This window comes from Acomys minous (assembly GCF_964271855.1).
Source record: "Acomys minous genome assembly, chromosome: 16".
NCBI lineage: Eukaryota > Metazoa > Chordata > Mammalia > Rodentia > Muridae > Acomys > Acomys minous.
In genome coordinates this window covers 26,708,774-26,830,669 of record NC_140498.1, presented here as the reverse complement: position 1 = coordinate 26,830,669, position 121,896 = coordinate 26,708,774, and the positions used below count along the sequence as shown (strand labels likewise).

Here is a 121,896-nt window from a genome sequence, read left to right as displayed (position 1 = left end):
AATGTCCTGCATGTTATCCCCATTCTGGACTTTATATCCATGTTTGAGCCTTTAATTTGACACTCAGGGCCTAGAGAGATTGTGAAAAAAGTTTCCCAAGATGGTCCTGACACCTATACTGAGAGACAGAACCGAGTCCAGCTATAGTCCTGCTTCTAGAAAACAATATACCTAGTCTAAACCAGCTTTCTGTGCTTGTGGGTATTCAAGAGAGGCCAAGTGAGAAAATTAGAGGGGGAAAGTCACAGCTGGCTTAGCTTTGTGTCCTTCTGGAACTTCCGTCTTGCTGGGAAGACTGTAAATTCACTCTGGAACCCCTGACACAGAAGCAGCTCTCCGGGAGCTTCAAAAGGGCAGGGGACAATCAGTCAGTAACTGCCAGGAGGGGGCCTCTGGTCACAGTTGCCCCTCCCTCCACTCTTCCCAGCTCCCTCCCCACCTCCCCTTTCCCCCCAGATCCACACTCCCACTAATTTCCCTTCAGAAAAGAGCAGGCCTTCAAGAGACAGCAACCAAACCGGACAAAGCAAGACACAGTATCAGCTGATTCTGTGTGCTGCTCTCTGCTGTGTTGGAGGGTCCCTATCCCCACCCTCGCTGTTACCTGTCACACTTGAGAGATGTTTTTTTTCCCCTCCTGCCTTTTAATTCCTTAACTAGCAGAGAAATGAACCTAATCAAGTTGCCTACATGGTAACAGTACCCTCCCCTGGTGGCCTTCAGATTGGTAGTGAGCTCCTGGGAGATGGTATCACAAACCAGCTGTGTTGCCTTGATTGCTGGCTCCACTGGTGACAGGTTCCTTACAGGGAAAGCCATGAACACATGAAGAGACTCAAGGGACCTTCTACATGCAGAATGTGGGGTCCCTACAGCCCCATCAATGAGTAGTTTTCATGTGTCATCTATCAATCAGGTTCATATAGAGCGTTATATGGGAAATTCCCAGGGATCTGGACCAAAACTATGTGTGTTTAGTCCATGGCTCTATGAGGACATGGATATAGCTATCTGCAAGTGATAAATTGACTATTTCATTGCCATGAGGAAAAACGATATTTATTCTCCATTCCACTGGAAAGATAAAGGGGGGGATGGCAGGAAGAAGTTTTACAGACTGCCCACACTGGCAAGGAGTAATGTGATGGGGCCGGCAATATCTACTTTAAAAGCTGAAGCAGGGGGACTACAAGTTCTGCCCAGGTAACTTAGCAAGACCCTGTGTCAAAATAGAAAGTAAGAAGGCGGCTAGTGGTGTAGCCTGATTCCAAAGAGGTCTTGGTTTGCTCACTCCAAATTTTACCCAACCACCCTCAGTCTCAGTGGATTTGCACACACAGTTTATCTGAATGATGCAGTCAACCCATCCTTTGTCTTTGTTGATGTTCTATAGCCATCCACTGAGTGTACTGTCTCCTTGTAATCTGCGTTTGCATGTAGCTGGTGGCTAATGATACAAGTATCTTTTTGCATCCGCCTGGCACCAGTGTTACCTTGAGAAGTATCTTTCACTCCCTCAGTTGTTTGTTCCCGGCTGTCCTGACATAAAAGAAGACCTTGGGGCTGGTTTGGTCTGGCCAGAGAGTGAGTAGGATGCAGATCAGTCTTACCCCTCCCCTGTGTTTACAGGAAGAAGCCACTTCTAGATCTTCCGAGAACAGAAACCACTTTACATCTACTTCACACAACGCTGTTTTACACAGGTATCTTTATGTGATCGACACAGTCGGCACAGGAAGCACTTCTAGTGGGCTTGGGAAAGCTACATATTGTGTGCAAAGTCATAGAACGAGGAAATAAGCACACTTATCTTAAAAGACTCCAAAGTCACTGCCTGGATGAGTGAGCTCCACGGTGGCACCCTCATCATTGGTGAAGAGTGACACTGCTGCCCAACGCGATGGTGCACTTGGGAGGCTGAGGAAGCAGTTCCAGGAGTTCAAGGCCAGCCTGGGTTACAGGAGACCCTGTTTCAAAACCCGAATGAATGAACGAAGGAACAAACAAAGAAACAAACAAACAAAAGCAAAAGAATGGCACTGGGCCAGGCCTAATGGCCTGTAATCCTACCCAGGAAGCAGAGTTAGGAGGATGTCAAGTTTGAGGCCAGTCTGGGCTATATAGAAAGACTGTTAGAAAGAAAAAAAAAACATGTGATGCTACACGCCTTTAATCCTAGCACTCAGGAAAGCAGAGCCAGGTGAATTACTGTGAGTTTGAGACCAGCTTGGTCTACAAAGCAAGTCTAGGACAGCCAAGGCTACACAGAGAAACCCTATTTTGAAAAACAAAAACAAAACAAAAAGACAACAACAATAAACAAAAAAAATGGTGGAAAAGCCTTACATTAGTTGTTTTTCACATCCCAAAATATGTGTGTGTGTGTGTGTGTGTGTTGTGTATGCATGTATTGCTGAAGATTTAACATCCCCATTTGTTCCTAAGTACAAGCCTCAAAGGTTTTTGTTATTGTTTTGTTTTTTGTGGGTGTGTAGTGTGTATGTCTCTGAGTGTTCTCTTAGATGTGGTACTTATGCAGCTATGCATGTGCCTATGGAGGCCCAAGGGTGATTGATGTCTGGAGTCTTCATTGGTTGCTTTCTATTCATCTCTCCAGTTTCTTTATTTTCATTAAACATTTGAAGCCTTTTTTTTTTTTTTTTTTTAAACAGAGTTTCTCTGTGTAGCCCTGGCTGTCCTGGAACTCTCTCTGTAGACCAGACCTGCCTCAGACTCAGAGATCTGCCTGCCTCTGCTAGGATTAAAGGCATGTGCCACCACAGCCCAGGAGCACTATGCTCTTAGGTACTGAGCAGTCCCTTTAGCTCTCACCCCACCTCCTTTTGAGACAGGGTGTCAGGCATCCCAAGCAGCCTCCAACTGTGCAGCTGAAGGTGACCTTGAGTTCCTAGTGCTGCAAAGCCTCTCTATTGTTGAGATTACAGGCTTGGATGACCATGACCCTCAACTTGAGACTATCATGACCTGCAGCTAGGTTTCTCATTTTAAACGAGTGAAATGAGCTCACTCACTTGCAAATCTGTGTCCGATGTGGGTCTTTGGCTACAAAAATTCGGATTTAGGCCATTAATGAAGGGCTTATGACCTGATTGCCACAGATCTCAGGAAGAATCTTGCTAACTATGACTAACTGGGTAGCGTGACACAAAAGGCCACGAGTCAGGCAATCTAAAGGGCCCTGTGCATCCATGGTGACCACACGCACTGAGAACAAGGCTAGGGCTTAGGGCTTCTGCTTCAAACCTGGCTGTACCACAGAGCGGAAAGCCTTGGTATCAGTCCCATTTTCCCTCTAAACTGAGGGGCTAGGACCCCAGACGCGGGTGAATTTCCTTCCAGCTCTGACCTTTCCCCCCTCAGCCCAGGGGAGGGCCGCCTTGCCATCCTGGACCCACAACTGTTAAAAGGCCCCATTACATTAGCCCCGCCCCTCTTCCAAAGCATCCGGTACTCGCTTCCCCAGTGGGCGGAGAACTCAAGGGTGGTCTTATTATGAATGAATATGAAGCAATAACAGCAGGATTGCGGCTTCAGAATGAAGTCACTATGGTGACCAAAGCTGAGCGAAAGAGTCCTGCTCCAACAGCCTTCCCTCTTTTATTCCAGAACTCTGCTGGGCTCCACGCGATACCTCTGCCGAGCTAACTGCCTCAAGGTCAAGGAAACATCAAAATCTGCTGGTCTGTTCCTCGCTTTTTCAGCATCTATGGATGGGTGGGCTAAGTCGGGTCTGGAATGAATACGGATTTTAATACAATACACGGGCCAGCTTCTAGAGAAAGGGCTTTGCTTCTGAAGAGTCCTGGGGCAGGAACGATGCCACCTCCTAAGCAGCCTGAAAAAGACAGCCAAGACCCAGGCCTTGCCTCTGCTGGAAGGGAGATGTGCTTTATGAATCATTTAGAGTCCTTGAGAAGCTATTCTGGGACGCGTTTCTCTCCGTCATCCAGCAAATCTACCTCAGCAGGGACTTGCATTACACAAATGCAAGGGCAGCCTGCCGGAGCCCTGGGCTTCTCTAACAGGGTCTCATGTCACTCACTCATCAGGTCAAGGTGATTCTGGGAACTCAGTCACCCTCCTTGTGGCTCTGTTTGGTATCCTAGTGCTGTAAGGTGACCTCAGGGCACCCCCTCACTTTGTTTTTTGAGACAGGGTCTCTTATAGGCAGGGCTGTCCTTGATGCTCCCACCTCTCACGCCCCACATGTTGGGGTTTTAGGCATGTACCACCAAACCTAGCCCAGGGCCCATTTTCTCCACTTTTTTCCCCCCTCCCTTTCTCCCAACCTTTTCCCTCCTTTTTCCATCTCTGCCTCGGTAATGGAAGTTTTGGTTTCTTTGTAAACTCAGTTATGTTATGTAAATATGTTTTGGCTTTAATCCCAAGTGTGGGATTTTAGCTTGGGTTTTAGTATACCCACAGCTGATAACTGCCTCCAGCAGAGCGTGGTCTTCGCCACGTGGTGGTGATGGCTTGCGGCATGCGGCATGGAGAAGGGTGTGGTCTAGGACTCTGAGAGAGGTAAATATGAGAGCTTGCAAAGTGTGGCGGTGTGTGGCCTGTAGCAGTTCGGAGAGACCAAAGACAGACTGGAGATAGACAGAGAGAAACGTTTCAATGCAGTGGCTTGGAGGAGGCGCGCACTGCGTTTGTTTGCTGTTGACAGAGATTGGTATTGCCGCCAAAGAACCCACTCACCGGCCGGGAAAAGTAAAAGGGTCTGGCCTCCTCTCCCCATTAACCACCTTTCTCATACCCAGGGATAAGGGGCTGGTGGGAAGGAGGTACAGGCTTCAAACCCCCAAATAAAGATTCAAAGCAAGCGTTAACACCTTTCTTTCCTGCCTTGCTTCCTATGGAACCTAGGGCCATATGCACACCAGGCAAGTCCTCTACCACTGAGCCACACTGTGTATTTCCTCCCTAAGAAATCAATGTTGACGGTAGAAATATTAGAAAATTAAGATCCTGGAGACAAGTACGTGGATAGAAAGAAGGCCCACAGTGATCTGCCTCCTGGAAGTCATTGGTTTATTCAGCCAACTGTTTGTTAATGCTACAGATATGTTTGTTTTTTTCAATACAGGGTTTCTCTGTGTAGCTTTGGCTGTCCTGGACTCCTCTGTAGACCAGGCTGGCCTCAAACTCACAGTGGCCTGCCTGCCTCTGCTTCCCAAGTGCTGGGATTACAGGTATGTGCCACCATGTCCGGCAAAAAGAAAATAATTCTCACCTCCATGAGGGTAAGAAATAGTTTATTCTGAAACCAACGATAAGCCAACTATGGTGCAGGGACACAGATCCAGCTGCTGTAGAGTCCATGTTCCAACATGGTAATAGTTTGATAAAGTTTCTATAGTAACAGAAGAGAAAGCCATACTCGGGGCTTTACAAATATACTGGGGGTCTGGTGGTTGGGATGTGACACTCTCACAAATACATTGCTGGAAACATTGAGTAGGTGGGTTATAGCGAAACAGGGGCACCTCAGCCATACTTTTCAGATGCTATCAGACAGCAGTCTTAGCTTTTCGGTTGGTAGTAACTAGGGTTAAGTTAACACATTCTAAAAAGCATTTTCTGTTAGTCACATGGATTTTAGGTCACATACAAAGGTAGGCAAGGGATCTCTATGCAAGAGGCTAGCAACAGCTCAAGATAAATTGTAATCAGGCTCTGGACTTGCAACATTCCAACCTTTCCACAATCATTTATGTTTTTCCTTAAAAAAAATTTACTTCTGTTTTATGTGAATGCATGTTTTGCCTGTATGTACTATATGTACACCGCCTTTGGGCCTGGTTCCCAAGAGGCCCGAAGACAGATCAGATCCCCCTAGAACTGGAGTAATAGATGGTTGTGAGTCACCATGTGGGTGATAAGAACTAAACCCAGGTCCTCTCCAAGAGTAGCAAGTGTTCTTAACTGCTAAAGCCATCTCCCCGGTGCCAACAGTGAAGTTTTACTCAGTTAACCAGCCTTGCAGAAAAAGGTTCAGTGGAAAGTACAAGTTCTTTCCAGAGCCTCTGTTCAGAAAGTCAAGTTTAAAAACATCTGCAGGTGAAACACTCAAACACACATACACAAAATAGGTAAATCTAGAAGCAAGCAAGCAAGCAAACAAACAAACTGCAGCCGGGCATGGTGGCACACGTCTTCAATTCCAGCACTTGGGAGGCAGAGGCAGGCAGATCGCTCTGAGTTCGAGGCCAGCCTGGTCTACAAAGCAAGTCTAGGACAGCCATGATAACGCAGAGAAACCCTGTCTCGAAAAACAAAAACAAACAAACAAAAGCAACTACACCAAAGGCCTGTGAGAGGGCGTAACAGTGCGTGTTGCCAAGCCTAGTGGCCTGAGTTCACTTCTGAAGCAACACATGATGGAATGAGAGAACCTGTTCCTGAAGGCTGTCTTATGACCTGTGTACATGTGGCATGGCATGTTCTCCCTCCACATGTGAACAACAACAAAATGATTTTAAAAAGGCCACGTTGACATAGCAGTCATACTGAGTGTGGCAGCACATGCCTACAGACTTAGTTGGAAGGATCACTTGAACCCAGGAGTTTGAGATGAGCCTGGGCCACACAAGACATTACAAAAGTACATGTGTGGTGGCTTCTTTGGCATAACACCAGATGGCAGAAGATGGCAGTGTAGTGGAAGGGCCCAGAGGACTAGGATTAGGAGTCTGCAGTCTTAGGGGATGAAGTCATGGTTGAGGCCTTGGCGGTGGTCGAGGCCTAGGGGTTTGAGGCTCCCTGTCACCAAGCTGCACAACCCGGTCAAGGACATGAAAATCAAGTGCCTGGAGGAGCTCTCCCTGTTCTCTCTGCCCATTAAGGAATCCAAGATTATAGACTTTTCCTGGGTACATCCCAAAGAATAAGGTTCTAAAGATCATGCCAGTGCAGAAGCAGACTCAGGCTGGCCAGTGGACCAGATTTAAGGCTTTGGTTGCTATTGGAGACTACAATGGTCATGTTGGTCTTGCTGTGCACATTATGTGTGCACTCAGGCAAAGCAGAGGGGAGAGGATAGTGCCTGCAGTTTATGGTGCTTGGTTCTCCAAGCTCACATGGTTGCTGCTGCATCGGCCTGGTACACAGTAGGTGTTCACCAAAAAGTTGGACTAATTGTGGGTTTCATCGTGGAGTGTGTTGCCAGTATCGGGGGAGGGGGCAGGGTTATATTTGCAGTGTGCTGGCCCTTTTTCATCTGCTGGTCTGAGTGAGGTTGTTACCATGGGCAGGAAGTACTGGAGGAGGACACAGGCAGAAGCAGCCGCAGTTGCTAACAGCCCTTGGAGGCGTGGGGGCATGGGGGGAGGGGCAGGGAATTTGGACTATCCTTCCCTGTGTGTTTAAACCTTACGGCATGTGGCATTTGCTTCCGAAGGATCTTGGTGAGTTCTACCTCTTGTTAAGGTGCTCTCACAGGGTCTCTTGTGGGATCCTCTCCCCTTTCCTGGGACTCTGGGACTAAAGTGACAGGCTACTGCTTGTGAGATTGGGGTACAAAAATGTGGCTTCTCTGTTACACTTCTTTGTTAGCCCTCTCAGCCTGGTCTTACGGAGCAAGCTATGCATTTCAAACTGTCCTGTGGCAGAGACTCCCTGTGGCCATTAGTTGAGGGCTGCCTCTGGTCAACACGCAGAAACAGAATGCCGTCAGCATTCACATAAGCTTGCAGGTTGTCTACATTAGTCAGGGTTCTCAAGGGAGAGGGAACTGATGTTGGCTTGGTGGCTCATGCCTATGTCCCAGCACTGACACTGAGGCAGGAGGATCACCAAGAGGCGGAGGCCAGCCTGGGCTACATAAGTGAGTTCCAGACTAGCCTAGGCTATAGGGTGAGAGTATGTTTTAAGAAAGATCAGACAGTGGGGCTGGTGAGATGGCTCATAAGGTAAAGCTTTTGCTTGGCAAGCCTGGCAACCTGAGTCCAATTCCAAGAATCTACATAAAACCAGCAGGGAATCAATTCCAAGAAGTCCACAGATGCCTAAGTACACATGAAGGCATGCATGCATACCCACCAACAGTAATGAAATCTTTTCTTTCCTTTTTTTTTTTTTTTAAGTTATCTTGTTTGATTTGGAGGTGAAAAAGCCACCCTGACCTGCTGCCTGCAAGCTGGAGATTTAGAAAAGCAACACTGTTTTTGTACACCAAAGGCCTGTAAACCAGGGAAGGAGCCACTAGTGTAAAGCAGTCCAAAGGCCAAGGAAGGCTGGCATCTCAGATCCACCAGGCAGGCAAGCAGCAAGATTCCTCTTTCCTTGTTCATCAGGCCTTTGAAGGACACCCAGCCACATCAAGGAAGGCCATATTCTAGAGAATCCCTTTTAAAAACTTGTTCATACACACCAGAAATGATGTTCAGTCTGGCTCCCTGTGGCTCAGTGACACATAGACCCCACATGGCCTCTTCCCTAGCTGAGCTTCCAGAAAGGACCTCGATCCCTGCTGATGCCTCGATAGGAGCCCTGTGCAAGAAGACTGGGTTAAAGCCGGAGTTCTGACTTTACAGTCATAAAGTACATAACTACTGTTTAGGAAGTGATGGCACTGGCAGTCATAGGCAATTCAGTTTACCTACAGAAAGGTACACAGGAGAGCATTATAAAAAGCTGAACATAACCTGTGTAACCAGTATCCAGGCCAAGATACAGAGACTAGGCTTAGGAACGGCCACTCACATTTGCTGTTAGTTCCTTGGCCTCCCAGGCTCTGGGACTACAAGCGGGAAAGCACCATGCCTGGCTTTGCTATTTCTATCTGATCTATATGGGTTCATACCGTGCATACAAAACAGCTTTATCAGATTCTCCGATTCCAAAGTGCACTGAGAATTACTGAGGCACAAAGAAAACCCGTGATTGACGAATTCTCCAGGAGTTAAGCTTTATTGACTCCACCTGGGAGCAGGTAAACTAATTCTAGACAGCAATTGTCCCAGAACAGGAGGAACACCTCATTTAGCTCTTGTGTTTGGTTCTTACATCCTGTGAGTCTTTATAGCCATTCCCTTTACTCTGGTGTCTGCACCCATGCTATCTTCTGCCTATTATTCAATTTCTAGAGTAAGCATGCCCAGACAAAATAAAATAAGTGCTAAGCCATATTTAAGCATTTTCCCCCTGTAAGCCAACACCCTCGGGTTTGGGCTTTTGTTTTCAGAAGTCTTTCACAGGTTTCATTATTGGGGTGGGTGGTCGGGGTCCAGCACCAATCACAGGTTTCATTATTGGGGTGGGTGATCGGGGTCCAGCACCAACCAAGTATGATTAATCCAAGATACAACAATCAGATTAAGTTCCTGGACTTCATTTTTAATAACTTAGTATTCTTTTTTAAAATAATTTTTAACTAAATATTTTTTACATATGCATTTATATTATTACACACATATACAATAAACTACCTACAGCAAGAAGAACCACGAAACAATCAGGAATTATATATATGTTACATTCATAGTGTTTTGGCTATTTGTATTTGGCAGCCTTAAAGAAAACATCTTTCCTATCTTGGTGAGTCTAAAATTCTGAATGTAAATCAATATCATATCTCATCATTCTCAACTTAAAACATCTAGACCTAAAAATATCTTAACCCCTAAATAACTAAGCTTAATTGCAAAATTAAACTATCTGGCTTTCAACCCCATCAGAGACTTGAGAAGGAACAAAACTGATTACATGAGTAAATAGGAAGTGTAGGTTAGCAGCTTCCCAAATAAGAAATGACAGAGACAGTTTGCTGCCTGAATAGTCACCCAAAATTCTCTATAACATTGGAGCATCATCTTCAGCCTTCTGGATCAATGTATCTGACAGACATATCTGTGAGGCAGGAACTATTGAGGACTTGCTTACTCTGTCTTGGCAGAGTTTGGCTGTCGACTCTGCCTACATCCAAGCTTGCCCGTTTTTAGGCAGAATTCTGTCTGGTAGAAACAAGGACATTTTCCCCAGTGGCTGGTTTGCCACATTTGAAGCCATCTCCTAACTTAGTATTTTTAAAGCAACCCTTACAATGATTGGAGGTCTATGTTATACACTTAGTATTATGTAGCCAGGCATGGTAGGATAGTCCTGTGATCCCAGCACTTGGGAGGCAGAGGTAGTCTTGCCTGGATTACATGGTGTATTCCAGACTAGCCATGGCTATAGAGTAGTACTTTGCCTCAGAAAGGCAAAATAAAATATATGCGTTACATCATTTAAAAAAAACAAGCCAGGTGTGGTGGCACACACCTTTAATCCCAGCAGTTCGGAGGCAGAGGTAGGCGGATCATCATGAGTTCAAGGCCACCCTGGTCTACAAAAAGAGTCTAGGACAGCCAACGTTATTATACAGAAAAACTCTGTCTCAGAAAAACAAAACAAAAAACCCCAAATCAAATCCTGGGGCTGGAGAGAAGGATTGGTGTTCAAGAGCACGTGATGCTCTTGCAGATGATCTGGGATCAGTTCCGCAGTTCTCAGCATCCCTATGGCAGCTCACACTCGCAGTCATCTGTAACTACAGTACCAGGGGATCTGATGTCCTCCTCTGACCTCGGCAGGTACCAATACTCTTATTCTCTCCTGAGCTCTGCATGCTCACAGTACACATAGACACACTGCACACACACACACACACACACACACACACACACACACACACCTAAAAGATAAAAACCTAAAACCATATTAAAGTATTAAACCATATCAAAGTATGAGATTAAATAAAATATCCAGGGCTGGAGAAATGGCTCAGTGGTTAAGAGCACTTGCTACTCTTTCAGAGTTTGGTTCCCAGCACTTGTGTCAGGACCATCTCCAGACGATCCACTGCCTCTGACCTCCAAAGGTACCTACCTGCACTCGTGTGTACAAACCCACATGTAAAGACACACACGCCAAAACAAAATTAAAAGTGACTCTTCAAAAAAGCAATATTTACAAAATAGTTTATAACTGAGGAAACAGGTTCAGTGATTTACCTAAGATCATGGAGGCTTTTGTACAGCCAGAGAGAGGCTGACTGGAAACAGACACACGTTCGCTCTTGAAGGTTAAACATTCTTCAGGCTTGGCCAATACTCTAGCACACCACAGAGCTTTAAACCTAAGTCTGTGACGTCAGGACTGGCTGGGGTGCCAGGCTGACCTTCTTTCTCTTTCTAATATAGGATCTTACCCAGTACCCTAGCTTAGCCTGGAATTAAAATTCTCCTGCCTTAGTCTCCTGAGTACCAGGGATATGGGTGGGAGCCTTGAGGCCCTGCTCCATTGTACTTTTTTTTTTTTTTTTTTTTGCTTCTTAGCCTAGACACAGCCCCTTGAACTCTGAACCTGTGATCCTCTAAACTCTACCTCCTTAGTGTTGTGTGTGTCACCAGACCAGGCTAGTTTCTCTCTCTTTTTGAAACAGGGTCTCATGTTTGACATGCTGGCCTTTGACCCTAATGAAGGCAAAGAGGACCTTGAGTTCCGATCCCACTGCTTCTAGCTCTGGTGATAGGCATGAGCTACCACCCTAAGCCCCAGCTGGACAGATGGATGGGTGTCTGTCTGTCTCTCTCTCATTTTATTTTCTATTTTTTGAGGCAGTAGCAAGGATTTTTAATGTTGGTACAAGAGAAAACATAGATAAATTTTTATGACAACTTTAGACTCCAGGGCTTCTCTATGAGAAGGTTAGCTCATTAAGTAAACAGACTATTGCCGCAAACAAAATCCAGCAAGCATTTGCAACAGCGGTCAAGATGATGGGCCTGTGCACAGGAAGGAAAAAGAAAGAAGGCATTTGCTTGCTTTCTCTCCTACGAAGATGTGTAGCATAAAGCCTGAGGCTCATTTGGTGGAAAATGTTTTCATTATAAAAAAGATTTGAATTTTTCCTCTTCCTTTCACAAACCAAAATCTCAGGTCTAGACCTAAACAAGGAAATAAAAATAAGGTGATTTCAAGTGAACCTCAAGTCTCCCTACTTGCCTGCCACCTTCACTGGCTGAGAATACATAGCCAGCACCGAGAGGTAGGGCTTAGTAAGCACATGCCTAGCGTGAATGAGGCCCTGGCTTCAAGCTCTAGGAATGGAATCCACACCACCACCACCACAAGCCCAGTTAGGACGTATTTACCAACATGAACTTAGTCATCTCCGCTTTCTCCTGTAGGACGTTTTGCACCAAATTGGAGGTAAGCTAATTTCACGTGCAAGAGAGGCCCTGCGAGGCTAGTATTTGTTCTGTGACATTTAATAATGAGGCAGCTTGCCAATTGCAAGGGCCCATTAGGCTAATAAAAAACATACAGCCTCTAGCTTCAGTGTGGAGAGCTGGGGTCCTACCAAGTCTGGCTGTCAGCGATACCCAGCTCTCAGATAGGCTCGGTCCTGCTGACAAGGCTAGAGAATGTGCGGAGGCCACAGCTGTCCGGGTTAGTAGGTGTACATCTCTTATTTGTCAATGCTTATGTTGGTCACGGGAAAGGAATTAAGAAGCCTAGGTTTGGGAACTGCATAAGCATTATTTACCCAGGAGGCAAGGTTCAGAGTCCTTCTCTAGGACAAAGGATACAAAAATAGGTCACAAGGTCCCCCAATCAGCACATCTTTTTTTCTTCATCTAACTTTAAAGCAGAGCAGAACAATTTTTCTCACAGACAGATAATTACTGCACTAAATGTTGCTTGAGCCTCCACTTAAAAAACACCAAATCCCGGCTGGGTGTGGAGGCACACGCCTTTAATGCCAGCACTCAGGAGGCAGAGGCATCTCTGTGAGTTCAAGGCCAGCTTGGTCTACAAAGCGAGTCCAGGACAGCCAAGGCCGATACACAGAGAAACTGTGTCTTGAAACCGCCCTCCCCAAAATACTGAATCCCTATTTCAGAGCGGAACTCGGGACTCCCCAAAGCATTCTAGAAGGCAATGGCATGAACATATTCAAGTCATGGGGTCTGAGCTTATGGGTTCATGGTGTTTGCTTTTTTTTTTTCTTTCTTTTGTCTCTGGAACATCCATCTTCAGCAGCTTGGAAATTGCTGGATCTTCCACTATTCATGGACACGTCTCAGGCTCTGGGAGAAGGCTCTGGCTCCTTTGCAGGGCTAGATAGCAAAACCTCTAGAATCAGACTTACGGCTTGGTTTTGGTCCAAAGGGGCTCTGTTTATCTGAGGAGCTCTTATTTCCACTTCCATGGTCCCTGGTGTTAGGATTTGGACCAGATACGGCTGTGGAGGAAGCAGAGGGGAAGCAGCCTGTAGACTTCTGCTTACTGGATGAGTGCTGGGGTGAACATTCTGCATCTTTAACTTAGGGAGTGCTTCTGTCACTCAGAGGTACTCGGTCTCCTTGGTGGGAGGGCCCTTGTGGTGTGTGTAGGCAAGCATCTCTCAGGCCTTGCCTGTTCCTCAAAATGCCAAACGCTCTCCTAGGCCTGTTCTGTGGTGAGATAATTTACGACATGGGTAACTTTAGTTTTGTCCATGGGAATTTTGTCCACACTGTCGATGGCTACTGGCGGAGTCATCTCACAGTAGGGAGGTGACAGTGGCTTCTCTTTCCTCCTGATGATGTGCTGATATGTGTGTTCTGGCATGTCTGGCTTCCAGGGGATGCTGCTTACGTCCAGTCGGGGAGGAGTCACAGGTGCAAGTTCCTTGAGACCATCATTGTACCTGGATGCCTAGCAACACATCTCCGTGGGCAGGGGGCGTCTTGCCTAGATGTCCATCAGGCCCAAGAGCATAGTGAAAAGATGCTAGACTAAATGAGGAATGTTATCCAGGTGCTGCACATTAGCAAGGCTTCCTGTCAGAAGTTCTGCACACCTGCAGCGGCCCGGCTACCAACCCGGCTGGAGGGTCCAGATCTTCCCCAGGGGCTGTGCCACAACACAGAGCTAAGCCCTTATGAAAGTACAATATCCATAGTGCAAACCACCCCTCTGGAGCAAAGCCACTCATGCTGGATTTTTTTTTTTTATTCTTTCCATCCATACATGCATCCGACCCTCCAACTATCCATCCATCCTACCACCTACTGAGACCTCTCCACGTCAATTCCATTCCAGGAGGAACCTGATGGCGCAAGTGCCTAGGTTACAGCAGCAGACGTAAGAGCCAGGCTCTCTGCTAGATCTGGGGTTCCCACAGGGAGAATCCCTTACAAAGCATGATCATTCAGGACCTGTTTTCCTTCCCAAGCTCACTTTACCTACTCATTCTCTCGGTCATTGTCTTCAACCGCCAATGGTCTTCCTTGTCTTTCTGACCAAGCCAAGCCTTCTTTGGCCTTGGTACTTTAAGCAACTGCTGTTCTTTCGTGACCTGAATGTTCATCTAGCAATGCAAAGAGCTGGCTATGTTTGTTCCTTTGTATCTTAAAGTATCCCATCTTCAGAAAGGCCTTTTTTTTTTTTTTTAAATATCATCCTCTTTAAAGGCTGTGTTCTTCTGCCTTGCCCATCTCCTTTATTACCACAGCCTGTTTATTCCTCTTATAGAATTATTCAGAATTACTTTCATCATCTTATTTACTATTTTATAACTCCGACAACTAGAAAAAATAGACCCAAGTGGGCAGTTACCAAATCCCTTGTATTCTTTATGGCGTGCCTTCTGCTTGTCTCAGTGATTGAAATTACTGATGCAACGCCAGGCGGTGGTAGCACATACCTTTAATCCCAGCACTCGGGGAGGCAGAGGCAGATGGATCGCTGTGAGTTCAAGGCCAGCCTGGTCTAAAAAGTGAGTCCAGGACAGTGAAGACTACACAGAGAAACCCTGTTTTTTTTTTAAAAAACAAATTACTGATGCATAGTAGTCCCTCAGTACTTTCTGAATGGATAAGAGAAAGATGCACAACTAGACAGTCCTAGTATTACAAGGGTTGAAGCTTTGCAGAGGACAGGCTCTGAAAGACAGGACAGGGCGGGCGAGAGGGTCTTGGTGGTGAAGCAGAAAACCTGACTCAATGTAAACACAGGGTGAGTAGAGTCTCTTGAGCTGCATGATGAAAATCGTGCCTTTGGAGGATGCCTTGTTATCTATGTTACTGTCGGTGATAAATTAGAAATTTAAACCACTCACAAGGAATTTTGTAATTACTTTGAGAAGTAATGAGGTCCCAGGACCCAAGTTATATTTTCTTCCCTGTGGGAGGTTATATGGCATGGGAATTCAGTGCATCGTGCATTATTGTTTAACTAGCTGATTATGGTGAACTATAGACATAGTGTCATAGTGAAAATTTTGTAAGGCAAGACCTGTCTATGTTTAATGTAAACTTATAGTCTGCAGTAGAGGTTTTTGGCTTTCATACAATGCTGCGTGCATGTTAGCAAGCACAGATTGTTTTTTTGAAGAAGGCTCAGTTTTTTTCATCTGGGAAAGAGAACTAAAACTTATCAGTGGGTTCAAAAAACTGATGACTGAGATAGGGTCTCATTATGATACATGCCTGGCTGATCTAGAACTTGCTATATAGATTAAGACAGCATTGAACTCATACAGATCTACCTGCCTTTGGCTCTTCGACAAAAAACATGCACCACCATGCCTGGCTATTTTTCTACTTTTAGTTATTGATATATATGCGTCTGAGAGTAGGTTTGTGCACAAGGAGGCTAGAGAAGGGCACTGAGTCCCCTGCAGCTGGAGGTACAGGTGGTTGTGAGTCACCTAATGTTGGTACTGGAACCAGCCACACTGGGGTCCTCTGCGACAGCAGCACATGCTCTTCGCTGAGGAGCCATCTCTCTAGCCCCCGTAACACAGGATTTTAAATGTGAGGTTAAGGGGACATTAGTGGTAGATAGCGATCACTAAGTGAGCTCATTTTTTCCTGTTACCTTAAAGGAAGATTCTGAATTCTCCCTGACTGGCATCTGTTATTGGACTTTCACTTTCCTGAGAGCTGCTAGACTTGAAACAGACAGAACATTGGCCTATATTTGCTTACTGCCATTTTGTCTTTTCCCTGAGAACACTCAGCCTTTGACTGTGATCTATCTTAGAAACCTCTTTTTTTTTTTTTGTCTCAGTTTTCAAATGAAGTGGGTATAATAGGACTTGTCTTCTCATAAGGATCGTGTAAGATTGTACTAGGGACTGACATATGATATTCAAGTCATCTTTCAAACTTTCATTCCTCCCTCCACATTGGGAGCTCTTCCTCCTCCTCTTTTGTAGGTGTTCTTAGTGCCTCTGGTCTCTCCTACAGAAAAGGGCTCACAGAGGAACGATCTGAGTGAGATAGGTTCAGTACTCCTTCTAGGCTTAACAAGAGTTTTAAAATAGGAGTAGCCGTTAAGCCCACAATTTGGGAAGCAGAGAGGCAGGCAGATTTCTGAGTTCCAGGCAAGCCAAAGCTACGCAGAGAGACCCTGTTTCAAAAAGCAAAACAAACAAACAAACACCCCCAAACCAGAGAAACAAGGGCGTTAGACCACTGGAGAGACCCCATCCCACCCCTTTCTTTTTCCTTTCTTGAGGAAGGGACTCACGCTGTAGCCCAGGCTGTCATGAAACAGTATGAAAGCCATGTGCCCTTAATCTTCGCCATTCCTGCCCAGGCCTCCCAAGTGCTGGGATTAGCCCCATGGACAGCTATGCCTGGATTGAGTTGTCTTTTTTCCTACACACAGCACAGAAAAGGGCTAGGGGACTGAGGAGAATAAGCAACATGGCAGGACTTCATTCAACTTAGTATGCCAGCTGTTTTCCTTCTCGTTAGAATTTTCCTTCTTTGAATTTTAGCAGGTCCCTAGAAAAGCAGAGATTAGTCCTTTGTTTTTTAAAAAGTGAAGCGAAGGAAAACACTGTTCGTGCACATGCAGGAGTTCCTGTCATGTGGTTATGGGGAATGCCTTGAAACGTAGTCTTACTCCCAGCACCTTGTAAATTGACTAGCAGAACAGGCACTCAAAAAGTATTTCAGGATTATTTTGGAACTTTAGTTATCTTCCCCACAGAAGCCTGTTGTGCCCACACCCGGCCACAAGCAAGTCCACGCCTAGAAATAACATTTATTCTAAGGATCTCTGCGCAAAGATTCTTGGGAACTGGTTCCCCTTCTGCATTCTCCCGCTATTCCTCCCTTGGGGAGTCTTTGAAAGAATTGGCACCACCAGCGTTTCCTTCCCTTCTCCCACCTCCAAAGAACAGGCCGATATAGGCAGGAGCATTCACCAATCAAAATGAGGTATTTTCCCTCCGAACCAATGGATACAGGCGGCAAGTAGCGTGCTCAGCTTTGGCCATCCTTCAGACCGCCCCTAACACCTCCTTTTAGCTTCGCCACTTGACAACTCACCGGACCAATGGGAAGTTCCTACTCTGAGCGAGGGGGCGGGACTCAGTCTGTGACAGATGTCTCCTTCTGACCAATGGGCTGTCAGAGATGCGGGAGGGGAGGAAGGCGGAGCCAATGGCGCGGTGCCAATCACGAGCATCAGGGAAAGGGCGGGACGACAGTGTTAGCGGGAGGGAGGGGAAGGCCTCGGGAACCCAGCCGCGCTGCCGCCGCCGCCGCCGCCGCAGCCCGAGTCAGAGGAGGGAGAAACCAGCGAGAAAATGGCGGCCGTGGCTGCTGAGGCGGCGGCGACCGCGGCGTCCCCCGGGGACGGGGGCGCCGGCGAGGCCGAGCCGGAGCTGGAGCCCATCCCGGGCAGCGAGGCCGGCATCCCCCTCCCGGTCACGGCTACCGAGGCGGCGGTGCCGGACGGCGAGGCCGACGGGCGCCAGTCCGCCCCTCAGGCCGACGAGCAGCCGCTGCCGCCACCGCCGCCGCCGCCGCCGCCGGGGGAGCTGGCCGGTAGCCCCGAGGCTGAGGCGAAGCCGCCCGAGCCCGCGGCCGCCCCGGCCCCGCCGCCCGAGCAGCCCCCGGCCGCCCCCGAGCAGCCTGAGGACGCGCCGCGGCCGCCGCCGCCGCCGGCTCCGGCGCTCGTGCCGCCGGCTGGTGGGGACTCGGCGGTGTCGCAGCTCATCCCCGGCTCGGAGGTGCGGGTCACGCTGGACCACATCATCGAGGACGCGCTCGTCGTGTCGTTCCGCCTCGGGGAGAAGCTCTTCTCCGGGGTCCTCATGGACCTGTCTAAAAGGTACCGCCGGTCCCCGACAGCACGGCGTCCGCTCCGCCGCGAGGGAGAGCGCGAACCCCGGCTGCTCCCGCCCCGCCCTCGGGTCCCGCGCGCCGACTCTACTCGTGGGGGCGCGCTCCGCGTGGGGCAGACGCGCGCGGCCCCGGAGGGCGGGCCGGGCCGAGCCCCAGGTGTGCAGCTGGGGACGCGCGCGGGTGCAGATGGCTCGGGCACCCCGCCTCCTCATCCCTCTCTCCCCCCCAACCTCCTCCCAGCCCTTTGCGACCCTGGCTTGCGCACTGGGGCAGATGGGTTAATGCAAAATGCAGATGGATCCCCCGGAGAACCGGGTGCCGGGCGCGGGAGAGGTGCTGCTGAGGCTCTTGTCTGTCCTCAAATCAACCTTTAACTTTAGCGGGGCTGAAGAGAGGGGCGTGTGCTTTTGGCTTCCCAAAAGGTTACCTGTTCGTTTCTTAAAAAGGAAGAGCCTTGAGTTAGTGAACCCTTTTTTACCGTTATTCTTACTGCTGGAAGTAGTCCCTCGGAGGGTGACTCTTCAATAAGGAGGCACATTTTGCTAATTTTACTTACAGTTTACAGAATTATTGCAGACGGGGGTGAGACCCTTGTTTTTTGAGCCTTTCGTATCAGAGTGGTGGGTTTACAAAGAAATAATAAACCTAACTTTTCTTTGGCAGTGCTTGGGATTGAATCTTGAATGACTTCTGAGACTATATTTACAGTTAAACTTGAAGGTAGAGTTCATCTGCAAACCTGTCTTAAGCAGTATGTTTTCATCTTTTGATTTAAGATGTTCTGGGCACTGCTTTAAAAGAGGTATTGAAGATAATCTGTTTTCAGGTTAGAGTTAACCTTTTTATTCTCTTCTTTTGCAGATAGGAAGTGCAGAGACTCCCATTCATGGCTCTCCATTCTGTTTCCTGCAACAGCACACACACTCTGGTGTCTCACCTGTTTGGAAATGGTCTATTAGTGTGTTTGATATGTTTATGCGTTTATTTTAATTTCTTTTTTTTCCTGTACTGGAGATTGAACCCAGAGCCTCCCGCATGTTAGGCAGGCATCCTACCATTGAGCCTTCTCCAGACTGTCCTCCTTTTATTTTTGAGACATGGTCTGGATTAAGTTGTCCTTGCTTGCCTTGAGCTTGTAACTATCCTGACTCAGCCTCTCCCAAGTACTAATATGACAGGCATTTCCCATCATACCCCATATCCTGGCTTATGCTTTACTTTTAAATTCCTTGACCTCCCGTCAAGTCATAGGAATTGTTTCCATTTCGGAATAGTTACTTAAAATTTGTGTCGGAATATGGTTTGGGGAGGGCGATGGGCGCCTGTTCAGTCACTCTGTATACTTTGTAAGTCTTCAGGGTTTTTGTTTGCTTTCGTTTATTATTTGCTTTTAGTGATTTGGGGTTAGTGCTTTCATTAGTGCTTTAGTTTTCATAGTTAGAAAGCTGAATTAGACAGTGCTTTCTACTGATGTTTTTAATAGCAAGAGAGACACTCTAATGTGTATGCTATTGAATCAAACAGAAGAAGAGACCAGTGATTGTGTGAGAATCTGAATTTCAAATCTGCAAAAGAAAGGTGCAAAAAGGTAAGTTTGGAAATAGAGTGGATTGTGTTTTCTCATGTTGAGGTGCGCATTCTATAAGCTTTAGAGAACTAGAATTTTGAGTTTTGGTCTATTTTGCTAACAGCACTTTCCTGTAAATAATGTTTTCTTTTTGTTGGAGAAGCTTTTTGAAATGACGTGGAGTCTTAGTCTTGTTTTGAACTCCTGGGCTCAAGCTCACGCTCTTGTCTCAACCTTCCTCCTGCTCAGCACCCACAGTAGCTGAGACTGTAGGCCATCTGTGTCCTACCTTTGTGTTATATCCACCCCTGGGAGATACTTTTTATCCACTGTACTCAGGCCATGGCTACACTGTATTCAACAGACACTTTAAAAATAATTTGTATCTTATTTGAATTGACCACTGCATTATACTTCCTGGTAAAAAAAATAACAGGAGCTCCTAATGGCGGACAGTGTATCACACAAGTTAGAATGTATCATTTATATGCGAGGCAATTTAATTTGGTGGGTTAGCTTATGAATGGCAAAGTAAAGGTTTAAATGTAAGTTAAAAGTTAGATGGAGTAACAAGTTTTCTTTTAAGCAGGAAGGAAAGAAATGTGTATTTTTCAGATTCAGTGCTTTTCTTGATTTCCAGTGGCTGTGCAGGGTGCTGCAAAGGGCCCTGGGTCTTGAAGCAAAGCAGAATACCCTAAGAATCAGGCTGCTCTGGAGAGTGTATGTGTTCTTTATTTGAATATAGGAGAGCATGGATAATAATTTCAGAAGTTGGAGTTCCTGCCCATCCAGTGAGATAATTGGGAGACTATGTCAGTGTATTTGTGCTTTTGTTTAGTCTTCAAGAGGGTTAGTTACTGCATCTAGTTAGTTAGGTATTTTTTTTTGGTGAGGAGGATTGAATCAAAGGCCTCAGACATACTAACCATGCCTTCTACCCCTATAGTTCTTTTGAGGGTAATTTATTTGGCAAATTCTCATGAGAATAAACAAGCATAATGCAGGTAAACTGTATTTCCCAGTTTACCAGAAAGGACAGACCGATGTTGTTGACAGACTGTATTTGTGATGAAGACTATATTATCCTGTGACTTCATAGCTCTCTAGTTTCTACAAATACAAACCGTGATGTTTCAGCAGTGGCACTTTTCAAAATATATCCTTTCTTTAAGCAGCACATGAGCTCTATTGCCTCTTACTTCTAGAGATCTTGGCCATCAATGACACAGGTAGCCTAAGAGGGTAGTTTGAATATCTTGTTAAAAACAAGTTTTGAGCCAGGTGTGGTGGCGCATGCCAGTAAATTCAGCACTCTGGATGGCAGAGGCAGGTGGATCTTTGTGAGTTTGAGGCCAGCCTGGTCTACAAAGTGAGTCCAGGACAGCCATGGCTACACTGAGAAACTCTGTCTAGAAAAAAACAAACCAACACAAAAAGTAAAAAATAAACAAAACCCGCCAAATTTTGTTTGTTGTAGCATTAAAAAAAAAATACTGAATACCTTTAAGTGAATCATAAAGTTCATTTACTTGCCGGGCATGGTGGTGCACACCTTTAATCCCAGTACTGGGGAGGCAGGGGCAGGCGGATCGCTGTGAGTTCAAGGCCAGCCTGGTCTACAAAGTGAGTTCAGGACAGCCAAAGCTACACAGAGAAACCCTGTCTCGAAAAACAAAAAACATTTGCTCTAGCTGTTTTATTCCCTCTTCCCTTACCAGTTTACATTACTTGCTGTAAGCATTGACTAATGACAAATCAATTAGCTTCACACATGAATTTTATTTTTTCTTTTCTTTATCATCAATCTCAGCTTTTGTAATTAAGGCATATAATAAGAATTCTTAGTAAGCTATCTGATTATTTTAGACAGTAATAGTTACTGATGTCCTTTTTTTGGTGACCCTTTTATCATGGAATATGAGCCTGTATGTGTACACTGCCTTGCTTCAACATTTATCACAGTTTAGTCAAATATATTAAATCAGGTAACTGCCTCCAATGAGTGCTCTTTGAATGATATCCCAGGTATATACACAAACATTTCATCTTAGCTCTTTGAAAAGATAAGGGCTTTTAAAAAATAACCATACTACCATTATCATCCTCAGGGTTATAGGAATTCCAGTTAGTTACAGTGGTTATGGATATCTCTTACTTTGCTGTGGACTTTCTTGGTCCATACCCAAACGAACAGTCCCTACATGAGTTTTGTTTGCTTATGTAGCCTAAGTTGGCCTTGAACTCTGGCTCTTCTTGCTTGTACTTACCTAGTCCTGGAATTACAGGCATGAGCTACCATGTCTGGTTTTTTCTTTCTTTTTTTCTTTTTTTCTTTTTTTCTTTTTTAAAGACAAGATCTTGTGTGTAGTTTTGGCTGGCCTTGTACTAGCTGTGTAGCTCAGATTGGACTTTTTGACTCCTGTTAGGATTTTAGGTGTATGCCATGTCCAGATGGATTATTTTATTTAGCAGTATCTTAAAAATAGTTTTAAATCAACTTTGCAACCCTAAAAAATATTTCCTAATCTCTGAACTAAGGAATCATAAAGTAAGCACTGATACTTAAAAAGGCTTTTATATTTTAAATTTGTGGCACAAGTATCATATTCTGGGAATGGGGGTCTGTTTATTAAAAATTAAAATGATTTCTTTTGAAAACTTAAGCATTTAGTGGCTAGAATCTTAAATTTGTAGGACATTTACTTGTTTTTAAAGGAAATATAAACCAAGACAATGATTTCTTTTCTTTTCAGAGACCATGAAACGTATGGTGCAATAGCCCTACTTTTGGTGGGAAAAATATACAGCCATTCTGGTGGAGCAGTGAGTAGTGGTGTCCGTAGTTCATACTAAAGCTTTGAGGCTGAGGACATAGGCCCTCGAGTAGCTTGTGTGAAGGTTGGGTTGAGCTGTACATTGCTAAAAAAACAATTAAATTTATTGGTGATTATGTCTTATTTTGAAAGGTGTTAGAGGGCTTGTATAATAAGTAAAGTAGCAGAGACAAGTGCCAGTCACTTTCTGATCTGGACACTGGATGCTCACTACTATACTGTACCGAGTGAGTTCCTTCATTGCATGTTGCTTTAATCTGACTGTTTTGGTGGCTGGGCATAATTAGCTATTGGTAAATAAAAAATCTAGTTTGAATCAGAGAACAAAGAATTGTGATAATTTTTGCTTTGAGACAGGCTTTTACTATGTAGCCTAGGCTGACCTGGGGTTTGCAGCTTTTCTGCCTTAGCTTCCCTGAGAGTCCTGGGATTTCAGGGAGATACTTGCCTAGTTCCCAAATGTATGTTACCGATTTTATTAGGTATATTTTTATATTATATAAAACCTCCTGCACTTCCAAAAGTCTTTGTTAACAGGCTTACCATATACTCATGCAGGCCTTGAACTCAGAAGCTGTTCTTGCCTCAGCTTCCTGAGTGTTAGAATAACAAACCTGTGTTATAAGTATTACGTATTAGGTAAGTGGAAGCATTACACATACACTATGCCAGACATACTTTATTGGACGTAAAGCTTTTCTTTCCTTGAGGCAAGCCTCAAACTATCCATGATCTTTTCTGTTTTAGCCTTTTGAGTGCTGGGATTACAGGCATGGCTGCACTTGGCTGGAGTTTCTATTAAGGTTAATTTTCAGCTTTTTACATGTAAATAAGGCCATATTGTACTGTGTGTTTTAAAGTTGTGATGAAACTGTGTTGGTAAGGGCTATTTTGGTGGTGGGGAGGGCTATTATGTAGTTTGAGTGTTAGTGTTTATCGTCGCTGTTAAAACTGATTGTAGATGGTAAAAGGTGAAAGATGTTTTTAGTTGTTTGACCTATCAAGCACAGCATTTCTTAGTGGCTTGGTTCTGCCTAAATTCCTAAATTAAGATGCACATTACCAGAAAGAAGCTTGCTGTAGTGGCTGGCAGATGAAGTAAGTGAAGGCTTAGTTATATTCTGTTTGGGTTTAATATAGAATGACTTTGCTAAACATAGTTTAGTCAGCAGTTCTCAAAAAGTATATAGATTTTTGGGGTTTTAGAGATGGCTCAGCTTTTCCAGAAAGATACAAGTTTAGTTCCTAGCACACTCACCAGGTAGCTCATAACCTTCTGACTCCTGCTCCGGGGGGTCCAACTTCCTGGCCTCCAAGGGCACTGCATGCATGTAGTTTACATAAATACATGTAGGTGAAGCACCCAAACATATAAAATATATTTTTAAACGCACAGATTTTTGACCTTTTTCATCAGTTTGACTTAAATTCGGTGTGATTCTGATGCAAGACCATTTAGGAGATACTGGTTTTTAGGGATAGTTTAACTCAAACAGTAGAAGGGTAAGTTTTCTTTCTTTCTTTCTTTCTTTTTTTTTTCCTTCGAGACAGGGTTTCTCTGTGTAGCCTTGGCTGTCCTGGACTCACTTTGTAGACCAGCCTGGCCTTGAACTCACAGAGATCCACCTGCCTCTGCCTCCCAAGTGCTGGGATTAAAGGCGTGCACTACCGGGGCACGGCCCTACGTTTCTTAATCCTGCTACAAGAAGTTACTTTAATTTAGAATGGAGTATAATTGCAAACTAAGCAGTGCATTTTGGAGGATGTACAACTTGGGTAGCAGATCTGGATTCTTGCTGTAAAGCTGGTATGTACCTTTGAAGTGGTTTCTTTTTTTAGGTTTTCCAAGACAGGGCTTCTCTGTGTACAGTCCTGGCTGGCCTCAAACTCATAGCAGTCTGCCTGTCTCTGCCTCTGTAGTGCTGGGATTAAAGGCGTGCGACACTAGACCTGGCTGGAAGTGGTTTCTTATTTAGCTACCCATTGTAGGTATAAGTTGTCTATAATTTAAAATCTTTTTTCCTTTGAGTCAATTTATATCGTTGCCTAACTTCATAGTTTCACTTCTTGTGTTTATATCGCCTAACAGAGCTGCGGAGCTGTCTTTCTTTATAATAGCTACTCTGCACTTGGCATTTCGTTCTTTCTCTTTTGCCCCCTTGGGATATGGTAGGCCTTTAGTTCAAGCAGGCTTCAGTTGCTGTGTAGTTGAGGATGACCCCGAACTCGGGATCCTCCTGCCTGTGTCTCCTGAATGGTACAACTATAGATAGGTGCTACTGCCTCTTCTTTCTTTCTTTTTAATTTATATATTCTGTTTATGCCCTGATCACAGCCCCTTTCTCCTCTCCCCCAGGTCCCATCCTCTTCCCCCTGACCCCCCTCCCCTTCTCAGAAAAGGGGAACCTGGCCTCTTATTTTTATGAGGTATTAGGATCCAGCCCAGGGCTTCACCTATGCTTGGTAAGCACTCTACCTACTGAATTTCTTTGCCAGCCCCTACAGTTGCCACTTCTGTGTTGTATACATTGTTTCATTGCACTTGGAAAGGTTTTTCAGCTTTAACTTTATGGACACAATGCCAGATTAATTGAATTGCCTAAAGTTATAAATGGAAGATATTAATAAGATGGCTGTTGTTAGATATGGCAAGGCTTTTTGCCTTGTCTAGTCTTGGACCCGGAGGGAATCTCCTTTGTCTTAGCTTCTAGGTTCTGGAATTGGATAATTTTATTTTATTTTATTTTTTCATTTTACTATTATTTTTATTTTTATTATTTTTATATTTATTTATTTATTTATTTTTGGTTTTTCAAGACAGGGTTTCTCTGTGTAGCCTTGGCTGTCCTAGATTCACTTTGTAGACCAGGCTGGCCTCGAACTCAGAAGATCTGCCTGCCTCTGCCTCCCAAGTGCGGGATTAAAGGCATGGGCTACCATGCCCTGCTTCTTTTATTTCTTGTTTTGTTTTGTTTTGTTTTTTTCCTTTATTGGGACATGGTCTCATAGAGTTTAGACTTGCCTCAAACTTGATAGCTAAGCATGGCTCTGAAGTCCTGATCTTCCTCTTTCTGTTCTTCAGGGCTGAGATGGCTGACATATGCTGTGATTCCCCAGGTGATTTTCTTTTGCCAGTGCTGGGGATTGACTCCAGGGCTTCATGGGCATTAGAGGAGAAGGGCACTCCATCACTGACTATTTTGAAACACTGTCACTTTGTTGCCTGGGTTGACCTGGAGTTTGTGGTTCTTCTGTTGTAGCCCAACCAGTTACTGACTCTAACCCCAGTAGCCACATTGTCAGCCGACTAACCCCCAACTTTTATTTTATATTGTGTTTTGGAGACTTGAGTCCAAAGGACAGATCTCAGGATTTTGTTTTTTCTACTATGGTGATTAAATTAGGTTGTGAGCTTGGTGGCAAGCACCTTTACCCACTGAACTGTGAAGCATCTTGCATGGCCTTTTTTGTGTTTGTATGTTTTGAGCAAGGTCTTGTTGTTTATCTTTGGCTAGCTTGGAACTCACTATGTAGACCAGGCTGGCCTGGAAGTCATGGAGATCTGCCTGCCTGTGCCTCCCAAGTGTTGGGATTAGTGGTTTGTGTCACCATAGCACACTGTGGCCCTCTAATTTTAGAACAAGGTCTCATGTATCCCAGCTGCCCTAGAGTTCACTAGTAGCTGTGGGAGGAGAATCTTGAACTCCCTATGGTCTATCTTCTAACTCCCCAGTCTTGGGATTACAGGAAAGCACCATCATACTCAATTTATATCATGCTAGCGATTAAATCTAGAGTTGTCTGCATGTCAGGGACAGTATTTAGCCTGCTGGCCTGTATCCTAAGACCTGTTTTTAACTTATTTTAGAATGTGTGGCTGTGTACTGATGTACATGTAAGCATGTGCATGCTGCATGCTATGGTTTGTGTGTAGAAGTCAAAAAACAACTTATGGAAACCTGTTCTTCTCCTACTGTAGGTCCTGGGGATCAAACCCAGGTTGTCAGAGTTGCTAGATAAGCATCAATTAAAAAAAATTTTCCCCCTTTCATGAGCTTTTGTAGAGACAGATATAACTAGTTCCTGGCCTGCCAGGGCTATATAAGGAGAACCCGTCAAAAAGAAAGAAAGAAAAAACAGTTTTGGTGAAACTGAGATTAAGATTATTTATTTGGCTGGGTGGTGGTAGTTCATACCTTTATTCCTAATACTTGGAAGGCAGAGGCAGCCAGATTTCTGTGAGTTCAAGGCCAGCCTGGTCTACAGAGTGAATTCTAAGACAGCCAGGGCTACACAGAGAAACCGTGCTCGAGCTACTCCCACACTAAGCTTGGGGTGTGTGTGTACTTACTGAGTACACATCATGGTTCCATTTCTAGCTCAGTATTATTTCTTAATCTTTATATTTTAAGTTTATGTGTATTGAGTGCTTTGCCTGCATGGATGTCTGTGCACCATTTGTGTGTCTGGTACTCACGGAGGTCAGGAGAGGATATTGGATCACCAGAGTGTTACACCTAGTTATAAACCACCATGTGATTGCTGGAATCAAACGCTGGTTCTCTGGAAGGAACAACCTATGCTCTTAAATCTTGAGCCATTTCTCTAGTCCCAAGATTAGATTTTTTAAAAACCTATTTTTAATATATTTTTGGGAGGGGATATCTAAATAGTGTGTTCATTTTCCCTACAACACTGTAGTAAATGTATGTTTATACACACCCATAAGACAGCATATGCCTGCCTACATACATGTACACATATGCTTGCAGGTGCATATGGAGGCCAGATCTCATTATCAGGTGTCATTCCTCATGAATTGTTGACCTTGTTCTGAAGTTTTGGCTTTGTTCTTAATTATGTTTAGGGAATGTATCTGCATGTGAGTGCAGGTGATAGTAGAGGCCAAAGGGGTTGGATTCCCTGGAGCTAGAGTTAGATAGAGACTGTTGTTGAGCCACTTGATTTGGGTGCTGGAACCTGAGCTCGGGTCCTCTGGGAGAGCAGTAAGTGCCATCTTTCTAGATCCCTGCCTGATGCTTTAAGGCAGGCTTGTGTGTGTGTTGTGATGGGGGGAGGTGTTGTTGTTGTTTTGCTTGTTTTTGACAGGATATGTTTGTAAAATATCCCTGGCTATCCTGGAACTCTCTTTGCAGACCAGGCTGGCTTTGAACTCACAATGATCCTCCTGAGTGCTGGGATTAAAGGTGCGGGCCAGCAGCCCAGCTGAGACAGGCTTGTGCTTTGAGTAGGGCTGGGGGCTTGCAGTTTAGACCAGGGTGGCTAGCCAGTGAGCTCCAGGGGTCTGCCTGCCTCCACTTCCCCCGCGCTGGGGTGGCAAATGGTTCTGGGGATCAAACTCTGTTCTCTTGCCAGTAAAGCAGTACTTCACCTACTAAGTGCTGTTCCCAAACCATGTGTCTAAATTAACTTACTTTCTTTCTTTCTTTTTTTCTTTTTTGAATTAACTTTCTTTTACTTCCTTTTTCTTTGTTTTTGTTTTTGTTTTTGTTTTTGTTTCTGAGACAGGGTCTCACCTTATTATAGCTCTTGGCTGTCCTGAAATTACCTTTATAGACCAGGCTGGCCTTGAACTAAGAGAGAACCATAAATGCTGGGATTAAAGGCTTGTGTCACTACATCCAGCTTATTTTGAAATTTTTAGTCATCATAGAGAACTCTACTGTAAATTTTTACCTAGGGTCTTTAATTTGTGTGTGTCTCTTCCCCCAGGATCTAACAGCACAAGTTGGCTTTGAACATGATATGTAGCTGGGGATGACTTCGCACCGATTCTCCTACCTCTCTTCTGAAATGATAGGCATGCACCACTATACCCAGATAGTCACTAAATTTTAGAACTTTGTACCATTGCCTTATTATTAATTTTTTGTTTCATCAATCTTTAAAAAAAACTATTTTATTTTTTTATTTTATGTGTGTGGGTGTTTGACTGCATGTATGTGTTTACTATGTGTGTGGCTTGGTGCATAGGAGTCCAGGGTTGGCCACTGGAGCTCCGAGAACTGGAGTTAGACAGTTATAAGCTGACATATGGTACCTGAACCTGGGCATCTCTGCAAGAGCTGCAGGATGCTCTTACCCACTGAGCATCTTTCCTTCCTTTTTTACCATTAAAAAGAGATTTTTATAAGCCAGGTGTGGTGGTGTGCGCCTTTAATCCCAGCACCCAGGAGGCAGAGGCAGGCACAGGCAGGTCGCTGCTTGTTTGAGGCCAGCCTGGTCAACAAAGTGAGTCTAGGACAGCCAAGGCTACACAGAGGAAACCCTGTCTCTAAAAAGCAAAAAAGGAGAGAGATTTTATTTTTATTATTAAAAATTATGTGTTTAGACGGGGCAGTTGTGGTGCATACCCTTAATCCCAGCACTTGGGTAGAGGCAGACAAATCTCTGTGAGTTTGAGGCCAGCCTGGTCTACAGAGCGAGTTTCAGAACAGCCAGGGCTACACAGAGAAACCCTGTCCTGGAAAAAAAAGGAAGAAAAAAATTACTTGTATATCTAGTGTGGGTATATGCATGTGTGTTACATAGGTGCCTGAAGAGGCCAAAAGTGTGACTAGAGTCACAGGTAGTTGTGAGCTGCCTGATAGGGGTAATGTGATACAAACTTAGGTCCTCGGGAAAAGCAGCACACATTCTGAACCAGTGAGCCATCTCTCCAGTCCCTGTTGTACCATTCTTGATATAAACATCTTTCCCTAAACTTCTCAGCATTTGGTTGAAAACATCCATCTCAGATATGTTTGTATGTACACACATACTCACACACACAGGTATATGTATTTTTCAGATTTTTAAAAACATTTTTATTGTTGTTATGTGTATTGTGTGTGTGTGTGTGTATCTGTATGAGTGCTCATGTGTTCCACAGTGCATGTGTGGAGGTCAAAGAACAACTTTGAGGAGTTATGTTCGTTCTATCTTGGCTTCTGGAGATCAAATTCACATCGTCAGATTTGGATGGCAAATACTTGCCAGTTTTAGCTGAAGATGGGCTCTTGCTGTAGTATGCAGGCTGGCCTGGAGTTTACCAGCCTGTTGCCCACTCCCATCCCCCACCCCTATCCCATGCTGCGATTAGACTTGTGCCTACATGATTGTGTCTTGGAGTTTTCCCCACATTCCTTTTTTATTTCTATAGAAATTTTATTAGATTTACTTTATGTTATGTGTGAGTGTTTGCCTGCGCATATGTTTGAGCAGATACCTCTGGAACTAGTAGTGTGTGAGGGATGGCTATGAACCACCATGTGGGTGTTGGAAATCAAACCTGGGGCCTCTCAACCGAGCTATCCCTCCAGGCTTGCTTTTCTTTGTTTCTTCCTTTTTTTGGTTGTTGTTTTGGGATTTAAAAAAAGTTATTTAATCTCTCACATATTCGATCCCTACTGCAGTGTCTCCTCCTCCCAGCCCACCACCCCCCATCCACTCCTCCTCCCCCCTTTCCCTTCAGAAAAGGGCAGGCCTCCCGTGGATATCAACCAAACATATAAAGTTGCAGTAAGACTAGGCAACCCAGTAGGAGGAGAAGGGTCTCAAAAGCAGGCAAAAGAATCAGAGACAGCCTCTGCTCCTACTTTTCCACAAGAAACCAAGGCACACGACCATAACATGTATACAAAGGGCCTAGGTTAGGCCCATGTAGGTGCCCTGATTGTCAGTTTAGTCTTTGTGAGCCCCTATGACCCAACGGTTAGTTGATTCTGTGGGCCATTTTCTCGTGGTGTTCTTGAACCCTCTGGCTCCTACAACCTTTCCTCTTCCTCCTCCTCCTCCTCTTCCTCCTCCTCTTCCTCCTCTTCCACAGGATTCCCTGGACTCCCCTTAATGTTTCTCTGTGGGTATCTGCTCCCATCAGTTGCTGGATAAAACCTCTGATGATTACACTGTCCTTCATTATTAAAATTCAACTTTACATCCTGTTTCCTTTATTCCACCCTCCCCATCATGATTGTATATTTAGCTGTAATCTGATTCATAAATTGTAGGAACTGTTTCTCAATTTGGGTTTGTCAGATTTACTTCCAGGAGGTATAAAGAAAAAAAATGTTTTCAGAGTTCCATACTTGGAACTACCAGGTGCTGTTTTGTTTCTACTGAGGAATTATTTTCCATGTACTGATAAATAAAATATCTTTACACTGTATTTCCTACATTTGTATAGCTATTACTTAAATATGTTTTAGTTGCTTGTTTGCCTTTTGAGATGGAGATCTCTTGAATTTGCTCTCTAGCAGAGATGACCTTGAGCTTCTGTTCCTTCTGCCTCCATTTCCTAAGTATTGTCACAGGAATACACCACCATACCTGATTTTTGAGGATCAAGTCCAGGGCTTTGCGCTTCCTAGGTAAGCACTCTTATCAGCTGAGCCACATTTCCAGCTCCTGTTCTGCTCTTTGATACCAACTTTCATCCATGTAGGCAAGGCTGGCCTGGAAATCACTATGTTGATCAGGATGGTTTTGAACCTGAGGCAGTCCTGGTTCAGACTAATTGAGCCACCAACCTGGCTTCATATTAATTCTTTTTTTTAATGTAAAAGTACATACAGAGTTTGGCCTAACCTTGAGTGTACCACTAAGTGATGTGAAGAGTGTTTACATTGTTGGGGCAGCACTCCTGTCTTGCAAATTAAAACTAGATAACAGATTGCCCTGCTTTCTTTTCCCAGCTCTGCCTGGCAACCACCATTTCTACTCTCTGCTCCTGCTTGCTTTTGTTTCTAGGTATTTAAGTAGAGTAATCCTCAGTTGTCCTAGTCACTTCCACAAGGCCACACCGGTATGAGTCTATGGGGATCATTTTCATTCAAACCACCACATTCCACTCTCTGGCCCCCATAGGCTTGTAGCCAATCATACAATGCAAAAATGCGTTCAGTCCAACTTCAGAAGTTCCCAAAGTCTTATACACTGTTTAAAAGTCTAAAGTCTCTTTTGAGACTCACGGCAATCACTTAACTGTAACCCATGTAAGATCAAAATCAAAAGGCACATCACATGCTTGACCTTAAAAAGGATCCCACATAGATAGAGGGGATTATTTAAATGCCACTCCCTTTATTCCACTTAGCATCAGGCTTGTCTCTAACCTTTTTGTTTCCTGGGACATAACACTTGGTTCCAACAAAACCTTCCCTGGGTTCCTTTTCTCCTCCAACTGTACCTTTTGTATTTCTCCTTGCCTTGCCCCAAGTGTTTGTTTTCATTGTAGATCTGCACAGTAACCACACCACACAATACAGTCAATGCTAGGCTGTCTTGAAATCTCCTCTGTCAGTGCTATTAGTTCAAAACTCTTTAGTTTAGTGTCAGGCAGATTTTCAGGACAAGGGCAGAAAGCAGCACCCCCCCCTTTTTTTTTTGGTCCAAATAGCACAAGAATGGTCTCCAGGCCACTTACTAATATTCTTCCCCACCGAAACTTTTTAGCCCTGTTCAAGGTACCAAAGTTTTACATAGTTTTCCAACAAACAACATGGCCAGGCCTGTCACAGCACTACCTAGTCCTTGCTATCAACTTAGGTCGTAGTCATTGTTCTGTTGCTATGAAGAGACCAGGGTAACTCTTAGGAAAGAAGACATTTAATTAGAGGTTGCTTAAAATTTCAGAGCTTTAGTCCATTATCAGCATGGCAGCATGCAGATACTCTGGAGCAATAGCTGAAAACTATATCCAGATCAGCAGACAGAGAAAGGCATGAGTGAGGGTGGGGGTGGGGGTGGGGGTTGCGGTCGACATGGGCCTTTGAAACCTCATAGCCTACTCCCAGTGACGCTTCCTCCAACAAGGCCACACCTATATGAGCCTGTGTGGCCAATTTTACTCAAACCACCACACCAGTGGATGCCTGAAAACTGAAGCTTTTTTTCTTTATACACTTACAAGTTTATTTTCTTATTTTTGGGTACTGACCCAAAAGTCTTTCAAGTTTATATGATTTAAAAACCTTTGGCAAATAGCTAATTTGAAGTTAAATAAAATAAGTATGTCTCCACAGTTGTTACCATTAAGTGTAACTTAGTTATTTTATTCTGTTTTAGGCACTGATTAAACTAATAGTATTTACTCCTTTATTTAACAACACAGAGTTTAGGTAGCATGTGCCTGTACTCCCAGTACTCCTGAGGCAGGAGAATCATGAGTTCAAAGTCAGCTAGGTTACATAGTGAGACACTGTCTATAAACTATAATTTTTAGACACTGTCTCAAGTTTTAAAAAGTATAAAGCTTGTAGATGAAGTTCTAATGAAAGTACTTACTTGTTTTGGGGGATGTTGATAAACAGGGCCACATGGTTATTTGGCCCTATCACTGAGTTATATTTAGTCCCTCTAATTATTATTTCAAACATTTCTGTGACAAAGCTTAATCTGGGCACGCGGAGAGAGAGGAAGGGGACCAGACCAGCTCGCAGGACAGAGACACCTAAGAACCCGTCCTGAAAAACAGATTCCAGAAGGTTTACTCTTCTGTCCCTTTAACCTTTTTTTTCCTTCTTATATATGCTAGTTGGGTTGTTTAATAAAGTTTAATTGTTAATAAACAGAGCCAACACATTTCAATACTAATTATATTTTACAATGATCCTACAAGTGGATTTCATAGTCTTGATAACTTACTTAAATCCCTACTATATTAGGTAATAGATATTTATTAAAATACAGATCTACCAATGCTAAAATACTAAAATGTTAGTTATTGAGCTATCAAAGTTGCCTGTTCCTTGCATTTCATTTTTACAGAGAAACTAAAGAACTTTGAATCTGTTGATAAACACGTTGTGCTGTGCAGTAAAGCTGCTCTGTGAGCAGACTGAGATGATGCAGTGATAATGGTCTAAAGCACAGAACGCTAGAATATGATAGGTTGTAGCTTTCTATTTCCTAGACTTCTCTGGGAATTAAAACGTCACTTGGGGTTAAGTTATTTTGTTATTATTATTGCTGAGACTGGGTCTAGGTAGCACATGCTGGTCTTGAACTCATTGTAGCCAACGTGTGTGTGTGTGTGTGTGTGTGTGTGTGTGTGTGTGTGTGTGTGTATTCTTTTTCTGTTACAGAACTATTAAATACAAGTAAGAAACATTGTCACAGAACCATTAAATAACAATATGGATTATGGATTTGGGGGGCTTTGGGAGTGGAGGAATGCAAGCAACAGTCAGGGTGGGGTAGTGCTGGTCCAGTCTTGACAGTGGCTCAGGCTTTGGTCCTCTGAGAGACTGGGCTGGGGCTGCCTGTGCAGACCGGCACGTTGCTAGCAGCTCCTGGATAATGCCCTCTGGGGTTTGTGCAGGACTCCAAAAAATCAGGATGCCCCCTGATTTTCGGTCTTCCTTTTGATTATTCAGTTCCAACTGTTCATTCTTGTTGACCTCATCTGGCATATCAGACTCTGCCATGGTACAGCGCCTCCTGGTGTCTGTCCATCTGTTTGTCCATGTCCAGCCTCCAGTGCAGCTTCCACTGGTTGTACTTGAAGGTGACTTGTTTACTGACTCATGCACTTGCTGTTTCTGCAGCTTGATGGCGCTGACCACTCCCACCCAACCCCACTCCTGTGCCGCCATCACTCCTTGACCCTGGATCCCCCATCTCTATTTTTCAATCTTATCTGTATGTGCTGCTCTATGGTGGTAGGTGCCACTGAGGCCAGAGCCATAGAATCCCCTGGAGCTGTAATTATAAGGAGGTTGTGGGCCATTTGACATGGGTGCCTAGAATCAGAGTCAGGTCCAACCTGGTCCTCTTGATTCTACCTCACAAATTCTGGGGTTTAATTACAGGCGTGTGTGCCATGTCTAGCCTAAAATTATAATCAACATATTAACATAAAGTTTTATTTTTGAGAAAGTAAGGCTTTAATGATAACTAGGACAATACACTGTAACAAAATTATTATGTGGGCTACTGAAACTGGAAAGTGACCTGGATATAGGAGGCTGCTTACTTAAGAATATCCAGTAAGTAGACTTGAGTACCTTCTTGAGGCTCATCCATAGTGTAGCAAAGTGACATGATTTATAGTGTTTTATTTTTGTTTGCTGATCAGGCTTCATGTAGCTTCAGAATCCTAGGATTCAGGCATGCACTTCTTTTTTTTTTTTTTTTAATACTTATTTATTTATTATTATGTATACAGTGTTCCTGCCTGCATGTACACCCACAGGCCAGAAGAGGGCATTACATCACATTACAGATGGTTGTGAACCACCATGTGGTTGGTGGGAATTGAACTCAGGACCTTTGAGAGAGCAGGTGGTGCTCTTAACCACTGAGCCATCTCTCCAGCCCCCAGGCATGCACTTCTATACTCAATTGGTAATTGTTTTTTTTAAAGGGAATGGATGTAATTTTCTTGGTAAATTTTTCTATTGCATCAATTCTATTGCATAATTCTATTGAATTAATTTCATTTGTCCTGATTAAATATTGACCTAACCAAATCTTAAAAAGAAATGTGAAGCAAAATAAGCTTGCTTCAGACTTTCATGTCTTTGTAACCTAGTCTTTTGTTGTGTGTGTGTAAGTTCATGTATGTGTGTAGGGGCCAGAGGTCAATGTCAGGTGTTATTTCCACCACGCCCAGTGAAAACAGCATTGGCCGGGAATTGAACCCAGGCCTCCCGTGTGGCTGGTGAGAATTCTACCACTGAACCGCCAATGCAGGCACTTGAGACAGGGTTTCACTGGAACCTGAGCTTCACTGATTAGGCTGAGTTTGTGTCTCCTCCTGAATTTGGACTATATACATACCATGTCATCCAGCCTTTTCTGTGGTTCTAGAGATTAAACTCAGCTCGAGTTTCTGCAGCTTTAGTTTACTGTCAGATCTGTTTTCCAGTACCTGGAGAGGTGGTTTTTAAACATGTCTGCTTGGAATAAAGTAAGTCTGGATATTACTTTTCAAGTGCTTAACCTTTCCCCCCTGTTGTAGGAGACTTCAGTTTTGCTGTTGTTGACCTGTTTGCTGACAGGGTAGTTTGGTGCATCTGGAGCACTTGGGCCTATTTCGGCTAACCCTGAGTGATTAGTCTGTTTCAACGCCTGTGCCCGTCTGTAGATGATAGTTCCTTGGCATTTCTCCTTCTGCCTTTGTTTGGCAAAAAGAACTGGAGGGGAACAAATGAGAGTCATTTGTGTTCTGTTGAAGTGCTCTACACAGAAGGAAAATAATTTAAGGTCAGAAGTGAGTTGATTGAGAGTACTGATAAGTTCGTACAGGTAAACATTGCTGTCATTAAATGAACAAACTGAACTTTCCACATCAGAGGTAAGAATTAGAAATACAAGAGGAGCCATTCCTATAATCCAGAACTAAGAGGCCACGTGTTAAAAGCCAGCTTGAGCTATATAGTGAGCGCCAGGTAAAGCTGGGCTACAAACAAGACTGTGCCTTAAAAACCCAAAATTAAAACAATAAATCCAGAAACATACCTGATTAAAATAGGTAGTTAGCCGGGCGTGGTGGCGCACGCCTTTAGTCCCAGTACTCGGGAGGCAGAGGCAGGTGGATCACTGTGAGTTCGAGGCTAGCCTGGTCTACAAAGTGAGTCCAGGACAGCCAAGGCTACACAGAGAGACCCTGTCTCGAAAAACCAAATAAATAAATAAATAAATAAAATTAAAATAAAATAGGTAGTTGTTGATAAACATTAGGTTTCTTCGCATATTCTCCTGGAAAGGAATTTGAATAATGGTTCTAAGCTTAACCCAAGAAACAATGTGAATTTAAGTTTAGGATTGATTAGTGATACTAGAAATTATGAGCAAAATCATAAATAAAACCCTAATCTTAAGTGGGATCCAAATCCTAGAGTGAATATAAACCATTTGAAATAAACCATTTTCTGCTTTTGGATTTTGGATATAGACCACAGAGGACCTTCCTGCGTGCCCCTATTCACAGTTCAGATCACTTTGACAGTTGACACCATTATTTATTCCTGGAAGCATTCCAGATTTTTCTTTGTTTGTTTGACAGGGTCTTTTATGACCTTTTGGCTCTCCTGCCTTCACTTCCCAAGTATACTAGGATTACTAGTGTAAGCAAGGTCACTGTGCCTAGCATTTGCCTTGCTGGGACTCCAATTCAGGGCTTTGAACTTGCTATGTTAGCCCTCTATCCACTGAGCTACATTCCTAAACTCCTAGACTGGGCTTCTTCGCTGATGTCTCTTGCCTTGACTAACAAGCATGTTAAAACACCAATGTTCTTCTCTTCTTTTAACGTTGGAACTTACTACTTGTTGAAAACAATTTTAAATAATTGTAGCCACAGGAAGTGCAAAGACAGTACAAGGGTGTCTTGGATCTTTATCTACTTTTCCTTACAAATTATTTGTATTTTATGTGGTGCTGGAGATCAATGCCCAGGCAAGCAGTGAGCTATAACTATGTCTTTTTTTTTTTTTTAATTAAAAGATAGACTCTTGCACTATAGCCTAAGATGCCTTGGAATTTAGGTCTTTCTGTCTCAGCATCTGGACTGCTTGGGTTTTGGATTTTGCAACCATGTACCATTGTGTCTGGCAGAATTTTTCTTTTTTCTTTTTCTTTTCCCTCTCCCCTTCCGCTCCCCCTCTGCCTCTGTGCTGAAGATTGAATCCCATGCATCTAGCACATGCTAACGCACGCTCTGCCATTCAGCTGTGCCCCTAATCAGAATCTTTCTGTGGTAATTATAGACTAAAGAGGGGAAAGGTTTAGCGTGAGTCACCAGTGTCTGAGTGCTGGCCTGCACTTGGTAGGAAGAAGATACTGTGCAGACCACCCAGTTCCCAGAGCGTCAGAAGCTCGTGCAAGAGGTTCCATTCCACCTTCTTCTGCTAAGGTTGCTCCTTGGAGAGCATAGACGTCTGCTTTAGAAAAATGTAAGCAACAGTGCTTATGGAAAATTCAGATTATAGTTGTATTTAGGGAAGATTTAGGATTTAGTGCCTAGCTCGGCGTGGTATTGTAAGTCTTTAATCCCAGAACTCAGGGAGGCAGAGGCAGGGGATTGCTGTGAGTTGAAGCCAGCCTGGTCTACAAAGCGAGTCTAGGACAGCCAGACTCCTGTCAACAAAAACAAAAACAAAAACAAAAAAGGATTCAGTGCCATTCATTACACAGAGCAGGATTCTGTTTTCACACCCCCAGGGGATTGTGATGAAGATATTCATTGACTGGTGGAGAAATTAGACTTTAAAAATACTGTAATCATGTTGCTACTTTATGTTTCTTTGGTAGTGCTGGAGAATCAAGCATGAGGCCAGGATCCTACAGCTGTTGAATATACCCAGTCCGTTGCTTACTAAAACAGGATCTCACTGTGTGTTCCAGGCTGGCCCCAGCCTTGATTGTGCTTGGGTTGTAAGTGTGTGCTACTGCTTAGGTTAATGCTTCGATATATTCTTAGTAATGCTGCAGTATAGTCTTTTGGTGTCTTAGGCTAACAGCTTTCAAATTTAGGCTTAGTTAAACATTTGTATGTGTCTGTCAGGAAGGGAAAGGAGGGGTGGGGTGGTAAGACAGGGCCTCTGGCATCTAACACCGTGTTGAACTCCTCTTCTTCCTCCTCCTGCTTCGCCGCCCAAGAATACATACTCATGTCTGGGCATCTCTACATACACGAAACACACATGCTGTCGTTACGAGTATTACTGCCACTGTTCTGAGACACACATCTTCATTTAATCATAGTGCGACTCTTGAAACGAGTTTTGTAACCAGTGTCTCACTGTCCATGTGAGGTGCTAACATGATGGCTGAGATGAGTGAGGATATGTGATCGCTCTTTTCTTTTTTTCATAAAGTGATTTATTTTCTGGTCTCTCGAGGTAATTTTGTAATTATTTACGTATTTTTTGTTCCAGGGAGATGTTTCAGTGGTTAAGAGCGCTTAAAACTGTTCCAGCAGATCTAAGTTTGGTTCCCAAGAGCCCATGTTAGGCTGTTTACAACCCTTTGCAGCTCCATCTGCAGAGGATCTGACACCTGGCCTCCTGGCCTCTACACATCTGCGTGCATGTGTACCATGCCTCCACCCCTCAGTTTACAATAAATTAAAAAATTAAAAAAAAATTCAATCTAGTTGTAAGTAATTGATGGGTAAAGTATGAGAATTTTAAGTTCTATATTAGTAACCTATAAAACTATTTAAATGAAGTGAAATTTATGCTTAACATTTGTTGATGAATTTGTTGAGGATTACCTGAATCTATGATCTGGGAACTCACTTATTTTACTTTATATATGCAAACCTCAAACTTATAGTTGATAATAGCTCTGAAAACTTCACTTTAGATCAACTGAGTGTGCTGGCATATGCCTGTCATCCCAGCACTTGTGAGACAGAGGCAAGAGATTTGAGTTTAAGGCCACCTTTTACTACAAAGCAACTTCTAGGCCAGCCTGGAATACATAGTGAAACACAACTTTAAAAAAATCATTAAGATTATTATTTTTAAGTTCTTTAGACCAAAGATATATTTTTGTAGGGAGAAACATGAGAGGATCCTACCTCCTCCTTCCTCTCCTCTTCCTCCTCCCCCTCCCCCTCCTCCTTTTTTAAGATTTATTATTTATACAATGTTCTGCCTGCATGTACATATCCATGCCAGAAGAGGGCACCAGATCTCATTATAGATGGTTGTGAGCCACCCTGTGGTTGATGGGAATTGAACTCAGGATCTTTGGAAGAGTAGGTGGTGCTCTTAACCTCTGAGCCATCTCTCCAGCCCCAAGAGGATCCTATCTTTTTTGTTTATTTGGGTTTTTGAAATAGGATCTGTTTCTATAGTCCTGGCTGTCCTAGAACTCAGCCTAACCTTGAACTCAAAGACATCCTCCTGTCTCAGCCTCTGGTTGCTAAGATTAAAGGCATGAGCCACCATGACTGACTAAAGATTTACTCTTTTTTTGTTTGTTTGTTTTTGGTTTTTGGTTTTTTGATACAGGGTTTATTTTATTTTATTTTATTTTATTTTATTTTATTTTTTTTTGTAGTCTTCGCTGTCCTGGATTTACTTTATAGAACAGAATGGCCTCGAACTCACAGAGATCTCCTGCCTCTGCCTCCCCAAGTGCTAGGATTACAGGCATGTGCCACTGATCCCTGCCAAAGATTTATTTTTTGTTTTGTTTTTGTTTTTTGAGACAGAGTCTCTCTGTTAGCCTTGGCTGTTCTGAACTCGCTTTGTAGACCAGGCTGGCCTCGAACTCACAGCGATCCACCTGCCTCTATCTCCTGAGTGCTGGGATTAAAGGTGCGCACCACCACGCCTGGCCTCAAAGATTTATTTTTAACAAGTTATTCTGAACCTTATGGAGAGCATTTAAGAGGATGATCGGGATGTAAAAAACAAGCAGAAACCCTCAAAAACTTGTTCACTGAAAAAACTGACCTATAGAAAACATTTTCATCCAGTTTACAGTGTGCTTCCTGATTGGATAGCCTGCTGGTGCTGACTTTGGTTCTCTTTAACCTGGCATTAGCATTGTCTTATGCCAGGTGATGTGATGTCATCTTGGTGTTTAAGCATGCTGACATAAACTAAGATAACTAGGAATATGGTTTCATTTTTATGTGAAGGCAACAAATATAGCAAATTTAAGTGTCTTTATTTAAGCCAAGGTACATTAAACCATTTACATTTCCAAGTTTGCCTGAGGGGCAGTTCTTACTGGTGCCCATTTTTTACTTATTCCCCTTTCTTACTGAAGCTTGGATCTGTCTAGGCATAAACAAACTGGTTTTAAACTTGTATTTAAATTTGAAAATACTGCTTTTCCTTTCTTCTTTCTTTTTCCTTTGCTTTCCTCTTGGAGACAAGAGGCCTTGCTGGCTTTGAACTCAATGCTTTGTCACCCCTTCCTTGGTACTGCCACTACAGATATGTGCTACTCTACCCAGCTGAAATTATTTCTGAATGTAGAATGTGATCTTAAAGGGACAGTAACCACACTGAAGTGATGACTCAGCAGTTAAGAACACAGGCTGCTCTTCCAGAACTGGGTTCAATCGCCAGCACTTACATGGTAGCCCATAATAGTCTGTAACTCTAGTCCCAGCGAATCTTTTCTGGCTTCTGATGGCATTGGATTCATGGTACATATAGATGAGCATGGAGCCAAAACACCCATACATGCAAACTAATAAAAACAACAGACTTTGAAACCACACAGCTCTATGCTTGCCAGCATTGGAAATAATTTGAACATCTGAATTCCTTGTTGTTCAAATTGGTATGGAACTTGAAGTCTCTCTGCCTTAGCATCTTGGGTTTGGGGATTAAAGACAGGTGTCACCACCCTGCCTTTATTATGCTTTTGTGAGATGTTATGACCAGAGGGAAATGATTATATCTAATGCATGGCTGCATTTACTGAAAAATGTACATGGTTCCGTGAGTATAATACCACATGGCATTTCCTATTAATCTATCTGATAACAGAAAGATTAATTTAAAGCCAGCTATTCTGGTATTGTTTCGGGTAACCATTAGGATTATTTCTGGTTTTCCCTAAAATGTAGAACCAAACGAATGGGGATTTTGTTACTTTGGAGACAGCAATAGTATACTTATGATTTTTGTTGTTTGATATATGCTTATATGGTACATATATAGATACATACGAAGTTGTTTACATTAAAGATGTTGAGTTACAGATGCTAACTCACTAGCTTCCTTTTGTTCTTCCATTTCCTTCAAAGGTTTGGGCCCCATGGGATCCCTGTGACAGTATTTCCCAAAAGGGAATATAAGGACAAACCGGACGCCATGCAGCTCCAAAGTAACACATTCCAAGAAGGGATAGACGGGAAGCGGGACGTGAATGGTGCTGTTCCCGATGAGCTTTCTCCAGTCTCTCCTCCCGAGCACCTGTGGACTTCCAAACCACCCCCTCTCTTCCACGAAGGAGCACCTTATCCTCCCCCCTTGTTTATCAGGGACACATATAACCAATCAATACCTCAGCCGCCTCCTCGGAAAATTAAGCGACCCAAACGAAAAATGTACAGGGAAGAACCCACTTCAATAATGAATGCAATTAAGCTACGGCCCAGGCAAGTCCTGTGTGATAAGTGTAAAAACAGTGTTGTTGCAGAAAAGAAGGAAATTAGGAAAGGTAGCAGTGATACTTCTAGGTATGAAGATAAAAAACGGAGAAATGACAGTGTAGCTACTGTGAACAAAAAACTGAAAACTGACCATAAAGTGGATGGAAAAAACCAAAATGAAAGCCAGAGAAGAAACACTGTGGTGAGGGTTTCCAGTATTGCTCACAGCAGAGGCAGAGTAGTCAAAGTCTCTGCTCAAGCAAATACGTCAAAAGCTCAGTTAAGTACCAAGAAAGTGCTCCAGAGCAAGAACATGGATCATGCAAAAGCTCGGGAAGTATTGAAAATTGCCAAAGAAAAGGCACAAAAGAAGCAAAGTGAAACCTCCACTTCCAAAAACGCACACTCAAAAGTTCATTTCACACGTCGCTATCAAAATCCTAGCTCAGGTTCCCTCCCACCTCGAGTGCGTTTAAAACCACAAAGATACAGGAATGAAGAAAATGACTCTTCTCTGAAGACAGGACTGGAGAAAATTCGGAGTGGCAAGCTGGCCCCTAAGCCGCAGTCTCGCTGCACCTCCACCCGCTCAGCAGGTGAGGCCCCTTCAGAAAATCAGAGTCCCTCAGAAGGCCCGGAAGAGGCCACGAGTGAGGTTCAGGACACAAGCAGGATGCATGTGCCTGGTGAGCAGGAGGAACTGCAGACATTGGGCAAAAAGGGCAGCAAAAGCAATATCTCGGTTTACTTGACCCTAAATCAAGAGAAGGCTGAATCTTCCAGTGCTTCAGTATGTAGCATTGATAGCATGGATGATTTGAAATCCTCCAACTCTGAGTGTAGCTCTTCTGAGAGCTTTGCTTTTCCTCCAGGCTGTTGTATGCATGCACCTTCCACCTCTTCCACATCCTCCTCTTCAAAGGAAGAGAAAAGCCTCAGTAATTCCTTGAAAATGAAAATCTTTTCCAAAAATGTCTCTAAATGCATCACACCAGATGGCAGGACCATATGTGTAGGGGACATTGTTTGGGCCAAGATCTATGGCTTCCCATGGTGGCCAGCCCGTATTCTTACCATAACTGTAAGCCGGAAAGATAACGGCCTTTTAGCCCGACAAGAGGCCTGTATTTCATGGTTTGCTTCCCCAACAACATCTTTCCTTGCTCTTTCACAGCTCTCCCCCTTTCTAGAAAACTTCCAGTTACGTTTTAATAAGAAGAGAAAGGGTCTGTATCGCAGGGCTATCACAGAGGCAGCTAAGGCTGCTAAGCAGTTGACCCCTGAAGTGCGGGCTTTGTTGACACAGTTTGAAACGTGAACATGGACAGTAAGGTAGGCCAGCACTGCTGGAGCGGCCACAGCTCCCTGGCTAATTAGGAATCATTTCCACCAGCTAGCTTGGCCAAACTGGAGAGAAATGGCACTCAGTTGGCTTTTTATACTTTATAGCCATTTTTAGACTAAGAAGCTTAAAGCTGAACATGCTTTCAAATTTTCTCTTAAGGAAGTGAGATTTTTAGCAGTATTTTCCAGTTTTGAAGTCTAAAACCATCCTAAGGCGTAGAAGCCATAGCCTCAAATGAAACTGAATTTTTGCAGGGACTGTTATTGCCTTTTGTACCTATTGTATATATATACTTATGTATAAACTATTGCCTGTCACCGTGTGACACAGGTTGCATATTGGGTTTTAGTAAGGGCTGGAGCTGGGGGAACAGTGGATATTCAATGACTACTTGTTTTATAATTAGCAAACACTTAGACTTTCTATGCACATGATGGTATAAAAGTTTGATATTGGTTGTTTGACAAACTGAGATGCTTGCTATGACAAATTGGGATGCTTGCTGTTTAGCTATATAGACCAGGCTGTACACATTGCCCAGTATTTGGGATGAAAACTATTAAGACTGGACAGGTTTGAGTCACCACTCTCTTGTCCAATGGGGATATAACAAACTGTCAGACTTGTGGTTGGGAAGTTTAGATAAGTTTTATTTGGGGTATATAAATAGTTGAGTGAAAATTTGGTCAGCTTTCTTCTGACTGGCTGTTCCTAAATTCTTAGGACTAGCCTTAGTAATTTACACTTTGTGAAATAATGTCATGTGTAATTGTTGTATTTTGGATGTACCTAATTTGATAGTTTTTAAGAAGCATTTCCATTTAAGGTAATCTGTTTGCAGGTCAGAAAATGAGAAATGTAATTGTGTAATGCATTGAAATGTAAAAAAAAAAAAGCTGTAAATAAAATCAACTAAATCCAAATTATTTGTGTGTGTTTCTCAAAAAGCTTTGATCAGTTTCAAAATAGTAGGAAATTATTCTTTGTAATAGTAATTTGAAAAGGTGAGAAACCAAACTTAGTTTTTTATTTGCCCTGTCAGGGAATGTTATCTGAGAATAGGTGAAATTCAGATTGTAGGACGTTCTGTGAGGCTCTGTAGTAATGCCATCTGATAGAACTCTAGTTCCCACAAGCCTCTTGTTCATGCTTTAAGGTTTTTTGGGGGGTTTGTTTTGTTTTGTTTTTTTTCATTTTTAACCTTGATAAATTGTCACATGCATTAAAAAATTAAGTAATCATGATTGGTCTGTTCTGTTTGGTCTTCTGCCTCAGATATCACTGATTTTGGGGCTAGTAATCTAACTTCCGATTTTTCTGCATGGTCCATCTGTCCCTAAGATGTTTTGCCTTTTGAAAAAGAGTCTCACTAAGTCACTTTGGCTGGCCAGGCTGACCTCAAGCTCAAGAGCCCTGCCTGCCTCTGCCTCTTGGATGCTGTGAAAGTAGTCTGATTGCCTGTGGAGGCAAGGCGATCTCAGAAATTAAGTTGCTTCCAAGCTTTTTGGTTTTTTAAATTTGATATAATTTCAGTTTGGTACTTACTTGAGAGACAAAAAGGATTTCTAAAATCCAGTGTGAGATATATTAATTACTACAGAATTAATACTAAAGATTAATGAAATTTGGAGGTTAGCTTTTTAACGCTTGATACTTGAATATTTCTGGGAAAGAAAATAAAAAAATTTTTTCCCTGGGGAACTTAGTCAATGCTTTTTGATTTTAATAAACACACAATAAAATAAAAAGTGCATATTCTTTCCTGCAAACAGAAACTGTCATCTGAATATGACAGTCTGATATGACAGTCTGAAAGCTCACCGTGTGGTAGAGGGCTTATAAGGGAAATATCTTTGTAGGTCTTTCGGAGTACTGTTTTAGGTCAAAGTAATTGTTTATTTGGTTGTCTTTGATTTAAGCCAAGAGTCACCTAAAACGTAATTTAAAGCACTGTGTAGTGATCTGGGATGTTTTGTTATAATAGTACTTGGAAAGTTGGTGTTGCTAATACAGTCAGATGCTCTGGCATATGTACCTTTATGGCATAAACCATTGTGCTATTTAGAAGCTACAAGGGAAAACATAATCTGTGACTGTAGAGTTTGTAAATAACGTTCAGCCAGGTGTGGTGGCATGTTCTAGTGTTTCTAGCATTGGGGAGGTAGAGGCAAGAGGGTTCGAGTGACTTTGAGGCCGCCCAGGCTACACAGTGAGTTCTTGCTTCATGTGTTGGTGCAGGCCTTTATTCCTAGCAGGCTGACCGTCTCCGAGGTTGAGGCCAACCCGGTCTACAGAGTGAGTTCTAGGCCATCCAGGGCTTCATAGTGAAATACTGTTTTAAAGAAAGCATTCCAGTAGAATTTTCCAAGCAAGGTGATCGTCTAGTGTAAGTAGAAATACAAAGTTTCCTCTGAGAAGATAAAAAGGTCATAATTCAAGCGAGCATTTTTTGGTTTGTTTTTGTTTTCTCCTTCTGGAGAGAACATTGATTTAGACAGATCTGCAGTGTGAGGAAATGAGTGAAGCCTAGAATGACCGAGGGCAGTAAGCTCGGGAGAGAGTTGCCAAGCAGCGTCTTCAGGACTTTAACGCCTCGGGACTGTGGTTCCCTTGCATGTTTTAGGACCCAAGCCAGGAAGTAGGCTGGTCATTGAGAAGAGAATCCCGTTTATCCGCACAGACTAGGAGGCTGTAAGAGCCTTGTGAAGGAGTTGGGAAGGCTAGGATTTACTAGTCAAGTCTGTGATTTGAGGTGTATCCCTAAGTGTTTGGCTCATGTATCCCGAGCTAGGCTACCCTCATCTCAGCTTCTGACCCTCCTGCCTCCACCTGTCACTCTGCGATCGCTGCTGTTCACTACGCCCAGCTGATGGAATGAGGAGAAGTGAGCCCAGGCACTCCACTAGCAGTTTTCACCCACCTCCAGTCTCTTAAGTGGTTTTGATGTTTTTGATGTTTTATGTTTTCACATTTTAGAGCAGGATGCCCCAAAGTCACCCTGTAGCCCAGGCTGCCCTTGGGCTCATTACAGGCCTGCACACACATGTGCTGGGAACATGTTAGTGATGGTGATTAGAGCTTAGTATTATGTGGAGCAAACAGGAATTCAGTTCTGAAGACACTGGAGGCAGGCAACATGGAACTGGTACTAAAACAAGCTTAGATAAACATCTGACTGTTTCTGAGTTTTTGCCAGGTAAGAGAAGTTGTTACTTTCTAAAGATGTTTATTGAGGGAAACACATGCTCAGACATTGCAAAGGGGCCAATTTTCCTTTATACTGAATAACTGAATTGAGTACCGGAAATCAGAAATTTATAGTGTACATTTAAAATTAGATTTTCTCATTTGAAGTGTGACTGTTCTGTGGTTTGTGCTGAACTGGTGGCACACTGACATGTCTAGAAAAGTTCAATTCAAAGGTATATGTTCAGTGATGGTTTCAAATAAGATATTGGCCAGACAGTGAAATTCGTTTCCCAAGGAGGGACGAATTCATTGTTTGCATTGGAGCTGTGCTAACAACATAGCTATTAACACTCTAATGTAAATATATGGGATCAAGAGCCAATGTTGAGCTGTTGCCATTCCATTTCCATCCAGGAGACTAAGTGGCCAGTCTTTTCTTTTACTACTTCCGCCTGGTTCTGACTTGAAAGGCTCTTACTGTGTGTTTCTACAGTTTGTGTATGATAACTGCACCTTCATTCAGCCACAGTTTCGTGAATTAAAAGGTCTCAATGGAAATGATTTCATTATAGATTTTGCAGAGTGCGTGAGTATTTTTGCCATGATAATTGATTCTAAGTTTAATCTATAGTCAAAAAGGGATAGCATTTAAATTTATTTTTGTGATGCTTGCCCTTGTAGTGCACCCCAGCTGGGGTAATTTAAAAAGGACGTTCTCTTTACTTTCCCTGTGTTTTAAGTTTAAAATAACATCTTTGTCTTGTTAAAGTAAATTATAATTCACTTTAAAATTTACTGTTTTGGGGCATATTTGCTTTTTAGAGGATTTTATTATATGATCCAGGCTGGTTGGACATGCAGTGATTGGTCCTTGTACCTTAGCCACTTGAGGATTGAGATCACAGGCCAACATACCTAGTCTAAAGTTTTGTCTTTTTCATTAGACAGGGTCTCATTGTGTAGCCTTGTTATGTAGACCAGCCTGGCCATTGTCTACCATCTTAAAACCAATTTTAATTGTACAATTTAAAGTAGTGGTGTGTGTGCGCACGTGCACATGCATGCCTGCCTGCCACATAAACAAATGTCTTCAGAGGCTAAAGGAAGGTGTTAGTTCTCCTGGAGCTGGTGTTCGAGGCCAGTGTGAGCCTCCTGATGTATGTGCTGGGAAATGAAGAGCAGCAAGCCTTGGAATTCTGAGCCATTTCTTCATTCCTTAGCCTAAAGGTGCTAAATATCTTTGCATTGTGCAACCATCACCACTGTCCATCTGTAATCTGGATGGTTTGCTTTGCTTCCCACCCCTCCCCACCCCCCACCCCCAATTTTGGTTTTTTTGGCAACTAGGTCACTCTAACACAGGCTGGTTTCTAGCCCAGGACAGTTTTGCCTTAGCTTCCTAAATGCTGGTATTATAAGAGTAGCTTATAATTAGTATTTTTAAATAGAGTTTTAAATTTAATGAGAATTGTTACCAGGAATGCTTGCTTCCAGGATTCGTTGCTTATGGAACTGCAAACCTGTATGGGAGATTCTCTAGATAATAGCTTTTGACTTAAGAATTACAGTAAAGGTTTTAGGTGAATTAATATGACTATAGTCACCTATTCAATAATTTCTAATTAAAATAATCTAATAGTAACAATTGCTTGGATAATTTTTATGAATAATGGAGCCATTTAAATTATTTTGATAATAATGGAGGGTGGACAGATGGTTCAGCAGATGAAAGTATGAACTACACCAGGCAAGAGCTGCCTGTAACTCCAGTTCTAGGGTATTGGACACTAACTTCTGACCTCTGAAGTGTCAGGATTGTAGACCTGCACCACTATGCCAGTGTTAAAGGCATGGTATAAAGATAAAATCTTTACATTCTTTTGTAAAAATTTTGTAAAAAGAAGGAAGATTAGTCGGGAAAGTCAGCATTGGCTAAATAGCTGGCTTGAGGCCAGTCTGGGCTACATGGATCCTGTCTTAAAAAGGGGGGGGCTCATAATTTCTATACTGGTATCCTTGTTTATGAAGTATTAAGTTTTCCCCTCCAGTGTGTGTGTGTGTGTGTGTGTGTGTGTGTGTGTGTGTGTGTGTGTGTGTGTGTTAGGGTTTTGTTGTTTGAGACAAGGTCTCATGTAGTCTATGGTGGCTTCAAAATTGGCATCCTCATTCTGACTCTTGAGTGTTGCATGAACCACCATACTTGGCCTGGAATATTAGTCTTTTTTTAAAAAAGGAGAAAACAAAAACAAAAAACAAACCAGTCATGTCAGACAGTGATAGCATATGCCTTTAAACTTAGCATTCAGGAACAGAGGCAGGTGGATCTCTTAGTTCAAGGCTGGCATGATTTGTAGAGCAAGTTCCAGGATGACCAGGTAACACAGAAAAACCCTGTCTTGGGTAGGGTTGAGGTAGGGGAGTCAAAATTGTAATGCATAGTAAGTTTTAGCAAGGGTGTCTCTGTTTTAAAACTGTTCAAGGTATTTTATAATCATTGGTGTCTCTTATTTAACTCTCATGGAAGATATTTTTTTTAGCTATTGAAGAAGCCTGGTGTGGAAGATCCTGCTCTGAGGCTAGCCCAGGCTACATACTAAGACTGACTCACTTTGTGTCGACCAGAAAAGCAAAAGCAAAACAAAACAGAACTATTGAAAGCCTGGGGAACATTTTTCCCCTTTGGAAAAATGAAATGGAAGTTTTTGGTTGCTTAAAGAGATTATTTATGTAGAAAGGTAAGAGTGCCATCCACATAAGAGTAAAAGAGAAAACAGACATGTAACTTAGCAGTTATGCAGGGGAGTTTGAACATTAACAGTTTTGCATTAGCTGTCCTTGACAGCAGGCTTTTTTTTTTTTCCACAAAAAGAATATTGTCTCTCACTTTTTCGGCACATGTTTGAAAGTGCTCTTGGTCCTGATACCCTAGCCTGACTCTCTTCTGTTCCTTACAAGCAGTGTGATCTTAGGCAGGTTACCTCATGTCATCATCTATGGGATGGGGAGAATAAACAGTACCACCTCAGAAGGTAATTTTGATAAGTTAAGACTTTAAAGCAGTAGCAGAGTACCTGGAACAATGTCTGTGTAAGTACTGCTCTATTACCAGCCACTTAATGTGTAGCAGAGGAACCTCATTTTGGTAGGTTTTGGTACTATCAAACATTATGTACTTAGCATAAATGAAAAGTTTTATTCCAGTTTCTGTAATAGCACTATTTACCACAAATATCTAGAGGTGGCATACCTTAGCTGGCATTTATGGTGGTTAACTATTGCAAGTCATGGGAATTATGTATGGGATATAGAAACCATGGTTAAAGTTCATTATAGTATCATGTAACTTACCATTCTTCAAGACTGTATAGCACTGTCCCATCCTGCTCACGGCAGGCTTAGGCATACGCAGAAATGCTCATCTAGAGCAGGGACGATGGCGGAGTAGGTAAATGAGGTTGCCGCCAAGCCCGACAACCTGAGTTTGATCTCTGGGGACAAGTAGAGGACTGACACTGTAAATTGTCCTCTGACATCCGCACACAGGCTCTTATATGTGCACACAAAAGGAATAATCCTGCCGGGCATGGTGGCACATGCCTTTAATCCCAGAACTCGGGAGGCAGAGGCAGGCGGATCTCTGTGAGTTTGAGGCCAGCCTGGTCTACAGAGTGAGTCCAAGATAGCCAAGGCTACACAGAGAAACCCTGTCTCGAAAATCAAAACAAACAAAAAAAGGAATAATCCTTTACTTGGAAATGAATGAGGAAGACTGACCCAGATAAGAAGCTGGCCAGTCTACACAGCTTCTGTATGTTCTTGGGGCCTTGACCATTTAACACGTGGTGAAAATGGACATCTGTTTGCACATGTTGTTAGGAGATTTTGCACAGAAATACCTGGCTTTAATCTGTGTGCTGTGGTCATATTTTCTAGAAGATAGTCGTCGTTACCCATGGTTCATTGTGAGATGCAAGTTACAAGAGTATGGTCAGTCCACCCTCCGCTTGAATGTGTAGTAAAGGATCTGTGTGGTAGAGGCATGTCTTGACGGAAGTCCAAGAACACTGGGAAGAACTGTTCCTGGTTTGTCTAAAGCTCTGACATGCAATCAGTAACTGGTTAAGAAACAGGGATGTGTCTAGAAAGAGACTTCCGCATTTCCTTGCTCACATTCCATTATATGTAGTGGAATATATAATGGGTGTGTAGTGGAGTGATAGGTACATGCATGTAGTCAGAATCTTTGACTTTTTCAGTCTCGGCTTTGCACTAAGCTGGCCTCCTGTTTCCTCCTTTCATTGACTCTATAAGGGAGATTGTGTCCTGACCCTGTTCTCATTGGCCCCATGATCTCTGGTGCCTCTAAGAGAACACCATTGTTGAAGTTAGGCTTTATCTTAGGGACAAAATCAGTAACTTCCACTGATCTTGAGATTGCTGCTCAAGGGATCCTTCCCTTTACTGTCTCGTTGGCAGGGGTCCTTAGTTCTTTTTAATAGACATCCTGCCTGAGTGGTTAGTTTCCAGTGAAAAATCAAAGACACTGAAAGTATTGAGAGGAAGCTCATCTTCAGTGTTAGCACCAAGTTGCTGGCAGGCTCTGTATTGGAACTGACATGCTGAGGTTTTATGAGGCATTTTAAGAGTTGCAGTAGAAAACATGAACAGGAAAGGTGAGCTCATTCCCTATCTTCTTTGTGCTTCTTATTTACATGAAATTCTTTTTTAAAAATATAATTATTTTGGGCAGGAGAGATAGTTCTAGTGTGGTTAAGAGCACTTGTTGCTCTTGCAGATGACCTGGGTTTGGTTCCGAGCACCCACATGTAACTTTAGTTCTAGTGGATCCAGTGCTGCCTTCTGACTTCCATCGGCACAGGCAGACCTGTGGCATCCATATGTGCAGGCACAATACTCACACACAAATTTCTGGTGTTCACACATGCTTAAATCTATTTTGATCTTTCTTATCCTCTTTCCCTGACTGCTCTTAGATTCATCCACCAACTCATGTCCTCTTAAATTTATTTATTATAACCCTTGGTGTCCAGTCACTGGAGCATGATTGACCTTACTCTTAGAGAAAACTGAGTGAGTTTAGCAAGGAGGTACGCACCTTTAATCTTAGCACTTGTAAGGCAGAAGGAGGCATATCTAAGTTCTGAGCCAGCCTTGTCTGCGTAGCAAGTTCCAGGGTAGCCAAGGTTACATAGAGAGATCCTGTTTCAAGAAACACACACACCACCTCTAACTCCCTCAGCCTCTGTCCGCTCTCTATATATATATAGTTTCTGGGCTTGGGTGGTGGCTGGAGGGTATTATGCAAGCCTGATGGGAGTTCCCTAAAACAAGCTCAAGAGCATTCATTGGCTCTTCTTTTCCTGTCCTTATGGATGCCCCAGGTAACAGTACATTTACATTCCTGTGTAAAGCCTTACTACTGAAATTCACTTTAAGGAGTAATTTCTCTCTATACTAGAATTCAGAGGTGATTGTGTTTATACATTGGGCTGTTCAATATCAGGACAGCTTTAAAAGTCTTATTATATACCAGTCTACTATTTCTGGTTTTGAATTTTTAATTAACTTATTGAGACAAGGCCTTACATTGTAGCTATGGCTGTCCTGCAACTTGCTTTGTAGACCAAGCTTGCCTGTAATGCAGAGATCTACCACCTACCTCTGTTTCTGCTGAGATTAAAGGCACAGCAATGCCTGGTAGTGAATTTTTCTTTCAAGACAAGGTCTCTCTACATAGCCTTGGCTGCCCTGGAGCTCACTCTGTAGACCAGGCTGGCCTCAAACTCAGAAATCCACCTGCTGGGATTAAAGGCATGCACCACCACTGCCTGGCATTTGCCTGATTATGAATTTTAATAGTAAATGGTAATAAATGGATGATCCCAGAGCTGGCTGCGCTGATGACAAGAAAATTGTTTATACTAAAACTAGGGAAGTAGGTATGTAACCAAAATATGTTTAAATATAAAACTTAAAGCAGGATGTGCTAGCACATGCCTATAATCCCAGCATCCAAAAAACCAAGCAGGAGTCTGAGGTTAGGTTCGGCTACAGAGGTTGTGGTTTAAGACCCTTCCTCAAAAGCAGAAAAACATGCTTAAAATAGTTGTCTTTTATTTGACTTATGTTCAACGTATTAGGCTCTGTTCATAACAGAAAGCCTAACTGAGGAAGTTTATCATGTTTTAAAAAAAAAGAAAACAAAACAACTAAAACAAAACAAAAACCTATTCTCAGCCAGTTAGAACCTGAAGCTGTACAAGAGTGATCATTACCATTTAAGGATGGTCTTTGAGCTCCTCGAGGTGTAGTAAGGGTGAGGTGAACCATTAAGCCCTCTGGACCATCCTGATAGGACTGCTCCAAGAACAGGCTAATGTTAGATGATAAGCCCCCCTTTTTTTTTCCTTCTTTCTTTGTTTGCTCAGGGACTAAAACACCAATTAGCGCTTCCTCTTCCCTTATAGGCATATTGGAGGATACCTTGCCAGGTCAGATTGCATCTTATGGGATATACACAAAGAGGGCCCTCTCTTAGCCATGGTTGTGGCACCCACATGGCTTTCTAGTTCCAAAGCTTTATAGTCTGAAGCTGACAAGTTATCCAGAATAAACATTAGAAAAATTCAAATTAATTTTGGTCTTAAGAAAAAAAAATTTTTTTTTTTTGGTTAAGATGGATTAAAAAGAACTCAACTGACTGGTCTATTTTTCTTAACTTGGTTTTTTCTACCATAGGTCTCAACAAATGGCAGCTATTACATCAGACAGTGACGAGTCCTGCTGCTCCCTTACAGTGTCTGACAGACCACTGTGGATTCAGACTGGGAGCATTGAAGTTAACAGTGAAGCGGGCAGGTCTGTCTGTCTTAAGCCCTGCCACGAAGTGAAGAGGGCACCACATCGTCACTTAGCCATCCCTGAAGTAGATTAGGCTAGCCTTCAGAAGACTCATTAGTTTTCTCCTAAGTTTTCAATGACCTTGGTAGTTGGGTGTACTTCCTGTAGGTAATAATTTCCAGGAACCGAAAACACTTTTCTAGAATAGAGCCTTCTGTGGGTGTTTGTATTGAGAGCAGCCTTGTGAGTAAAGCGTTACATTGTAGGCTTATGTAAGCTGGCAACTGATTCTTTCTGAAAATCAGAGGGTCATTTTTTTTCTTTCACAGTTTCAATCTTTTGTCCTTTAATATTTGTCACCTCTTCGTTACTTGTTACTGTATACTAAGACTATAGGGGCTGGGGATGTGGCTCAGTTGATAGAGTGCCTTTGTCTAGGCTGCGCAAAGCTCTGAGATCATCGCCAGTACTGAGCAAACCAGGCATGGTGACACATGCCTGTTAGTCCTAACATTCAGGATGTGGAGGCTGCAAGTCAGAAGCTCAAGATCATCCTCCTTACCATAGTGAGTCCAAGGAAAGCCTGGGCTACTGAAGAGTCTGCCTTTAAGAGAAAAAAATGTGTAAGACTATGTATGTGGGGTCTACTGTGGTGGTGCACGGCTTTAATCTCAGGAAGCAGAGGCAGGAGGAGCTCCAAGTTCAAGGCCAGCTGGGTCTATATAGGGAGTTTTAAGATAGCCATGTCTATATACTGAGACCCTGCCTCCATAAAGAAAAAGAAAGATGAACATGTATGTAAATACTTAGTAAGTAAATCTGAAAAACTATTGTCATTTACATAAGGTGAGTCAAAACTTTAGATGTGGTATGATAGGATAAAAATGTGATTGTAATCTATTGCAATATATAACGACATAATGGATAATGTATAAAATTGAGTTTGGACTTTAACATGGTGAGAGAAAGGTTTAGGGGTTTTGGTTGTTCTTCTTGAACCTATCTTTGTATTTTATTATATGCATTTATTTTCATTTATGTGTGTGTGAATATATGCCGTGTGTGTGTGTGTGTGTGTGTGTGTGTGTGTGTGTGTGTGTGTGTGTGTTCTTGGAAGCCAGAAAGAGGGCTTCAGGTCCTCTGGACTGGAATTACAGGCATTTTCTGTGTGAGGTGGATGTTGGGAGTGGAACTCATGTTCTTTGCAAGAGGAGTAATGTACTCTTAACCACTGAGCTATGCCTCTAGCTCCTGAACATATCTTTTACTACTTTCTTTGAAAAAGTATTTAGTCTTCTGAGATAGGGGATATACCAGGGTTAGTTGACATGCTGTTTATGCAGTTGCATGTGGTTCAAAATGAAGCAGTTTGCATTGAATATTGTATCTAAGTTTTGCACTCTTAGCTAAATAGGCAAGGTAGCCACCTTAATATAAATCTATATTAAGGAAGAGAGTTGTTAGCTTTCTTGTTCTGGTATCCAGCTGAACTTCAGTAGGCCTTACATTAAAACCAAATTTTGAGTCCGGGCTGTGGTGGCACATGCCTTTAGTCCCAGCACTTGGGAGGCAGAGGCAGGTGGATTGCTGTGAGTTCGAGACCAGCCTGGTCTACAAAGCGAGTCTAGGACAGTCAAGGCTACATAGAGAAACTGCCTTGAAAAGCTAAATAAATAAATAAATAAATAAATAAATAAATAAATAAAGGCACAGTTGGAAAACTATCCCACTCCCTTTCTCCTTCAATTTGTAGAAGGGTACACTCACTTCCAAAGTTCTGTGTGAGTCTGTTAGTTTTATACAGCTATGTTAGCTAGCCATCTCATTTTCAGAAAGTGGAATTTTAAATCAGCATTAATCATCCTTTTAAAAATTATTTGATTTTTTTCGAGACAGGCTTTCTCTGTGTAGCCTTGGCTGTCCTGGACTCACTTTGTAGACCAGGCTGGCCTTGAACTCATAGAGATGCACCTGCCTCTCCTGCCCTGAGTGCTGGGATTAAAGGGATTAAAGTGCACCTTATTTTTCATCCTTATTTTTTAGAAATAATAAAAATAGGTGGTCTGTCATCTTGAGGTTTACTGTATTTTTGCTAGAAGTCAGTTTTCATTGCTTGAAAGACATGACGGAATGCCTTGTGGAGCTTTATAGGCCCTGACCCAGGAAGTAAATGAGCCATGTCAATACCGGGAAGTCTGTCAATCCATGGGAAAGATACAAACTTTGAAGTGTTAAATATTGGGAAAGCTGGGCATTTTTTTCTTCTGCATTCTGCATGTGTTTTATTATTCCCTTGAAATAGTGTTATCTCTGGTTTAAATACATAATTGAAACAAAGATCATCTTCCTTAGGTCTCCAGCTCCCATGTTGAGGGCACAGCTAGGGACTGGATGGTAGTGGGCCTCCACTACTTTTTGTGCTAGCTGTTTGCTAATGTTGGTTAGTCTGACCTGCTGCTTGGCAATGCTTTCTATAAGCCACACTGTCTGCCACTTGTGTCTTTCAGAAGTCTACCAAATACTGCCTTGATAGTAGTCAGGTGTAATAAGGGGCACTGGTGCACTGGAGTGGTCTAGTCATAGGCGTTCTCAATGCCTTCTGATGTGTCTGACTCTGGGGAGGCTTCCTCCTCCAGTACTCTTGGCTTGGTGCAGATAGTACACTGTGATCCACAGCTGACTTAACTTAATTTGGCTCTCTGTATATAAACTTGCTTAAGACTAAGTAGTTATCTTCAATGGTATGTACCTTAATCCCAGAACTGAAGAGATGGAGGCAAGGAAAATCAGGAGTTCAAGGTCAGCCTTGAGTATATAGTGAGTTTGAGGTCATCCTGGGCTACAAGAGACACTGTCTCAAAACGGGGAAGGAGTGGGCTGGGGCTGGGTACGGTGGCTCACACCAGGCAGTTCTCCATGAGTTCCAGGCCAGCCAGAGTTACACAAGTAAGACCCTGTCTACAAGAATATTTTAAAAAGACTGTTGGTTAACTGCTGGGTGTTTCCTGGAAGTCTGTCTCTGTTACTTTGACGTATTTTAATGTAGAAATAAAAACATAAAGAACAGAGTCAAAATTCTCTTGCTATTAGGGAAATATTCCTAAGAAAAGGATGCCGGTGATAGGCACTTGTTGGAATTTGGTCAGATGTGCTCATATAATCACACAGTGCTTGTACTGCTCTAGAGTGGAAGTAAGGTGTCTTTAAAAGATGTGCATTGTGATCCCACGATCTGAAGGGCTTGAACAAGGACTTCTCTCATGCTGCCTGTGGTTAACTACCTTTTCTTCCTTTTGTTTATTGTATTTCAGCACAAAGGCATTAGCAGACTGCTGGTTTCTTGGACGTGTACTGCAGAGACAGAACAACAGAACATCAGGACTGACTAAGATTGGAGTTTTAAGCTACACTGAGAAGTCAATGTTAAGGCAGTGGCTAAAACCAGTCATCTATACAGGGGCACTTGCAAAGTAGACTGAATGAAGAAAAGGTATTAGGGAATATTTTATATATATATAAGAAACAAACTGCTGCAATAAATGATGCATGAGGTGAGGAGGAAAGTGATATGAACACATGTGCAAGACGCACTCAAGTGTGATGCGGAAGAATCACTGACAGTAGCTTCTTTTGAATGTGAACAGTAGTTTGGACAGGCCTACCAGGCATGGGATGGTGCAGAAATATGGGATTGTTTTGCATACTTAACCTTTGTGCTTTCTCCAAGGATTATGTTTATGAGTTATGAGACGTGAGCAGAGGTGTGTTTAAAATGGCGCTCCTGTGAAACAGCAGTGGTCATATGTGCTAAGGCCAATGTTTTCTTCCAGGTGCCAGTAGAAACAAGAAGACGATATGACATCCTGCTGAAAGGATGGCTAAGTGCCCCGCCCCCACCCACAAGTAAAATGTGGATCTTTTCTTTTAATAAAACAGGGCTGTATTATCTTGAATATATGTTTGCTTGTTAGAACATATTAAGATGTATTTATTTGCCACTAGTATTTAACATTTTGTGCACATTTTCATAACTACATTTTTACCTTTTCATATTTTGACTCCCAAGTGGATAGGGTAGTGTTGATCTTGGAATGAAATCATACTCTTCCAAGAACTAGCTCATAATTCTCCTGAGCTGGACAGGCTTTTGTTGTTGCCTCTCCCTTTACTGAGTGATGCTGTTCAGAAAAGGTGAGAGCATCAGTGTAGATCTGGACCTATTTCCATAGCAAGAGGCCCCTACTATTCAGTGTAGGAAATTCTCACAGGTGTCAGGGAGGACTTGGCCCTGGGGGACAAGTGACAGAAACATCTCTGAAATCAGTCTAAACTTTTGGTGCATGGAACATGAATTCTTAACAGAGACCACAGATTTTCTTCGTCTTTGCTGAACAGATACTATGAAACCCTTAACTTTTTCTTATTTCATGAATGGAGAACACATGAGGAAATCAGATGGACATGTTAGCACTACATTTTTAAAGCATTTTATATTTGATGGTGCCGTAATTTTAATAATAAAACTGAAGATTTTTAGTGTCAATACTGATTTATTTTTTAAACCAGAAAGATAACATCTTATTGATTACTTACTACAAAAAGAAAAAAAGAAAAAAAAAAAGCCAAAAGAAACTTAACTCACAAAACTCATTCAAAGCAACACAACTGATGAAGGAGCACTTGGCTCAAGAGTTCACTTTCTGTGTGGGTGAGATTACCCAACAACCCATTGCTCAGGATTAGCGAATGCTCTGGGTGGGATTTTTAGATCATTTACTGTACTTGACTGTAATTTGATTTATAATTCAAGAAGAAAAGCCGGGTAGTCTGGAGTCTAGTGAGCTTAATTCAGATCCTAACACACTGCAAGTGCTGTGAAGTCCTGACTGCATTTTCCAGTGATCTCTTTGGGGACTTCCACATCGTGATGTCATCTTATCAAATGGGCTCCGGAACTATAGCAGCAGGGAGCTGTGGAGAAGCCTCGAATCATGGCTCCAGGCTCTGGGGTCAGTCCTGTCTTAGACCCCCAACACCAGCAGTACCTTGGATGCTCACTCAGGAACCAGGTGTCTCCCAAGCCATGTAGAATTATGCATGGATTTTATCAGGAAGACCTTTAAGCTTTAGAAATCTTTATTTGTAGAATGATGGAATTGACCAAAAAATAATATTAAAAAGGCAAAAGCACTGGGAGAGATCAGGTTTTTTAAAAAAATCATATTTTTTTCTCATGAGAAATCCTTAAAGGCATTTTATTGCAAGCTAGATTTTCATTGAAAAGAAAAGGCACTTGGTGGTATTTAAAACCTAGGCCTACCATGTTACAACTTCATTTTTATTGCTTTAGTTGCTTAATATTTAAGCTCTGCTTCATGCTACCTTTTGTCTGTTATTTAAAATCTTCACAGGCCTATTTCATTTGTAGACTTGAATGACACATTGTTTCTCACCTTCCATCTGCTCAGAGTTAAATGTTGAAGAATGTTGTGTAATGTTATCCAATAAAGTCTTTGATTTTTTTTTAAATTTTATTTAATTATTTAAAAACTGTTTTACTATATAGGTGTTACCTTTAAAAGTGGTTTTTGTCTTGTCTTTAAACTTTAAAATCCAACCCAGTAGGCTGGGCATGGTGGCATACATCTGTAATCTCAGTGTTCAGGGAGGCAGAGGCAGGCAGAGCTCTGTGAGTTTGAGGCCAGCCTGGTCTCCAAGATGAGCCCGGGATAGCCAAGGCTACACAGAAATCCTGTCTCCAAAAAAAATCCAACCAAGTTTTTGTGTTCTGGGAAGCAGTAACCTATAAAGGACCTACAGCTTTTGGTCACTAAAGGGTTTATGGGATTTCTTTTGACTAGAGGTGGAGGCCAGCCGGCTGCACTCTGATGAGGACGCGTACATAAAGGCTGCTTTTCTGATTGAAGAAGCCTGCCCTTTAGAGTTGGGGTGACTACGTAAGTATTGGTAGGTTTCTTTGGTTTGAATTGTAAGGAGTCCATAGCTGGGTATGGTATACAGGTACATAGGGCCTGTGATCTCAGCACTTGAGGTTATAGGTCAAGATCATCAAGCCCCTTCCTCAGAATCCCCAAGGAGAAATCCAACCCATACAACCTGATTCTTACCATAGCGTGTGGGATTGGCCTGTGAGCCAGAAATGCTTGGTTATTAGGAACAAAATTACTTTCTGAAAAGCTGTCAGGCAATTGAGGTTTTTTTTTTTGTGTGTGTGTGTGTGTGTGTGTGTGTGTGTGTGTGTGTGTGTGTGTGTGTGTGTATAGAGAAAATTTCCCATGTCAGTAAAGCAAACCATTAGAAGGCTGGCTGCCTGGTACTCCAGAGCATGTATGGAATCTTTCATGTCAAACACTGATTCAGTTGAATATGCATAAAAAGGAGCCAGTGGAGTCTGGATCAGTTTATGAGGCAGAGCTAACACGAGCATGATTCTGGGGGGGGGGGGGGTCAAACTGCAAACAGCATGTCCCACAGACAGCTAGCAAAGCCCATGTCCTCAGCATCTGAACACTTCTCTTACCTCATTCTCCTTTCATTCCTGGGCTCGGAGAACTGCTGTAACTTGCTTCAAGTCCTAAATTAGGGTTTCTGCCCTCAATATGGAGGCACTGACTGGAAGCTGTGTTTTGTTGGCTCATGATATGCCAAGTGTGAGCCCAGCTGATAGGTGGTGTTCTTCAGTGTAACTGTTTGCTCGAGAGATGTTCCCTTCCCACTTGTGATGAGCAAATGGCCTATACCCAGAGTCAAGGGAAGGAGGAGATGACATGTTAAACTTTTGTATGATGGGCTTTATTCACTGCCTATAGGCCTTGGAGGGGTGGAAAATTGAAAATGACCTTTAAAATCTCACCATCTCAAACACTGTAAAGGTGGAGGATAGTGAGACAGATGGCTCAACAGGGAAAGGTGCTGGTTAGTAAGCCTGTCAATTTGAGTCTGTGTGACCCATGTGGTTGAGGGAATCGACACCATACATGCTATACTAGGTGTGTATGAACATGCACATATACATAAGTGTAATTTTAAAAAATGTATCTTTTAAAAATCATTGTAACCCATTCCTAGCTTCATTAATTACAGCTTGCAACCAGGGAGATTGAAGTTCTTGATGCCTTCAAATATAAAAGGTATTTTTAACCTTGGAGGGTTTTATGTAGGTATTCTGATATTTTAAGGTGTAGTCCAGCTTCCTGATCTCAAGTAGACCATTTTTCTAGTTATGAACTGTGGAGTGGCTCATGTCAGCTGTACACGTCAAACAGGAAGTGATTAGAAATGACTAGTACTCCCCATACAATATACTGAAGAGACAGAATCCCAGCCACTTCTGGTACGAGACAGGAGTTTACTAGAGCTTAGGCTGCTCTCAGCCTTGAGCCAGTTCTCTGCCTCAGTCTCCTAAATTCTAGGATTAATGGTGAGAGCCATCATGTCCAGTGAAGGTGTTACATTTATGTATAATGGCATACACATACATAGCATTTGTGATATTGAAGCTGACCATAGGGCTTCATAGTCACTAGGCAAGCCTGTGATTGAGCTGTAGCTCCAGCACAAATGATTTAATTATTTAAATTTTTGTTCATTTACTTTTGAGATAGGGTCTTAACTCATTTCAGCTGGATGCTGCTTCCTGAGTGCTGTGATAAAAGGCATATGCCACTATGCCTGGCCATTAAATATTTCATAAAATTTTATGTAAATGAACACTTTGCTTGCATATATATTTGTGCTGTCTGTCTATCTATCTATCTATCTATCTATCTATCTATCTCTATCTGTCTGTCTGTCTGTCTATCTATCTATCTATCTATCTATCTATCTATCTATCTATCTATCTATCTATCTCCATGCCTGGTTCCACAAGTCAGAAGGCGTCAGATTCCTTGAAACGGGAGTTACAAACAGTTGTGAACTATCACATAGGTTCTGGGAACTGAACTTGGGTCTTCAGGTTCAACAAGTGCGTTTAACTGCTAAGTCTTATCTCCTGTGCCATCCCCTAGCTTTCCTTCTACATCAATGAAACAGGGTCTTGTTGTGTCACCTTAGCTGTTCTGGTTCTCTGTAGGCCAGGCTGCCCTCAAACTAACAGATCTCCCCGTTTTGCCTCCTGAGTGCTGGGATTAAAGATGTGCACCACTAAGCTCAGCCTCCAATTTCCTTTTTCGAAGGGAACCCAAATGAAAGATTTGAGTGGATCAAGGGTGGAGGCGACAGGCTGAAATGATCACAGCCACCAAACTTAAAATAATCTAGGGAGATTTGTACAAACATTGGAGGTGCACAGTACATACAATATCCACAGGACTCACAGAATTCAGTATCTTAAGAAAGGTATGGGCTATGTGTTGGGCAAGATTGCACATGCCTAAATATTTGGGAGTCAGATCTCTGAGCTTAAGGCCATTACTATCTTCATAGTTCTAGACCAGTCAGGACTATACAGGGAGACCTGAAGAGAAAAAGGGGGAGTTTGGCAAGAAAAGAGGGTCAAGGAACAGAGAGTCCAGGTTAGGCAGCTGCCTCTGATGGACGCTGACAAGGCTGCTGCATTGTATTAAGAGACGCTGAACCTTAGCACCTCTGGCCATGCTTTTGATCCCAAGGACAGGCTTAGAGGAAAGCGCAGAGGCGTTTTCTTTGCTGTGTCTGATTTATACCATGCTCTTGGGAGCTAGCTGGACAATCTTTCCTTAAAACTTTCAGCCAGGTCCCAGCACTCAGACGCTGAAAACAGGAAGATCTTGAGTTTGAGGGCAGCCTGGGATACAACAGAAACTCCTCTTTGGAAAGCAGGCTGGATGGATGGCTCAGAGATTAAGAGCACTTGCTGTTCTTCTGAAGGTCCTGAGTTCAATTCCCAACAACCACATGGTGGCTCACAGCCATTATAATGAGATCTGGTGTTCTCTTTTGGCCTGCTGGCTCACATGCAGGCAGAACATAAATAATAAATTAATCTTAAAAAACAAAAACCAAGCTCAACAGGACAGGAAATTCAAAGTCATCTTTGGTTACATACTAAGTTCAAGGCCAGTCTGGGATACTAAAACCCTGTCTCACTCTCCACTCAACTGTGAAGAATGTCCTGTCCATCGGCTAGATCTCGGTAGGAGTTCGAAGTTTACTGCACGTATTGTCCTTGGCTGGTGCTATAGTTTGAGCAGGACCCCTGGGCCCAGATCTGCCCGTCATAATGTTCTTGTAGGTTTCTAGGACCCTCTGGATCCTTCTATCTCCCCACCATGCTTCTCTCAGCTAGAGTCCCAATAGGATGTTCTCCCCTCTGTGCCACTTTCCTGGTAAGTGAAGACTTTCATGGGACATGCCCCTTGGGCTAGTGTCCAGATATAAGTGAGTATATGCCATTTGAGTCTTTCTGCTTTTGGGTTAGCTCACTTACTATGATCATTTCTAGTTCAATCCATTTGTCCACAAATTTCTGGAATTCCTTGTTTTTAATAGCTGAGTAGTATTCCATAGTGTAAATGTGCCATAGTTTCTTCATCCATTCTTCTACTGAGGGACACTTAGGCTGTTTCCATGTTCTGGCTATTATGTTTTTGTTTTTGTTTTTCGAGACAGGGTTTCTCTGTGTAGCCTTGGCTGTCCTGGACTCGCTTTGTAGACCAGGCTGGCCTCGAACTCACAGCGATCCACCTGCCTCTGCCTCCCGAGTGCTGGGATTAAAGACATGTAAGGCGGCTATGAACATGGTAGAACAAATGTTCTTGTGTGCTGACTTTCACACGAACTCTGGATGGGGAGGGCTGGTGGCACTCAGAGGAAGGATAGCAGGTTACCAAGAAGAGACTTGATACCTACCCTATGAGCATATACAGGGGGAAGAGGTCCCCCTCATACACAGTCAAAAGGGAGGGGAGTAAGGGGAGGATACAAGGGATGGGATAACAATTGAGATGTAACATGAATACTTTAATAAAATATATTTTAAAAAAAGAAACCCTGTCTCAAATTAAAGTAACCCCATCCCACCTCGGCAAATAAAGCTACCACTAACTTGCATAGCTATCTCAACAATCTGCCTCTTGGGCTGCTGTCATACATACTCTTCATTCTGACATCCTGGTCCCTGCTAAGCTTGTAAAAAGTAGTTTTCAGGCCAGCTTAACACTTGAGAATATGCACATCTTTTAGGTTTATGTTTAAACATTTGCTCTTAGCTCCCACCTGCTGTCTATTCAGAATGACACTGAACAGCCTGTGTCTGGTCTTCCTAAATTACCCTGGATGCTTGACTACTGTGTGAACTGATGGTCATTAGTTCTAGAGGCAAGATGAGAGACTCAGTTTTCAAGAAATAGTCAGCTCAGCCTACATTCTTAAAATGGTCCCCTGATATCCATAGATACCTTGTACCTGAGCAACTTAGAGGAGTCAATGTCTGGGCACTCTGCTGAAGCTTCTATGTAGGCCCACTACTGTAACATAAGTCACTAGGCAGGTTTAGCAACTGCCCAAGCTCTGTATCTGAACATAGTGTAATATTCTCTAACTCAGAAACACAGTTGTAATGGAAGCAGATGCTGCATTTTGGAGAGACTTGGGGTGAAGTGCAAGATCTGGCTAACAATACAAACTGTCTGCCTTGCTGTAAAAACAGGCACATGCAGAAAGAGTTGACCATGTCTCAGGGTTCAGGTCTGCCAACTGAAGCTGAGATAGGAAGAACACAAGTTGAATGCTAGGCTGGCTTACAGAAGTCTAAGCTGCCCAAGACACAAGGGCCTTACGGATATAAATAAGTAAGCCAAAGACCTGAGTTAAATCCCTAGCACAGGGTGTGGGCACTCAGGATTCTAAGAGGGGAAGGCAAATGTAAGTATAAAATCACAGTCTCAGTAAAATTAAGCAATCTATGGTGAATGGTATACAGAACCACAAGAATATGAATTTACTGTATGAGAGTAAACTGGCCAATCCTCTGTAGACACTCCAACAGTGGAAAAGTACCCAGTCACCATATGGTATGGGTGTAGATAACAGGAAACGATGGAAATATAACCAGAGGGGTGGAGACAATGAAACTGCAGGACAGATGGGGACTTCTGAGTCTCACGACGAAGTCTTACAACCAAGATGTAGAAATTTAAAACCAGGAGACAAACACACAACCCGGGATATTCTGCATGCCCAAAACAAAAGCAGAGTAGCTTCAAGTGACCTCTTGGAGACTCGCTGAGCAACCCTAGTAGAGCATGTTTGCTAGCATTACACTTTGCCCAACAGTGCACTGGTGGAACTTCTGGTGAGAGTAGGACCACCTACCCACCCAATGGACTCTTGATTTGCCAAGCCTATCTTTCAGACTGTGACTTAAATCAGCCTGGAATTTGTGGCAATCTTCTGCCTCAGCCTCCCAAAGGTAGTATTAGCTACTATGCTCAGCTTTGATGTTTACATGTTAAATTTGGCATCTAGGTTCTCTGAAAAGGTTATGTGTGGGAAAAAAAAAAAACCACACAAGTTGCACAAAAAACCTTGGCCAAAAGCTACTTGGTGTTAGGTGCTTTTGGCAAGCCTAAGTTCCAGTGCAGGCCCCATGGAGTCGCCACATGCAACTCACAAAACAACATGGCAGCTCATTCTCCCCATAAGGTCACAAAACAACATGGCAGCTCATTCTCCCCATAAGGTCCACAAGTCACCGTGACATTCAACTAAAAACTGAAAACTCAATAGCATCCACAGATGCCTGGGGAAACAAAAACTAACAAAACAAAAAACCCCTCCTTGAAACTTGTGCCTTCGGGCTGGAGAGATGGCTCAGTGGTTAAGAGTACTTGCTGCTCTTCCAGAGGTCCTGAGTTCAATTCCCAGCAACCACATGGTGGCTCACAGACATCTGTAGTATGATCTGGTGCCCTCTTGTGTGCATGAAGACAGTGTACTCATATAAATAGAATAAACCTTTTTTCATTTTGTTTTCTTTTTATATTTTATTCATTTATTCATATTACATCTCAATGGTTATCCCCCCCCCCTTTTTTTTTTTTGGTCTTTTGAGACAGAGTTTCTTTGTGTAACAGCCTTGGCTGTCTTAGACTTACTTTGTAGACCAGGTTGGCCTCGAACACAGAGATCTACCTGCCTCTGCCTCCCGAGTGCTGGAATTATAGGTGTGCACCACCACACCTGGCTTAATAAAATAAATCTTAAAAAAAAAAAAAAGCCAGGCGTGGTGGCACATGCCTTTAATTCCAGCAGTTGGGAGACAGAGGCAGGTGGATCTTTGTGAGTTCGAGGCCAGCCTGGTCTACAAAGTGAGTCCAGGACAACCAAGACTACACAGAGAAATTCTGTCTCCAAAAACCAAGAAGAAGAAGAAGGAAAAAGAAAGAAAGAAAGAAAGAAAGAAAGAAAGAAAGAAAGAAAGAAAGAAAGAAAGAAAAAAGGAAACTTCTGCCTTCATGCAGCCCGCAGAGTTGTTTCGGGACATATATACCATTATGAAACAATATGATTTTAAGCTGAGATTAACACTGATGCTTGGCCAGAACCACTAATTTTACAACCATATAAAGCTAAAGATTGCCCCAGATGGCTTGTGAGGATTTCTGAATTCCAGTATACTGGTCATTTATTTAAGGTAAGAGTCAAGCAGCAAAATCCACAGCTTTGTGGGTTCAGAATTAGTGAACTTGTTTGAGACCAGACTGGTTCCAAAAGTCACAGAATCCGCTTCAGCTGCTATTATGGGAACAAAAATTCATAATGAAGCACCCAACTGTCACAGAAAGCTTTTATTAACATGGAGGAACTCAAGAATGTTGAAGCCCCTGCACTGCAGTCTCTGAGTGAGTATGAGCAGAAGGGCAGCAGGAGGGGACCATGTCCAGCATGTATGGCCACCGACCAACTAACAGGCTTGCATGGTTAGGGGAGGCATTTGGTGGCTAGCACATCTGTATAGCTCTAAGAGGTCAGCCTTGACAAGTAGGCTTCCTCACCAAGACAAAAACCAGCCAGAAACAAGGACAACAGCTGCAGAGACACCACCTTAAAATGGAAATTAATGATGCTCATTACATCAGGAGGCACATTCCACCCTGATCATAAGACAAGAGCAAGAAGGCGGCTTGGGCTCTACTACACAGCCTCTCTTAGATAAGATGCTTTTAAACATTAAACACTCGAAAGGCCTTGCTCCTTGCGAACAGTTCATGGCCTTCCAGGAAGCCTTTAAGACTAATGTTATTTCTGTTATCTATTATTATTTGGATTTTGAACAAAATTGATGGAGTAGGAGCCAGTAGAAGAATCCTGCTTGATCTGAAAATTTTCTGTGGAGAGCCCAAAAGGTCGCAGAACCAAGTTGCCAAGATCTTTTAGTTTACCTGCAAATATAAAAACAACTCAAATGAATGCTGAACAAGATATCAGTTACTGCCTTTGCATCTAGTGACAAGTTATAGCCGTGTTTATTTTCAGTAACCTGCCACTTTCTGAGAGAGTTCGTGGTCGCTTTCCTCTCAATGGTGCTGTCACTCCACAGCCTGAGTAACACTGGAACTCAAGGTCCTTCTGGCTGCCTCCAGGGAGATCAAAGTTTCCCGTTAAGCTGGCTAGAATGACCCAAGGACAGAGACTTTCATGCTGAGAGCTGGGCAAAGTCATTTGGCCAAGCCTGGCCTTCCTGGCTGTGGGGACAGGGAACCCCTAACTCTCCTGCTCTCATAAAAAAACTGACAGTAGCCATCTACTGAGTTCAATCCAACATGGAGCATTTCTATTGAGCCTCCTACATTTACAAGTGCACTCAGCTTCCCACTCTGCCTTTTACAAGGAAGATGAGCTCTTGTTCATTTGTATAGTTCAGGGTCCCCTGCCCCAGCTTCAGGCTTTACTTAAGTAATGAAGACATACCCAAAATAAGGATTCTTATGCTGCTCTAAGATGGCAGAGGCCCATGGAGTTTGTGTGCTAAGATGGAACTTGCAGGAGATCTTCAGGATTTATGGAGTAGTGGATAACATTTATGAAACTATGAATGTTCTGGAAAATCTTGACTGGGATGGGAGAATAGAAAGTTTCAATGCTTTCTAAACTGCATTAACTTTCTTGCAGGTCTTCTTCCATGAGCTAAGAGTGAGGGTAGATGGGAGGAGACAGCTTAGTCCTCAGAGTACTATGCTCCTTCATGTGCTCTGTGCCAGCAACATTTGCCACCCCGAGTCCCCACCAGAGTAAAGACCAAGTGAAGAATTTGTAAGTTGCATGGTCTTCACAGGGGAAGCTTCTGGACTTCATTTGGAGATGTGGTCCACAGAGACTTAACATGTTTAAAGAAAAGTCAACACTCTTAGAGACAGCTTCCACACTTTTCTAAGTAGGTCCTTGTTTTGCCCAACTAGCTGAAGGACTTGTCTGCATGAAGCCCTTTGCACTCCATGCTTCTCCAAACGCAGGGGAAACTAAAACCTAGGGCTACCTAGGTGTGTAGGGATAAATCAGGTGGAGGCTACTCGGGTTCCCAGGTGGCTTTGCTGAAGCTGCAGGGAAGACTCTCCTGATCTGACAGGTAGAGACACAGAGCAGAGCACAAGGTTAAGTCTCCACAGTAGGGAAAACCTAAGACCTTCTGATGGAGAGATTCACTCAGTGTGTGCAATGTACATGTGTGCAGCTCTTTTTGTAGTACAGATGAAAGAAATGTGCACAATGTAAATGAGAGTTTGATGGAAGATATAGGCAAAGACAGTGGGCCATACATCCAATGGGTGAGGAAGAAGACAGGAGGCTGCACTCTGTCTGTATTCAGGTCCTGAGCCAGGCCTGGTGGCCTATCGCTGTTTGGCCATAGGAGTCCACTGACGGCTTGAGAACACTTTTAAAGTTGATACTTCTTGTGGCAAAGTGAAGAATGGACCAAAAGGGGGAAAGCTTAAGGGTCCTCTGGAAGTTATAGTTTCATGGCATTATGCAAGAGGCCATTTATTCTAGAACAATCATCTCTATGATGCTTAGTATAGAGTTGGAAGCCACAGCTCAGCCAGTGGGAATTCAAAGGACTACAGCAACATATATGGTGGACTCTAGTTTTTAGTGTCTAAATATGTCACTTTTTGCTGTCTGTAGCCAACTTCCGTGAAGACTGTGCTTACTGCACACAGGCACACACGCACGAATACACAGACACTTACTTTCCTGTTGCTGTTTAGGCCAATGTCCATGTTCAGAGTCTAAAGCAGCCGCCTCACTCATGAGACAGCCTATCTGGCATACTTGTCCCAAGATGCTAATGCTGTCTCCCTGCCTTGATGCAATCAGGTTTCCGTATTCCCTCCTGTAGCAAACCTGGTACCTTCAAGCTGAACATGCCACCATGTGCCTTGTAAGCTGGAACCTATTATACTAGGAATCTTATGGCATTTAAGAGTTCAAACCTGCTTATATTGACAAAGCTGTTTAGGAGAAGAGAGCCAGCTCTGATTAATCTTAGTTTCCCTGACTCAAAGCAACATTCTACCACTGTATCCCGAGTGGTTCATTATGTAAACATCCCTATGAAGATCCTGACTGTGTGAGACCATTTACTCCAAGGATAAGCAGGAATGCTTTTCTTTGCTGTGGCTATAGCATAAAGAAGACAAGATGAAATCCAGTGACTGACCTCTTGTTCAGGAGATGCCTCTCAGTTGAGCCCAATTTCCCCCTGGTGCTTCTGTAGTATGGCCACATCCTACTCTGGCTCCTAAGGCTCAAGCCTCCCTCATCTGAGCTGCCTCTACCACATTGCCCCTCTTTATTGTGCAGTCATATTCCCAAGGGTCACTAAATGTAAGTTGTTAAATCGTGGATTGCTGGGTTTCACTGCAATTTCACTTTAGTATGCCTTGGGTGTACATGAAACTCAGCATTTTGGCCACACTCTTGTGATGATGGTGTGTGTATTGAAATTTGATAAACACTCTCCAAAAGCAAATTTGGGCTTATAGGCCAGTTTCCCAAATAGCCCTAAACATACTTCTGCCACTTTGTAGCATGTCTGTCAGATGGCATTCTTAGAATTGATAATCATAAAACCAAAATACCAAGCAACTCTGAAAACAATGAGTATGTTCCATGCCCTGTGGCATCAGATATTCAACTTAAGATTTAATTCTTATATAAAAATATATTTCTCATACTATGCAAATTTGTTCTTATATTTAAGACATGCTAAATTATGTTAAAGTTATCATTTTTAGAATATTAATTTTATTTTACATTTGTGTGTCTGAGTATATGTGCATGAAGTAGTCTGGAGAGCTCAGAAGCACTAGATCCTCAGAAGTTGGAATTATAGATGGTTGTGAGCTGTCATGTGGGTTCTGGGAACCAAACCTGGCTCTTTGCAAGAGCAATAGATGGTCTTAACTGCTCAGCCATCTCTCTTGCTCCTTAAAGCATTGTTTTAAATAAAGTTCTTGATTTGTTATCAATGAATGTTTCATAGGATCATGTAAAAATTTTGTGGGCAAAAGGAGTTTAAGGGTGCAAAAAGCCCAGCACTCAGGAGACAGAGGTAGGCAGCTATCTGTGAGTTCGAGGTCAGCCTGGTCTACAAAGAGAGTCCAGAAAAACCAAGACCACATAGAGAAACCCTGCCTTGAAAAACCAGAGTATAAAAGGTCCATTAATTCACCTACCTATTAGAAAGACTGTGTACAATCTCTAGATATTGATGTCAAGCCATATATAGTGAATGTATTTTACATTAATTTTCTTTCAGGTCCATGCCTTATAATCCACATCAAAGATTCAGAAAGTATTCATAAGGAAGGTGTGGCAGCTTTTGAGCAGGGACATATTAGAACGGCTAAACAGATAATGAAAAGTTTGTCTAGGAAGCCCCAGGTTCTTGGAAAAACAGAATGCAAGAGGCTCTGATTCCAACTAAGCAATGTTGTGGCAAATACGAGAAGTAACTAAACAATGGGAACAAGGAGTCCACTGACTCAGCCGCGCCCTGCCTCACCCCATTCTGTGCACATTCATGCATACGCTTCAAAGAGATCCTGAAGTAGAGACCAGAGGTCAACACTGGGTATACTCTATTTCTGACTGATTTATTTTTTGAGACATGGTCTCTCACTGAACTTGGAGCTTTCCAATTGCGTACGAGCAGCTGGCAATAGAGGTCAAGGGGCCCTCCTGTCTCTGTCTTCCCAGTGCTAGGATTCAGGTGTATTCCACCCTGCTGAGCATTTTCTTTTTCTCTTTTTTAAAAATATGGGTTGTGAGGCTCTGAACTTAGGTGTTCTGAGTAATCTCCTCAGCCTCCTCCCTTTAACTATTTATTGCACACACTTCTTCTGTTTTCTCAAGCACTAAAAGGACTTTCAGTGCTATTTTCAAACCAAACCTCTAACATTACTGGCTGTGATGATGACACATTAAATAAACTCAAAGCCTTAAGAGGTAAGTATGCAATGGAAAAACTCAACTGTTTTTGAAATCATCATGTGAAGAACAAGGTAGAATCTGATCCCCCTCTCTAAGCCAAACTGCACTTCCCGAAATTAAAAAAAACAGCTGAGCAGGGCCTTGTCCCTAATATTGCTGCAAAGAAGCAGTCTCAACGACATGCACACAGGAACACAGACACGCGGGCGCGTGCACACAACACACACACACACCAGTTTCAACAATACACATGCACATTCATGCATTCGCTTCAAAGAGATCCTGAACTGCTGTGTTCTCTAGTGAATAAAAACGATGGGCCAACCCTAGTCTCTTAGCTGTTGTGATCAAGAGAAAGCAAAGGAAACAAACTTACCTAACATCTCTTCTTTTAATCTTTCATTACGTTCTTCTATTTGCCTAGGTAATCTCTGAGGAAAAAAAATGAGAAACAAGCATTTGGTAAAAAAAAAAAAAAAAAAAAAAAAAAATTCTTATTTAAATCTGAGAAGTGTGTAAAAATATAATGTAAAAACAAGAGCAAGTTAAAGAAAAATAGAAGAAAAAAAAAGCACTGATGCTGCAAATGACTACAACACAGGAAGAATCTTGTCTGGTTTATCACTGTATTCTCAGTTCATTCTTTAAAAAGAAAAAAATTTTTGAGAATGCATTGCTCCAGGCTGGACTTGTATTTGTGACATTCTTCCTGCCTCAGACTCCCTGGCATCACAGGTGTGTGCCAGAACACTGGGAATATTTTATTAGGGTTTGTTAGTTATATTAATTAGTGCTTGCCTTTTAAAGCATATCTCTTGTGTTGGTAAATAAGAGCACTAACTTACCGTGTGTGTGTGTGTGTGTGTGTGTATGAAAGAGAGAGAGAGAGAGAGAGAGAGAGAGAGAGAGAGAGAGAGAGAGAGTCCCTAGCTGGTCTGGATTGTTGCTTTCTTTTTGAAGACAGGTCTCTGTCACATAGCTCTGGCTGTTCTGGAACTTGCTATATATAGACCAGGCTGGCTTCAAACTTATAGAGATCCATCTATCTCTGTCTCCCAAGGGGTGAGATAAACACATGGACCACCACACCTGGCTTAAGAAAATACTTTAAAATTTGTTTTACCATACAAGCTTCTCTTGCTTGATGTACTGATGGATCCTTTTCTAATATTGATTTGTAATCTTCCAGTGCTTCATCTAGTTTGTCTGTTTTCTCATACAACTCCGCTCTCCTCAGTATTGCACGGATGTAGCTGGGGTTTAACTGAATTGCTGAAAAGAAAAGAAACTGTTATTTCAAGAAAGGGTTACCTGTGGAAGAGCCCTCATTCATTGCTGCTGCTGGTGCAAATTACTACAGCCACTATGGGTTTCAGTTTGTAAATTCTTCAAGAAATTTCAAATAGAACTACCCTATATAACCCAGCTATTCTATTCCTGGCATATACCTAGAAAGCTCCATACCCTACCATAGAGATAGTTGCACACCAGTGTTCATCACTTCTCTATAAACAGACAAATGGGTACATATAAAGTATTAATATTAATCAGCTGTAAAGAAATTTTCAGGAAAATGAATGGGACAAGAAAGTGTGAGTGAAATGATCCAAACTCAGAAAAGAAAAAAACCTGCATGTTCACCCTATATGTAGACCCTAGACCATGGTCTGCACCTACACACACACACACACACAGTCTCTCTCTCTCTCTCTCTCTCTCTCTCTCTCTCTCTCTCTCTCTCTCTCTCTCTCTCTCTCTCTCCTCCCTCCCTCCCTAACGGCTGTCAGTGCGAGCTCAGCAACTAAGATCCTCAGTGAGTCATAAAGGCAGGTATTTGAAGGCTACTGGAGGTGAATTCTGTTCTATACTTGAGTTCTGATACCAAAGGAGCTTCAAAGTTTCCACATATTTACTACTATAAGAAATAGGCTAAAAATCCACTTGAAAGCATGCTTCCCCTCAGATGACTCCTACAGTGTCCCTGGAAATGCTATTCCACAAAGCTGCCCCAGTATGAAGGGACACTTGCCTGTGTAGACATCCAAACATGTCTGTCTACCTGATGCAACGATCTTTTTTGTCAATAGAAATTTTACCTTTGCTGCAGTCACTGATGGCCACCTCCTTCTTGTCCTGTAAGGAAAGATGACAGATAACATTAACATCTCAAGGGCCCATTACCATGATCTGATCATGAGGGATGAGTATGAAGATAAACTGTGGGGTTCCGCAAGCCTTTAATCCCAGCACTCAGAGGCAGAGGTAGGTCGGTCCCTGGGCTCCACTGGTTCCAAGGCTAGCCTAGTCTATCGAGTGCTTCCAGGATAGCCAGGTATACACGGAGGAATCCTGCTGGGCATAGCAGTATACACTTTTAATCCCAGCACTTGAGAGGCAGAGGCAGGCGGATCACTGTAAGTTCGAGGCCAGCCTGGTCTACAAAGCAAGTCCAAGACAGCCAAGGTTATAGAAAGAAACCCTGTCTCGAAAAACCCATAAATAAACAAACAAACAAAAGCAACTCGTGCTTGGCCTTTTCTGTCTGGACAGGAGGCCAGTGGCTGAAGGGCTGAAGGTGGCTGGCATGCAGCGGCTGGCATGCTCCAGTCACTCAGAGCTAACTGCTGCTTGGCTGGCCCCCCTGACCCCACCCCCCCACATGCCTCACGCCCCAGCCTGGCAAAGATGGTAGGCCGGAAGAGTGCTATCGCCGCAGGCTTGTGTGGTGCCCTGTTCATCAGGTACCGCATCTACTTTGACTGCAAAAGGCGGAGTGACCCCAACTTCAAGAACAGGCTTCAAGAAAGAAGAAAGAAACAGAAGCTTGCTAAGGAAAGAGCTGAGCTTCCCAAGTTACCTGTCTTAAAAGATGCAGAAGCTGTTCAGAAATTCTTCCTTGAGGAGATATGGCTTGGTGAAGAATTACTAGCACAAGGTGACTACAAGAAGGGTGTAGACCACCTGACAAATACAACTGCTATGTGTGAACAGCCTCAGCAGCTGCTCCAAGTGTTACAGAAGACTCTTCCACCTCCAGTGTTCCTGATGTTTCTGACCAAGTTTCCAACCATTAGTCAGAGAATTGTTAAGTGCTCAGAGATTGGCTAAAGATGGTGTGGACTGAGCCAGATATCAATATCATATTATTTCAGTAAAATGATTTAACTGTTAGCTGAGAAGCTGATCAGTTCTGGGGGAATAAGGGCAAATACACTTGTTAAGAACTGTCCTACATTCTGAAGTCTACCAAAGTGAATGTGCACTTTGACTAGATCCATTGTTCTATTTTTTTCCAGTGAAAAGTATTTTGATAGAGCTTTTCACTTTATAAATACAGTGAGTTAACAAAACAAAAAACAAAACACCCCTGCCCCCCCCCCAAAAAAAACCCCATCCTAAGCTGTATGTGCTGATGTTATAGGCCTGATTTGGCTGATACCACTGGGAGGCCTGCTCTTTCCTGAGAGGAGGCAGCGTAGGGGTGGATCTGGGGGAGGGCAGGGAGACACTGAGGGAAAAGGAGGGAGGGGAAACTGCAGTTAGGATGTAATATATGAGGGGGCGAGGAGAGAGAGAGGGAGAGATGAGCAATGTAATGCTGGCATTACAAGGCCAACAGTTAAAACTTTGTAGTCAATAAGCAAGGCTGACATGGAAGGCTGGCTGCTACACTATTGAATCTAAAGTGGGATCATCAGGTCCATCTGCAGGCACAGTGTCTGTTACAAACCTTAACTTTCCCACTGGTAACAAAAACAAACAAGTCATCCTGCTTGCTGTAAGGTATCATCATTTCAGTTGCTTTAACACACTGAGCTCTTGGGCTGTTGCACCATTCTGGGTCCTACGTGTGCATGTCTGCTCGTGTACACTACTGCTATGCTTTGCTGGAATCTTTGTCCCTGAAACTGTGCATCTTAATGATCCTTGGTCTTTCAAACATGTAATAATAACAGCACATAAGCAATGAAATGCAGAAGACCAAAGAAAGATGGTTGTTTCCTGAAACTGCTAAACTAAGACATTAAAAACCTTAACATAGTTGGGCCATGTAGAAAGTATAACTGATGACCAGAGGAAGTAAACTGTAAATGTGTGGATGGAAAAGCTTGACGTATATTTACAGTGTGAACAATTGCTTCTGAAATGTCTTATGCACACTAGACAAAATATGAATCCATAATGGAAATTTCTTAGGATTTGTGATACATTTGAAGACTGAATGTCTACTTAAAAGTTTGCTATTGGTGAGTCAGCCTTATTGACAGTATGTATTCCCCACCCACACCCCCAAGAAAGGGTTTCTCTGTGTAACAACCTTGGCTTGTTCTAGACTCACTTTGTAGACCAGACTGGTCTTGAACTCACAGAGATCCACCTGCCTCTAGGATTAAAGGCATGCGTCACCATGCCAGGCATTATGTATCATTTTAATAAACTTAATTTTAACTAACAATGAAAATACAAGTAAAAAACATCCTATAATCAGGTTTTATCAAAGAAATCAATACAGTGGAATAATTAAATTCCATGTAGAAACAATATTTACTATTTGGGGGCTATTTGGAAGGTAAGTGGTGCAGGGATGTGGGAAAGACTGTAAGCTTTGTCACAGGTGAAAGCAGTCTTGTTGGGCTTTACCCTTGGACACACCATGGATACCTTGAGATAGACTGGGTGGAGCCATCCTGGGCCTGGAATTCAGGAAGCAGACCTGGGGACTCCACCTGGACTATTGTTTTTCTAATCGACCCTCAATGGGAGAAGGAGACTGCCTTCCGCATGTGAGACAGGCAGGCCGAGAGGAAAGAGCAGCAGCAGGGAGCGCCTGCACGTGGATTAAAAGGAGGATCAGCGAACAGGCCGGACCAGCGTGCAGGCCAGAGACACCTAAGGACCCGTCCTGTGGAATGGATACAGGAAGGGTCACTCTTTTTTCCCTTTGACCTTTTTTCCCTCTTGTGTAAGCTAGTTGGTTGTATAATAAAGTTTAATTGTTAAAATACAGAGCCTACACAGGGAACTAGCTTCTCTACGGAATCACTGAACATCAAGGTCCCCTCCACATTCTTATTTAGCATCTGACTCAAGCCTGGGATTCACCGGGTAAGCTAAGTCGGCCAGCTGCTGAGCCCCAGGATCTGCTTGCTCAGCCCTGGTTACAAGCATATGCCACAACACACAACTTTTCCTCTCTGGTTCTGAATACAGATGGCCCTTGTGCTTACAGGGAGTCACTTAACAAGTTCAGCTATTTCTCCAGCCCTCAAATTATCTTGATCTTTTATGGATTTTCTATAACTTGGAACCTGGAACTTGTTCATTATGGACAAGACCTAAAGAAGGAAGACTCTTTAAAAAAAAAAGAAAGAAAGAAAAAAGAAAAAAAATACTCTAGTAGAGAAATAAGCATAACTTTCACTGTCTATCTCTCCCAATTTCTATAAACTGAAGACACATCACCAAATGATTGATTAGGAAGTGGTGAAACAGGAAAAAAACTTTATAGTGTACACTTATGATGGTATGCTCTTTTTTCTTTTGTGTTTTTGAGATAGGGTTTCTCTGTGTAGCCTTGGTTGTCCTAGACTCGCTCTGCAGACCAGATGGCCTCGAGCTCACATTGATCTGCCTGCCTCTGCCTGAGTGCTGGGATTACAGGTGTGCATCATCAATCCTGGCTGGTGGTATGTTCTTTCCAGAAGCTATTATGATGATTTATGTGTGACCCCCATCTTTGCACATACAGGCCAGAGAATGACGTGGTCAGTTTTGTTACCATTCTCCTCCAGTGACCATCAAGTCTTAGCAATCCCACTGTCCCGGCATCCCTGTACTGCTGTGTTATATGCATGCTTATGGCTACACCGAGTTCTTATGTGGGTGCTGGCCTTCATGCAGTAAGCATTCACATGTCCATGAGCCATCCTGCAGCTGCCTTGAAGACGCTGTAATAAGGTGTAGCACATCTTTATCACTAGTTTGCTCTCTTCAGTAGAGGAATTAGGGCATTTTACTCATTGAAAAATCCTTGGTTTAAAACACAAGGATAAACAAATCTATATATGTAAAACAATCTATATAACATATAAAATCAGTGGTTTAAAGAAATGTAAAGCCCTTTACTTCCTTTAAAAAGCCCACTCTTTTCAGGATTAGCTAGATAAACCTGGAGTAGAAGCCATTTAAAGCAGGTCGGCTTCCACTGCCTTCAGAAATGAAATGTGGAGTCTGACCAGGGACACATAGTCAGCAATATTAGCTAGCCTGCAAACTTACCTTCCTGAAATTCTTCCCAAGTAATTAAAACAATTTATGGTTTTGTTGTTATTGTCTGTCTTTCATTTTGGGGGGCTGGTGGTGGTGGAGATTGTCGCTCTGTAGCCCAGGTTTACCTGGAACTCCTCCTGCCTCTGCCTCCTGACATCCCAGTGACACTTATACTTTGTAGCTTTTTGGTTCCAGTTCCTTCTTCCTGATCTTCCTTGGACCTCTACCCCTGTCTTGACTAACATAATGTCTGTAAGGTATGACAATAACTTATCCATAGCACTTTGGGTCTAAATAGCCATAGTTAAAGGGCATAATTTTGTCTTAAATTAAAAAAAAATTCCCTTATTTTAATCTAACCATACTAATTATGTTGACTAGACAGAAAATCAGATAAACCCGAGACAAGTCCACGTGCTTGCACTTCGGTTTACACCATTCTTCTCTGTTATACCAAGTCCACACTAGTGTAGAAATATAAAATACTTTTCCCTGACACCTATCTCGCACTTAAAGACACCTTTCATCTCAAGTGTCACCTATGTCACCCAGTGTTCATATTTTTAACAGAAAAACTCAAGCCTTAGTAACAAGTTTCTTTTAGACTGGAGTTTTAACTAGTGTTTCCCTGTGCCTCCAAATCTTTATATTCCAGAAATCCGAAAGCAGCAGCTGCAGCTATTCTGCGATGTGCACTACTTGTGATAGACTAAAGTAACTCCATTTTGCTTAAAAACTTCCATTTCTGTATTTGGGTGACCTACTTTTGAACTCTGGATCTAGAAAAGCCCACGAAAGATACACTTGGCACAAAGATATAGAATAATCAATTAGCTAGAAAACAGAAAAGTACTTTAAGTCCAGATAATTCCCCCAGATCTCCCAAAAGGTTACTCCTTAGAAGTTAATTGTCTGTGGTTTGGTACCAGACTTGTACCAATTAGCTCAAAGGGCAACCAATAGGATGCTTGCCAAGCTAGAAACCCGCTTTCCTGCTTCCTCGCTCCCTACAATGTATAAAAGTTCTTTCTTACTTGTATTTGGGGCTCACACATGATCTGCTGCGATAGTAATAGTGTGGGCTGAGAATAAAAGACCCTATGTGTTGGCATCCACATTGGCTCCTGGTGTTCACTGGGGTTTCATTAAATCCCAGCACAACATGTGGCTCCTTGCCTCACTAACCTGTCAGCCTACCTTCATCAAAGTATTCACCCTGCTACTTTATGAGGAATATTAACTATTAATATGAGCCTTAGTCAAAATTTTCTAATATTTTTCTAGCCCCTCAATACACTTCTCATCAGAGAAATACACAGGAATGCATGCAGGAAAAGAATAGCAACTTGAAGCCCTGCACTAGTTTTGGAGAGAAATGACCCTACAGAACACAGAAGATCATGTATGAGCTTAGGAGCACTGGAAGGTCATGCATGGGCCTAGGAGCACTGGAAGGTCACGCATGGGCCTAGGAGCACTGGAAGGTCATGCATGGGCCTAAGAGCACTGGAAGATCATGCATGGCCTAGGAGCACTGGAAGGTCATGCATGGGCCTAGGAGCACTGGAAGATCATGCATGGGCCTAGGAGCATTGGGGATCATGCATGGGCCTAGGAGTATTGGGGATCATGCATGGGCCTAGGAGAACTGGAAGGTCATGCATGGGCCTACGAGCACTGGAAAGTCATGCATGGGCCTAGGAGCACTGGAAGGTCATGCATGGGCCTAGGAGCACTGGAAGGTCATGCATGGGCCTAGGAGCACTGGGGATCATGCACTTAGGGAAATGCCAATGGCTCATACCTGTTTCATCCTTGCAGCAGCTCTATTTGAAAACAGAACAGATCGATCTTTCTGGAAACAGGATGGGCACATCTGAATAGCTTGACTGTACGAACTCTCAGCTTCTACATAATCTGAGGATAAGACCATAAGATGAACAGTCATTAGCATTTTATTTTGTCAGATCTCAATGCAGTTTCCTATGCACAGGATCAAAGTTTCTAATGAAAAGATAGTCCCAGGTTATTAGGTTTTAAACATCATTTTCCCCTTTCTTCTCTCTGTAAAGAAATAGTGCCTGCTTTTCCCAATGGCATCAGGAAGGCATGTGTTTGGTGAAATGCTGAACATGCTGTCAGTCAAGAGGCCTCAATTCTCAAAGTAGCAGCATGCTCTAATTATTCAGCTTTCATTTGATTCAGCAATTTAGAAAAGAATTTCCATGGGGCTTTAAGGGACCGGACAGGTGAAAGACTACAAGGTGAGGTCCATGATTCAAAGTGAAGAAGACAATTCTAAGGTTTGAGGTGTAGCTCAGTGAGGGAAAGCTTGATTAGTATGTGCACAGTATTAACGCAGTCCCTAGCACTGGGAGTGGGAAGGAGGAAGTAAACTATTTGTTTCAGTATTAAAAATTAACTAAACCAGGCATAGTGGCCCACACCTTTAATCCCACCCAAGGGGCAGAGGCAGGTGGATCTCTGTACTTTCAAGGACAGCCAAAGCTACATGGTGAGACCTGTCTCAAAAAAACAAAAAGAAAAGGTAATCCAGCTGGGTGTGGTGGCACATACCTTTAACATTAGCATTTGGGAAGTAGAGGCAGGTGGAACACTGAAGAGTTCAAGGACAACCTGTTCTACATAGTGAGTTATAGCCCATGGAAGATCATATAGCAAGACTTTTTCTTAGAAATAGAGGGAGGGAAGGAGAGAGATAGGAAAACAGAGAGAACGAGAAAGGGAGGAAGGAAGGAAGGAGGGAGGATTCATAAGAAAAAAACTTTAACCAAAAAATTATTAGAGGAAACCGTGATCTCTCTGTGTCTTAGTCATGTACACTTTGACATGTGACAGACTGCATAACACTGGGAGTGTTGTTGGAAGGGACTCCTAACATTCTTAAGCAAACACAGGAAATATAAAGAAATAAAGAGCACTGCTGGGGTTTGAACAAGATCTTAAAAACCAGGGGCTACTGGCAGGGCCTTAGGTGAGTGGTGGTGCTGCCCTAGGAGGGGAAGCGGGTGCAATGTACTGGGGGGAGTTTGTAGGGCGGTAAGCTGTTAGAATGCCTAGCCTTATCCCCACGGCTCCCTCAGTTCCTGTGTGATTTGAGATGTTATCTCTTCCTCTTGTACACATTCTCACCATCTGGCATGGGACCCTCACCAATGCAGCCACTGCTGGTTTTTCCACTTTTAACCTCCAAAACTATGAACTTGTTTTCTTTATGAAGTTAGCCTGCCTCAGATATTTTGCTACAAGAATTAAAATCTAATCAACAATCACAGAAAAAAGGCACATGAAAGAAAGAAAGCATGTGTGATAGCAAGTATCTATGAGCTCGGTTCTACAGAGGCTGAGGCAGGAGCATCATAGTCTATCCTGGCCTAGAGAGTGGGATCTTATCTCAAAACCAGAAAGAAAAAACCTAACCAACCAGCAACAACAATAAACACTTAGTAAATTACTTCTCTTGCTGGAAGGTAGCAAATGGGGACACTGGGATACTGTGGTTGAATTAAGGTTAGGGTTTTCCACAAGCAGTAGCTAAAGCGCTTACTCCCTGACTTCTAGATTAAAACCTAAGTTACAGAAAAGAAAAACTATGCTGGTGCAAGAGTCTCATGGTACCTGCTCACTGTGACTGGGGATGGAGTAACTCCTGGTGTGGCAATTCAGGGGAACTGCCCTCTGCAATTACTCTCTGGTGTATGTCTGGGGCTGTGAAAGGGCAGGGTTGGGTGCAGTGTAGACCTTACCTCCCCTCTTAAACTGTTCATTCCCCTCCTCCTTTAGTTTTGCGCTCTCGTCTCTTCTTCTCTGAAAGAGATCAAAGCATTACACAATTTCTCACAGTATTATGAACGAAGCACAGTGACTCAGTCCATAATCCCAGGGTTCAGGAGACTGAGTTGAGAGGACTGCTGAGAAATTGAAGCCAGCTTGGGTTACAACTGAGACCTTGTGTCAAAAATCAAAACTTAAACTTGAGACTCTCTTAGCTTCTAATAATTAAGCAACTTATACAGAGGATTTCAAATTTATCAAACACAAATGCCGAACAAATTATACCCTGCAGAGAAAAGATGGAACGTGCTGAATCTGGTATGTGCTTCCTTCACATTCAAGGGATATCCTGACAATGTGGCTGCTCCCAGGCCAACTGGCAGAACCATCTGGAGGCCTGCCTTCCACGACTGGACAGTGCTTTGTCCAACCCCCGCCACCCCATAGCAAGCAAGTAAACAAACAACACTACCCATAGAGCCACCCCCTCCCTCACCTGCCCCCATTTCACTGTTTAATCCTGAAACCTTTGATTAAGTGGTACTCTCAAGATTAGTAACCATGCCTGGTGGTAATGGTGCACACCTTTAAAACCATCACTCTGGAGGCAAGGTAAGCAGATCCCTGAATTTGAAGCCAGCCTGCTCTACAGAGTAAGTTCCAGGACAGCCAGGGCTACAGAGAGTAACCCTGTTTAAAAAAAAAAAAAAAAAAAATATATATATATATATATATATATAGTATTGTTAGGCGCTGGATCAAACAGAGCACTTGAATCTCGGTAAGGATGCTAAAAGGCAGGTGTAAACAGATACCACTTTTTACACTATCTACTGTGCAGCAGACACAGACATCTGTGTGAGTACAGCAGTAACTCACTTCAGCAGTACAGCATTTGCCTGGCATACTTGATGCTCTGGATCTAACTGCCAGCACCAAAATTAAAAAGCAAACACACCGCTTTCCCTAGGTCCCCACAGCTGAGAAGGGCTGTCCTAAGAGTAAACAGCTAAATGGGGGCAGGAAGACAAAAGAGAAACCGGTAACACTAACATCATATTTTTCCAATACTGCTCATGAGAGGTGACTGGACTGTGATGTTCTCTACTGCTCTGGCTACCAGAACACCAGAAAAATACAATCCTAAGCGAATAACACTAGGGAGTAGATTTATGGAAAGAGACCAGGAACTCAAATACCAATGGGAAGCTTCAAATACAAGCTGAAGAGACAGGGTGCAAAGCAAGTTTCCTGATGACCAAAGCAGAAAATGCAAGTGCTTACCTGAGCCAAGACAGACGGTAAGAACAGCAAATAAGATTCTAGTTACCTCCTTGTCTTTGTTTCACTCTAGACTCTAGGGCTTGGTCAGAAATATCCAAGAAGGCACGCACAGGCTCTCTGACCTGCCTGTTAGGAAGGGGAGTGATAGACAAAGGCTGTAGCCACTCAACACGATGCCAATACAAGATAAGTCTGCAAACAGGAACGCAGGGCTGGATGCTAATGAGCCAAGAAAACCTCAGAAGAAATGTAGGTAGCAGTCATTTTAATGCAGAAATCTGTCTGCCTCTGTCCAGCCTTTAACTTTTATGTCCTTGTTTTAACTCTAATCTGAGCCTCCTTTCACATCTGTTCTCCAAAGACAAAACTCTTAAGGGTGGTTCTGCAGGCTCAGATTAAGCAGCTAACAGATGAGACGCCTGCGGGGAGCTAGGAAAAACATAAGAGACCATTCATTCCATGGTAAATTTTAACATTCAGTTTTCATCAGGCAAAGATCAGAGTCTGAGTACATCTACAAGGGGATAGACAACTGGGGTCAGCCTGAGACATTTTAAACAATCCTTTATAACTAGCACGTCTAAGAGTTGAACTACCAAGAGCTCTGGAATATAATTCTGAGGTTAGTTACTCAATTGTAATCCAACAACCTAGTGTGCAGCACAGTGGAAAGAGCTGCCACCTGCTCTGCTGATCTTGTAAGCTGAGGGAGGATTAATGCAAATATCAATACTGTACTGACAGTCTCCATGTAAACAGCACGCTGAGGAGAAAGCCAAACTATCTCCCGGCTGTGCTAAGAGATCGACTTGATCCTAGAACAAAGACAGGAGTTTATTCTGTGGCTTGAACACACTTTCTTCAAAGGACAGCTCATGTACCTTGATGTTCCTGAAACCTGAGGACAGACGTCACTGACAGGTTGAGCACTAGGAGTCTCTCAGCACACATGGTGCTGGTGCTCTGCAGCACTGCAGGCACATTCCCTGGTCATTCTATGAACAGACGCTTCCCAAGTGCAGAGGAGCCATCTCACACACTTCCACAATGCTCTTTAATGGTTTCCAGAGAACTAGAAATATCTACTCTTAAATTCTATTTTCATAGAAATTGGAACCAAGATATCTTAGAAAGTTCTTTATTCAGTATGAGCAGAGAACTTAGGGGAAATAGTGACAGTGCTCTGTACTGGCAAGCATCAGAGAAGCTGGCAGGGAAATCTCTGAAACTAGTGCCCTTGATGGGTGACCAAATTTCCAACAGCTAAGTTCTGCCTCAGCTGAGCCAGGCCTCTAACTCACAGCACTCCTCATGCACTAGTCCCAGGACATGCTAGGCTGACCACTCCATCTGGCTCCAAATTGCATTCTTCACACTAGAGTACTAGAAAGTCAGCACCCTTACTAATACAGCAGTTCACTGCTCAATGCCTCTGCCCCACCCCTCAGCTCACTTGTGTCCCGAGACAACGTTGAGGTGAGCATCGAGCTCTTTTTATAGATGAGGAAAGTCAAGAATCAAAAATCTTGTGCTTTGCTGGGTTTGGTTGCATAAACCTGCAATTTCAGCTACTTGGAAGGTGGTGGAAAGAGAATGATGAAATCAAGGTGTCAGTGGACCAGTGGCATGCTCCTTTAATGCCAACACCGGCGAGGCAGAGGCAGGCAGGTCTCTCTGATTCAAAGCCAGCCTGGTTTACACAGCCAGGACAGCCAGGGTTACACTGAGAAACTCTGTCTCCAAAAACCAAAAAATGAAATAAGCGAATGCATGTGTATGTACATGCAAAAAGATAGACGCTTGACCCACAATCAGAAAAAATAGCAGTCAATAAAAACTGTCTCTCAGGTGGAAGTATAGATCTGTCTACAGCTTGGGTTTGATTCTCAACACACACACACACACACACACACACACAGACACACACACACACACACACACATGCACCCAAAATCTGCCTCTCAGTACCTTCAGACATTAGATATAACAGATTTGCAAGTAGTCATTCAAAACAGGAAAGCCAAATAATTGAAACTTTAACAGACTACCTGTAATCAAGGCACTTGGAAGCTGGAAGCAGGAGGATTAGGAGTTGGCTAACTGCAGATTCAACTATGTGAGACCCTATCTCACAGCACCATTCAAATAACAAAATAAAAAACCCCAAAAGAAATAGACCAAAAAAAAAAAAAAAAATCACAGTCATTATGACAGCTTATATCTGTAATTTCAATACTCAGGAGGTTAAGGGATGAAGACAGGTATGAGTGCTAGGCTCAGCTCCTGGAAGGTAGAGGCAGGAAGATTAGAAGTACAAAGTAGTCTTAAACTACATAGTGTTTGAAGCCAGCCAAGGCTATCTATATGATAGATCAAAATTCCCCCTACCCTACTCTACCCCACAAAGATAACTTTCATGTTAAAACCAATTGACTTGAGAGTGAGAAGTGCATATGAGCCATATGCCAAGATCCCTGCATGCAGGAGGCTGAGGCAACGAGATGATGAGTTCAAATCCTGGGCTACGGTTCAAAACCTTGATTGAGGAGGAAACAAACTAAGGCACAGAAGCTTATGCTTGTAGCACAGGGATCAGTGGGATTGCCATTAACTTGTTCCTATCTCAAAACAAGCAAACTGTCTCAAAGAAAGAAGAGGAGACATGAGAAAGAACAGATACACTAAGGATGTTTCTTGGAAGATCACAGATAGAGCAGCAGTAATGGAATTAGCCACGCCCTTCTGCTGCTTCCTCAGCTGTGACTGAACTCAGAAGCTCTGAGGTGGGGTGTGGGCGGCAGCAGGAGGATTATTTTCCTGACACCCGTTCCCATGCCAACCTGACCTGTGGTCCTATTTCCTGGCTGGTACTTTTGCTAAGCTCACAGAACATGGTAGTAGCAAAGCATGCGCATCGTGCAGTAAGGCCATTATCTCTAGTGAGAGACTCCTCCCTTCTAAAAGTAGATAAAAGTAAGAAATTTCCTTGTTTTGTTTGTTGTTGCTGGATCTCTTCTTAGCTTCGCTAAAAGATACTTCAAGTGAAATCCATTTTAGTGACTCTTTATGGAATCTGAATCTGTCACATGTGTTATCGCAACCTATTCCTTTGGTGCTCTATCCCAACCACGTCAGTAAGTAACTCACTGGTGGCATAAACTACAATCGTCATTCAAGTTCTTTGCAAATAAACTCCAGCCCTATGGTAACTCATCTCACCACCTTGTCAGGTAAGAAAGGAGGGCTCCAGGAGAACAGCTCCGAGACAAGGAGGCTGAGGAGTAAGCTTTACAATTTAAATGCTATACCACACTTTGGACTTGGGTCTGGGAGTTCTGAGTTGGAGAAATCAGTTTTACCATCTATGAGGTCTGTGGTCTTGTCCTTACCACCCACGCTTTAACTTAGGTGACATTTCACTTAGTGCCTGGTACACTGTATATTTCCAACAAAACAGCTACTACCCTTCACAATGTGTTCCTTGACACCTATTGTGCTCTGTAGCTACAATGCTACCGAGGTATTCAGGATTAACAAGCATAACTCATAACGCAGTGTTAAATAAGTTTACAAAAAGTTCATTACAGAAATTCCAGCGACTTACCTTAGGCGTGATCGCTTAAAACACAAAGTAGAAGGAAGATGTACCTTAGCAGGAGAGCACCTGCCCAGCATTTATAAGGGCTTGATCTCTAAAACCACAAGACCCCAAGAAGCTAAAGGTAGATGTGTAGATATATATTATAAGCATGTTACAGATCCCTAAGGTGGAAGACAGGATTCTAAATACACAGAGAAAACCCAGCAATTTCTTTGTTAGGCTCAGTGCTGGGGTTTTGGCTGTGCATGTCCACAGTCACAGCACTAGGGAAGGGAAGGCAGGAAGATTGGGAGTTCAAGTTCAGCCTGGGCTATGTGGTTCACACCGTGACTTAGATAACAAAGTAATGAATTAAAAGTGTAAGAGAGTCTTAAGCTAGGCAGGCATGGTGGCTCAGGCCTGTGCCATCAGCATTTGGAAGGGAGAGGCAAGAGGATTGCTACAGGTTGATTCTACATATTAAGTTTCAGTGCAGTCAAGATGACATCGCAAGATCATATCCCCCCAAAAGCAACACCACCACCAACAAAAGCAGCTTAAGGGCAGATTACCCACAACCATTTACCTGCTTCTCTTCTTCCGGCATGTTTTTTTCCAGTTCAATTAGGTATTCTTCATCCAGTTCAGAACTAGATTCATCGCTGGCTTTGTTCTCCACCTTACCCGCTCCTGGCTGCTCCTCCTCAAATGAGGCGCTGCAGTCATGAAAACACTCCTCTTCACCGTGGTCCTCCTGGGAGTTAGCATCCTTTAGTGGCTTGCTCTGGGAATGCGGATCCTCGGGATCCAAAACCCGGGGGCTGGCCGACTCTGCTTCCTGAGAGTCTGTAACTTTCAAACCATTGAACAGATCTTCTGGAACCTTACAGTTTTCTGACTTCTGCTCCATGCTGAGTTGAGGGAGGGAGGTGTGGCTAACTGCCTAGAAAAAGAAAAACCGTTTATGTAATGATGGTAAGGTAAGTCGCTGGAATTTCTGTAATGAACTTTTTGTAAACTTATTTAACACGGCGTTATGAGTTATGCTTGTTAATCCTGTATGTACACGGTCTTAAATCCTGTCTTTCACATCTAAACAAACCTCTGCATCTGAACCCCAAACACAACTTGACTTTCTCCAATTGGGAGCCATTACTTTTATTTGTATATTGATATTACTTTTAATTAATTTTTTTTCAAGACAGGGTTTTTCTGTAACCCTGGCTGTCCTGGAACTTGCTCTGTGGATCAGGCTGGTCTGGAACTCAGAGATCTCCCTGCCTCTGGCCCTGCCCTGGTCAAGGGAGCAATTTAAAAAAACAGGACATCACCAAGTATGGTGGCCCGTAACTGCTGTCTCATCATTTCAGAGATGGAGGCAGGAAGTTCAAAAGTTCAAGGTCATCCTTGACTACATAGCCTGGGCTACACCTCGTATTTGCCCCTTCCCCAATCCCAAAATAGATTGTAATAAGCTCACACTCAATGCCAATTATCATTTTAACTGATAGCCTTTCTTGGTCAAATATGGTATTGATCTTATTGTGAGACCGATATCCCCACTTCCCACCTGAATCTAGACCTTGTGAGCCACCGGTTTAATCACCGAGCCACACCCTCAATCTATACTCTAAATGAAAAGACTGATTTTAATGTGACTCTTCCACGCCCTGCTGTTTGCTGGGTAGCAAAAATTAGGCAGAAGCGAAAACAATGGCAGCAGAAAGGAAAAGAAATGGTTCTAATCTTTGCGCACAATAAATGGCGAAGTCGTCAGCAGGAGACAGCGAAGTCCTGCTGGGCCACCATCGCCACTGAAAAACGAAGAATAAGTTTCTTGTGGAGCCCAAGATGGCATCTGTGCCCAAATCGTGCTCATCAACAAAACCGAAACGCCAAGGCGTATAGCCTAGGTAGCTAATTCTAGACCGGGAGCTTTTGCGCAGGTGTTCGCACACGAATCCTCGAGGTGTCAGAATCAGGTATTGAGGGCTGGTTCCCAACTCTCGCTACGCAACTCTGCAGTCCACACCCTGCCATTACAGGTCTGCAGTCGAGCCAGGGTACCTGTATTTTATCTTAATCTTTTAAAGTGAGCCGGGTGATTTTTACGCGCAGCATCTTAACCACCGCTGCTCTAGAAGCTGAGTCAGAACCTTTGGTCGCAGCAAAACCACGCCAATGACCCTGTGTCGCGTTCAAGTCCGAATTCGTCCGAGCCCGATCCAAGAAAAGTTAAAACAGCGGGTCAGGAATGCGCAGACTTCGCCTCTACGCGCGTGTCATTCCTCTGCCGGCTCTGAGTCAAGGTTGGGAAAGCGCCTCCCCGCACGCCCCCGCGCCTGTCCTCGGCCACAGTCCTCACCTCACGCCGCGAGACACACCAAGCTCTTCACAACTTCACAGCGCCACTTTCCACCGCTCCGGCCTCCAAGACCTTCTACTTCCCCTCCGTCAGGTGCACTTCCGTCCGCGCCGACCAATGGCATCGTCGTTGGCAAAGCATTCTGGGAAATGTAGTGGCCAACTCGAAGGGGCGGAACGGAAGTAGCTGTGTGACGTCACTGTACGGCTCAGTACTATGAGCTATAGCTGCCATCTTCAGTTACGTCAAAACCTGTTATTTAGCACCAAGTAATTTTTCAAAAGTAAGTGCTTGTTGTTTTAAAAATGTCTTTATTCTGGCACCCTTCGGCTAAGGAATGTGCAGAAGAATCCGAAAACAAACCTTGTCCCCAAATAAACATTTCTCTCCAGTAGTTTACAGAATGCCTTTCAAGAGGTCTGGAAGGAGAGTAACCATTTTTATAATACTAAATATTACTTACTCTTCCCAATCATTTTCTCATGATCTTATGGTGTTTTCTAGAGGCTATTTTCTGATATAGTGGAACAGAAAGAATGCAAAAAATAAAAAATAAACCCAAACAAAAAACCCAAAAGAACAACAACAACAACAAAACCAAACAAACAAAAAAAGGATTATTCCAGATGCCGGGCAAGCCCTTCTACCTGTAAGCTAGATCTCCAGGCTTCCAACTATCCTGTATTAAACCAGAGATTTGCAAATAATTGAAACAATCCACTATCCTTGAGACAGGATAGCAAAGGAGAAGAAAATTAAAAGGCCATGGGGAGAGAGAAAGGATCCTCTTATCAATTCTGGACAAAGCCCCTCTTAGGTTGAGTCAAGAATTTCCACAAGGGGCTAGAAACATGGCTGATTGGCTGCACTTCCAGAGAACCAGGGTTCAATTCCCAGCACCCACATGGCAGCTCGCAACAGTCTACAAAGATAAATAAATAGATACACAAATAAAATGCCCCCCTAAAGAATCTGAGCTTCACAGAAGAAGTCTCTGAAAGAGCTCATGCTTACTGGGCATCTTAAGGAATACTTTGTTTTGTTTTGTTTGGAGACAGGGTTTCTCTGTGTAGCCTTAGCTGTCTTGGACTCACTTTGTAGACCAGGCTGGCCTCAAACTCACAGACATACACCTGTCTCTGCCTCTGTCTCCCCAAGTGCTGGGATTACAGGCATGCACCACCTTGTTTAGTTTAGAGAGTACTTTTGATCCCAGAATTTGAGAGCTAGAAGCAAGAGAACCAGGGGATTCAAAGTCCAGCTTTGGCTACATAGTGAGCTTGAATTTGGGATACCTAGGTCCTTTCCTCAAACCAAACCAAGATACATTTGCCACTGTTACTGACATCTGACCTTCACAATACCATCTGGATGCATCAGTGTTCTTACCCCCATAATGTTTCCCGGGGCTTAAATTAGAAGTTGAACCCTATGTATTTAGTAGGACCTTGGCACACAGCTTTAACATAGACTACATTTCTTTAAGCTGGGCTTGGTATTGCAAGCCTGCAATTCCAGCACTTGGAAGGTGGAGACAAGAGGATCAGCTGTCGAGAATGGAGCCACGAGGAGAGACTGGGAAACCTCAAGAGAAATGAACTGGGCCTAGGAGATGATTTAAAAGTGCTGGGCTTGTGGAATGATACTGTTTCTAAGCAAGCTTTTTCCTTACCACGATGCAGAATTTTGGGAGAGAATCCCATTTGTTCTGCAGGTGGTATTCTGAGGACCAGTCAACACTACAAGACAAAGCCCACTCCTGACATTGGGCGATACAGACACCTGGTGAGAGTGCTGGAGCCTAAAAAGAAGAAAGCAAAGGTGGAAGTGAGAGCCATTCATCTGGAGACAGATTATGACTATGGGGTTTTAAATATCCACCTGACTGCTTATGACTTGACTCTGGCAGAAAGTTATGGCCAGTATGTACACTGCCTCTGCAACCGCCTCTCCATCAAAGTGGGGGAAAGTTATGCGATGCTTAACAAAACCACGGAAGTGGTGAGACTACTGGACCAAGGCAACAAAAAAGTTCTAGGCTCAGTACTTACCATCTGCGAGCGAGTGAGTGGTTCAGGTCAAGTGCTACATTTGCAGAGATTTTCTTGGAGATACTCCAAAGCAACCTTCCAGAAGGAGTGAGGTTGTCAGTGAGGGAGCACACTGAAGGAGACTTCAAGGTAAGGTGCAGAGTTCGACCGGAACTGGAAGAACTGTTGGCCAAATTGAACTAAACACTGCAAGTGTTTTCATGTAATGGTCAGTCTCCGAGAAGCTCTTCCTGCATGATCAGAGCTAAAGAGGAGGATGAAGGCTCACACCGGAAGTGCCTCCTGCGTCTGTGACATGCTGTGTTTGCCAGTTAGCACCTACGTGAACAAAATCTAGGCTATTCTCCACTAATAAAATATGCTGTTGAAAAAAAAATGATCAGCAGTCTAAGATCACCCTTGGCTACACAGCAAGTTCAAGGCCAGCCTGGGACACATGGAACTTTGTTTCAAGGAAAAGAATATAAATAGAGGCAAAAGGATTATGGATTCATGGCTAGACTGGATTATACCTAGAGTCTGTCTCAAAACAACCAAAACAAAACATAAATAGGGGCCAGTGAGATGGCTCAGTGCTTAGTGGGGAAAGGCCCTTGCTGCCAAGGCTGACAACCTGAGGTCACCTTCCAGCACCCACACTGTAGAAGACAATCAACTTCCCTAAATTGACATGCACATGCATAGTGCATGTGTGCACACACACATATACAGTGCATGTGCACGCACATACACCCCCCCACAGCACTGCACAACACACTCCCCCACACCAAATAAATGTTTAAGAAAAACCAGAACCCCAAACCAACAAAACCAAACCCTCCACATGAATCACAATTTGTACAATTTTACATAGCTTTCTGTCCTATGGCTAGAATAAAACCTGAAGCTTCCTACTAGGACCCACTGACCCCAGACCTGTGAGGTTCAGCCTCTTTCTCTGTCTCTGACCTCTGCTGGTGTCACTTTTCTTCTTAGCCACTTACTATTCCTAACTTGCAAAGTTTCTTTGCCCTTCCCCTGACCTTTGTGCACTGTATGTCCTCGGCATGGCACTGGTGATGGCTGCTCCATATGTGGCTCACACTCCTTCTTCAGAGCTTCCCTTTGTGCCACTTAGGTACATCACTCACCACATGATCTCCTCCCTCTCCATCACCACCTGGAAAAATCCTGAGTATTTATTTAGTCGATTAGTATGAGTCCTTACACTAGACTGCAAGATCCACAAGGACAGGACGTGTCTGCTTGAGTTTCTAGATTTTCCTAGTGCCCAGGACAAAGCAGGAACTCAAATAGGGCTTTTAAACCTACTTTATTCATTCATGTATTCACTTATATAAGACTGGGTCTCCGGTATTTTAGGCTGGCCTTGAACTCAAAATCTAAGTGACCTTGAAATTCTGGTCATCTTGTCTCAACCTCCCCAGTGCTGGGATTACAGGCATGAATCATCACACCTGGTTTTATTCAGTGACGGGGAGCGAACCCAGGTCTCTGTGTATCAGAGGCAGGCACTCTACTAACTGAGCCATATCCCCAGTTCCAGAACAGAAATATGTGTTGTGGAAGCATATAATATAAGTAGGTACCATGATTACAATGGTAGAAGTTAGGCTTAGAGGATTTAAAAGTCTGTCCTCACTTCCCACCCCAGTTACAGCTGGAGCACAGAGTATGGGTTGAAAGTCTGGTCTGGCTTCAGGGTATATGTTCTCCTAAGGGACTAAGACATAAGGTTACACAGAGTAACCTTAACTACAAAAACAAGAAGAGCCATTGAAAGTCACTTATATGTTCAGTAATATTTGTGGGTGTATACTTGGCATAAAAAAATCTTGTAATTGTTCTGTTTTAGGCAACTGGCTCAGTGCCTGGTTGCAAATGAGATCTTTGTGGCTGGTCACGGATGGATGAACAAGCCATGTGTAATGGAGACCTGAAGACTTGGAAGGAGTTACCCAGGAAGTTGGCGAGGTTGGCATCCTGCTCCCAGCTGCCCAGCCCCCGTTTGCCCTCAACCTTGATCATTTGACAAAAAAAAAAAAAAAAAAAAAAAAAAAAAGACTCCAGAGCCTCCATTATAAACAGAATAGTGAGCTTGCATATTTGCCCTCCCCTCAGATGTATCAGCTCAAACAAATAATTTATTTTGAGTTATGAAACATATTTTCAGCCTCTTCCATTAAATATTGATGCTCATGTTAAGGAATAATGCATTGCGTGCATTTTGTACTTTGTAAGTCCAGGCAGGAAGCCGATTCCTTATTTCTATTTTTAAATTTTGAGACAGGGTCTCACTATGTAGTTGTGGATGGCTTGGAACCCACTATGTGGACTAGGCTAGCCTTGTTCTGCCTGATTCTGCCTTCTGAGTGCTGATATTAAAGACATGAACCACCATGTCCTTCTCTCTCTCTCTCTCTCTCTCTCCCTCCCCCTCTCCCTCTCCCTCTGTTTCTTTTTTTTCCTTTCTTTTCTTTCTTTTTTTTTTTTTTTAAACTTCTTACTTCTGGACAGGGTTTCACCTAGCTCAGGCCGGTCTCAAACTTGCTATGTAGCTAACAGGACATTGAACTCATGATCCTTTTGCCTCCACTTCCTGAGTGCTAAGGATGCCAGGCATGTGTTATCATACCCAGCTAGGCCAGTTTTGGTCCAGGAGTCTTCAGGAAGAAGAGATGTGTGCTGATCAGTAGATGAATGCCAAGCCTGACGCTAAGCACTGAATGCTCACTGAGTCCTCCAGCTCCTTTGATATGGAAGGGAAATTCCCTTTACAACAGAACATAGAGGTTCAGCCTCTGGCTTGGTCCAAGCAGAGGGCATGGGGGTGAAGTAATCTACAACTTTCCAAGTGGGAGAAAATTAGTGTGGGATGGAGACTCAGCATGGAGATATCGTGGGACTTAAATAAGATGGTGCTTCTAGCTGCTTCCCTCCCCACCTGCAGTTATCCTTGTACAGCATCCCGCTGCAGGAATCATGGTACTTAACTTTTGTTTGTTTGGAGAGAGGATCTCACTCTACATAGCACAGGCTAGTTTTGAACTTGTAACAATCCTCCTGCCTCAGCCTGCCATGTGCTAAATTTCAGGTGTAAGTCACAATGTCTCGTTTCTTAACCTAACTCTTTCATGTATTTTCCGCTAGAGGAAAACTATAGTAGGACTTTGCAGTGAGGGCTAGAAAAGATTCTTACATAGGGCCAGAGCATCAGTAGTTCAGATTTTGTGGCTCATCTCATCTCTGATGTGGCCACTCAACTGCTATTGCCATGAAAAGGGAGCTCAGATATGCTCATGAATAAGAATGTCTGTGTCTCCATAGAGCAACAGAGGCTGGAGAGGTGGCTCAGCAGGTGAAGGTGCTTGCTGCCAGGCCTGAAGACCTGAGGGTTTGATGCCTGGGACCCACATGGTGGAAAGAGAGAACTGACCTCCAAGGGTTGGGATTATGAGCACGTACCACCGCTCACTTCCAGCTTATGTGTCACCTCTTAAAACTCCCAGCCCTTCCCGCTAGTGTCCCAGGCTGGTGGCTGAGCCTTTAACACATGGTAGAGGGGAGGGCTTCTCACCGAAACTGCAACACCAACCTCTGAACTCCTCCTGAAGCCAGGAGGAAAGGTCAGCATGTGCTATATAAACCAGACTTCCTCCCGCAAACAGCTGACAGTTTCAATGAATCCCTGGGGGGAAAAGATTGAGAATACCAGCTTGTTTTAGGTACTTTTAATTATTAACTACTTTTCTATTTATGCAATAAAGCATCATGGCCAAGGTCACTTGTAGGAGAGTTTATTTGGACTTGCAGTTCCATGGGGTTAGAGTCCACGGTGGCAAAGCACAGGAATCAGGGGCCAGATAACAGCAGAGGCTGAGGGCTCATTTCTTGAACCGTGATCAGGAAACAGAGAGGACATACTGGAAATGCTGCCACCCTCTGAAGCCCCAGAGTCTGCCCTCAGTGCAACATCTCATGAGCTCAATCAACTTCAGTTCTTTATCAGTTAACCAGTCTTAGGCATTTTGCTACGGAAACAGCAGCAACAACAACACAACCACCACCATCATCACCATCACCACCACCATCATCACCACCACCACCACCATTACCACCACCACCACCACCACAACAGTCTAAAATACCATACTTTGAGATTTCTTAGATGAGAGTGAGAGAGCGAATGAGGGGCTGGGTCTGGGCTGGGTCTCACAATTCACCTCAAGAGCACTCTCTCACTTGGTTACCTGGCTTTTCATTAGGTCCAGCCTTCTAAAGACGAACGAACATTTAGTGTAGTAAAAGGCAGATAGTATTACTACTGTTTTGGTCAATCGTAATCTGATCCTCTCTTTATTGTATTGAGTCAGTTTCAAAATCACATGCACATTCACAAATCCCCTAAGCATTTTCCCTGTGCCCCTCACTTCCGCTCTACCACACAGACCTCACATTCAGCCTCTGCTAAGTGCTAATTATATCCCACAGGAAGGAACAGTTATGAAAACGCTGACAGAGACCAAGCATCTAATAATTAGTGGCTAACGACTACAGTCAAGGAGACAATTAGGAGGTTTACATCAATTCAGGGCCTCGAGCAACTTCACATTTTTTCCCTCAGACTACATTTGTGAGCCCTGGTGCGTTGTTTCTGCAGGCAGTGGAGGTTTTCATAGGGAGGATGTGAGCCAACCAAGGATGGAGAAGTAGCAAGGCCTTGACACTCTTCAGACCCAAAGGACTCCCTATTCTACCTCCTGCTCAGGTGGGCTATCATGGGTCGTGCAGGATGTATGGAAGGCCAAGGAGTGTATTAGTTAGCTTTCTGTTTCTGTAACAAAATACTTGAGGTTACTTAAAAGGAGGAAAGGTTTATTTTAGCTCATAGCTTTGGAGGTTTCAGTCCATCATTGGTTGGGGTCTTGATATTCACTTCAAGGACACTCTCTCAGTGGTTTAACTTCCTTCCATCAGGTCTCAGCTCCTAGAGATGTCTTTGGAAGACACTAATGCATGCCATAGCTAACTGTAAAGATGGCTTAGTCTGGCTTTGAAATCCTGGGATTCCATCCTCCATATGTCCTGTTGGGATGACAGGGGTGCACCAGTGCACTGGGCTCCTTCCTTTGGCATCAGGCCCTCTACCACTGATGACTTCAGTCCCATGTAAGATGCTAACGTTGTCAAAGCAGCCTTCTTTAGAAGTGAGACATTGGGTCAATTCTGTTTGGGTCCCTGGAAATGTACAAGAAAGGGAAAAATTTAGGATCCTTTATAACTAAAACATCTTTGTCATTATTACTTTTATTAAAATAAGACTTTCCCACTTTTTAATTTATTTTTTGAGATAGAGGCTTACTGATGTACAACTCATTATATAACCTAGGGTGATCTTGATCTTGTGACAATGCTCCTGCCTTAGCCTCCAAGTCCTGGGATTTATAGCTGTGAACCACAACAACCAGCTAAAATAACAAGTTATTTATTTGTTTGTTTATTCATTTATTTACTCCAGAAGAAAACGAACAGTGGGTTGTGGTATCTGTCCCAGAAGGGATATTAGTAGGAGTTATGCCAGCGAACTTGTCTATGCATTTAAGATGGTCTTCCTTCCTTCCTTCCTTCCTTCCTTCCTTCCTTCCTTCTTTCCTTTCTTCCTTCCCTCCCTCCCTTACACCCTTTTTTCTTCTTTCCTTTCTTTCAGGTCTTATGTTCTCTAGACTGGCTTTAAACTTCCTATGTAGGCCAGGATGACTTCAAACTCTTGATCTGCCTGCCTCTACCTCTCAAGTGCTAAAGTTACAGACATGTACCACTCTACTTGGCTAGCAAGTCCGTAAGTACCCTGCCCTGTCATCATCCCAACCCCTTGACCACATGCTCTGGTTTCCTACTTAATTCAGCCATCCATGCCAAATTGGGGAGTTTTCAGAGCACTTGTTTGAAAGATACTAAAAGCTCTCCAAATTCCAACTGGGCACGTGCATGTGCCAGTGTACACCTGGGCAGCCAAAGGACAACCTGGGGTGTTGAGCTTTGCTTTCTACCATGTATGAGTCATGTTTGCTGCCGCCATAGACTAGGCTAGCTGGCCTGTGAGCTTCCAAGGATTCTATTTCTGCTCTCCATCTTGGGGCAGGTGATGGGGGATTACATGTGCTATCATGCCTATTTTCACATAGTTTGTTGGGATGCAAACTCTGGTCTTTGTGTTCACATGGCAAGCATCATACGCAATGAGCCATTTCCCAGTTCTCTACTTTCTTGTCTATGGAAAATTTGCAAAGGCTAACTAGCTATAATATATTGTTTTTGTTGTTCTTCATAGTTAATAGTCCTTTAGATCTTATTTTTTGTTATCACCTGTGTGTGTGTGTATGTGTGTGTGTGTGTGTGTGTACATGCCACAGTGAGTGTATATAAAAGAGTCAATTTGGAGACACTGGTTCTCTCCTTCCATCATGAAGGTCTGAAGATCACCAGAGTTGCCAGCAAACACTTTTACCTACTGAGCCACCTCATCAGCCTTACCCATTAGATTTTTAGAGCTCAGGTATGGGGTTGAATTTTACGGAAATTGCTGCTTTGTGAAATGATGAGAAGAAATCTGAATGTCCTTGGACTCTTGAACCATTTCTGCCACACTTGATTTTCATGAGAACCCACTCCATCGGCAGCATTCTCTGGAAGAGTCACTGAGATCAACTCTGGGTGGCTATCATGAGGACTGTTTCTGGCACATTCTCTCACCTCAGGAGAATGAAGAGGAAGCGGAGAGGCTGTGGCATTCACTTTCTTGCAATCCCCTTTGAGGGATTCTGTGATTGAGTCACATCAGGGTTCCTATTTTTCCTCAAGATCAGCACAAAAGGTCTTGGACGAGAAGCCAGCTCTTCTCTCCTCAGTGATAATTTCCAGACCACAGGCCTCCTTCTGGATCACCGCGGTTGTGATATAGTGTCAGGGCTAGGATTGGATGCAGTTGGTAACAACCTGAGTTTTAGCCAAATTTTTATCCACAGCATTTAATTTTTACATTCACGAGGGCTGTAGCTCCTGCTTTCAGTTCCTGGCAAGTGACACCAGTCACTGAGTAGTACAGTGTTTCTTAAACTTCAGCAATTGGTGTACCCACAGCAGGGTCTTTGCTGTCCCTACAGTCCTCTACTATGTAAGTAAATTTCATCCCATCACTTACCCATTAAATCTATCTATCTATCTATCTACCTACCTACCTACCTATCTATCTATCTGAATTCTGAAGTTAGGTCTAGCTATGTAGCCCAGGCTGTCCTAGAACTCACCTCATAGCCCAGGCTAGTCTTGAATTTGTGGTGATCTGCTTATCTCAGCCTCCTAAATACTGGGATTATAGGCAATCTGATACCCTCCTCTGGCTCCTTGGGCACTTCACTCATGTGCATAAACACCCCCCAGCGTTAGTGATGAGCACTTGTTGGGGTGGGGTTGGTACCACACACAGACAATTGTGCCATTAGAGTTTTCTCAATGCACCTGATCAATGTAGATGACAACTTTCTTCCTGTACACCTGGGCCACTGCCAATCTTCTGACCTTTGTAGTGTCCTCATACAATCTGAACTTGACCATCCTTTGGATGGCATACAGATTGAACATTAAGCTTCTGTCTCAGCACTTTGGAAAGAGAGGACAAACAGGATCTTCCTCTGAAGGTGAGAAAATGCTTTGAAATGCCTTGCATTGTTCTGCTTCTATTAGAAGTCACAAAGGAATGGAATGTTTTGGCAGCTGCTCCTCCATTGATGGATGCTAAAAGGAAAAGTTTTGCTTTCTTTTTGAATGAAAAGTACATATATGTCAATAAAAAAAATCAGACAAAAATAAGGATATTAATAAATTATATTTTATCAAAATTAAATATTCCTGCATTTCAAAGGACATAATTAAGGAAGCCAAATGCATAGTTACTAACAACTAAGAGAAAATATTTGTAAAACACACACACATACACACACACAGATAAAAGGCACTTAATGTGATGTAAATAAGGGCAGCTTAAAAAATATTATGAGTATGTGTGTTTGAGTGCAGGTACTCGTAGAAGCCAAGAGAAGTTGTTGGACTTGGATGCTTGGAATTGAATCTGGGTTCTCTGGAAGAGCAGCAAGTGCTCTGAACAGCAGAAAATTTTCTCCAACCCTATAAATAAAATCTTACACCTCAGCCTGAAATAATGTATCTTACTAAGATAAAAAACATCTAATAAAAAATGAGCAGAATTGGACACACCATCAAAAAATGTTCCGAGAGCAAATACATACATAATATATATACATTTGACATTATTAGTCTTTAGGGAAATGCAAATTCAAGCCACAGGAGAATACCACCAACCTGTTAGAGTGACTACAATTAAAGCAGGCTAATGTGCCTAGTGTTGAGCTGGAGGTGCAAGTGCTGTGGAGCAAGGTGGTGAGCTATCTCATGCTTTGTTGGAATGCAAATCGGCCCACCAATATTAGAAAACAGTCAGGCAAATTTTGGAAAGTTGAATATGCATCTAGGTATTTCCCACAAGAGAAAGTGTGTGTGTATGTGTGTGTGTGTGTGTGTGTGTGTGTGTGTGTGTTCACACTCCATAGCTTTATTAGTCAGACTTAGGAGAACTACCTCTTTTCCAGAAAAATAATCAACACCCAATAATATTTGGAGGGTTCCTAGATTCGTTGAAGCCAACACACAGATCCCAGCTTAAATGCCCTTAACCTAGAATTCCAGAACCAACGTTCCCGTAACTGGAAGCCAGAGGAAGAGCTGCCTGGAAGATCCGAGCTGAATTGCAAAGCAGCACATTTTCACTCGCGTTGTTTACTCCCATTGGACAGCAGGTGGCGCGCCCGTCTGTCTCAACGGCCGGCTGGTCACATACCAAGAACTCGCCGGCGCGTGAGGGGGCGTGGTGCAGTGCCTGTCACTGCCTCGTCCAAGGAACAGCTTCCCAGTGTTGTAAGCATGGAGGAAGGATGCCAGATGGCAGACGACGAGGACCAGCCCCGGGGGCCCTATTCCTTCCTAGCGTTGAGCTGTTGAAGCGGCATAGCCGGCCTGCAGAACGTGGTGGAGAGACGCCCGCCCGCCGCTGGGTGCTCAGGGCGCTTGGATGCGGTGCGATAGCTAGCAACGCTCCTGGCAAGAGTATAAAACCCAGAAACCAGACTGCACATCCTTCCACGTGCAAAGGAGGAAACTGAAACCTTCCGGCGTCATTTAAAAGGCACGAAAGTTGTAGGTGTAGCTCAGTGGTAGACTCTTGACCAGCTTATGTGAGCGGGGATCTAGGTTCAATTCCCTGTCTTGCAAAATTCAAATAAAATAAAACAAGACGAAAAACATCAAGACAATTACGATTTCATTTTTGGAAACCTTCATTCTCTTACAAAACAGTCTTTCTCCTGTATACCAGACTCCTTCCTCAGTGAGGGCAAAGGGGTACATGTAAATCAGCTGGGAAACTGGACTGGTCAGAGGTAGGACTTATTTTCTCAGATGTTATCCTTAGCTCTTCAAAGTTGGAGGATAGAACTTAAAACCTGAAAGGCAACAAAGCTCAGCCTTGGCAGAGCGACCCTTCCAACATAGCACTGGGGAAAGTGGGTCCCAGAAGACAGTAGGCATTGTAAGTTTATCCAATTAGTTGACATGTATCCGTTCTTACAAGGATGAAGGTGTCTGGTGTGCAGGCAAAAACAGTGATTTGTAAGAGAATAGGTGTTCAAACAAACAAACAAACAAACACATAGCAGTTGTTTTCATGGGGGGGAGCAACTTAGCTCTGTTCCTGAAGTAATGATGCTTTGCAGCAGGGGTTCTCAACTGACCCTTTCACGGGGGGTGGGGGGGTGAGGTGTCTTGTATCAGACAGACTTCATCTCGGATATTCACATCACGATTCATAAACAGTAGCAAAATTACAGTTATGAGGTAACAACAAAGTAATTTTATGGTTGGGGGTCACCACAGCATGAAAAACTGTATTAGAGGGTTGAAGCATTAGGACGATTGAGAACCACGGCTCTAGAGCAATGCTTCTTCGTAGTCATGGTGTCACATGCCTGTGATTTCAGCTCGGGGAGGCAGAGGCAGATGCATCACCTGACAAGCTTGGTTTAGTTCCACATTCCATTGTGCTAAAGGGTGATGTCCTGTTTCTGGCAGAAAACAAACAAACAAACAAACACACAAACAAATACATAAGTCTGGTTCATGATTGACTGTATCTTAAGAATGTAGATATAAGTTGGGCTGTGGAGACACACGCCTTTAATCCCAGCACTCGGGAGGCAGAGACAAGTGGATCCCTGTGAGTTCGAGGCCAGCCTGGTCTACAAAAGCGAGTCCAGGACAGCCAAGGCTACACAGAGAAACCCTGTCTCGAAAAACCAAACCAAACCAACCAACCAACCAACCAACCAATCAACCAAACAACAACAACAACAAAAACAAAACAAAACAAAAGAATGTAGCTACATAGATCAGGTGCCTGGATCTCCTGTTTGTTAACCCAGTTGGAAAGAATGGAAGGTGGGATATATCTGATTTTTAAAATAAGCTTTCTGAATAGTCTATTCTTCTTGTTTATGTTTGCTTTATCGTTTTGCTTGAGACAGGGTCTTGCTATGTAGCTCAACTGGCCTGGAATTTACTGTGTAATTCATGCTGGCCTTGAACCTCTGATTCTCCAGTCTCCATCTCCCAAGTGCTGTCTTCGCAGGTCTGTACCACCACACCTGGAAATTCTGAGTCTGAGAACTATGACCTTTGGGTACTTTAGACAAAAGAGCATGGTTCTGAGTATATAACTCCTTCCAAAGTTAAATTTCAGCTCCCAAGGGTCAGATGTAATCCTGTAACCCCAGCACTTGGGAGGCTGGGGCAGGAAGACTTTGGTGAGTGGGAGGGCTATCTTGGGCTGTGTAGTAAGTACCAAACCTTCTTGCAAAATGCCTCAGCCAGTAAAGATGTGAACCGTCAAGCCTGATGATTTAAATTTCATCTCTGAGACCTACATGATGGAAGAGAACCAGCTCCTACAGATTATCCTTTGGCCTCCACACACTCATGGTGGCCTGTGGACTGTTCCCCTAGGTGAAATAAATAAATAAATGTACAAAAGTCACAAATAAATAAGAAAAACAGAACAGGGCCAGGAGTGTGGCTAAGTTGGTAGGGAGCTCGCTAGCATGTGTAAAGCCCTGGGTTCTATTCCAGCCCTGAATAAAACAGACCTGGTGTTGTGGATGGGATATTAAACTCTAGAGGGCTTCTCTAACCTGGCTAGTTCCCAAATAATCGAGACAGAGATACCTCTTGGATTTATAAAAGCTTTAAAGCACAATAACCCGGCAGGTATCAACCCACTAGGCTATTTTGCTATTTCCCAGCTATAGACCCCATGTTACTTGTTATAATTGTTCCTGTCTGGGTTGCTTCTGTTCCATCAGACCAGCCCTCAATGGTCACATGTTCGAGGTCCCTACTGCCCCATGGTGACTTCCTTCTCTCTGTCTTCCTCTCCTCCTGCTGCATCTTCTGCTTCCCCTCTCCTCTCCCTTGTGGTCGCTCTCCTCTGCCCAGTCACAGGCTTCAGCAACTTTATTAACCAGTCAACTTTGAATTAAGCAGAGCAAGGTTTCCACCACAAAGACATGAGAGTGTGCTCTACTGGGCAGCCACCAGATCTTGGGGGCCAGTAATTAGCATTAGAATACATAGCACCGGACCAACCCCCAATAACCTGGTGGTACACATCAGAGTCTTGGGAAGGTGAAAACAGGAAAATCAGGAGTCCAAGGTCATCCTCCATCACAGAGTGAGCACCAGGCCAGCCTGGGATACATGAGAATATAGGCTCCCCACCCATCACATTCTGTTACTATTGATAGTACTGATCTATTGTTGATACTATTGAATATTAGCTGTGTGTTTCTTATATGGCTCGTATTTCTCTATTTCCTGCATTGGCTCACTGATCCCTTATATCAGTGGTATTTGGAAGATTATACAGTTGCTCCAGTTTTATATGTGAAGTATTCGGGGCTCAAGGGGCATCAAACCTCAACAAAAACCAAACCCAACCCCAACTATCCAACCACAGCAAAACCCACTGAGACCTGGGAACGGTGCCCAACAAAAAGAGGTCTAAATTTGTGACTTTTATAAGTTTCAAAAGACAGATGTTAAGTATAGCACGGAGAGTCTGTTAGTCACCGTTTCTCACGCCTGTGACCACATTCTTGGTAGAAACAACTTAGTGGACTAGGATTTCTTTTGGCTTCAGGTTTCAGAGGGGTCAGTTCACAGCTGCATGGCCTCATGTCCTCAGTCAGAAGACTGTTGTGACATAAGTGTGTAGCGATGCTGCTATTCACTCCATGATGGGTGAAAAGTAGAAAAAAAAAAAGGAGAAACAGGAGGAACATGGGTCAAGATGCAGCTCCTCCCTCATGAACCCAGTAATCTCCTAACTTTCACTACCTCCCAATAACGCCGTATATTAAGACTGTAGCCAGGGATTGCACCACCCACTATGTCAGAACCTAAGGGTCTAACTGTCTCCTGGGATGCCCTCGTGCACATAGCCAGAGGTGTGTGTGGCTTATCTTCTAACCGTTTCTTAGTTCACAGAACCACTATGCTGCATGAAGATGTGAACTCTTCTTCCAAACCCAAACTCTCCTCCCATCAGCAATGGGAGAGTCCTGTCTCAGAGCCCAGAGCACCGCTGCATCCCCATCCCCAATGGAAGATGGTGCTGGTGCTTGCTGCTAAGGTCTAATCCACTGAGAATGCTAGTGGACCACCTGCCCCTGTGACACATCTGATATGATAAGCTGACCCAGTATGAGAATGCTAGTGGACCACCTGCCCCTGTGACACATTTCATGTGATAATTGCTGACCCAGTATGTTCTACTCATACTGATTTCTCTTAGGCAGGACCTTGGCTTTTTTCTGTGTTGTATGTGCAAATCTGTCACAGGCCAGGTCCGTCATTCTTATTGCTTGCCTCTGTGGACTTAGGGTCTGCTGTATTTTGATGGAATTAGATTTGTTGAGAAACCTATTAGCTGATTTTCATGTGTTCCTCAGGCGATTAAAGGCACCAATAGTACATGAAACTAGGCTTGTTTTTCATTAGCTACTATGAGATTATTTAACGTAAACTTTTTAAAAAGATTTACTTATTTTATGTGTATGAATGTTTTTGCTTGCATGTGTATCATGTATGTATGTGCATTACATACATGCCTGGTGTTCTTGAAAGCCAGAAAAGAATATAAAAAAAAGCCAGAAATGAGTGTCATAGCCTATGGACAGGAGTTTGGGATGGTTGAGAGCAATGGCATAGATGCTTGGAACTAAACCAGGCCCTCTAAAAGAGCAATGCATGCTCTTAACCACTGAACCATTTCTCCAGCCCCATCAGATTCTTCTTAAATAAAATTTACTTATTATTTATTATTATCAGTGTGTGTGCATATGCCTGTGTGTTTACTATGGTGTATGTGTAAAGGTCAGAACACAGCTTTTGGGAGTGGATTCTGGAGACTGAGTTCATGCCATCAGGCTTGTAGGGCAAGCACATGTACCTGGTGGTCCATCTTTTGAGACAAGATCCCGTGTAGCCGAGGCTGGTTTTACACACCTGATCTTTCTGCCTACACATCCCAAGTGTAGGCCTGTGCCACTATGCCCAGCTGTGTCACCAGATAATTAAAGAAGCTGCTGATTTTGGAAATATTGAAAATATCTGGATGGAGGGTATGGGGGTACATATCTGTAATCACGGTACTTGAGAGACTGAGGCTGGGGGATTGTTGTAAATTTGAGGCTCATTTCAGTTACATAGTAAATTCAGGGCAACTTGGAGATATGGTAAAACCCTGTCCCTCAAAGCAAAGCAAAGCAAAGCAAAACAAAGCAAATAAGATAGTCTTGATCTGTGCAAACTCTTTCATGTTTTCTCTTATTTATCCCTCATCCTAATCTTGGAAGATGGGTGCTAAACAGATCCTCAGCTCACATGCAGGGCTTTCAGGCTCAGGGCATAGGCACCTGGTCTGCATAGGAACCTTGACTTGAACCCCAGTGTGTGCTTGCAGCTGTCTTGTGCTTCCTTCTTCAGTTCTTCACCGCGTTGTCTGAGACACCCAGGCTTTCTTTTCTCAGCCATACTCTTGGTACCACATGCAATCTCTCTAATCTCTCTCTCTCTCTCCCTCTCTCTCTCTCTCTCCTTCTCTCTCTCTCTCTCTCTCTCTCTCTCTCTCTCTCTCTCTCTCCCTCTCTCTCTCTCTCTCTCTCTCTCTCTCTCTCTCTCTCTCCAATGTGCAATATACAGCTGTGTTCACCTGATGTGTATTCATGTGGAGGAGGCCACAGGTCAGCACGATTCTCCACTTGTTTTTTGAGACAGGATCTGTCACTGGACCCAAAGCTTGCCATTTGCCTGGACTGACTGGCCAGTGAGCGAGCCCCAGGACCCACCTGTCCCCATCTCCCCTGTGCTGGGGTTACAGATGCTGCCTGGCTTCAATTTTTTTTTTAATTAAAAATTTTGAGAATCCTGTATGTATTTGTATAATTTCCATCCATCTCTTTCCCTGCTTTAACGCCTTCAGCGTTCTCTTCACTTACTTATTCACTTTCAAATTCATGACCTCTTCTGTAATTATTCTCTCTCTCTCTCTCTCTCTCTCTCTCTCTCTCTCTCTCTCTCCAATTTAGTGTTGATCTTATATGCACGTTCTTAGGGCTGCTGATGACTTGGGCTTAAATAATCTATCAGGGGGCTCATCTCTAGAGAAGAGTGATTCCCCCCAACTCAGCAGCCATTGATTGACTGTAGCTTTTTATCTAGGGGTGGGGTCTTGTGAACTCTCTCTTGAATTGGCATGTGGACTGGTCTTGTCATTATGCAGGTCTTTCTGAGGTAACCATACAGTTGACAGTTCATGGGCATAGCATCTTTGTCTGGTGTGGAAGACACTATGTAGCACCAGGCATCCTGGTGCTCTGGGTGTCACAATATTTCCACGTCCTTTTTCTTGAGGTTCCCTGAACCTTAGATATAGAGGTTGCGTTGTAGATATAGACCGGGACTGGCACCCTGCTTTTTTTATTTGGATGCTGGAGATTCAAATCCAGATCCCCATGTTTTGCAGAAAGCACTTTATGCACTGAGCATCTCTTAGTGCACCTGCAATGCTTTATTAACTTAAAAATAGTTTCTCTTGAGAAGAGGTCTCAGGCAGCCCAGGATTGCAGAGGCTGGCCTTGAACTCTTGATCCTGCTGCCTCATCTCACAAGAGCTTACAGGTGTGGAACACCAGTCCAGCTTTTATTACTCTTTTGACAATTTATTTTTACTTTAAAAAACAAGATATATTTATTTATTATGTATACAGTGTTTTGCCTGGATGTCAGGCCTGAAGGCCAGAAGAGGGCACCAGATCTCATTGTAGATGGTTTTGAGCCATCCTGTGCTTGCTTGGTATTGAACTCAGGACCTTTGGAAGAGCAGGCAGGGCTCTTAACCTCGGAGCCATCTTTCCAGCCCCATTATTTTTACTTTTATTTGGACCTGATCTCTTTAACAATGTTTCTCTGGAAACCATATTCTTTTTGATTTGTTTGCCTTAGGATAGGATCGCACTCATGCTGGGCTGAAACTGTGTAGCCCAGTTAGTCCGGCCTCAAGCTAGCCTCAACCTCTTGAGGTTGCCGAAATAAGACACCAGTTCTGGCCACAACATTCTTTAGCTCTGAGGTGAACATGGGCCTTGCTTTTTACAGACAAACTCTGGCAGGGCATGGTGGCACACACCTATATGCCTAACACGTGGGAAGTCAGGCAGAAGGATACTCCTGGACGTATAACAAGACCTATCTCAAGAAAGAAACAAACCTAAAGAACCCCTGCAAAGAATTGAATCCTGAGGTCTGAATCTCTGAAGTTCATGGACAACTTGAAGCTCTTTAAAAAATTTTTTTGGTCTAAATATTCAGATTCTCTACATTACATATATCCATATAGACAACTGAATAATGAACATCTCTGCCCATAGCTGCTATTTACTGAATGTTCATCAAGTGTCTGGCACAGTGCTGTTCTACCCTCACCATCTCCTTTGATCTTCTCGGCGTTAAAATTACACATTATATCTCCGTGAGTTCGAGGCCAGCCTGGTCTACAAGTGAGTCCAGGACAGCCAAGGCTCCACATAGAAATGCTGTCTGGAAAAAAAAAAAAGTACACACTATTATTTGTTGTCCATTTTTCATAGTAAAGGAAATTGAGGTCAGCCTTGTGACGTAAGTTGCTGAACATGACAAGCTGCTGAATGGCAGGAATGGGATTTGATCTTGGGTCTGGAGGGAGATCCATCCGTCCCGCTTGCTGAGCTACTTGCAGATTTACTCTGACGCATGTCTGGGCGGTGACAAATGAACCAACTCGATCTGCATGGTTGGAGAGTGTAGTATGGCGTTGCTTTGTGTTAGGCTGGGGTTCAGATCAGAGGGACCTGTTTATTCCCAGACCTTCTGGTAAGCCTTGCCTTCCCTGAGCCTGGACACAGTGAGGGACATAGTGAGGCAAGCATCATGCTGGCTTGGCTTGAGGCTGATCTGGACGTCAGTTCTCTCTGGAGGGGGCCCAGGGTGCTAGCTACTACTTGGCCAAGGTTCACTCTGGAAGGAGGCAGGCAGCTGCCATCACTCTGCACCCCCCCCCCGTCCCCCACCCTCTACCCCCCACCCCGTCTGGGTGACCTCCAGATACCAGAAACGGATGGACTAGCCAAGCAGTGCAGGAAATGCCTTTGGTGCCTGTGGTTTCAGATTTCCAAGATCAGAATTAAAGCTTGAATCTGTCCAGACATTTGCATGTCAGTGCTTACACTGACGGCCGACCTCAGTGAACCTTGATACTTCTTGGTGGGCTGCACAATCAAGTCTGTTTTTGAGGTGGGAAAGGAGGTCAGAGGCTGCAAGATGAATTGCCGAGGCCATGCAGAGCTGGGGCTCGACCCCAGATCCCTGCTGCTCCAAACTGCTTTCACTCTACCAGACCTGTGAGGCCCCAGGGTGACTGGGACAGACCTGGGGAAGGCACTGAAGAGAGGAAGGAGCTGAGGAAACGAAGCTTTGTCCTCTCCATGTGTTCTCACTCTCCTGTATTAGCATCCTGTATGAGAATAATTTGAAAGGAGGTTTGTACTGCTAATCAAGTGTTTTTTGGAGGGCCCAAGTTATTTCTTCTTCCCCGGGAATAAGGGCTAAGGTTCCCTGCCCCCACCCTTGCCCCTCCCCCCCCAACCATCCCCCCCCCCCCCATTAGGTCTGCTATTCCTTTGGAAGGATGTCCTTGGTTGCAGTAGCATGGTAGGTAACATACAGTTCTGGAGATGGAAGTAAAAGAAGTGTAACTTTAATGACACTTTGCTAGGTTTTAAAAAAAAATTACTGCCATTACATGTGTGTGTGTGTGTGTATGTGTGTGTGTGTGTGTGTGTACATGAGCCACATGGCTTAGTGCATGAGAGGAGGTCAGAGGAAAGCTCGCCAGAGTAGGTCCTCTGCTTTACCTTGTGGGTCCCAGAGACTCAAGTTGTGTTGTGAGGCTTGGCAGTGAATTCCTTTATCTGCTCAGCCGTCTTGTAGCCCTTGTCAAATTCTTAATCTCAGTTACCCATCTATAAAACTGAGGACTTGGCTGAGATAATTCTGGTTCACCTTACGACGCTGGTGCACCTAGGATGTCTCGAGTAATTCATGGGATTCTAGATGTAGGATCCTAAATTGTCTGCAAATGAAGTAGTGTGTGTGTGTGTGTGTGTGTGTGTGTGTGTGTGTGTGTGTGTATCTTTTGGAATGGCCTTGTTTAAAGTTTCTGTGGTATTGACTCCTACAATTGTCCTCTGCCTTCCACATATGCTGTGGCAACTTCTCACTCCTTACAAATACATAAGACAACAAAATATTAAGTGTAATAATAAATACGATAATAATCACAACACCACTAATAACGATGGTTTACCTCTCCTTATCTGCCCCAAAAGAAATGATCTAGGATTTGGGTCTGACCTGAAGGAAAAGGAAATGCAAGGCTCTCTTTTCGATTCTCTTCACAAATCACTCAAAGTCGTTACAGGAGAAATGATCTTTTAATACCTGACTTGGTTTCCGACCCCATCAAAGTGCCAGCATTGACTTCAGAGAACAAGGAGGGGGGCTTGAGAGGTACAAAGTCAAGAGACAAACAACAAACCTGGACATCACCAGGGGGCACACTTGCTCTGCTCCAGCACACGCGTGCAGGCAGGGCTTACACACACACACACACACACACACACACACACACACACACACACACACACACACACACACACACTCATGCAGCCCACACATAACCAAACAGACACGCGCACGTGTACCCACAGATAAATACGTATAGAGGAACTCATTTTATGTATATACAGAGAGAGAGAGAGACTTAAGTCCCGGCCGACGTCGGGGTGGGGCGGGGGCAGGCTCTCAGCATGCTCAGCTCAGCTCTCCGCTGTACCTGGCACCCATGCCCCTGCCAGAAAAGCAGCTGCCCCTCTCCCCACCCCCTCCCCCCTTGTCCCTTTGCGACCCTGTGTCTACTCAGGGCTGACACTCCCCCCGCCCACGGGGCCCTCCCGCTCCCCACGATGGTGTTCTCCGCCCCCATGTTTGTGTGTGTTGGGGGAGATGGAAAGGGACCCTAAAAGTGCCCGGGCGCTAGGGGCATGTTGCTCTTGAAACCTGGCTGCCCGTTGGCCAGGTCAGTCGTGGTGTCGCAGGCCCCGTTGCTAGCGTCGCCGTCGGTGCCGGGGCTCTCCGGCTCGCCCAAGAGCTTGAAGGTGAAGAGCGGCCCGGAGTCAAGGCGGCCGCGGCGGCCCTGAGGCTCTGGCAGGCTGAGCAGCGCCCCGGGTTTCCACTCAGGGAAGGCGCACAGCTCCACCGGTGGCTGCGCTCCTCGACCCAGGTAGCCTGGGCTGGGTGACGCCGAAGGTAGAGTCCGCTGGCTGCCACTCATGCAGCTGCCGCTGTCATCTAGAGAGTCCTTCCGCGACTGCGACCTCTCCAGCGAGCCGCCGCGCGTCCACGGCCGGTAAGTGTAAGCACAGCCGCCTAGACGGCGACGACGTCGGCGTCGGCGGCCACCGCGGCACTGGCACCCGAGGATACGCATGAAGGCGCGCTTGAACTCCTTGCTGGAGCACGGGTAGATGATGGGGTTGAGGCAGCTGTTGAAGTAACCCAGCCAGAACACCACCTTGAACACGGCGTCCGGGGGCTTTAGGGTGGAGAACAGGGAGCCTGCAGGGCGGGAGTGCAGACAGAAAGAGCAGTTGGTTAGTACACTTGGCGCTGCTCAGCTTCTTTCATAAGCTGTGCTCACTGGCAGCTTTATCACCCTCAGGCCTCAATCCAGGTAATCTTCTACCCAGAAGGCTATTTTTTTTCCCCATTTAAAGGGGGAATGAATTGCTTTGGGGCTGAGACTGATGCTCATTAGTTAAGAGGGGTTGCTGCTTTAATACAAAGACCAGAGTTTGGATCCCAGCACTTCCATGGAGAAATTTCCAACTGCCTGTAACTCTAGCTCCAACAGATCAGACGTCCTCTTCTGGCCTCTGAGAGCACTACACACATATGCATATATACACTAGCATAGATACACAGATAGACAAACATAAAAACAAACAAGCAATCTGAGACAAAACCCAGCCAGGTATGTTCACTTTTAACCCCAGCACTTGGGAGACAGAAGGCATGCAAATCTCTGCTGAGTTCAAGGCCAGCCTGGTTCCATAGTGAGTTTCGAGTTTACAAAACAAACAAACCATAAATAAATAAATTAATAAATAAATAAACGGGGGGGGGCGGGGAGAATGACTTCCAACTCAGCAAGTTCGGTCTATGAAATTTCTCCCGACTTAGGTAAATAGCTTTAACAGCCCTGACTGTTAGATTTCACAGGTCAGCGTTTGCTTAGTCCTTCTACCCACAAGATCTTAACAGTCACCTGCAGTGGCACTCCTCTTTAGGTCTAGGCTGCCTGTCTGAGGCACTTTACCTTTAGTGTCTTCTTCACAAACGCCTGGGAAATAGACATGATTTATTCCCATGGCAAATTAGGAGCCACGCTAAAGACCAGAAATGCACAACACAGACCATCAGCAATGAAAGAAGGCAACTTAAAAGAATTTAGGGAAATCGTGGAACGAAGAAAAGTGACTTAGTGTTTCAAAAGGACAATCCGCAAGGCAAAAAGAGCACAGGTTTATGATTTGCATTCTCTCAAACAGCTACAAGGATATTTAGGATACAAGAAACTCTCTAACAAGAACAAAGAGCTGCACATACATCTTAGTGGTGGAATCCTTGCGTGTGAGGCCTTCTGGTCAAACCACTGAGACATGTGTGGAACCAACATGGTGAATAGAGACAACCCTTCCTGGGTTTGGCCTCTGACCTCCACATCTGCACCACTTTGAATAAATTTAAAAAATGTCAAATTAAAAAAAAATGTATGGTGGCTCATGGCTATACTCCCAGTACTCATGAGGCTGAGGCAGGAGGATTGCTACAAGTGTGAGGTTGTCCTGGAATACATATTTATAGGCCAGCTTGGGTTTTAGCATCAGGTGCATTTGCAGTACAAAATGAAATTCTATATAAACACACACACACACACACACACACACACACACACACAAAAATCAACAACTAGTGTAGTGGTGCACACCTGTAATCCCAACACTCAGGAGGCAGAAGCAGACAGAGTGATGTGAGTTCGAGGCCAACCTGGTCTACAAAGAGAGTTTCAGGAAAGCCAAGGTTACACAGAGAAAGAAACTCTGTCTCAAAAAAAAAAAAAAAAGTTAATTCTCCCAACCAACAACTAATCAGGCAAAGAAGCAAAAATATCCCCTCAACTTAAAACAAAAAGAAAATAAGGAATTAAGAAGAACACAGAGTTCCCAGTAGCAGTATACTCAAAGAGAAGAAGATGCTCAAAGTACGAGTTAAATACATTAAAACGGAAGCCATAAAGAGATAAAACAGGTCTTTTAAGATGATAGGAAACACTAAAAAGCTGTCAAGTAAGGCTGCGGGGACATGAGGAGCCTTTGACCTTGCCTGCTAAGGGCGCAGGTTGCGTAGACATTTTGGAGAAGATACTGGGACTACTTGTTTCAACTGTGTGTGCACGCATTTGAGCTGACCCATTTTGTTCCAGGCCACAGCACTCAAAGAACTTCACGGAGGACCATAGGTGGCAGATAGGAGGAGGCTTTCATTAGCGTTGTTTGTGGTGACAGAGAATAGGAGAAAACCTAGGGAGCAGTAGAAGGGAGGCCTGTGCAAACCTGGATGACAAGTAGCACTTAGGACCCAGGATAACATACCTTATGGCAATATGGGAAGAGTGTAATTACACCATTCTTCATGGGCAAAAGTGTAAAGCAGAGTAGGATTTATGAATGATTTCTTTTAAGTAATTTGCCAAACAACCATATGTGTTTTGCAGAAACATTTTCAAATTAAAAAACACATCACAAAACCATATGAAACACTCAATGCTTGCCTAGGGGTGGAGGCAGATGGACATGGAATAGAAAATGGGGATAAAAGGAAATAAATCAATAAAATAAGGGAGAGCTTGGCACAGACTGATGCCGATGCGATGCTATGATCCAGAAACATGATTAACATACTCTCTGAGTTTGAGAGCCTAAATTATTTTATGGCAATATCAAATTAAAAACAATTTCTAAGCTACATATGAGGCAACTGAGGCCTGGAGTGGGTGAGTGGTTTGCCCCTGGTCAAACAAATTGTCTGTAACTTAGCAGGCACTGAAACTAAATTCTATCTGGATGCAAAATATATTTTTAAATAAAAAGATGCTATCGTTCATACTCTTTTTAGAAAAATGAGAAGATATATATATATAAAAAGCAAAGATATGCACTTTAAAAATAAGCAGAACCCCCTAATGCAGAAAAGTCACATTTAAACAAAATTATTTTTGAGATAGGCTCTTGGTATGTAGCCAGGCTGGATTCAGACTTGCATTTTTCTTTGTGATCCATTTTCAGGATTTTGGACTGCATTTATTTATTTACATACTTAAAACAATGGAACTGTAGCTTACAGAACATCTTGTACTCTTAATGTGTGCTCTAACCCCACCACCCAGCCTGTGGCATGTGGCCTTTCATGTTCCATCTTATGTGCCTTGCCACCCTGTGAGGCTGACCTGCGGGTAAGCTTTAAATCTAACTTGTTGAATGGATAGAGTACTTCCAAGTGCTGTGGATGCTTCTAGAATCCCTGTACTTGGGCCGGTGAGATGGTTCAGTGGGTAAAGCTGTTTGCTGCCAAGTCTAACAACCTGAGTTTCTTCTTCAGGCTTCACACTCCTCAAAGCAGCCCTGGGCTCCCACTTCACACACTGTGCGCCACTACCCGCACAAACAAGCAACAAGCAAGCAAACAAACAAAGAACATACATTAAAAAAAAAAAAACAACAACCCATCTTTGATCTTGGGTTGTACTTGCATTCCTCTCTTGGGGTACCTGAGCTTCTTCATCATTTGAGGTTCACCCTGTTGTTCTGGGGGAGTTCCAATTCTTCTCAGTTTAGCAAGCCAGTGGTGGTGGCTGTTGTGGGAATGGTGGGGCTCCAGGGGCAGGACTAAGCCAGCCAGAGATTCTACCTGGAAAGAATACTATGCATACCTGTGTGCCAGCACTGTCTGACCTCTGTTTTAAGAGGGGGGGGGCAGGGGGCAGGAGGGCAGGAAGGGGGAACGGGACACTCTAGATTTGCGGTGCTAATACAGATAAGGTCCTGCTTTGTGCTCTGATTCTGACAAATATTATACCGGAAGGCCTGTGTCCCATCACTCAATCCAAAGATCCTGCTTTGGTTCAAGACACTGAACGCAAGTCCCCTACGGGAAGGTGGCTTATAGTAAGAGAACAGTGTCCTGTCACGGGGGTGAGCTTTATGTCTTAGGCTATGGGCTTCCTTCCATGACTGAGTCTGAGGGCGGGGTGTGTGTGTCTAGAAAATAGGTCTTGACAGAGTAGGAAAAGGAGTGACAGTGATAAATCTTGGAAGTCTATGCACTACCATGGGAGGTCCGAGCTGATGGGTCCAGAGACAGGCAGCATACCTTGTTGCATGGGGCCATGTGGAGACCAGTATGGCGGCTATGGACACAATGAGACCAAAGGTGGGTTTTAGATGTGTTAATTAATCCACTCAATTTCTCATCTGTGAAAAGGGGGACAGTAAGTGTCTCAGGTTTTGTCTGAGTATGTGGAGGAGCTATCTATGTACATGGGGTGTGGTGGCACACGTCTAGGATGCCAGGGCTTGGGAGGTGGAGGTAGGAAAATCAACAGCTCAAGGTCATTGACAGCTATGAATTCAGTTTCAAAGTCAGCCCAGGCCACAGGAAGCCCTGTCTGATAAAAACAAAATCAAAACAGAAATGGAAAAAAAAAAAGGAAGAAATAAATAAGAAAATGGAAGAAAAGAAAATATCCATATAAAATATGATCTGGCATTTTAGAACTAATAACAAATGACGGGCCTTTTGAAATGTACCAGCAGGAGGTGGCTTCCAGCTCCCAGGGAATATAAAAGTCTGTAGCTGCTCAACCTATTTCCATAAAATGGTTCAAGGTTTGCATGTGACCTACCTGAAGCCTACCATACACTTTGCGTCATAAATCAACAACTTAGGATATTTAGCATGATATAGATTGACACAGAAATGGCTGTTGTACTACAGTGTTAGGAATAGCAAGGAAAAAAGTTTGTGTCTCTCAAGTACAGTTGCAGTTTTTAGTTTAAAATATCTGCGTAAATTAATTAGTGTTTGTGTCGGGGGCCACATGCTGTGGGCTGGGTATATAACTCAAAGGAAATTTTTAGGGAGCCAGTTATCTCCTTCCATGTGGGTTAGGGAACTGAACTCAGGTCCTCAGGCTTGGTGGCAGGCCCCTTTACCCAATGAACCGCCTTCCTGTTCTACCCTGAATGTTTTAAATTCAGAGTTGGCTAAACTCTTGGATGCAGAACTGCAGGGCCAACACATCTTGCCCTGTCTTCAGCCTCTACCAGGGACTCAGCTCTGGTCCACCCCAGCCCCAGCCAGTGTGATTTCTTTATTCTGTACCCCACTGAACACATACGGGCAGAGCTCATTCTGCTGTTTCATTGCCTGCTTGTTAATAGAGTCAAACTGTGTTCCAGGGCTGCCTGAGTCCTTGTTCACTACCTATATTGCAAATTCCTTCCGGATAGGAAACATTATTTTCATTTCCCATATATATATATATATATATATATATATATATATATATATATATATATATATATATATAAAATTTTATTTTATTTTTATTTTTAAAATGATAATGCTGAGTTAAAAATTACCTGTTAAAAAACAAGTCTATAAAGGAATAAAAATTCTTTCTCCAGTCAAGTGCAGAGGACTGGAGCTAACAGCTGTGTTTTTCTTCTGGGATTTTTTTTTTCTTAAATGAGGTCACATTGCATGCACCTTTCCCTAAATTGCTTTGCTCAAAACCTTTTCCTTGTCTAGGTTTCTACCTCTATGTCACCCCCTCCAATGCCACACTATATTTTGATCTGGATGCATAGTAATTTATTTAACACGTTTCCTAGTGCCAGTCAAGCAGGTGATTGATTCCCAATATTTAGCGGTTCCAAACGGCAGTGATAAAAAGCCTTAGGCACTCTCACAGCGCCCCCGCCCCCACCCCATATTTGTTTCTGTAGGCTGAACTCCCCTGTGAGGAATTGCTGGGGCAACTGCACTTTAAGCACCGACAGCAAGCTGGATTGGCTTCGTAAGGGGTTGTACCAAGTAACCCTCCTGCTGAACAGTGTGCTGTGACATCTTCCCTACAGTGCCACTCTGGGTTCCTTCAGCCCCTTTGATCCTTCTCGTCCCATTTGTGTGCGGTTTTATTTTCTCTTCCTTCAGACCGCAGCATGGTCCCACCCTGATCTACAAAGCACTTTTGTTTCTGAGACAGGGTCCTCACTATTGGACTCAGGCTGTCTGCCAACTTGCTAGGAAGCATACAGACTCGCTTTAAATCCAAGATTCCTAGTTGCCACAGTGAAGACTCGCAGGCATATGCCCGCATGCTTGAGTCAGTCCTGCGGTGGTTTCTTCAATGGTGTGTTACTTTTTTTAAAAGTCAGAGTCTCTTGTAACCCAAATAAATTCATTATGTAGCGCAGGGTGACCATGAACTCTGCAGCCTCCTATGTTTACCTCCCAAGTGCTGGGATTACAGGTGCGTGCCACCAGATCCAGCATCCTCAAGAGATTTTTTTTTTTGATATGAGTCCTTTTTGTGTGTTTGTTTGTTTTGAGTGGAATAGTTTTTGGGGTAGAACCCTGAATATCCTGCCTGCATCCATGTGACAGCCAAGTTCCATACTGATCTGATCCTAGAACATCAGTTTCTCATCAGTAAAACGGAGTTAGTAGCAGCAACCACTTCCGGTGTTGTTTAAGATTAAGCAATATGCAACTTGTTAAGTTTATAGAGATGCTCTGTCAACCAGGCCTCTGCCCCACAAGCAGCTCCAATTACCTATGTGTCCTGATACGTCTTGGAATTTCAACAAAGCAACAGACAACACGTGGGACCTGTGTTTGATATCTTTACATATCATTTTGGCTTAATTACTCCCATCTGGATCCTCAGTCTCCTTCTTCGACTTAGTGGCTTTAAGTGAGCACTTTGCATCCTAGTAGTTCAGCACCCAGTAAAGGCTCTTACTGCTCCTTGTCGGGGGTGGCGTTGGGAACGGGCCTGGGGCTGGGCTTCCCTTGGCCCACCACACGGGGGCACTGTGCGCCCGGGACTGTTTGGTCCCCGTGACAGATTCCAAGAATAGTTTGGCTTCTTCCCTCTCTCTTTCTACCCTCAAACCTCACTCCCCACTTCCACCCCAACACATAGGAGGATCAAGGCTCTATTTACTGGGCCAGTCCATGCCCTGGTGGGATCCAGAAAGCCCTAGTTAACCGGAGAAGGTGCTAAGCCTCTTTGTCACGAAAGATGACTGGCCATGGGGATCTTCTCCCCTTGGGAACCCAAACTGACCCTTCCTTGGAACAGGCTGCCAGGAGACAGGAATAAACACAAAAGGAAAAGTAGGTTCCTGGAAGGCAGGTGCCCTGTGCTGAGGGTCGGGCCCCGCAGCAGGCTCTTTGACAATGTCACTAAGTCGCTGTGACTGTGAGCCTCCTTGGCCACTGGCTCTGTTTCCCCAGCTGCTGAACCAATCCTAGTGTTTCAGGCTCTGCTCCTTAGGCTGCTGGGCCTTGGCAAATCTCCTGGGTATGCCTCTTGCCAAGTGAGGGAGAGAGCCTCACTCAAGGTCATCACTCAGCTCGGTGAATAGCAGACAGCATCAGGACCTGTTCCTGTTCCTGTTGGTTGGCTCCAACACATGTTTATGTAGCAGTGGAGTTGGGGGTGGGGTGGGGGTGCTGTTCAGAGGCCGTACATAGACAGGCAGATCTGCATACTGAGAAATGGGGTGTGGGAGAATCACCTTGAGAGGGATGCCTGGAAAACGGGAGCTCTTTTCTGCAGGAAGGAGTGACTTTATGTTTGCTGAGGGCTGGGCATACTCTCCATAAATTCAGCTCTCATGGATGCTGATGTGAGCACACTGACACACAGCTTCTTGCACTGCTATGGACACCAGTGGGGCTGCCACCAGGGAGGGGACAGTGACCTCAGGCCACAGGCAAGGCTGTTACTACAATGCTTCTTCCCATTTAAGCTCAAGGCTGGGTCTACATGATCTCTGAGCTTGGTGAACCTTCTTGAATTTTTCTCAGGAAACAGTCTGTAGTTTTATCATCATGGTTGTAAAGGGACCAGGAAATCTCTAAAGGCTGAGACTCTTGACCTCAAGACTCAGTTTACTAATGTCAGTCTGTGTCACCATTTACTTAATGCTTTTCTTTAAGTCCACTCACTTTTGGTACCTAAACTATAGGGTACAGGGTGGAGAGGCAGGGGGATGGAGGAGAAGCAGGCAGGAAGGTTAATTAACACAAATTGTATAAAATTTCCATAACGAGGCCCATTACTCTGTAGGATAATTAAAAATATATAGTCTAGTAGACGCATATAAAAGATATGTTTGATTAAACATTTGTAAACGTTTAATCATTACTTTAGTGAAAGACAAATTTATAAACTATGCTCTTGTGCCTGTGTTGTATACGGTGCGTATGCATCAGTGTGAATGCACATAGAGGGCATCTGCTGTCCTGCTTGTCCACTTTGTACCTTACACTATCCAAACAGTATTTCTGACTGAGCCTGAGACGAGGCTGGTGAGCTTCAGTAATCCTCCCATCTCTGCCATGCCCTTCAAGGGGTGGGGCTGCAGGTGTGTGGGACCATGTTTGACTTTTTACATGGCTGCTGGGGACTTGAACTCAGGTCTTCATGCTTGCGTGGTAAGCGCTATTATCCACAGAATCATCTCTCCAGACCAGAACTATACTCTGGAGAGAAGCTTCTATTGCTAGTTGAAAACCTCTATCATTTGTTATAAATGGAAAGTCATAGTAAGAAAAATAAAATAGAAATACTACACTCTCAGAACCTTTTGTATTGCTCCAGACTGGCAGACCTCAAGCCTGTTCTCACTTCCTCAGAAGACAGAGGTTACTATAGGTAGAGATGGGTTGACCTTTGACCCTAAAGTTGAGAGGCATTCCTTTTTGAGGAACTGAACGTCCTGGAAACAGATGTGATGAGAATCCCTTTCTCCTTGGGGATCTCCTTTCTCCTTGGCACATCGCAGATGCTTTATAAGCATTTGATCAAGGACTGAATATGCAATTCAGAGGTTCTTGTGCCATTTATAGTTGCCATCGTGGAGGTCCTGCAAACATACATCGGATCTGATTTGACCAGCAGCAGAGATCTATCTCTGAGAAGCACTGTGCTGGTCGCCCCATGACCCACACTGATTTACTGGGCAGCTGCAGTAGGATCAGGATTATTGAGCAGGTCTAAGGAGACAGCCAGTCTGAAAACTCTGAAGGGGGTGAGACCTCGCCACTTGCCTGAGGCATTTCTATGGCTCTCACCTACCTTCTGTTAGGTGCTGGGGGGAGAGGTAAGGCTTGGGTGAGAAGGGATAAACTGCGGGGGCAGATGGTATTGTAAGCTCGCCTACGTCAATTGGCTCTTAAGGGACTCTGAGTGATTGCTTTAGGGGGATTGTGAAGTGTAAGGATCAAAGGCTAACACCTAACAGAACCTGTACAGAGAGAAGAATTTGTTGGCTGGACATGTTCCAAGGAGGTCATCCTGAAGGGTCCTACTCCATGTCTCTGAAGAGTAAACAGCAAACACTGATGCTCTCTCAACTTGCTGTGAGCCAATAACACCCATCACGGCCACATGCATGCTGGTAGAATTATAGCTATGATTTAACGAAATTCTTTGTACCTAGCTGTGGCGTCCACGCCACCACGGTACCGAGTCGAGGGCGAGGGACTGTGGATTTAACTCATGCACACACACACACACACACACACACACACACACACACACACACAATAACACAGCGGGTCCTTCGTGCTAAGAGAGCAGCAGCCGCAGCAACAGCTGCAGCAGCAGTGGTTTATTATCTCTTCCCCCAGAGTTCCAAAGAGCCTTCTTATAGGCAGCCAAACAGGAATCCTCCTCCCAGGTGAAACCCCTCAAGAGGTGATTGCATACAGGAGGACAAGTCTCGAGGAAGGGAGGGGCGCGTTCTCAGAGCCGTAAACACGACTAGCTAACCAAGATAAACACAGACGTGGAAGCTGCTAGAAACAGGACATGAAACAGCAAGACAGGCAGGCAGCCCAGTCGGGCCTGGTTCCTACACCTAGCACAAGGCTAAAAGGGTGGCCACTTTTTGTCTGTGTGGTAGCTAGTTTTAATTGTCAACTCGATGCAAACAGGAAGAAAGCCTCCACGAGGGACTGTTTAGAGAAGGTTGGTGTACAGGCGTTATCTGCGCGGGATTGTCTTGATTACGTTAGTTGAGATAGGCACACTGTGGGCGGCACCATTCCCTTGGTAGGGGCTTCTGAACCGTGTAACAGTGGAGAGAACAGTTGAGCATAAGTGTGCGTGTATCCTTTCTTTCTCTGCTCCTGTCTGTGGATGTGAATAGCTACTTCATGTTCTGGCTGCTTTGACTTCCCTGAAATGATGGGCTGTCATCCAGAACTGTGAGCTAAAATAACCTCCCCCCCCTTTCCCCTTAAGTTACTTTTGTCAGTGTATTTTATCACAACAACTGGATAAGAAACTTGGATAGATACCCTCCACTTTACCATCCCTGGTCTTAGGACAGCCCCACTCAGCTGTGCACTGTCCAGAGCTGAAGGGCACTATTCACACTGTGACGTGTATCCTCCAGCCTGTGTTTCTGCTCTAGAGATTGTGATCATTCCGTGCCGACACACAGAACCCAGGTTCTACGAAGAAGTTCCCAGAGGTCACAGAACAAGAGGGAAGCAGAGTTTACAAGGTGGGTCTTTCACTCTAGACAGCCTCAAATAAAGGCCTTTAACCGCCAGAACAGCATGCAGGAGAGCAGAATATATGTGGTGATTGATATAAAGACTGGAGGAAGAGACAATGAATTTCTGTCAACACTGCTTGACAGAACCCCAACCAGAAGCAGGTGGGGGAATCACGGGCGAATTTTCTTTTTTGTACTTTTTGGTGTTTTCCAACCCCTCCCCCAACACAAACTAATTATGTAATCAGCAAAAACCCAGTGAATATCGCCTAAGAGCTAAAACATGCAAACGGGCCATGAGATATGTTTCATTACACCCTTGTTATGTGTTAGCCACTTTGCAGAATTGTCCTGTTTTATGTAATTCCCACAACAGTTTGATGGCCAAGGTAGGATTGTTCCTGTGTTCAGCTTGATGACCAAGGTCAGATGGTCCCTGTGTTAAAAGTGACATGACAGTGTCACAGATAATATGTTTTACCAAGTTCCTGCAGGGAAGGGGCAGAGACAGTAAAAGGTCTCCTGAAAGACCCAGCTGACCTCATCCCTCACCATGGGGATAAATGGCGTGTGTGTGTGTGTGTGTGTGTGTCTTTTTATTCTTTTTACACTCCTTGCTGCGCACACCCAAAGGCCTTCATCTAACACTGCTGCAAGGGCTAAACCAGTGAGCGTGCTCGCAGACTGCTATGGGGAGGCGTCAGCGCCTGTGTGTGGCATCATTTATCTGGTGTACAGAGCACTATACCAATATTGAGCCGAGCTGGTGGTTTGTAGCATTCCTCTAGGCTGTGACATTCAAGGCTCTTGGATTATAAATTCGGATTTGACTTATTTCACAGTCATCATCGGGCAAACCCATGGATCTCAGGGGAGCCAGTGGGAGGTGAAGCCATTTTGATCAACTTGTAAATTGAGTGTGGTTCTTTTTTCCCATGCTCCTATTAGCACTCTGCGTCTTCAGCCAAACCGTGTCTCCCTAGCTGAAACCGTTTGGCCCAATAAAAACTAGAGAAAATATAAAACACTTGCTTATTCTTTCAGCACTGGCTCTGTAAAAGGAAGCCTTCCTGGATTTGGAAACTCCCTTCGAGGTTTTTTTTCCATTTTCACTGGCCGTTTAACCCTGGAACGAGATCATAAACTCGTTCAGCAAGGATGATGTCTTTAGGGCCAACAGACCCATGTTACATTTGAAAACAAACTGGAAATAATAGTCAACAGAGTAGCTGTTAACAGTAACTGGGTCCTAAAGTAATCATTGAAAACCGCGTTTATAGACATCCTCTAAGACGATCTTCCTGGTGACTCAGCGTTTCATTCACAATTGCTTCTGGTCATGTTAAAGACCAGGCGGGTTCCCCCTTAACTAGCAATTTCCTACCACCCGGAGTATTCCAAGTCCCTCTTCTGTACCAAAGATGTGTCCTCTGTCCCTCTCTCCCTTGCATTGCCGTTCTTTGTCTATGCCTCATCTTCTCTGATTAGACTGGACTTGTAGAAAGGCGAGTTTGGATTTGACTGTTCAACTTGGGGCCTGACAGGATATCATTACGTGGATAATAATGGAGATAAAAATAATAAAATGGGTATAAGTTAGCCCTTAGCTATGTATAGTGAACCTTCTGGGTAAGCAATATTTACACCTGCATTAGAAATGGAATATCTAGCCAGGCGGTGGTGGTACACGCCTTTAATCCCAGTCCTTGGAGGCAGAGGCAGGCAGATCTCAAGGCCAGCCTGCTCTACAAGTTCCAGGATAGCCAGAGCTACACAGAGAAACTTTGTCTCAAAAAACATAACAACAAAAAAGATAAGGAAGGAAGGAAGGAAGGAAGGAAGGAAGGAAGGAAGGAAGGTACTATCTGAGCTGGAGAGATGGCTCCCAGGTGAAATGCTTGTGCAGGTGTGAGGGTGGGAGTTCTGATCCCTAGAACCCACAGACATAGGCATTGTGACCTGCCTGGTGTTCTACCTTGGAAGATGGAAGGAGGGTGTACCGAGAGTGAACTGGCTAGGAAGATGAGCCATGAGTGAGCTATCGCCTTAAGATACCTCAACCTCAATGAGTGAGACTGAAGAGTGATGGAGAACAACTCCCAGTGTCTCTACACATCCTTGTATACACATGCATACACACTCATATACACGCCCATGTGCAACACACACACACACACACACACACATACACACAAACACACACACACACAGGCGTGGATGCGCAGAAAAGAAACAATTTTTGATTCAGTGCACAAGATCTGCTTCTGAGCAAGACTCTGAGGTGAGAAATATAATCCCATGCCACACTAATGTACGTATTTATTTGATCCCACGTGTGAAAGTACACACGTGCACGCAACTGTCCAGACTAAAGGTCAGTTCCAGATGTCATTCATAGAAGTCATCCACTC

At 43.7% G+C, this 121,896-nt stretch overlaps 4 protein-coding genes, 1 long non-coding RNA gene and 1 pseudogene across 16 annotated transcripts in view; 4 read left to right on the top strand and 2 right to left on the bottom strand.

Moving 5' to 3' along the window:
* Positions 1-17,289: 17,289 nt before the first annotated feature.
* Positions 17,290-58,534, top strand: PWWP2A (PWWP domain containing 2A). Of its 9 annotated transcripts, none has more exons than XM_084761909.1 (6): positions 17,337-18,126; positions 22,461-22,530; positions 23,289-23,344; positions 41,263-42,206; positions 52,904-53,027; positions 56,317-58,534. In XM_084761909.1, the coding sequence occupies exons 1-6, from the start codon at positions 17,600-17,602 to the stop codon at positions 56,477-56,479; spliced, it is 1,884 nt and encodes a 627-aa protein (XP_084618035.1). In that variant the 5' UTR covers positions 17,337-17,599; the 3' UTR covers positions 56,480-58,534. The 9 variants fall into 9 exon arrangements, with proteins under 9 accessions (XP_084618033.1, XP_084618034.1, XP_084618035.1 ...); XM_084761911.1 differs by having other exon boundaries at positions 17,340-18,126; positions 52,904-53,023; positions 56,317-56,476; XM_084761912.1 differs by lacking the exon at positions 52,904-53,027 and having other exon boundaries at positions 17,343-18,126; positions 56,317-56,476.
* A 7,247-nt stretch (positions 58,535-65,781) lies between these two features.
* TTC1 (tetratricopeptide repeat domain 1) lies at positions 65,782-87,861 on the bottom strand. Of its 3 annotated transcripts, none has more exons than XM_084761917.1 (8): positions 87,736-87,861; positions 85,957-86,313; positions 80,479-80,539; positions 78,516-78,628; positions 72,538-72,574; positions 71,565-71,713; positions 70,818-70,872; positions 65,782-66,390 (listed from the first exon to the last, which is right to left on the bottom strand). In XM_084761917.1, the coding sequence occupies exons 2-8, from the start codon at positions 86,278-86,280 to the stop codon at positions 66,257-66,259; spliced, it is 873 nt and encodes a 290-aa protein (XP_084618043.1). In that variant the 5' UTR covers positions 86,281-86,313; positions 87,736-87,861; the 3' UTR covers positions 65,782-66,256. The 3 variants fall into 3 exon arrangements, with proteins under 3 accessions (XP_084618043.1, XP_084618045.1, XP_084618044.1); XM_084761919.1 differs by having other exon boundaries at positions 85,957-86,309; positions 87,736-87,851; XM_084761918.1 differs by having other exon boundaries at positions 87,755-87,829.
* On the top strand, positions 72,585-78,529 carry LOC311586086 (mitochondrial import receptor subunit TOM20 homolog; annotated as a pseudogene). The gene is made up of 2 exons (XR_014783577.1): positions 72,585-78,395; positions 78,454-78,529. The product of XR_014783577.1 is annotated as a mitochondrial import receptor subunit TOM20 homolog (transcript).
* On the top strand, positions 87,552-89,983 carry LOC311586367 (large ribosomal subunit protein mL48-like; the record flags this gene model as incomplete). Its single annotated transcript, XM_084762320.1, is given in 3 exon segments — positions 87,552-87,886; positions 89,241-89,812; positions 89,815-89,983. Coding segments are annotated over 3 exon segments (1,062 nt in total). The 3' UTR covers positions 89,970-89,983.
* An 18,002-nt stretch (positions 89,984-107,985) lies between these two features.
* The window catches only part of ADRA1B (adrenoceptor alpha 1B), a 112,494-nt gene continuing 98,583 nt past the window's right edge, over positions 107,986-121,896 (bottom strand). Inside the window, exon 4 of the mRNA XM_084764167.1 lies at positions 107,986-109,181. Coding sequence (XP_084620293.1) covers positions 108,583-109,181 — 599 coding nt within the window. The 3' untranslated portion in view covers positions 107,986-108,582. The remainder of the gene's footprint in view (positions 109,182-121,896) is intronic.
* The window catches only part of LOC311587414, a 9,370-nt gene continuing 9,143 nt past the window's right edge, over positions 121,670-121,896 (top strand). The window contains exon 1 of the long non-coding RNA XR_014775859.1: positions 121,670-121,766. This is a non-coding gene — a long non-coding RNA (uncharacterized lncRNA). The remainder of the gene's footprint in view (positions 121,767-121,896) is intronic.

What these genes read in the sequence shown, in the direction of transcription:
- PWWP2A (XM_084761907.1), top strand. Translation starts at nt 17,600, where the DNA reads ATGGCGGCCGTGGCTGCTGAGGCGGCGGCGACCGCGGCGTCCCCCGGG. An exon ending in ACAGCCATTCTGGTGGAGCA is followed by an intron (nt 22,531 to 23,288) that starts GTGAGTAGTGGT and finishes TTTCTGTTTTAG; the next exon opens with CCTTTTGAGTGCTGGGATTA. An exon ending in TGGCTGGAGTTTCTATTAAG is followed by an intron (nt 23,345 to 41,262) that starts GTTAATTTTCAG and finishes TTTCCTTCAAAG; the next exon opens with GTTTGGGCCCCATGGGATCC.
- TTC1 (XM_084761917.1), bottom strand. Translation starts at nt 86,280, where the DNA reads ATGGAGCAGAAGTCAGAAAACTGTAAGGTTCCAGAAGATCTGTTCAAT. An exon ending in CTGCTGCAAGGATGAAACAG is followed by an intron (nt 72,575 to 78,515) that starts GTATGAGCCATT and finishes CTTTCCTTACAG; the next exon opens with GACAAGAAGGAGGTGGCCAT. An exon ending in CATCAGTGACTGCAGCAAAG is followed by an intron (nt 71,714 to 72,537) that starts GTAAAATTTCTA and finishes TTTTCTTTTCAG; the next exon opens with CAATTCAGTTAAACCCCAGC.